Here is a 142,925-nt window from a genome sequence, read left to right as displayed (position 1 = left end):
TTCAATGCTTTTGAAAGCTATATGCATGCAAAAGCTTGGCAATTAAACCAATTTAAGAATGATCAATGAATTAAAGATGTTTGCATTAATATTCATATCGAATTCTCACAGGATTTTGTCGGTTAATACTATGTGACGTTACACAATGGTTTAAATGCAGATTGGTTTAATTTTTTAATTTGCTATATTAAATTACCATCTTAATACTTTGTAGATTCTTGTCTCAATTTGAAAATTTTATTCTTATTATGATAATGCTTGTATATAATAATGTAGATGTAATGCAAAATCTTTCTTGGAGTTTAATTAAGATTGATAGTTGTCTTTTATGAGTGACTTGTTACTTTTTTAAATGATAACTTTTGATGTGTTATACGAAGTATAAGAATCAAAAGAGTTTAATTTATAGCACAAGTAATAAAATTGAGAAAACCTATCGGTTTATGCAAGAGTGTATACCGTAGTAAGTGACTTGCTTGCGATACCAAAAAAAAAAAAGTAAAATATTCTAAATAACAATATATACGTATAAACCACATAAATTCATTCCTTATACCTCGTATATGTTAGTATGGAGTACTAAATTAATGAATGAAACTATTCTCATGTACTGAATTTAAGGGCATTAATGTAGAGATCGAGTTAGAACATTGACTAGCAACTAATCAAATATTCAAATGTAATATGGATGTGGTTTCTTCCCCTTAACTTATTAGACCCGATTATATCTAACATGTTTTCATGTTTAATGTACATCTAATTGGATCTAATTAGAGCTAAAAACTAACTCCGTATTAATTGTACTCGTATTACTTATACATATGGAGAATCGAATTATCAACTTCCAACAGTGCTCAGAGCCTTTGAAGACAAAACACACATGTTGAGTATTTAATTTGTTTGATTCCATAAAAATCATTGATATAAAGAGTCAATGACAATAGATGATTCACTCCGTTGAATGTGGTGATGATAATAATATCATTGAATATGTCTTGTAGTTGTAGTGATTTCCGGAGATCTAATGTTCATCATCTCAATTCATCACCTTTATACTTTTGTGTGTTTAGTAGTGATTTCCTCCTCCTTTTTTGCATGATAATTATAGAAAATACGATCTACTCTAACTATATTCATCATTAGCGTTACTAGTAATACAATGATAAAATCCATTAATAAAAAAATAAAATACAATTACTAACTAATTGAATATATATACCTGCCAAATCAGACTTGCATTGCAATGAGACAGCAATAATAAATTTAGCACGATGCTCTTCTTACATGTACAGTGTGAACTCATAAATAATACGGACTACGTAATGTCCAGGGCAAATCTATTTGTTTTGTATTGGATTTCTATTTTGGAATTTTGTCGTGTTTTCTAAATGTCAAACAAAATTAAATAAATGTGCAAAAATTGCTGCTCTATTTTATTTTAGTTAAATTATTAAATATATGCTTCGTATTATTATTGTTAATTTTTGATATGCTGAATAGTAATCTTAGTCTACCTCTACCATATCTAGAACAAGGATATTCTTATAGGTTGATACCGAGTAAACCCCACTTTATCACCTTGATATTGATAAACAAAATTCATTTATTAAGTGGCAAAGCCGTAAATATATAAATCAACAAATATGTTTAGTCCACGTTGGATTTTAATAATTATATCAACAACTATGAGCCCCATATGTAATAAAAATTTATTGATTTTTTATTTACGGTTTTACCATTTGATAACCAAAATTATTTAGGTGATTGTTTCAAAAAAAAAAAAAAAAAAGTTGATAAACTTGTATTTTCTCGTTCATCATGTCCCCCTTTTCCCCTTAAACTTGACGTAATCAGAGTGATTAGATGCACTCTATAAACCGAATAATCTTATTTTATCATCAAATGTGTGAGCATATATAAGAGAAACCAAATACACACATACACCATAATATATAGGTGCAATGAAGCAAAATATGATATAAATGATGATATGGGTTGAAGTTGAGCGTTAGCTAAGAAGAACCTGAAAGGACATGCAGGAACATGAAATGGAGTGAGTGAGTATATAAAATATAAACAAGGGCAGGTAGACCCTAGAATGGTTCGTTATTGTAAATGGATCTGCATGCATTAAGCATATGTATGGTAACTGCTTTTGATAATAAATGAATCATAATGAATTCAAGAGTTTCCAGATCTTTTGACGATTTCCTGTCTTTCTGATAGTGCATGAATCATTTTAATTTGGTTACCCCTTACATTTTCACAAATATATACCATACCATAACATATTATTGGGAATATCTACTACTCCGTACTATATAGTTTATTTATATATTTCTTTATTCTTAATTAAATTTAATTTAATACACGGTGTATGAACCATGTTGCTCCATTTTTTTAATCCAACTTGATGCTTAGAATGATTACTTGTCTCCCTCAGATGACATTATTGTCTATATATATTTGATCTTTATTTGAAACTGACTTGGAAACTTTACTACGAGTAAATTACATTATAAATCATACTACTATAAGATATTCATTCAACTGGTGGTTAAATTAATAGCTTAATTAGTTAAAAGTGTAATATCAGTTTGTACTTTGTATATTTTTATCCAAGTAATATTGTAGTCGTAGATAAATAAATACAATTACTCAAAGAAAGACATATAAGCGCATAAACTAGCTACCTAATTATATTAACGTTACCTAATTATATTAACGTTAATAATAAATAATAATGCTTCACCATGAGTTGCTGATGCTAAGATAATCTCTTATAATCATTCCATGGTACACATGGTCTTTCACAGTCAATGCATTTATCAAAGTATCTAGCTCAACCACCTCGTTCTCTTCAATTGGCTGATTTTTATTGGTTGAGACTGATATTATTTGATAAACCGATCTTTATTGTTAATCGTGATGAAATAATGGTCATTCAAATGATTTAATTTTTCCAATTAATGGCCTGTTCACATTTACTTAATTTCAATTCAGTTTAGTTCAGCTCCAATCAGTTCAGTTCAGTTCAACTTTTAATTTCCCTCTCTCATAAAATATTCATTTCAGCTCAGCTTCAATCAGTCCAGTTCAGTTCAACTCCAATCATTTCAGTTCAGTAAATGTGAACAAGCCCTAAATTGTTTTTATGAGTTGAATACTTGCTTTGAAAGCATATACATACACACTTTATGAGTTTATGTGTAGAAAATACTCACATGATTGTGATGTTCAACCCAAAAATGTGTGTGCTGTAACGCTCGTGGTTGGTTATACGAGCATCAATATGACACTATACGCCATTTTCTCGAGCTTGAAAAAATAGATGAAACCATTAATGATGGGCACTAAAAGCTACTACATACTTACTAGTACTAGTTGCCAAACCGATTCTGGTGGATTGGTGGCCTGTTAAATGTTACTCGTAATGCTTTTCAAGCTGGTGTAATGGCCACTTGAAAACCTATACTTCAATAAATACTTTCATTATTTGCAAAGTACATGATTGAACAAGTATAAGTAATTCGGAAAGTGACAAGGACTAACTAGACCTTGAACCACCCATTATTTGAACTTGGTAGTTCAAATAGTTCTAGGCCCCAACCTTGAATATCGTTGTAGCTCATAATTTCGAAAGCCCCTCTCACACAAAGGAGTCACATCTAAATCTATATACTAAGCATACCAAAATGGTCCATAAGAGACTTTCGAAATTTACTTCCCTTGAGGTGTTTGTTCAAGTTGTCCTGTTTCTCAACTCTCAACCAAATTAGCTTACGAGTGAATGAAAAACCACATGGGATAGTTTTATGGTCCTTATCAATTACCTAATTCTAACCTCATTTTCATACATGTTTGAATAATTAAAATCCCTATACTTTGCAAGGGAAAAAAAACACATATTTGTTATCAAGGGAGATAATGGGGCGGTTAGACTTTGACTATTAGCAGAGTTTAACACCAACTCCTGTAATCAGACTTAGATGATAGTATTACCCAATTTGGGTATAAAATCTGATAGAAGTATAACAATTAAAAATATTCTTGTCAAAACTCGGTTTTGAGCTTTTTTTTTTCTAGCCAAATGTCAAATGGCACCTACAACCTGACCATAATGCACAAAATTCTAAGGAGGACAACTCTCCCTGCTTAATCAGGGTGAAGCGCGAAGAGTTTTCTCAAGCTGAAGCCATCTCTTTATATGGATTTGATGATTGCGTTATGGGTAAGAAAATGTTTTCACCCCATATCCAGATTCATAAGGCACTAGGAGACGGTCAGATGAGAAAAAAAAATATATATATGACAGCAGAGTTATCTGATTCAGTGAAGCTGCCAAACCAATCATGTACTTGAATGTTCACTTTTTATCTTGAGATGGGAGAGCAGTTGCTGTACTAATGTGCTTCCACCAGTATGTATAGAGGTTTGCCCTTCAAGCGTTCACGGCCCTGAAAAATTCATCAAATTATTGTAAGACACAACAATCATACATGAAAAGTGCAATCACACAAAATACTTTAAACCTGACCACCTGAATGCATATAGAGCAGGTTCTGGGTTGACAATACAATTGCAAATTTGAATGAAATACATCTATATACAATGCAAAACCTATAACTTTCCTGAATCAATCAATCAACGCCTTAATCCCATAAGTGGGGTCGGGTACATGAACTAAAAGTGACCAATTTAACTAAAGAATGGTGATCACAAACTGCTGAATCAATCCATAGTCTTTACAGATCACCCCATGCATCAGTAGCAAGATGAATAATGCATGCATTTGCGCAAAGAAGGTGCACCAGAAAGGGTATGCTAAAGTGTCAAAGCACTAAAATTAAATTGCCAAGTATACCACATAATTTGAACTTCAGCAACTTGGTTTGTAAGCAGTCAACCTAAAGGCACTCACCTTGTCAATTTTTTTTTATCGAGTACTACTATATGGCACACAACCTAAGATCAGCATACATGAGTGATAAAACATAATTCGTAGTTCATTATCAGCCACCTCAGTGAGTGTTCCTCTGGACAGACAACTTGTTAAGTGATCAGTAGTCTGTATACCCCATATCATAGACGTAAACCATAAAAAATTCATAAGATAAAGATGGCAAGTTCTGAGGCAGAAAATCATATACTTTAGAAATTTTGTTGTCTCACCCAATGATCCCAATGTACAGGAGCTAGACATATATATATATATATATATATATATATATATATATATATATATATATATATATATATATATATAAAAACATCTTGACAACTTTTAAATATGTCCACATCCCTCAAATCTAGATGATTGACCAGGCCCCATGGAGAATAGACTTAATCATACTGCAAGGACACTAACTCAATTATTAAGCCTTCGTGGACCCGAGGAAATTCCATCTTTTATCAATGTCCAAGTCAAAATAATTGATTTCTGATAGCAAAAGTAAAGAACAGATTGGACTCGAATCCCCAGTACTTTTGGTCTCAAGGTGAAATTCAAGGAAGCATAAAATTCATAATTAGTTTAATTACCCTTTATCATGCAATTCTGAGGAAGTGGGTAAAGAACCAATAAGCTAAAACGTTAAATGATTATAGTTATGGACTATTGTCTTGCAAATAAGTCACACATTCACTTCACTGGGAAAACTTTTTGAAACAGAAAGAGCATTGATTATATTCCACTGTGCAGATAATAACTCTTTTTAAAACTCATGCAGTCCAGTTCAAAAACCAAAAGATCTTGTTAGTGACTTAGTGCAGATGAAGGTTGGGATTGTTTTTTTAAAACAGAATGTAGGTACTGGGATACAATGTCATTAAATAAGCAATTGTCAAGCATTAATCAGATTCATCGTCTTTGATCAACAATCCATTACGTAATTTGTAGGTTTGAGCTGAAATGATTGGATATGCATCATACCAACCAACCATTGACGAACAATAAAGACTATAAATTCCTTTGGTATCATCCTCTATTAAAATATTACCAGGAAAAAAGAACAAGAAGCAAAGAATTTCAATTCTGTTGCTTGCTAAATTGTTATGCTAACAATTACAGACATCTGAAATTCCCCACACTAAAATCATAAAAACTGAAAACTAGTTAAAACAAATCGACTTTAAAAAAAATAATTTTTTTTTAAAAAAAAAAAATAAAAAAATCAAAATGGGTGCCTGAGTTTTTGTAAAATTATAATTTCAATACAAGTGTGTTTCACAATTTATCCCTCTTAGGTTTAAAACCCAGTTATGTTTTGGATGCTTTTTGCTAAAACTTCTTTGTTATCAAACAACCAGGCATATACTACGTATTCATTATAGGCATAAGTGTGTGTGTGTGCTGTATTCATGGTTTAAGTATGTCAAGTTATTTGCTTTATTTTGGATATTTTCTATTAAAAGAATTTTACTTCTCATTTAAAATTGAAGGCAATATGTGCTTAAGATATGAGTAGTAGATAACGCATCGGGAATTTTTCTTCATTATATTGCCGACAGTATATAACATTTCTAAGTTGAAATATTTAAATGGATTCCACATTGTGTTTTGTGACTTGTGTCTAAGAGTGTCTGTTTTGTTGTGAATTATTAGTGATTGAAAAAATTCGCAAATTATGTGTACTCTTCAAGGAGTTGCTCAAGTCTATAGCCCTACACATCTAGTTGGTTGGTATTCTTGCTAATAGTAAAGAAAGGCATTAAATCACTACATTCAAACTGCACATCTTTACTGTTATTCGCAAATGCTACATTCACGACATGGGTCTTTCCGTTATTAAGTATTACAAGTCAAAGGCTTTGAACCTGTGGAGCCACATTACTCTATCGGTTTTTCATGAACATTTATCAGTCTCATAAGAAAACAATCATATTTTTATCCATAATTGGCTTGTAATGTGCGTGTGTCCAGTTAGGGTCCATCTTTGATTTTAAGAAATCAAAATTCTAAATCCAAACTGAATAAGTTGCACATTCTAAAAACAGAGGACAAGACACCTCTCTCCAGCCTTATCACTGTGGAAGATCATATCTTCTGATGGCCAAATTTAACTTTCATGATTTGATTGCTACTTAGTTGTATGGACTAGCTATAAAGTTAAGTACGTGGATTTCACCAATATAGTGGGTTATTAAGGAAGATTAAAGTCATTAACCCTATTTACCCTTTTACTTTTAACCATAACAAACATTACAGAATTACTTCGTACTAGAAAAGAAAGAACGTATGGCATAGAACTCTGACCTTCAAATCTGGTAGTTCAATGACACATGCACACTCAACCACTTCTGCTCCAGCACGTTCTGTAGAACGGAAAAAGTGTGGTCAATAGACAATCACAATTTGAACAAATAAGAACATATGAGATAGCAAAAGAACCTGTTAGCAACATAAAACATGTTCCCAATATGCTACTATTTTCTGTTAATCAGTTTACAGTGTCCTCATAGGAGTGTCACTTTCTATAAGACTGAAAAAAATTAAGTGAGATATTATGTTTCTCATATTCAATCCCTTCCCATTCTTTGCCAAACAATCTAAACTCTGATTAGCCAGCAAATGACAATTGCACACACATTTCCTAAAAAATTTACCTTTAATACAGAGTAGTTAATTATTTTTAGGATGTAGCAGTACTTTCCACAATATAGCGTACAACAATCTAGGTAAACCCCTAGAAAGTTACTCAATTTAGTTGCTTTTCATCTGATCATTCATGTTAACAGCTTGATCTCCATCCTGATTTTCAAAGATTAAATCACTTTCCTGGTATGTAGCAGCATAGTAACCATACTATTAGACCTGACTATCTCGTTGCATAAAATAATCTCCATCCCAAATACCACCTAAATGATTGGTAGGTCCACCTGTCCAAGGATATCTCCAGCCATTACTGATGTAGATTTTCTGATTAATTTTCTTTTTCTCAGAAGACAATTCTAAGGTAAAATCTACAGTACAAATAATGTAAACCCTGGCAAACAATCTTTAGATCCTGACTAATCTGACTGGTGATAAAGGGGGAAGGAACAGAATTTCTCAATAATCCCAAATTTATACATCAATAATTATCAGATAGTGAGCATCCATCCCAATATGAGTTGAAATGGGTAGCCATAGGTCAAGGTTCAAATTGGTTTGTAACAATTGTAAGAAAGCTAAAAAAGATGAATAATGTTATTTTTGCTCTTACTTTATCCTGTCACTTCATGTCACACAATTATACTATAAAATCAGAAATTATTAAGAGAGATAAATTTATTCCTACCCAGCAAATTCATAGCTGCACATAGAGTGCCACCAGTAGCAACCAGATCATCAACGACTAAAGCACGTTCACCAGGTTCAACAGCTCCAACATGCATCTCAAGACAATCCCTTCCATACTCCAACACGTACTCTTCTGAGATAACTTCACCTGTAAAGATAACAGTTATCATTTCAGAATACTCAACACACAAGGTGCATCAGTGCTAGTCATACACAATAATTTAATTGACGGAGACATAGTGAAATAAGCAAATGATACAACATCCTGAAAACCACATATTCCAAAGATTTAGAAAGAGAGTGAGTAATCAGATACCAATTGCCACCAAACAGCAGTATATTATTAAACAAAATCATGCTCCTGTGGAGCATTCATCTATTCATAAACTTTACCAGAACTTGATGAGTAAAACTATACATGCAGTCATCCAGACAAACACAGAATAATAATTTATGTTGAAAGACAAGATTGCAGTCGTGCCCAAAAATCAGATACACTTCCTCTTCAAATAGCTTAATGCATGAACATACAAGTCCACATCAATCCATGTCATGTAGAAGTGAAATGTTTCCAGGTTCACCCTTATTAACACCATAAAGGTGAGGCAGAGAAAACAATAGTTCTAAATGAATATCAGCCCTGTCACATAAGTAAGAAATTTGCATATGTTGTACTATTCTTCTCACATATCAAGACCGTGTATTGCTAAATGCCCATTAAATTCATCAGCTAATGCCATTTTAGGTACAGCAAGTTGCACACATGTAATGGAAAAGGGGCATCACAATCTCAACGAAATGAATGATGCTATAAATAAAATTTTAAAAAAAAAAAGTTTTGGGAGTAAGTACCAGGCAACTTTCTTGGCTTTCTCAGTGGCACAAACTTTGCTCCGATAGCCAAGGCAATAGGGGGACCAAAGATGAAACCTCTTGCTTCAATGCCTAGCAAAACAAAACTTTCAGTTGAGCTACATAACACAAAAAAGTTAACTCTAAGGGTTGTGGATAGCTGTAATAACTTTTCTGAGAAAAGACCAGTTTACGATATACATGATAAAATATGATGTAAAAAGTGCAAACATGAATCAAGACATTACTTAAAAACATACATACTTAAGGTGACCATCCACAAACATATTACCAGTGATATTCTAGCTGTCCCGAAGCTAAATTGGTTGGGAATCTAAATAGTAAACATTAAACTCTCTTCCCCTATATCTCTAAAATGAATAGCATGATTTATGATACCATAGTTTAAAAACTAAATATATCGCACAAGAGCCGTATATGTAACCATGACTAAAAGATTTTAGGGTCCAAGGTTGAAACCATTCATCTCCTACAAAAATCTAAACATTAATACTTCCAAGTAACTTTTATGCGCATCATTTTCCTTGTACATGCTTAGAAAGAAATTACCAAAGGTTTTATTGCTTATACTAAATACCAAATCAAGTACACCATCAGCTAGAGCATGCTTCATGCCTAGTCAGGAATCCTAGTCACAGACCACACCACAGTAAAAATTGCCGCCAGTGGCAGCTTAAATTGGCTCGACTAAGAGACATCTCATATAAAAATGTAGATAACAGATAATAGCAAGATCTAACCAAGAAAGCTGATAATTTATGATCACTTGATAAGATGATACCCACTGAGTTCTGCAGTGACATCGTCAAAGCATAAACTACAGATATGAGCAAGAAGATTGTAGATAGAAACAGGCAACAGGGTTTCTCCTGATCACAGGAGCAGGAGTGTAATTAAAGATAAGCAAAGAAAGAGACAGAAACTGCTGTTTATGCACATGCGACAGCAATAACCAAATCGTTGGCCCATACCACCTCTAAATCCAACCAAAAGATTTGCAAGCATGCAAATGAACAGGGCACATCCCAAGTGAAGGATTTGAAAAAAAACTCTTCAGCCCCACAATCCAGGAAAAGGACGGAAAATCTAATATGACAACACATGATGATGGTGAATCTCACCATCCCTTGAACAATAGGGACAAATGACATTTCTAGGATCTTAAATGCCTCTCTTTTGTTTTAACGAATTGCTAACTTATTATTAATCATAATTAAGATATTTGGATAATCATTCATTTTTGGTCTTGTACTACTACTACTACACATCAGACAACCACAATTCATCATCCAGCTTAGCAAATCAGTTGTTACAACAATAACAAAGATTAACAGTCTTTAATAGCTCGATTACGAGCAGGCTGATGCAATAAAAGACAGCATAGTGAGTAGGGAAGAATAAAAGCAGCTAAGCCACTGAAAGATATTCAAAATAGGAGTAAGTAGATCACTCAACTTTAAGCCAAGAGCCAAAGGGAATCAAAGAACAAATTAAATAAAAACGGGTCCACCCGAAAATAGGATCCAACCATAAACCATAAGAAAACAAGGGAAGCCTATCATAAAATTCACAGATAGTAATGAATAACAACACATACACATACACACCCACTAACACATTAGCACAGCCCCATGAAACTTGAAGCCAACCCCTTCTCCCCATAAACTCAAGTACTCAACGATTTTATTATTGAACTCCCTACTTTTTTTTTTCTCAGGCCCACCATTTTCTTCAACTTACAAAATGTATACAGCTTTTTTTTTTTATTTTCTTTTACCAAACTAGTTTCCACAATAACCCTTTTATGCTTTTGAAGAAAAGGAGGAGCCCCCATTAGGCCATTACTAACCAAACTTGTCTTTTTCCCCACTTTGTAACTTTTACAACTTAAAATTACGACTGACTCAACTAGGTCGTTTCCCGGTTCAAAGATTGAGGGTTTGTTTACGATACCCTTCTCCATTCGTAATTTGTAAACACAAATAATATAAAATATAAACATCAATTCGTGCTCTACAACTTACAAACAGGGGACGAGGACTCAAAATTGCATCAAAATTACCCAAGAAAGATAAAATTAACGTACAAGATTATTAGAAAAATGAAAAATAAAAATAAATAAATAAACCTGCAACAACAGAAATGTTCTTGCTTTTGTAACGCTCAATGAACAAATCGATTGTGTTCTTGAAAGCCTTGGCATCAACCAAGAGAGTTGTGATGTCTTGAAACATAATACCTACTCATAACAAATAAACTTCAATAATTAGGCTAAACATTTCAATAATCAACCAAAATTATACAAATAAACAAAGGCAGCATTTTTGTAGGTGAACGGAAATCAAAGAAAGAACAAGAATGGAGTACCGGGTTTAGGGAAATTGGGTATAACCCGAATTTTAGTTTTGATATCATGAACACGAGGATCATCGCCATTACAAACCGACATTGTTGTGAAAGTGAAACTGGTCTTTTTGTTTTAAAGGGGATTAATTTCGAAAACAAGAAGAGAGAATTTAATAAGAGAGAAGAAGGGTAAATGAGGGTTAAGACAGTTTTAATGTTTTATAGAAGAAAGAGAAAGTGAGTGTGAGTGAGTGAGTGAGGATAGTTTGGTGAAGAAGAAAGGAGAGAAGAAGAGAATGGGGGCCGGGGGGGCTCACGCTCACTCCACAATAACCAAACTTTGTGTTTGTGTTTGTGAGAGTGACCATAAACTTGCAAATTCCAAGGATTTCTCTCTGTTTTATCGGTCAAATACAAGAGTCTTTATTTTGGATAGGGTTTTTGAATTTTTTTTTTTTAAAAAAAAAATAAGAATCATAATTGGCGTGAATCGAACTAGTCAGGTTATGACCATGTATTATGTCAACGTGCCTAATGTTCAGACATACGTTGTTTAATGCGAGTCAAGAAAAAATTGCGTGTTGCCATACTCATAATAATTTTTCATTACTAAAGGTCTAATGCTAATGCACGACCCAAGTCACATGTTAGCACCAAATATTGAAAATAAGGTTAATGCAATGTCATCACTATGTATTCCTCTTATGAATGGTGAATTAGGTCAAGACCAACCCCTTATCTAATTATGATATACATTCTAAGTGCAAGCAATTTAAAAAATAAATTGGTGATTTAAGTTTAAATGTTTGACGGTGTGCAAATGTTTTTAAAACCCAAAATTTAAGAGTTAATTAAGGGATTAGCTTATTGCCTACAAAGGCTATACTACATTTTACACCATAAAATAATACACATACACTCAATATCATGATGCGTTTCGTACTCTAGTTTTAGTTACACTTATTATTTCATATTTATCACACCAACATGGCTACATGTTCTTTTTTTTAAAAAAAAAAACAAATAAAGAAACTTACAAATGCAAGTTTATATTTTGCACCTGCAATTTTCTTTTATATATTATGATGCTTTTTTTTTTTAAATTTGAACGGTTGTATATTATGATGCTTAAAGTGCAGAGGATATGCTTTTATTTTATTCATTTTTATTTTTGAGCTATATGATCTTTTGAGAGTATTATGTATATTATGTCCTTGCGTGTCGAATATAACAAAGATTAAAAATAAAATAAAAGAAGCGTTATGGATGATTTAAACTACATGCATTGTCAATATGTATCCACATATATATTGCCCAAAATATATAAACACATTGCACATCTACATGCAATGAGAAAGCACATGAAACCAAACAATTGCATGAACAATCTAGGCATCTAACAATCACTTTTAATCGATGTATAACTGTATAAGGAGGCATACCCAATAAGCTAAGGTTAGTGCGTGTAACGACATTAGAAGTCTGGTGTCGGTCTTTAGTATCACCACGCGTTCAAAAACTAGTTGACATCTACAAAAGTAATAAAATTGGTTTACCTTAAAATTCACATGTAACAGTCGAAAATCAAATACTAAAAGGAGTAAAAGATACTATGCTACTTACAGCCTCAAAGTCGATATCCAAGTAGCTTTCTACCATGTGGCCACTATACAGCTCTTTCATTTTCCATAATAAAGGGGGGGGGGGGGGGGGGGGGGGAATGTTCTGTTCATTTGCAGATGACACTTATTCAGAAAGATTTGCGATGGCAACAACCAAGTTGGCAAATCTATAGCATGTAAATTTGGCTAGATTTTGGTGTACAAATTAATGGGATTTTCCTCAGTATTAGTTCTAGGAAAATGACGTACCAATTTGGCTTTCTTTTCTAAGTATACTTCATATATTTATTGACAAAGGGGGCACGAGCACTCACTAATTACATATACGTAGTTTTTCCTTTCTTAAACCAACTTCCCACTATAGGCATTGCAATGCAACTTGGGACCAAAAAAGCTTAAAAGCTTATAATTTATCAATCTTATCGTCTAGATTATTTTATCATTTTATTCTTCACTTTTATTTTTACCTTTTTTCATTATGTATTACAGCGATAGAAAATAATCATCTTATGTCATTCATGTACATTTAAATTAGAAATAAAGAAGAAGAAAAAAAAAATTATGACCCGTATGGGGTTAGAATACATAGACAATAAATTTAGTAGAATAATAATGTGATGACAATAAAGACGAGTTACTTACTAAACGAAGGATTCAAAATATATATGTATGGGAAAAGTTTTTTTTTTTTTTTTTTTAACAACAGAACGAGCTTCAATTGTATGGGAAAATAATTATATAGCATAGGTTCTTATTAATTGTATGCATTTTTTTTTGTATCTACATATGTTAATGACAATGGTAGGTAGCTAGAAGATTAATTATTATTGAAGAGAATAATATGATAAGCAAGCATTATATATAGTTTAAGGCATCTAGAAACTACTTGCCAGACCTTAAATATATAAGGAGTCATCGTATCCAAATATTTTTCCTAGGGTCACTTCTCACTAGTCGATCACAAGTTCACATACATACTGTCAAACACTACTGATGACTGTATCTAGAAATAAAGAATGATTAGAATCTTAGTAGAATAAAATAAACAATTTAGTGATCTTTATTCTTAAAGAGTATAATTCTTTTTGATACAAAATCTTTAGGGATTGAAACTGCGTCTCAATCTCAAAGCTAGGATCATATGATGCTACCCTTGCCAATAACAACTGGTTTAACAAGTTGAAGAAAATGACCTCCACTAGTCCATTATCCAAAAGAACAGTACAAGTGTACAACACATATCTTCTACTACCTTCGACGTACTGATGTTAGGAAATGTGAGTCGGGATTAGTTGTCCCACATTGCTACAAAGATAGAAGGAGAATGAATAACATATATAGTTAAGTTGAATTATTTATAACATATATGATCACCAAAAACACAATGTTATGAGCCTATGATCGAGGTCCTATAACAAAGAATGAATGTATGGTAACCAGGATGTTATTCTAAACTTATATATGTTGACATTATGTGCACAATTCGTTATCTATTTAACTGTAATTGTGACGGATAGTTTATTAAAAGAAAAGGCTAATGTTTGAAGGTGACTCACGCAAAAGATTTTGTTGAAAAGTATGGATTTATATACTCAAGGTCAAGGAGGTTTTCAATTTACTTAAGAGCTTTACTTCATATTTTTCAAAGTAGGTTGTAATATAGAAATTGTTTGAACTAATCACTACAAGACTATAACTACATTATATATAAGCATGGTGTAAAAGTGGTACGTACAATATAATAAATTCAATTAACGTACAATAGATTTGTAAATCTCTTAAGTTGAGATTGTTTCGTTAAAAAAAAATTTACTCCGATAGTCCGATCCTTACGGCTATAGCATTTCAAATTGCCATATAATTTGATATATTACATTTCTACTCAATAATTAACTCAGAGATTCATTGTTGGTATTAATTACCAATTAGTAGGTTTTGACTAATATGCCATAATTCTTGTAAGAAGGAATAATCGGCTTTGATATGGATGGGAAGTCATCTTCTTCTTGGTTGTTCCAAGTGTTAATAATGAATACTCCATGATTAATAATTATCCACATTTTTTACCCCCATCCATCATTTTACACTCTTTTTTCTTAAATTATCCACCTTTTTTTTTTCTGTACTACACTTCAACACTATTAATTTCCTATGTATCATTAAATTAAACCGGTGTACTTTTGTATTTGTTTTAAAGTGAATGTCACCATATATGTAAGCTTATTTGTCTTTAATCATAAAATGTTTCCTGTTATTAAAATCAGCACTATACTACACACGATTGAGTAAATTCTAACTGATGATAATTAGATCTTTTGAATTTAAGATGTATTTCATGACAAAGTAGTCTATTGATTTATTATAATCTCTAGACGCTAAAAAGCAAAAGAATTTAACATTATGCTTTTGTTTCTAATTTCAACCAAATCATAGTCATCTATTGCTTCTCCACTACCATTGGTCCCGAAGCAAATTCATATAATTTGGACCTTTTAATTATGGTAACATAGCAAAACAATTTTTTGTCTCTACTTTTTTAAATATTTAATTACTTGCAATGTGCATTATTAGATGCCAATTTTTTTTTATTTTTGACATTTGCTCCCAAGTTAGACTATCTTTGGAGACAAATTGACCAGGAAGAATGTTCTTGCAAATAGGGATGCACAACATTTAGCGCATTTTGTGTGTGGGTTGATCACATTATGCGACTTCTTGTAAAAGATCAAGGCAAACCCTATAACACTAATCGAGTGATCCTTGTAACACTGAGTAATTAATTATTATACAACGACGAATTAACGACTGACCGAGTGTTCCCTATGACACTTAAAAAGTAACTCCCATGATGATCACGGTGTGTGACCAATCACATATAATATATAATATATAATATATAATATATAAGAATATGTATTTATTGTATACCTTCTTCGATTTCATGCTTTTGTACCGGACATAGCCAATATATTACTTCGCAGTCATTAGTGGTGACATATATTTCAATTGAAAATCATAATCACAATGTTGATTTATTATGAGAATGTTGGGGTATTCGTGAGTTTTCCTGGTGCAAAATCAAAAGTGTTCAGTGACGCAATTATTGATAGAATTAGTACTTGTATGAGTTATTTCACATCAAACTGAAGTTCAAAAGATTTAAAGAGTAGTTCACTCAATCAACGTTTTGTCAGTGTTTTAGCACTTTCATGGGTCGGTGATGCCCTTGATTTAAACAGATCATGTCACGTTGGCCCATTAAAAACTTTACAAGGTAGGCTCAAATGTCATCTACTCATTAGTGGCCCACATCTGGCTTTTAACAACTGCCGGCCCAAAGGTTGCTACAAACTCATAAAAGAAAATAGTACACCTTTTTAAGTATCACACATTAAGCAAATACAAGTAAATTTATTAAAGAAGAGAGAATGGTTATGGTATAACCCTTAAATGCTACTTAAATGATTGTTTTTGTATTTATTTTCTTTTAAAAGAATTGGTGATTCTTTTCTGTTATATGGCATAATCTTGGCGATTGCATATACTACATCCTTATATCTCTTTTTATACTACAACCACATTTTGAATTACTATATAATAATGATCTGACGGACGCATCTTACAGGTTTTCTTCTGCAACTTATAAGTTTTATATAAAAAGGTTGATACTTGTTACTAAAGAGTAAAGACAAAAGATGGGTCCGTCATCCAAGGGTAGTTGAAGTCATTCATTCTACAAAAATTTTACAACTTGCTAGTTTGTGATTCTGTAATTAGGATTCATGCCAATATTAACCAAGATTAAAATGTTCAAAATTCCATTTGAGCATTCAATTTAGGGTGCTAACTACCAATGAGGTATTAGTCTAGTGATTAAAATAGTAATACCAAGGGCATGTGTGCATTAAACATGCCGACTACATTGATAAACAAATTTCTCTACCTGTAAACTCAACATACTACTTTGACAAACAATGTAATAAAGGTATTTTAGAGGTTGAACTAATTTCACAAAAATTATTATTTGACAAAAGGATCAATGACTGCTTACAACACCAGCACATATGCACTGAAGCGATGAAGTGTGTTTGCAAGAGAAGTATTGAAAAATTGTATTCTGCCCTGATAAACAAAAAAGTGTGAAAGCCAATTTAGGGAGCGAAAACATGAGTTCCTCCTTCCATTCTGTTGGACCTTGCATATGTTTTGATTCATAAGTGTGGATTCGGGATCTATTAATGAGGATGTTCCTGAAACTCATTCAAAATGTAATGGTGGAATACGGAAATGTGAATTTGGAGTGAACATGCTCCCCTTCATAAGTCACAATCAACATGCTTGAATCTTGCAAGCATCTTTCTACCTGTTTCCTAGCAGGGCATCCCTTGCAAGTGCTGCATTTGTAGTAACTCCTACAGAACACAAAGATCAAACGTCATATATTACCCCAAGTCCTACAGAACACAAAGATCAAACGTCATATATTACCCCAAGTCATATGCTCCCTCTGTCCGAAAATAATGAATACATGACGTTATTACTAACATAACAACGTACTTGTATATTCCCAAAAGACCAATCATATAACTCTACTAGTTTTAACAATGAGACAACATTCATCCTAAAATAAACGTGTAAAACAGTAGACTAGTATGCAAGACTTTTTAGTTTTTACCTTGGATGAGGAGAGCCTTTGATGGGTTTCTGCCCATACTTTCTCCAGCAGTACTCATCCGGTGGTATATCAGCTATTTTGTCACTGATGGCTGGAACTCTTACTTTTCGCTTTTCCCTTCGCTTCCTGGAGGATTCAGAATTTCAGAGAGGTTGTTTCTGATAAATCCTTCATAACACATAAACAGGCAAAATAATTGGGGAAAATCAAAATGCTGTACCTTTTTTTTGAGCAATGGCAAGTCTTGCTGGAGGAAGCACATTTAGTGGTAGCATCCTCACTGAAACTCAAAATCCCTGACATTGAGTTCTGCATGACAATCTGCCTGCTGCTGCTTGTGGTTGATCCTTCCATGCACAACACGGGATTGGAATATGACCGATTGATATTGATCACATTGAATTCTTTATTAGGAACGCGAGTTGAAGATGCCAACTTGTAAGAGTTTTCAATCGAAAGACCAACCATATCTTTCGGGTTTATCCCCATGTTTTTAGGCAGAGGACCCTGCTTAACCCTCCTAGAAGGTTTTGTTTTTGTTGATGTTGAATCCTCTAAGAGATAGAGGAGTTTCTTGAACTCCTTGATCGCTTCATTGGCAATTAGGCTCGACTGTTTTATCATGCTACTATTTAACAGGTTGTTCTGATCAGAAATTGAGCTGATATATTGGTGGGCATATCTTAATCCTGTTTGAGCCGCCTCATTGACTTGTAAATCACTAATGCTACAGATTGCTGTGCTCAAATCACATGCATTTGAAGCACCTTGCATTGTTTGAAAGAACTTGAAGAAATCGCAGAAATTTCTTCAAACAGTTTTTGTTGGTTGATCAAAAAGGTTGTTACTTTTTTTTTTTTTTTTTTTTTTTTTTGATAAAAATTTCAGTTTGACTATCCAACTTAATGGGGAATCATTACTACAATAGTTTATATTTGATAGAGTAAAAGTCATAAACATAGTTCATTTAATTATTAATATGATAATCATCAAGGTTCATATGAGTAAATTAGACATATAGCCAGATGGGATTAACAAGTTATCACGTCGTAACGTTATCTTTGCTCAAGTAGTCAACCGATGCTCCTACTCAGCAGAGGTCTCTGTTGTAAGGCAGAATCTCAAAGGTTGTTGCCTGTTGCCCACACTTAAATATGAAAATATCTTACTAATTGAAAACAGAAGATTTTTAATGCATTTTTATCCAATTTTAAAAGTTAAGAGCTAACAATATATGTACTTAAATCACTCGTGTTGAAGATGGGTATTGTCCAAGTGTCGCCATTAATTAGAAAAAATGCACACAATTGCGTTTCAAATGAAGCTTCAAGTATCTGTACCCATGTTCAGCCATAGAATATCATATAAAAGTACTAAACACAAAGAAAAGTTCAAATATTAGATTAACTATACTGATCTGAAAGAAGATTAGAAATATTCAATCATTGTTTACTTTCACAATGCACGCCATTGTCCAAGAATGTTCTTCGAAACACTGCCGTGCAGGTCTATCGATATTATCTGAGAGATTCAAGGACCCCCCATCAGCAAACTGAAAATGGGGAAGATGCACCATCATTCTCAACAGCATACTGAACTAAAATTTTCATGTCAATCAGTATAACAATGGTAAAAATTTACCCAGCATTCCATCTAAATCCTATTTGACATATCTCTACATGAAACTTAGCTAACCCACACATAAACTTCACTACAGCACTTTATATAAATGAGTTAAAGCCTTCAAAAGGGATAATTATTGTGACATCCACTTGACCTAAATATAAGCTCTGTATCTATAATCAGAACCTGCACATAAAGAGATCAGCCCTGATAACTTACAGTTTCTCACTTCATGCATAATACCTTCTTCGGACTCTTGACCTCTTGCTCCTTGTTGTCCTACACCAATCACTTCCTCCATCGTCACCCATCTTTGCCCTCATCTTTTTGTATTCTCGTGACCTTATAACACCTTCCAAAAGATTAATATCTTCTCGGATCTCTTGCCTTGATAAAGTGGATAGGCCAGGGAGTATATCTTTCTGAAAATCTTTCATACGAGTTCCCCTTTTTAGCTTACACCTGACATCCTTGTTCTCTGATTCATCCACCAGAAACGCGGTTGAGGTTACACAATAATCAGCAGTGCTGATCTCTTCTGCCTTCAGTACCATTGCCTCGTAAGATTCCGAAGAACACTGAGGCTGTTCATTTTCTTCATTTTGGGTCTTCTTCAAAGGCATTTTCAATGATTCACCTTCACATAAGGTTCCTGTTTTCAAAGACAATTGTAAAAGTAGTTCAGCTGCTGCTTGAATGGTTCCATCAACCTCTGGTTCGTTCCTAATAATGCACTGAACATTCGATTCAGAGCTACCAGAAGACCGTAGGTCTTGCTCTCCAGATTGAGTGACTAACAGACCAATGTTAAGTTTTTCTCCATCAGACGTAGCAAAGTTAACATCATCACATCGAATACCAGATTGCATGGTCTTTATGCTGCTTGAATGATGATCTATCATGCCTTCTGAATCAGAAGAATTAGATAGCTTGCAGCAATTAAGTTTTTCAAGGGATTCTGCACCCTTCTCTAAGTTTGTTTCTGCTCCAACTGCATCAACCATGTCCATCTCACATGAAAGAGCATTTAAAATCTTTGATGATGACCCCACGCTCGATATTTTTGGGTCAGATCTGTTACTGCAAAGCTCCTCAGAGGACTCAGAATCAAGATATACAACGCTGATGTTGGGTTCATTACCTTCTCTACACTTCCCATCCTTACTGCACCTTTCTCCATCACTGCCTTTGTTATTTACATCTATTGGTTGATGATTTCCATGCAATTCCACAAACGAGTTCACATTTGCTTCTTTCCAAAAATTGGGGCTGCCAAAAGAAGCTACATTGGACATGGGATAAACCTTATCTAACACAGATGATGAGTTAGTTATTGATGAATTGACCACCACTGAAGGATTATTTGAGAAATATGACTGGTCTTCAAGCTGAACTGTATTAAGGTCCAAGCTATTATTTATTTTACAAGTAGGTGCCCTTTTATTCTCGTTCAAAAGATTAGCAAGCAAGGATTTTTGGTGGTGCCCATTTGTTCCTGCACACATGATGACATGAGCAGTGAGCTCTGATCATTAAGCCATTTCCACACAAAAAGATAATAAAATGTTCCCAGATGCAAAATAAACTAAGAAGTAGGAATAGCGTTAAGAGCAAGTATATTGTAACTCAAAGGTATACCTGAATCACATAGTGATTGTGTCTGACAGCTTAAACCAGCATCTACAGAAGATCTATGCAGTGTGGTTCTGTAAGAGCCATTCTTGATGACACTTTGTGAAAGGCTTTCTGGCTTCAACTTGCTACTGTTCAAAAAGCTATCTGAGTTTTGGTAGTCTCTGGAAAGAAATTTTGGAGCAGCAGAGCCAGAAGTAAGCCTAATACATGCTTCAGAATTTGAAAGGCTTAAATTTTCATCTTCGAGATCAATGATGTCAATTAAAGATGAACAGCGCTTTTTTCCCTTCCAAGATCTGAGTTCTCCACTCTTTTTGCTAGCATTAGGTCCAATGCTCAAAGACAGATTTAGATGACCTGGATCAAAATCTACTTTATCCCAGGAAGAATTCTTGGTCACTACCCCTATTCCAGAGGAATCATCAACACATTGGCCAATAAATTCATCGGCTGAAAGCTGGAGATCAAGATGTTTCTGCTTAGTCACAGGAGGCTTTTGCTGTAACTCATAATACATATTGAAGTTTGAAAATTGCATGTATTCAGCCTGAAAAAACATTAGTTTCATTGTCATATACTTGCAAGAAACAAGGGAAATTCCAGTATGAAATTGTTACAAGTTCAAGTATTCACAAAATTACTGCAGCAAGATGACATCACATTACAATAACCCATAAGGAACCTCCCATCCCAATCCACACTACCTCCACAACAGAAACAAAGTAGCAAAAGCAGAAAAGATAAAAGTGGCACTGCCATTTACGTGAAGGGATATTGTATACTTCGTATAAAATAGCTTCAAACTCACCATTGAACAACTCAAATTATTGTTAAAACCTCCTTTGTGCATACTGTAATTATATACACCCTTCTGTTTCAATTCTTCCATCCTAGCTATTTGTACTCTGTAAAGTTCATGAAGTTCAGTGACCTGAAGACAAAATCATGTAAAATAATTTAAAAGTTGAGTGAATTCTCATATTTGCACAAAATTTCAGGATCTAAAGGACATCCAAATTCTGCGACAAATAACCTTGAATTGCCAAAATAATTGAAAATCAAAGACAAAAGCACAGGATATAAAGGACATCCAGAGTCTGCGACAAATAACCTAGAATTGCCAAAAAAAATATTGAAAATCAAATGAAATTTTTGCTTGATATAGTTATGGACATATGAATTTATAAAAAAAATCGCTGGCTGTCAGAAGTTGAGTATATATAACTAAGGAAAGCATCATAATCAACCATTTTTGTGTGAATTGAATGAAAATTAATACCTGCCTCCTAAAAGCAAACTCTTGATCAAGCATTGTCTGCTTCAATGTCTCTTTTAATGAATCTCTAGAGTTGTGAACAGAATATAGATCAAGGACACCTTGGTCAAGCATTTTACCCTCGCAGACATTAGAGGAAGAGACCACTACTGGACTTGATTTCACAATCCCCCATTCCTGCACATCTTTCACCCTTTCAGAAGAAGAAATCGGCATGTTGAGTGAAATCTAAAAAGGCTGCACTACCAATTGGGTATATAAACTACAAAATAGAGGCAAGACATGCATTTAGTGTCCAGTGATCTACTGCCAATAATGATATAGATAGGATCAGATGAGATCAGGGTCAAAGGTTCATGTATTAATTGCAATGGCCAAAGCTTTCCAGCTGATATTTTCCGAAAATAAGGAGTTGAAGAGCGTGTAACAGCCAATAACATCGATACATTTGCTGTACATCAAGTAAATGGCACAATCTTAACACGCTATCAAAACTAAAAGGACTTATATAATACCAATCAGTTTCTACAGGGCTAACGGCAGTGTTTGTTACAGGAATTCAAGGGCTTACTCAATATGGATCAGTTTCTAAAGGGCTAAAGGCAATGTTTGTTACATGGATTCCCCCTCATAGGTAGTCAAGTAACAAAAAATAGTGGTTCAGAGCAAGCTAGACCAAGGCTCTATTTGTTTTGGTAGAAAACATTTTCTTGGAATGATTTTCCCTCAACTCTCCATTTTCCTTTAGAGAAGGAAAACCATTTTCCTTCCTTAAAGAAGGTATACCACGTTTTCCTTTTTACTCCTCTATCCTTCCCCACCCTTTTACTTCCATTCATTTTATCCATGAGTTTTCAATAGTCAAAGAAGCAAGGGAAAATCATTTTCACAATCATGCTTTCCATGGAAAATTATCTAATTTAGAAAATGATTATGACTTCCCACAAAAAATGTTTTCCATCAAAACAAACAGAGTCCAAGTGACGGAATGTGATCAAGCCATATTGTGGCCACAAAAACAGTAGGCTATCATACTTCAACACTCAAACATGATATGATTCTTATAAACAGTTCATATTATATAAAAAGCGCACAACTCTGTTGATTAAAGATGGCACATTGGCATGTATGTCCACTTATTCATAAACCCATACACAACTGATCCTGGTTCCACATTTGTTGATCCAACATCCAAGCAATACCTCGACCACAATGAGGTCCTATCCCAAAACCATCAAGGAACAAAACAAGTAAAATGCAAAAGTTATACTTCCTCAGTTTTTTATTTATTGCAACACACCATTTTGACATGCATTTTTAGAAAGATACTCCATTAGACTAGGCAAACGGACAAATTGATTGAAATTTTTTACCACCGATAAGAAGAAAGTGTTAAGTTACAGTTTGAATTTTATACCTAAATCCGTCCATTTATCTCTTCTAATTACTTTCTCAAATAATTTGCGCGAAAAGTGCGTTGCAAGTATAAGAAAACAAAGGAAGTATAATACTGAAAGTCTGAAACACCTCAATCTTGAACTACTCCATAACCATTTCAATGGAAATATCCAGTAAGTTAACAATTCAGTAAAAATTCAGTCCCTTTGTATAATTTACTGTTTACTGCATATGACATTATCACATTTTAATCTCAAAGATCAAAATTTCAACCATAATTAACCTGATGAAAGCAATTGAAGCAACAGAATTACAACGATCCACGAACTCTATCATGTTCCACACTTTGAAGAATTACTATTCAATTCCAATAAGTCCGTACATGATTATAACATAATAAATTCGTGGGTCCTATAATTAATTATTCCAAAGAAGATAAACCCAGAAAATTATCAAAATTAAAACCCAACATACATACAGAATCGTGAAAAAACCCCAAAAACAAACAAATAATTGAGTAATTGTAGGTAAAGCAGCTAATTATATAAAAAAAAAGACTGTGTATAAATACTACAGTAGTTGATATATGACTATCATAATCATATATCAATATATGGAACAGTTAGAAAATGAAGGAACGTAAACAAAATCAAATCGAGAAACCCAACAACAATGTAACCATCCCAAAAAAAACATGAGAATAATACAACTACTCGTATAAAACTATATAGTAAAATCCGACTTCCTAAATTAAAAAAAAAAAAAGTTTCATATTGTATAATAATACGAGAAGTGTATAATAATAAGAGGGAAAGAATAAAAAAAATACATGGATGGTAAGGCAGAAGACATTTAAGAGAGAGAAAGAGTACCAGGATCTGAGAAAAGAAGTACGAAAGGAAGAAGAAAAGTATGCAGAGGTCACAAGTAACCAAACATTGTTGTTGATGTTGAATGCTTCCAAAAACGTAGCAATATTATTATTATTATTAATATTATTATCAAATAAATAAAAAAGAGTGGTATAATCTTCCAGTGAAAAGAAGAAAGAAAGAAAGAATTCTGTTTGTGTTGGGAATGGAAAATTGAAGGAGATGGAAATAATCTAAGTTTAATGTAGTTGAGGTTGAGGAGAGAGAAAATTAAACATAAAAATTGGGTAAGTTTCTTTAAGTGTGGGAGAGGAGAGAGAAAGAAATGGAAAAATAAGTAAATGTCTCATTCACTCATTCATCAGTCGTTGGGATTCCCCTTTCTCTCTCCTCCTCCTTAACTCCTATTTTCTCAAACACACTACTAGGAGAGTAGGAGTACTAGCCTCCTTTTTTTTTTTCATCTGCACTTTCAGATTTCTGTTGCAAAAACAAGGCCAGTCAGAATTTGTTGGGACACTTTCAATGCTATAAACCACGCTATTATGGACCTTTTTACGTAGGCTTAAGAACTATATATTTAGCATTACTTTTTTTTTATTAGTACTGTATTTATTTCTATTTAAGATAATACTCCCTCCATTTTTAAATACTTATTCCATTTCTTTATGTGCGGAGAGAAATTGTAGAAAGTAATAAAATATGGAGATAGTAGGGTAGTTGAGAGAATGAAAAATTATAAAAAAAAAACACAAGTTGTGGAAGAATAGGAGGAGAGAGAATATTATGTTGGGTCCATTAAGTGTTAGAAATTAATTAAATATTGTAAAAGCTTTTCAAAAATGAAAATGGAGCAATTATTTAAAAACGGCCGGAAAAGAAAAGTGGAGCAAGTATTTAAAAACGGAGGGAGTATAATTGTGTGGTAGGTTATTTGATTCATTTCATTGTATGAGTATATTTTATAAATAAGATTTTACTTTTATTTACACTTTATTTTTGGTGTATAGAGCCACAATAGTGGGGCTGAGAATCGATTCAAGAATCTCTCGAAATAAAAAAAAAAAAAAAAAAAAAAGCTCTAATCACTTTTTTATTTTTTTGAAACCAAGCTCTAAGCACTTGAAAGTGAAGATATATACTGAGTACATTTTAAAATATGTCTTGAAGACTGTGAAAAATTAAATGAGACAATAATATAAGGAAATTAGGAATGCTTGTATAATTACCCGATTTGTATTTGTTTATGAGTTTTGTTTCCTTGACGTGTTTTTATACTCCACTTTTATGAGAAAAAGTTTAATAACCAGAATTATTAAGCTAGATTTACCTCCAAAATTTGCCAATCAGGATAATCTAACTTTGAATCATAGAAGATAGAATTTTACTAAACTGAATTCCGCAATTTCCTCTCTTATAACACTCTTATAATTGCTGTAATTCCTCTCTATTACAATGTGAAAATTCTTTTATGACCCACTTCAAGGGCATTTTAAATACTCCGTCATTATTTTGTGTGTAAAGTTAACAAATATCTTTTTGATCTTTTTGATAAAACGCGTAACTATAGTAGAATGGTCACGTGTAATTTTTCACTCGTAAGATACATATGAATAAATAACATTACGATATACTCCGTGTAATGTTACTATGTAAAAGGTTGCTGGATTAGTATATTAAAATTGAATGAATTAATCTACATTATTTAAACACAAGAAGTTATACTTTAATACTTACGTATTTGGTATTCCTTATAACTGTATAAGGTTATGATGGAGTGATACTTGTTACAACTAAGATGGTGACAGCTTCCACCAGGCCGGCCATCTTCTATCCCTTTCCAATTTCCATGGTATATAAATATCAATATAGATGGGCTATTTTAAAGGTATGAAGCTGATCGACCATATGGTATGTCCATATGTGATATCGAAATTGCAACGTACCTAAAACATCAATATCATGTTCAAGAAATCAAGAGGCATTGGCCCCTGTACCCACAACATCAAGTTCATGTGTTTTTTTTTCTCTAAACAAAAATAAATAAATAAAAAAATAAATAAAAATAAATACATAAATAAATAAAATAAAAAATTATATACTCAATTTTTTTTATGAGTGCACTTCAAAAAAAAAAAAATTATGAGTGTATTAATTACAAATGACAAATTCTCCATATTATATTACCGTGACGATTATTAATCATACCTCTTCTGAGTCTTATCTATCAACTTTAATATTTTAATCAATTAAAGTACTCCATCGTGTCATAATAATTAATCAGAGATTTTTCAGTGCAGCAAGTCACATGGGTGCGGCAGGGGTTACTTGTAGGGTGTTAATTATCTTCTAGGGTTACTTGTATGAGTTACTTGTATTTTGGGCTATATAGAGCTATTTGGGATTAAGTATTAAGAATATGGAGTAATATTAATTACTCCGATTTATGCATAATTTTATCATAAATCTTCAACTTAATTCATTTTTAGAAAGTATATTTAATATTAGGGTTATATATATCATTGCCCATAAATGTGTCACTCTGGTAAAAACTACTCATAAACAAAACTGTGATCCCGTTATTTGCATATATATAGTTCACAGAACGTCAATAGTTGTGACCAGGGGCGGATCTATTAAGGTGCACAGTGAGTCACGTGACTCACCAGCACAAAAAAAATAATAATAATCAAAGAGACCGCTTATTACAGATAGGCGGTCTCTTTGTTGCTTCTAGTTGAGTTTAGACCATTGTCTGTTTTATAAATATCAAAGAGACCGTCTATTAATAGGCGATCTCTTTGTTGCTGCTATTGTCTGATAATGAATAATTTTTTGTGTTACTTTCATATTTCATAAAAGAGACCTGTTATGTTAAATAACTAGTCTTTTAATTCATTCCACTTTTTTTTTTTTTTTTAATTCTTGTTTTTATTTATACTATATTTGTGCAACTAATTTAATATTTTCCCACAAAACTAATTAAGTAAAAAATCATAAAGTTAGTTTAATTTAATAGTTTTATAGTACTAGTATGTATTTTTTTTGTCTTATTTTTGGATTGAAATTATTTTGGTAAAATATAACTTTTTTTTAATATAATTTTTGGATTGAAACAAGTGATTAATTATTGATGGTGACTCATAAGTTCGAAATTCCCGGATCCGCCACTGATTGTGACTTATATATCTATTGAATACTCCTTAGTCCTTACTTTAGTTATGCTCACTTGATATGGTAGTCTTGCGCGTCTAGCCCTTAACTTTCATGATTAATGCATAACTAACTAAAATAAATCCTTTTTTATTTAGTATCGTTAGAGGAGTAAAGTTGAAAGATTTGCGAGAATTGACCCCACTAAAGTTTTTTCAATTAAGGACTTTAAGGTGAAGAGTATTAGCATCATGAAAAGTAATCCATCCTAATAGTTTTTGTTTCATCTGAAAAGGGTACAAGTTAGGTCATAATTAAGTTTTTTTTCGGGTAAATAAATACGAAGGGCATTACCAACATAAAATTTCATTAAGATTCGTCAAATTATTAGATTTAGCAGGATAAAGACTATTTGGGAGTGTGAATGGGAAAAATAAACGAGTATGAGTATGAGATTGATGATTCAAACATTGGAACTTAATCGATAAATTAAGCTGAATTTGTATTATGATGTAGCTCAATTAGTAGGTAGGGTTTCATTTTCTTTGACTTACTTCATCTATAGCATTTAGGGCATGTTCTCATATATTGAACTCAGCTGAACTGAACTTAATATTTTATAAGAGAAGGAAATTAGGAGCAGAATTGAACTGAACTGAACTGAGCTAAACTGAACTGAACTGAACTGACTTGAACTGAACTGAAAATAAACGTATGAGAACAGGGCCTTAGTGGGTAATGTATAGGTTGATTAGTAAAATGATCAAATTCAAGGGGGTTAGTTATCGATTTTGATGATTCATTTTTCTCAATTTCCAAAAAAATTTACTACATACTCGAATATCCGATCCTATATATCTTAATGTTGCTCAATACCTAATTATCACACGATAAGTAAATACTTTATTCGTTCTCTTTAATAGCAATATTTGAAATTATGCATTAGTAAACGCAAGTGAAATTCAAATAGTTATAAATTAAAAAGAATTGAGAAAGTATTTCAACAATTAAGAAGGAATAGAATTAAAATCCATTAAGTTATTATTATTAATAGGCTAGCCCTTGGTTTAAAAAAAAAAAAAGGCTAGACCGTTCAAGGATTTCTAGCTATAGTTCTAGATAGCAAAATTTAAAATTTTTACTTTATTTTATGACAAGAGGAGATAGTGAAAATTGTGTACATGCAAAAAACCTTGGAGAAATTATAAGTATGCTAACAAATGGAAATAACCGAATAACTAATGAAATAAGGTAACTAAGCGAAGAGATCATCCAAAGTCCTTGTGTAACTAGTTATAATACTCCGTAGCTTGCTACTTGTTCTCTAAATGATATACGGAGTATTACTCAATAAGGCAACTTGATTGATCTTTAGAAAACCACATGTTGGACGTTAGCCAGCTTGTACCCCTACATGCTGTACACATTCACCAATCTCACGTCTCACATCTCCCCCTCCCTCCCCAAAGAGTCAACATAAAAACTAGCATATTGTTAATTTATTAGTATTACAGTATTACCAATCACATACTATATGCATGATTTTTATACCCTAATTCAAACCTTACTCCATGTATATAAGTAAACAGCTAAGGGAGGCTAAAATGATACATATTCGTGATATTCCGTATGACAAGATATGAACCAATTGTCTGAAAAAGAAAATTCCTTATCGAAACAAGATCTCTCACCTATGCAATCAAACACCGATTGTAATTATTTATTTTTACGTGGACCAACCCAAATGGTTGCCACTTGCTAGAATTTATGCTAGATTATGATCTTCTAATAAATTGGATACTTTTTTCTATCATCATTTCATGCAACACTCTAATTAATCCAAACCTAAAATTACGATCATCTAAGCAAGAGCATGCATGATGCATGATTAGTACGAGTGAATAGACAAATTAAATAATGACCAAAAATATGGACAGGGAACAAAAGTTACAAAGGAGATCAGAGCTATTATCCCAACTATTAAGGAAATGAGTGGATTATTGTTGTTAGATCATGCTAATTAAACTAATTACTTCTTCATCCTAATTGGTCCACACCCAAGTACTTCTTCAAATAGGGAATACACATTTCAATACTTCCCTTTATTTTTATATCCGTTTAACGTGTGGTCACAAATCCACCACTCATAAAATTTTATGACCGTATAGTCATTTTAAGGATAACTAGCATAGAATCATCATGTGGGTTTGTTCATTGGCTTAACAATGTAGAACGACACTTTTGCTTATAGGCTAAAGTGCTCAACAATAATGCGCTTAGCTTATGTGTGTCATAATGTAGTAGTAAGTTAAAAAAAAAGGAAGAATGAAGTGTTACATAGCCATTTAGAGCTAGCTTGCTTACTTGGTATATAAACATTTACCATATGATTCTACTTTATACTTATAATTGCACGAGTTGACTAACTCTCAGTCTCTCACAATTTAATTAAACTGTTACAAATCCTTGCAAGTAAAAGTGAATGGAAAAGGTATATAGAAGCAGAAGTATATATTAACCTTCAAATAATCAACAATATACTGTACTAGTATCACATTTCTGAAGGAGCTTGTTTTCCGGATAAATAGTCCCTACTCCCTAGGTTTTGGGTTAATCAAGAAGCTACTTGTAATCTCGTAGTACATGGGGTTGTCTAAATAAAGTTCAAACTCCAAAATAGATTACTGCCAATTAATCAAATATACTACTCCATTTTAAGCTAAGCAGAGTATTTTAGTTCATTCCATTATTCAGGACTTTTGAGAATAGTGTAAGAATGTGGACACCAGTTAATCTTAGGGAATTGGGGATTTTATATAATACTCCATAGATCGTAGATACATAATTACTTGGACTTTTGGTCCCTAATCATGCTTATGTAGCACCTATCACGGCTATCATCAAATTATGCTAGATTGCTAGTGCCATTATTTCATTTACATAAACTATGGAAGTATTACTCCAATCATATATACTGAGTATATACATAAACTGAAATGGAATTAATAGGTGTTACCTATTCAATATGTAATTTATGTTTAATACTTATATTTTATTACTCGCTCCGTAATATGCAATCCTTTCAAAACTATATACAAGCATAAATACATTTTTTAAAATCGGTGTAATTTATTCTTAGGGTTACATCTATTAGTTTACTTAATATTTATTTTAATTTTTGTTACTCATAATTTGTAACTCGAAAAATGTGGTTAAAAATATACGTCAAAATAAACAAAAGAAGCAAATACTACTACGAATAGAAGCGAGTGGGGGATAACTCAAGTGGTTAGAGTTTTTTTCCCAATTTCAGTTGATTCTAGGTTCGATTATCACCCCACCCTTGTGGCTCTCTAAACACCAAAAAAAACTATGATGAATAGAAAATTAAGGATGATAAGTTACTTAACAACAAATTCTAAAATAAGAGTTGTCATTGATTTATGACTTTATGTTAGTTTTAATTTTAATAAATCAGTAATTTATAAGATTAGTAAACAAAAATCTAATGCTATTACTTTTGGTACTCCAGAACAAAATAGTATTCTATCCAAAATATTTTAGCGTACAAACAAATTTCGTGTTGGACTAATTTATTTTGAGAGAAATTTAATAATATGACAATTGACAAATGACAAATGACAACCACAAATTAAAGGTATTTTATCCTTGTACTCCTCTTGATTACGATGCTAAAATTAAACACAGTATCATTTCATCAAGGCTCTACGATCCCAATGACGCCAATCCAGCTGACGCCCAAGAAAGTCGCCGTAGTTGGCGGCGGCGCAGCCGGCTTAGTGGCGGCGCGGGAGCTTCGAAGAGAAGGTCATAAGGTGGTCGTGTTCGAGCGTGGGCCCCAACTGGGTGGAACCTGGGTCTACTCGCCGGAGGTTGAGTCTGACCCACTTGGTCTCGACCCTACTCGGAAAATCGTTCATTCTAGCCTCTACAGTTCTCTCCGCACCAATCTTCCCAGAGAAGTTATGGGTTTTCGTGATTTTCCCTTTGTTGCTTCTGGTATGTAACTCTCTTTCTCTCTAATTTAATGAATAATGATTCAAATGCTAGAATTTGATTATTTCAACAGTGTTTATTCAAATGCTATGTTTTGTTTGATTGAATTGGTAATTACTGATTAGGTTAAGTTTTTCGAATTGGGGCATTGTTTTATCCAGTTTAATGACGCACTCAGCTGCAAAATGCTCGCACTCAGTACATCTTGTAAAGTGAAATCTTTGATATATGAACCCTAGGAAAATTTATGAGATTGATGAATACCAATGTCCATACAATACTTTTAAAGTGAATTGGTGATTGAATGAACTTTGCGCAAAATATACATCTTAATAGGAGTGTATTATATGATGGAAAAATAGGCTTTAAGATATACGGAGAGTGTATCAATAATTACTAGACTTGGGGAATTGTCTATCTAGACATATTGTTGATGGTTTATGCTGGTCTTCTTGCAGGAAAGGCGGACAGAGATTCACGGAGGTTTCCAGGTCATCAGGAGGTGTTGAGATATTTAGAGGACTTTGCTAATGAGTTTAGGTTACACGAGTTGGTTCGTTATCAGACAGAGGTGTGTCATGTTGGTTTGGAGACCGAAGGTATTTGGAAGGTGAAATCTAGGATGCAAGTTGGAAATGATGGTAGTGAATTTGATGAAACTTATGATGCTGTGGTTGTTTGTAATGGACATTATACTGAACCACGGGTTGCTGAAATTCCAGGTACTTTATTAACTGCTATTGTTGGCTCCCTTTTTATATTAAAGATCTTGATAGTTTTCTCATTGTATATTTTCATATGTTATAATTTGCAGGCATTGAGCATTGGCCAGGGAAGCAAATACATAGCCACAATTATCGTCTTCCTGAGCCCTATCGGGACCAAGTATGTGCCTTGTTTTCTATTTTCTTTGGTTGTGTTCTCTTTGTACCTTCAAATCTATGGGGTGATAGCGTTTATGCATATGAAGTCTTTTTTGTTATTCAATAAAATGCCTTGCAGCATTCTTTGCAATGAACTCTGTCATGCTTTATACTTGTAATTTAAGCTCACCTGATGTCCTGATGTACGTTCTTCCACAGACCATAGAGAGGTTGTTGAGCTGATTTACATGCTGTCAGAACTTGGCTTCCTGAATCCTGATTGGGAAAGCCAGTGTTCCTTGCTATTGTGATCAAAGCGTAGTGAGCTTTTGTATCAGTAGGAAGAAAGAAAAGCATATTGGGCCCCTCCTTTTCCCCCTTTGTTGGAGTAACTTGCTTTGCTAATAGTTCTGATTTTGGCAATGTATTTCTGCTTTTACCAGGTTATAGTCCTGATAGGGAGTTCTGCAAGTGCTGTCGATATATGCAGGGACCTTGCTAAATTTGCCAAAGAAGTCCATGTAGTATCTAGATCAAAACCAGAAGGAAGTTTCGGAAAGCAGCCTGGTTATGATAACTTGTGGCTCCATCCAATGGTAAAAGCACTTACCTAGGGTAAGATATAGATGGCCATCATTGGAAAGTATGTCGATGGCATTGTTTGTCCCTTCTGAAGGGGATTAGCTGATAGCTTGCCATTCTAACAGAAACAATTATGCAGATAGAAAGAGCCCATGAAGATGGTAGAGTCACATTTCAAGATGGAAGTGTGGTGCTTGCACAAGTCATTCTCCACTGCACGGGGTATTTTGAAACTCTCTAGATTCTCTTATTACTTGTATGTTTTTTTGTACAAAAAAATAAAATAAAATTAAGCAACAAGCAGAATATCACTATATAGTAATTTATCTGCAACATTCTTTCAGCTACAAGTATCATTTCCCTTTTCTTCATAACATTGGTGCCGTAAATGTCGATGATAATCGCGTGGGGCCACTGTACAAGCATGTATTTCCACCTGCATTAGCCCCAGGGATCTCTTTTGTTGGCCTCCCATGGAAGGTAAGAATTTCTCCTGGTATTGTTTTTTGTTGTGGACTTGTGTCTCTTGGGAGATCATGGTCTCATCGCCAGATGGTTGGACCAATTAAGTAAGAATTTCTGAATATTGGCGACAGGTTGTCCCTTTTATTCTCTGTGAACTTCAAAGTAGGTGGATAGCAGGTGCTTTATCAGGTCGGATATCCCTCCCGTCAGAAGAGAAGATGATGGAAGATATAGAATCTTACTACTCAAAATTGGATGCTGCAGGAGTTCCAAAGCATTATACTCATAACATTGGTGATCATCAGGTAAATTTTGCATTTCCATAACTTATGAATGCTTGCTCATAGTCGCAGACGCTCTAAAAATATAGTGCTATGCTACTGTGTTTGCAAACTATTGATCATCTTGTGAATTTCTCTTTTGTTTACATAGTATTTAATTTGAAGTCAGCTAATGGAAATCGAGGCTTGCAGAAGTCTCTTTTGCATGTCTTTAAGCTCAATAGATATTGTCCCCTGTGCTTGTATGTTTCAAACTCCTCTTTCCTTGGTTGTCGTCGCCCTTTCCTCCTTCATTCATCTTCATGATCCATTCAGATACTAGTCAACAGCCAACCTGGACATTTACTTGATTTTGATTTGGAATTTCTAAATACCTCATCCCTAGAAGATACTGCATATCTGACTGACTAAAATCCTGGCAGTTTGATTATGATGATTGGCTTGCTACGGAGACTGCTAGCCCTCTTATCGAGGAATGGAGAAAGGGAATGTATCGTGCAGCTAGCCTCCGCAGGAGAGCTAAACCAGAGACGTACCGTGATGAATGGGACGATGAAGACTGGAAATCACAAGCCTATGAAGATTTTAAGCAATACTTTCCTGTCGAAAGCAGTACTGTGATTGCCTCTTCGGCACTTTGATTCAAACTTTGGTACAGAATTATTGCCTCAAGATGGTTTATGTCATACATGTCTTCCTAAAAGAAAAAATAATCAGCATTGGCATCAAAACATATACTTAGTACGTACCACGGTACCAGCATGAATATAATTTTTCCATACTTGCATAGATAATAAAATTTGTTGTCTTTTGCATTTTTCTGCAATAGCCGAGTTTGTTAGCATATGTGGCTATGTGCATTGTGCTTTAATGTTATTTGTAATGGAGAAAATGAAGGCAGTAAAACAAACCAAATTCTGAAAACATTATTAATTCAAAACCAGTTCACGTATAAATCTGCTTTTTGGTAAGAGGCTTATAAAGGCCCCACTTATAGATGCTGTGATCCAACTAGGCCCACAATTTGGGGTCTTGGGCCTTTTTTTTTCTGTCCAGTCCCTACTCAAGTACTGATTACTGGCCACACCCAGCTATTTAGTACGACTAGTATCAATCATTTTTTCTTTTTTTTTTTTTACTTTTCTGTTTTGTTGGGTCTTGGGCTGGGACACTGGGTCCATTTGGGAAGTAAGGGTGTAGACCCTTCACTTATCACAAATTATAAAGCTATCGTTATTTATTTTTTAAAGTTGCAATTTTTTTTCCCAATAAAATGTTGCATTAGCATGCATCAGAGAGTCAAGAGTTTATAATTGAATGATTCAATACGAGTGCAATATCACTCAACCGTCTTATGTAACCTAGTGATGTGTAACAAGAAAACTCTTAAAAGTCATTACAACACCAGTACTCACGTTAAATATCACATTATAGTATTTTATCACTTTGTGCAGTGGTAAAAGCTAAAACGACTAATGTTATAAATTACTCCGTGTAAAATGTATTGATCACGTCTTGAGAATAATAGTTGATATATCGAGAAAAGTGATAGTTCCAAAATGAGGTACAAAATAATCCAAGTGTATGTTCATTACTTCACTTAAAATCAAAATGGTTGAAATAGCATGCTCCCTAGAATCCAAGATTCATAAGCTAAATAAAGAAATCATAGTAAAATTGTTGATCCCCATACTCATCAAGACATAAAAAATAAAAAAAAAAAAAAAAAAAAAAAGAAACCATTCTAAAATCAAAGAAACCAACATTTAATATGGTAAAAAGAAACATTAATGCAGTAACAAGAATAATCAAAAGTAGTAATATAAGTAAAGATTATAGTTCAACCACTAATAACAATCTACCATAGTACCATAACATACCATACCATATGATAAAACAAAGGTAAAACTCTCCAAAATCAAAGATTGAGTTAATTTTCTATCCAAGTATCTTGTGGAAAATTACTATACCTATTCAAATTAGCTGCCCTATTCATTTTAAATCCCCAAATCAGTAAATATTTCTTTTTAACCTCATCTACAAAATTGGGAAAGTAACAAAAATTTACTCCCCTCTACCTAAAAATAGTAAAACCCTTTACTGAAAAACTAACCAATAATTTCCCTCTTGACAATTAATTTTCCTTTTGTTTTGTTTTTGTGTTCAGAAACTTCAGTTTCAGCAGAGAGGAGACCGGTTAGGCACCCCCTTTTTCCTCCGGTTGATAGAATTGTGACTATGTTCGGCCGGTTCAGCTAATCGGCGACACGCTGAATCAACAGAATTAGGGCGATTCGAACCGGGTCGAGCTAAACCAGTGAGATTACTGCGCCTTTTCCTGACAATTTCTGTAGTTGCTGTGCAAAGTATAGCGGCTCGAAGGTCATTGCTTGAAGTTGAACCGGATGATGTTGGAATTGAACCGGACGAGTCAAGGACTGATTCAGGTGTTACTACTTGAAACTCGTCAATGTCTGGAAATCCCAACATTTTGTGGTCTGATACGTTGATTCTTAAGCTCCCTTGTGTTGATATTATATGCTCCACCTTCAATAATTTCAATAAACCAAAAATTAACATAATTGGCAAAAAAAAAAAAATATCAAAATTAAAAATCAGGAGAAAAGAAAGTGAAATTGAAATACCTTGCAAGAGAGACAGCAGAAAAGGAAAGGTTCTTGTAAGGAGCGATTGCAGGTGAAGCAGCAATTCCCAGAACTTGGGCTTCTGTTGAATCGAGATTTTGGCCTTTGTCTTAAAAATACCACTTTTGCACTGTTTGTTATGTATCCCTTTTTATCATGATACAATTCAAACCCAGAAAAAAACAGATTGAATCAGATTCATAATTTCTGGGAAAATTGAATCAGTTTTTATTTCTGGGAAAATTGAAAAGACTTACTTGAATACCAGAGCAATCCATGAGTTTTTCAGCATCGGATAGTTTAAGAACATCATTGTAAACGTATCGTCTTGCCTATAAATCAATTTAAAAAAATTAAAAATTAAAAATCAACAATTTAATTCTAAAAAAGAGGAAATTGAATGAAAAAAAAAAGGTGTTTTTGAATGAATAAGAAGAACCTGAAGAAGGACATGTTTGCGGTGGCGAAAGAGGCATTTAGGACAGAGACTAGTGCAGCAATCAAAGCAGAAAAGGTTTTTCTCAGATTTCTTATCAGCAGCAGCAGAAGAAGAAGAATCAGAATGAAGCAAACATGGCTCAAAGAATTTCTCATGAAGCAGAGCATCCAACCATGTCGGAATTGAACGAAGACCCACCTGATTAAATTCAACAAATAAGCATTTAATCCAATATTAAAACCATAAACGAACAAAGTAAAATAGAGTAATTAAAGAAAGACCCACCATAATTTAGAATTAGAAAAACAGAGCACTCCGTATTAGGAGAGAGAAAGAGAAATGGAAATCAGAAATGGTGTGTTTGTGTGTGTTTGATTGTGGGAGAGAGAGTACTAGTAGAGTGAGTGAGTGAGCAGAGAGCAGTGTACGAAAAGGAATTGTCGTATTATGGGCAAATTTTGTGATTTTCTCTCTCCTCTTTTCTCATGTTGGCAGAAGCTGCACTAGTGCACTAACGGGGTTGCTCTGCCAACTGCAATGCTGGAAGGGATTTGTATTTTGCCTACTCTGCTTTTGCCAAATTGCCACCATTCTTTGCTTTTTCATTTTCATTTTTCATGACTCATCTTCTTTATTGTTTTTTTAACTGTATTTATTTTCTTCTAGTACGGACTTATATTTATCCTAACCCATTTCGAATGTTTTTGCATCACTCTACGTGTAAGTTTTATGTTAAAATCATATCTGATAATCCGGAGTCTATTAGATAGTAACTAAATTGAATTTGAGTCTCATACTTGGAAAAGTTGATGAGAAAACCCTCTCAACATTTCGAAATTAGTTGGTTGATTAAGATGAAACAACTTGCTTATCAGCTACAATATAAGGCAAATTAAAAAAAAATGCTTATTAGCTAATTCAAATGTCTATTGGTTGACCTATTTGTTTTATCGCATGTTCAATAATGTTTAGCATTTCTAGCTTTTATATACGCTACTAATAAGGAATTTTGATAAGAATTTTGACAAATTGGAGGCACACATAAAATAGAGTACAAAGAGTATAATAATTGTATTACATTCGAAGTATTATTAAACCAAACAAGTTATCTATTGTCGTTAACTCGTTATATAATGTTTAGCTATATTGGGTATTGATTCATCTATTTTATGAAGGATAATTGTTCTTTAAAATCAGGATCTACCGAGAACAAATTGGGCATGACTAAGCTTCTCTGCTATTGAGTATATGACTACAAACATATTGTCATGTTTATTTTTTTAGTGAGGTACAATTAATTAGCTTGTAGCCTTAATTACTACGTATCATTATTACTACATGGACCAGGAAGAGACCAAATGCCAGATATAGGCATTTCGAAATCTGATTGGATATAGCATGCAACATTTATATGCTTAGTAGAGCGGCCCAACATTTATATGCTTAGTAGAGCGGCCCTAAAGTCCATTAAAAAAACTCACCTAGCCCATAAAAATTGGGCCTGTTTAAGTGAGGTCTTTAGTCTATCAGGGCTATCACTTTTTATTTATTTATTTAAAGTCGAATTCATAAGTTTGATGTCATAAGGTGAGATTCCTAACAACTACACCAAGTAGGCAAGTATTACTTAGTTTATCATCTTTATTTACTAGGTTTATAGCTGTATAATACAACTCTAAGTGCATTAATGCATTATGTTGAATACTACATATTTAAAAAATAGAAAGTGAGTGATAGCTCAAGTGTTTAGAGCTTCTCTCCCGATTTTAGGAGATCTTGAGATTGATTCACCCATGCTCTTATGGCTCTCTAAACACCAAAAAAAATATACTTAAAAAATAAGCATCAACAAAGTGTGGAGTCGGGAAAATTTTGTTTCCGTTCCGACAGCAACGAAGAAGTAGAAGAAGCAACAACGTGTGATCAGAGTACTAAACCAATTAATCACAATTCAAACAGTTGAAGAGCCAACTTCCAAACAGTAGTACAATTCATCAATTAATCACAATTCAACTCTTATTAATGTTATGATGCAATATCTTACACACTCCAAATGAAACATATAAACTCACTTCTTTGTTTGACACTTGATAAGCAAATACGAAGTATATCTTTTTTTTTTTTTTTTTTTTTGGCATAAGAAGTATATCATAACATGCACACAATAGCAACACACCAATATCAAATAACAGAAATACACATTTGTTGGAATAAATTCATGCATCATCATTCGTTCAAGTGATGGGCCTCAATATCTCTTGTCATTCCAATAATGAAGTCCATGAGTTTAACTGGGTAAGGCCCAAAGTCTTCAAACTTCTCAAACTCAACAGCCCACTTAACAGCAGTGATTGCACCCCTGTCCACCACCTCGAGGGTTACTACGAAACTTTTGTACTCTTTTAAAATTGAACCTTCTATTACTTTGAATCTCACTAACTTGCTCTTCTCATCTATAGCTTCAACTACCACTTTGGCCTCACATTTTTCCCCATCTGCAATAACGCAAAAGCAAACACATTTTAAACATAGATATAAATTCGTGAGAGGTGACGGTTGGACGGTTCAATAAGGTCTTTCATTTTACCTTAAAAAAATAAAATAAACCTTTGATTCTTTTTTCGGTTAAAAACCTAAAAGTTAGTACTTCTACTCTGTTATATGGGATATAATGATAGGAGTATATATAGTACTCCATTTGCATGTTATTATTTCAACATCTACTCCGTATTATTGATGAACAAACTTCATGTATAAATACTACGTATTTATAAAGTGGGGAGTTATAGTTAAATAATTGTGAAGCAAAAAGTTTGCATTTAAATATTACCAACGGAATAATTCCAGAAAATGACAGAGTTAGGCTTGCCAAATTCTCCCTCATGCACGTCGCAGCTATGGATTTTATGAGGAGTGATGTTGGAGATATGATGAGGTTTGTTACCAAACAATTCATGAAACACATCTCCTGATGACTTGATATCAAGTTCAACTTCCATCTTCCCTAATACTCCCATATTTGATGATCGAATATATGTGAAAGAATAAATAAATGAAGATTGTTGTATGTTTTTGCTTGTATTGGCTATATTGCCTAATGCCTATTTAAAGAAGATTATATTGGTGACCCCTTGAATGAAGCTTATAAAATTATGTATTATTTTCTACAGTAATTTGTCTTCAATAATAGCCTAATTTCTTATTAATTTGTTCTACAACTCTAGACCTACCAAGATTTACAAGATCCATAAACAAATAAATAAATCCATTATCCATAAAACCATGCATGACGTCTCACCTTTAATTATTTTACAATACACTAGATCGACCCAATTGTTACAACAATGTTGTATATAGTGTTTATTTCTTGAATAATATTTCGTATAAAATCGAGAATTTACGTAATTACTCCCAAAATCGATCAGCAACTATGTTATTGATTTTTGATAATATAATAGTCACTACTATGTAGTACATACCTCTTTTATCTTGGCTAGAACCAAAACTTGAATTTGAACTATTAAATATGATAACTAAAATTCATCGAGAAAGAAACTTTAATTTTTCGTTACGCATTAATTAATTTATTGGTTGTATGTTGTTGCGCAAGATCAATCAATAATCCTTATATTAATTTAATGATGTCATTATTAATTTACAGCTATCTGCAAAGCCCAACGCATTAAATCACTAATCAAAGTTCTTTTATTTTTTTTTTCCACATTTAGATTATATTATACTAACACCTACTATTGTTTAAAAATACAGTTACATGATTCATGTGGTTGTCTTCCTGTGATAATATAAGTGTATAGTCTGTATACTATTCATGCAAATCTTGCTGAAGGATGCTTAATCAATGATATACGTCTTCAATGCATTGTTAACCATAAATGACTAACATGACCCACTTACTAAATTTAGATAACATTATAAATTATTCACTGAATCAAATCATCAATACGTCTTCAAATCGTGACTTTCGATGATGATCTGAATGATTGATTAAATACACCATAGGAATTCAAGACTTTATATTACTCCTGCTCCAAATTATTGATAACAAGACCAATTGACATATTAAGGTCAAAGTTTTACCACATGAGCTCAGTTGAGCATGAACTTTTTTTAGTCACCAGAGCAGCTAAGGCATGCGCGTCTGCGCACCATAACTAGTCATGTCTCGGGAACTCTTTCGATTTGCTTGTTGGTAACAATAATAAGGGTAAATATGTAAACATGCAATTTTAGGGGTAGGTATAAATGTTTGTACACTGTCATTAAGAGTTAATAAAGAAACAATTAATATTATTGAGGGAAAATAAGTAGGTATATATTTTAGAGATTATAATAGTCCAAACACTATTCATAAGAGTCATCTCAAACTTTTTGAAAGTAGGGTTTTTAAAGTAGGGATATATGGCTATATCAACTAATCTAATATATAAAAAATTAAAAATGTATTATTTCGACCAATAAATAAAGAGATTTACATTTTATTTTAGAATAAAAAAATTCAATCGTCTCATCAGCAAAATTCACCAATGAGATTTGAGGGTTTAATCTCAAATACTAGGTAAAAAACGAAAATTCTATAGTAAATGACATGTACCACAATGTACCACTAAAGTAATGTACTGCTATGTACCACTAATTCTATTTATCTAATATACTATTTAATATTTGTATTTTTAAACAAATTTTAAATCTAGCTAAGATGGTCAAGTGTTTCCTAGTTTCACTTGAAGGTACCAGGATCGATTCTTTTTCCAAATTAATTTTAATTTTTTTTTCAATTATAGTGCTTATTATTTATTCCAAAATATTTTTTTTACATATTATTTAATGTGAATACCAACACTTAAATTAGCCTTTTTTTTAAGATTCTTTTTTGCCATCTCTTATTGTCCAAAATATGATTAAACATTATTTTCGTTTTAATTGTCTTAATTATTGACTTAATTGTGCCATATACCTTACAAAGAGGGATTAAATTTTCACAAAATATGATAAATGAGCATTTAATAATGGGACGGAGAGAATATTTATACAATTTATTTATTCTTTTTAAGGCGACATGATAAACAAAACATGAGATCTATTAGTTTGAGCCATTAAGTACTAGAAAGGATGCGTAAAGCACCATAATATTTCTTTTGCCGCATCCAATTTATATGTAGTGTTATAATTATAGCTTATGTAGGATTTGAACCTACATCTATGTACAAAGGTACATTGCTCTATCATTTGAGTCAATAAGCTTTCAAATTCAAAATAAATAAGCTATTCAATAGAAAATACAACACAATTTTAAGAGTACAAAACTAAATGTCCACACGATATGAAATTATTAAGCACAAACCATGTCACTTACTCGTACATAAGAGCAATTGAGCAAACACTTGATTTGGCAACACAACACTTACGTTCAAACCCTAAAGCTTTTGAATAATTATTAATTACCTAGCTATGATAATCATATAACACTTGGTGATGAAGTGATCTATTATTATAGATGACAATAATTTTTTCAGATTTTGACCTAAAGAGTTTCTAATCCGTATAAGACAAGTACATAATCAATCCCAAACATATATACACGGAATTCACATTTGTATCCCACAGTGCCATTAGGTGAGCTAATGTGGTACAAGCTCTTTGAACATGAGAAAAACAACAAACATCAAACAAATACGATCCACAACTTTCTATACCCAAACCATCTCTCTGAAAACAACACCAACACATGCCCAATTCCCAGCTGGAATATGAGCATCAACATCAGCCTTGATGCAGCCACTAGTCGGGCACTTCCACACTGATATGATGTCCCTAAGTGCAGCCCCTACAACGCCACGAAGCCCACATTAGATTTCAATTAATATTTTTATGTTTATATCAATGCTATTATTTATTCTTTAATATTCGTTGATACAAAAATAATTAAATGAAATATGATTGTTCAATGTTTGAAATATTAATCACGAACTCAATGAAGGTAAACGTTAATAATTGATTGATCCAATATTGGAAACACAAATTAGGGTTTTAGATATGTGAGGAAGATTTAAAATTGACAAACAATCAAATTAGTTACCTCAATTGAATCTTCAATGAATCAATGATATTGAGTGATTTTATTCCTTCCCATTATAATTTGCTTCAAGCTACATGAAATAATTAAAGTGGAAAGCAAAATTGGGAGGAGAAAGAATCGACTTTTTATTTTTTTTGGCAGGAGGAATTAACTTTTTTCTTTAAAAAAAAATTAAAGTTTTAATTTTAAATCTATATATCTAATTTAGTAGTACATAGCAATACGTATCATTTATAATACATAACAGTGTATGTCATGTACCGTAGACTCTCCCGGTAAAAAAAACTACAAATAGTGGTTTAGAATTAAAATTATTTTAAGTAGAAAACAAAAAATATATCTTTTTACATTATTAACTACTTTTTATCCTAATATCTGACCAATGAGATAACAAAACTACAATTTATATATTTTAATAAACGTCATTTTCAGATAACTAATCTCAACGGATAAAGTCGCATAATAATTACATTAAAAAAAATAAAAAAAATAAAAAAAAATAAAATAAACCTTTTCTAATTGGCAATAGTAATCTTATTGAAATATTATAGCAGGGTCTAACAAAAACTAATCATCTAGCATTTATAAGAAACCAAGATTACTTCATGGAGTTGGTGCGGAACTCAATTCATGACTTTAAAATCACATATTCGAGCCCCACCAAGTGCATTTGCTTGGGTGTAGGAGTTCCCTTAGTTGTTATGCAACTTTTTGTATCATGTATAACATTCCAAGAGAACACACATAGTCCTCAAATGAATTTGATTTGTGGGGGTTTCCCTTACTCTCTTTTCTCTACTCTCACACATTGACTTGCTTATTTGGGATTACTTAGCTTATGACTATATGAGAGCTGAGAGTATAAGAAATGCCAGTTTAGTAAGGTTGATTCATAAATAAAAAGTCATATGTCTTCTACAAAGAGATTTATATCTAATAAATACATGACAATAGAAAAAAAAAATAATAAAAAATTCTTTCAGCAGAGTTACGATCGATGCTATAAATTGTACATTTTTCATGCCCTATTACATATCGTTATGATTTACAATCTTCTTCAACGAGGGTGTTTATCGATATGTCGTAGACATGAAGAAAATTTTCGTTAGATTCATCTGATTGTAATCGAAGGATTAACTTCTTTTTTCGATCTCACACAAATCTTCACCTATGAAACAAATTGTACCATGCTAAACTCAAAAAACAAAAACAAAGCCATAGGTGCACTTAATACATTCAAATCCACTATAGGTAGAAATGTCAATTCTGGTAAAGGGGTCAAGTTTTGGTCGGGTAAGAGTGGGTCGGGTCAACTTGGGCCGGGTCAATTCGGATGAATTCCATAACCTATGCAGGTCGGGTTTGGATTGGGTCATGCTTGACTCGGGTCACGTCGGGTCATACTTCTTATTAGGTTTGGGTCGGGTTAATTAATAACAGGTCGAGTTACATTTGGGTCAGGTGAACAATAGGTCAGGTTTTATTCGGGTTTTCACGGGTTAGGGTAATTCTCGGGTTTGAGTCGGGTTCGGTTCAAGTCAATAATTTGCGGGTTATAATCAGGTCGGGTCATTCTCGAGTTTGATTCAGGTTCAGTTCAAGTCAGTAATTTGCGGGTTATAATCAGGTCGGGTCATTTTCAAGTTGGGTCATTCTCGGGTTCAAGTCGGGTTCGATTCATGTAAATAATTTGCGGGTTATAATCAGGTTGGGTCATTTCCAAGTCGGGTCATTCTCGGATTCAAGTCGGGTATTTCCTTTGACTATAATATATATGGCAATATACTAGGAAACTATAGTCTATAATTTAGGAAGATAATTATCTCCTTTGACCATACAACAAACATATACTATATTTAACTCTTAAAATTGAGGATGATGCTCCTTTCTTTTGTTGGCCTGTACCGAGGTCTCCCTAAACAAAATGTTTTTATCAACAATAATAAGGTGGTCTGGTCTAAATTGCATTTAAGGTGATTTAAAATCGGGTCAGGAATAATTTGGGTTGAATTTAGGCCAAGTCAATAACAAGTCGTGTTAATTTCGAGTCGAGTTAGCAACAGATCGGGTTGAATTTTTGGGTCGGGTAAGTAATAGGTGTGGTAAAATTTGGGTCGGGTCAATAACAGGTCAAGTTTAATTTGGGTTAGGTCAATAACAAATCAGGTTGATTTCGGGTCGGGTTTGTAACAAGTTGGGTTAAATTCGGGCCGGGTTAAGAACGGGTCGGGTTGATTTCAGGTCAGGTTATTAACAAGTCGGGTTAAATTCAGGTTTTGAAGACTTAAAACGGGTTTGGGCCAATTTCGATTCAACTCGGGTTCGGTGCAAGTTGTTTAAATTGGCCGTTGTAAACCGGTAAATCAGTGCAAGTTGTAAACCAATAAATTGGTCGTTTAAAAGAAAATTGGATGGTTCCACCTACCCAATTGGACTCCCGGAGGATATTAGGGACCATGATAAACATTTCGGCAATTTTTATTCCTGGCAAAAAAAGTCAAAAATTTCCAAAATTGAAGGCTAATGTCCACGCTTTTTGCGAAATTTTGGAGGTTTCGGGGCCCAGTGTCGCAAAGTCTTGAGATTTTAGGGAATACATATGGGGGTCATAAAATTCCATTTGGAACCATATATGATCATTATATGTTGTCAAAGATGTTCGTGGTAGGCTTGAGTTAATGAAATCGGTGCAAGTTGTAAACCTGTAAATTGGTCGTTTAAAGGCAAATTGGATGATTTCACCCGCCCAATTGGACTCCCAGAGGATATTAGGGACCATGGTAAAAAATTTCGGCAATTTTTTTTTTTCCGGACGAAAAAAACTTAAAAAATTCTAAAATTGAATGCTAATATCCACGCTTTTTGAGAAATTTTGTAGGTTTTAGGGCCCGGTGACGAATAGACTTGAGATTTTAGGGGATACGTTTCGGGGTCATATAATTCCGTTTGGAACCATATGTGATCATTATATGTTGTCATAAATGTTCATGTTAGGCTTGACTTAATGAAATTGGTGCATATTGTAAATCAGTGAATTGGTCGTTTAAAGGAGAATTGGATGGTTGCACCCACCCAATACGACTCTCAGAGGGGTATTAGGGACCTTGGTAAACATTTTGGAAATTTTTATTTTCAGGCGAAAAAGTCAAAAAATTACAAAATTGAAGTCTAATATCTTCGTTTTTTGAGAAATTTTGGAGGTTTCGGGGCCCAGTGTCGAAAAGGCTTAAGATTTTAGGGGATACATCTCGAGGTCATATAACGTCGTTTGGAATCATATATGATCATTATATGTTGTCATAAATGTTCGTGGTAGGCTTGAATTAATTAAATCGGTGGAAGTTGTAAATCGGTAAATTGGTCGTTTAAAGGAAAATTAAATGGTTCCACCCACTCAATTAGACTCCCAGATGATATTAGGGATCATGGTAAAAATTTCGTCAATTTTTATTTACGAACAAAAAAGAGTTAAAAAATTCCAAAATTGAAGTCTAATATCCACGCTTTTTGAGAAATTTTTGAAGTTTTGGGGCCTGGTGTCAAAAAGTTTTGAAACTTTAGGAAATGCATTTCGAGGTCATATAATATCGTTTAGAATCATATATGATCATTATTTGTTGTGATAAATGTTCGTTGTAGGCTTGAGGTAATGTAATCGATGCAAGTTGTAAACCGACAACTCGGCTGTTTTAAGGCAAATTGGATGGTTGTACCTAGCTAGGTGGACTCGCGGAGGGTATTAAGGACCATTGTAAACATTAAGACAATTTTTATTTTTGGGCAAAAAAGTCAAAAAATTCCAAAATTGAAGTCAAATATCCATGCATTTTGAGAAATTTTGTACGTTTCGGGGACCGGCGTCGAAAAGTCTTGAAATTCTAAGGGATTAATCTCAGGGTCATATAATACCGTTTGGAACCATATATGATCATATATGTTGTCATAAATGTTTGTGGTAGGCTTGAGTTAATGAAATCAGTGCAAGTTGTAAATCGGTAAATTGGTCGTTTAAAGGAAAATTGGGTGGTTCTACCCACCTAATTGGAATCCCGGAGGGTATTAGGGACCATGGTAAACATTTCGGAAATTTTTATTTTCCAGCGAAAAAAGTAAAAAAATTCCAAAAATGAAGTCTAGTCCACGCTTTTGAGAAATTTGGTGTTGAAATGTCTTGAATTTTTTAGGAATACATCTCGGGGTCATATAATGTCATTTGGAACCATATATGATCATTATTTGTTGTTATAAGTGTTCGTGGTAGGCCTAAGTTAACGAAATCATTACAAGTTGTGAACCGGTAAATTGGTCGTTTAAAGACAATTTGAATGGTTTCACCCACCCAATAGGACTCCCGGGGGGTATTAGGCACCAGGGTAAACATTTCGTCAATTTTTATTTCCGGTCGAAAAAAAGACAAAAAAATTCCAAAATTGAAGGCTATCCACGCTTTTGAGAAATTTCGAAAGTTTCGTGGCCCGGTGTGGAAAAGAAATATGATTTTAGGGGATACATCTCGAGGTCATATAATGCATGTCGTTTGAAACCATAAATTACCATTACATGTTTTCATAAATGTTTGTGGTAAGCTTGAGTTACAGAAATCGGTGCAAAATGTGAACCGGTAAGTTGGCCGTTTAAAAGCAAACTGAATGATTCCACCCACCCAATTGGGCTCCCGGAGGTTATTAGGGACCATGGTAAACATTTTGGCAATTTTTATTTACGGGCGAAAAAAGTCGAAAAATTCCAAAATTTAATTGAAGGCTAATATCCACGATTTAGAGAAATTTTTGAGGTTTCGGGGCCTGGTGTCGAAAAGCATTGATATTTTTGGGAATACATCTCGGAGTCATATAATGCCGTTTGGAACCATATATAATCATGATATGTTGTCATAAATGTTTGTGGTAGGCTTGAGTTAATGAAATTGGCACAAGTTTTAAATCGGTAAATTAGCCATTTAAAGGCAAATTGGATGATTCCACCCACCCAATTGGACTACCGGAGGGTATTAGAGAGCATGGTAAACATTGTGTCAATTTTTATTTACAGACGAAAAAAGTTTTAAAAAAACTCAAAAATTGAAGGCCACGCTTTTTGAGGATTTTTGAAGTCTTCGGGGCGCGGTTTCAAAAAGTCCTGAAATTCTAGGGAATACATCTCGGGGTCATATAATGTCGTTTGGAACCATATATGATCATTATTTGTTGTCATAAATATCCGTGGCAGGCTTGAATTAATTAAATTGGTGCAAGTTTTAAACCGGTAAATTAGTCGTTTAAAGGCAAATTGGATTGTTCCACCCACCCAATTAGACTCACTCAGGGTATAAGGGATCATGGTAAACATTTCGACAATTTTTATATCTGGGCGAAAAAAGTCAAAAATTCCAAAATTGAAGGCATATCCACCATTTTTGAGAAATTTCGATTGTTTCGAGGCCCGATGTCGAAAAGCATTGAGATTTTAGGGGATACATCTCGGGGTCATATAATACCGTTTGGAACCATATATGATTATTATATGTTGTTATTAATGTTTGTGGTAGGCTTGAGTTAATGAAATCAGTGCAAGTATTATATTGACCGGTAAATTGGCCGTTTAAAGGCAAATTGGATGGTTACACCCACCCAATTGGACTCCTAGAGGGTATGAGAAACCATGGTAAACATTTCTGCAATATTTATTTCCGGGCGAAAAAAACCAAAAATTTCCAAAATTGAAGGCTAATATCCACGCTTTTTGAGAAATTTTGGAGTTTTCAGGTAGAGCTGTCAATTCGGGTAAATGGGTCGAGTTTAGGTCGGCAAGAGTGGGTCGGGTCAACTCAGGTCGGGTCAATTCGGATTAATTCCATATCTTATGCGGGTCGGGTTTGGGTTGGATCATGCTTGAGTCGGATCACGTCGGTCATACTTCTTATCAGGTTTGGGTCGGGTTAATAACAGGTCGAGTTACATTCAAGTCGGGTGAACAATAGGTCGGGTTTAATTCGGGTTTTCACGGGTTATGGTAATTCTCGGGTTCGATTCAAGTCAATAATTTGGGGGTTAGAATCAGGTCGGGTCATTCTCGGGTTTGAGTCGGGTTCGGTTCAAGTCAATAATTTGCGGATTATAATCAAGTCGGGTCAGTCTCGGGTTCAATTCGGGTTCGGTTCAAGTCAATAATTTGCGGTTTATAATCAGGTTGGGTCATTTCTAAGTTGGGTCATTCTCAGATTCAAGTTGGGTTAAGTCAATAATTTGCAGGTTACAATCAGTTCAGGTCATTTCCAAGTCAGGCCATATTCGGGTTCAACTAATTATAAATAGATAATTATCATTTTTATCAAGCTAATTATTTCCTTTTACTATTATATATATGACAATATAATAGGGAACTATAGTTTATAATTTAGGAAGATAATTATCTCCCTTGACCATACAACAAATATATACTATATTTAATTCTTAAATTTGAGGATGATGCTTCTTTCTTTTGCAGGCCTGGTCCAATTTGGTCTCCTTAGACAAAATGCTTTGATCAACAATCATAAGGTGGTTTAAATGCATTTAAGGTGATTTGAAATCGGGTCAGGAACACTTTGGGTTGAATTTAGGCCGGGTCAATAACAAGTCGTGTTGATTTCGAGTCGGGCTATTAACAGATCGGGTTGAATTTTTTGGTCGGGTTAGTAATAGGTCTGGTAAAATTCGAGTCGGGTCTAACAAGTCGGGTTGAATTTGGGTCAGGTTAATAACAAGTCAGGTTGATTTCGGGTCGGGTTTGTAACAGGTTGGGTTAAATTCGGGTCGCGTTAGGAACAGGTCGGGTTAAATTCAGGTCAGGTTAGTAATAAGTCGGGTTAAATTCGGGTTTTGAGGGGTTAAAACAGGTTTGGGTCAATTTCGGTTCAAGTCGGGTTCGGTTCAGGTTAATAATTTACGGGTTATATATATTCGGGTCGAGTCATTTCCAGGGCATTTCATGTTCGGGTTCGGGTCTCACATAATAGGGTCAACTATGGTCTAAGGTTGGTTTCAGGTCGGGTTTGGGTCACCATTTTTTCAGGCTCAAATGGTTTGGTTAATAATCGGATTCGAGTTGTATGTCGGGTCGGGTCAACTTTTGACAGCTCTAACTATAGGGATAGTTGAAACCTTCAAAGAGTGTAATTTTATTGGATTCGATAATGAAAACATAAATAAACTTTCCCGCCTATAAAACACTTTTTATAGGGGCTGGACGTAGCGAAATTTTTTTATTTTGAGAAATTTTTTGGCTATTTCCAACCTATAAAACACTTTTTTTTTTGAAAAACCAAAAAGAGAAAAAAGAGAGGAAAAGATAGGGTTATCAAATGGACAAGGTTTTTGAGTTTTGACACAATTTGTTTTTTTTTTCAATGGTTTTTTCTTGGAACGGTACATTGAACATTTGTGACAGAGTCACAGAGTAATAAAGACGTCATTATTATATTTTATACGCAATTAATTTAATTTTTGCAAATTGTCACAAAATCTCCCATCACTTCACCAAACTCTTCTCATCTTTGGAGTCTCCGAAATATTGAATTTCCTGTTAATAATTCACCTACAGTATTTCCTCCTCATATTTATTTTCTTCTCAATAAATCTTCTAATTTTTCTGTCAATGGGCATAAATTACTCCCAAATTATCATCTTTCACATTCTTCCCAGCTAAAGATCTCTCCTTTTCAATCTCTTTTTTTCAATCTCTTTTTCTCTCTCGTCTTCTTTTAAGAACAACAAATGGCGGCTTCTTATGCTTTTTTTTCACCTTCTGTACCTTCTTCAACTCTCAACAGCAGAATTTCTCCATTTTTAAGCTTAAATGGATCTGGGTTTTGTTCCTATTTGGGTATCAGCAAAAGGGTTTTTTGTTCTTCCATTGAAGGTGCTGAGAAACATGCTGCTCCTGGTGTTTCTTCTACTGAATCAAGAGCTTCTAGGTATTCTTCATCTATCATTGGTTTTTATATTTCTGTTATTCTGTATTCATCAAAATATTATGAGTGATCAATTTGATTTGCTAATTCATGCAATGTTCATATTAATTAATTCAATGTGATGATGTTTTCTTATTGAACATTTAATCTTAAGATCCGAATTTAGTACTGTGCGAGACATGCACTGGAATCTGCTTCTAAATTTGAGGAGATAGTGAAATATGTGACATTTGATTGATCTTATGAAGTACATATGAATGATATGATGATTGTTATGTTCTTCAAAAAAAAAAAAAAATGATGATTGTAATGTGTATTTAATTTGATGGATGATCAATGTGTATACGGCTCTGAATGAGGTAGCTAAAAGATACTGTAAACAATCATTGTTGTGAATGTAAAATTGTCAATTGGATAGTGGTTCTGCACCAAAAAGATTATTGGCCTTGAACGATTAATATAACCTGAATGAGGTTATGGGTTGTGATTCCTATTGCCTTTAGGATGAAACTTCACTTGGGCTATCTAGGATGTGTAGTGGAAATCTTATCAAGCTCAATTTGTTAGGAACCAATGTTGAATTTTCACTGTTGGTCTTGACTAGTGTTGAGCCCCTTGCTCATGTCTTCTTATTTAGATGACAAAGCTATTGTGTGGTACGTGCTTTTCTTTCAGCTATACTACAAGATTAACAATGTGATATGTCCAAAACACTTGTTTGGAACCAATCAGTCGTTTCCATTACCTAGTGTTTGGTATGAGAGGTGTGGTAACAAACTCTATGTTCTAAAGCTAACCATTACCACTCTATTGCTACCTTTCCCAACTATGTGGTGACAAAATTGTCTCTCTCTTCAATTCCCAATTTACTACCTCATACAAGGGATCCATTTGTGTCTGTATATCAAACAACAAATAATAATAATTTTTAACATAACCCTTTCTCCTTCTTTGGTTCCAACTTAGTTCTTATTCTAAATACATTCCAAACGTGCATTTATATTCCTTATTATTGATCCCACGTTTCCACCTTATCAAAAACCTGAGATTGTCATTTAAATATATTGGTTTCCTAGCAATTCTTGCTATTTATGTGTGTTTGAGCCGGTATCCATAGATTTGGTTGATTTGTTGAAAGTATTTGATGAAGTGGCTAGCGGCGCTAGCCACTATCAGCTTCAGGTAGCATTTGGGTTAAGCATTGAGAGTAAAGGCACATTGCTTTTGTGCTTGACTTTTAGGGCCTTCTACTGGAGTCAAATAGTGAATAAAATGACCTATCTGTTCCTTTGGCTTCATCATCCCTCTTAAGAAGCATTGAAATTTCTGACTGTATTTACCATTGGATATTAAATTTGCATAATTGACTAAGGTTTGGGTTATTGGGTGTGGGATATGCCAATAGAATATTTGTGTAGTGAGATTGCAATTTGCTGTTAATGCTTCCAACTGCTTCAACATTCCATGAAGTTATCTGAGTTGTAATTAGAATTATTGTAGTTTTGGAAAAATCATTCTGGGGCAACATATTTTAGTCATTACATAGTTGAGTATGAAGCTGGTCTTTGCTTTCTTCTATGTCCTATGAGCTTTAGGATGGGTCATACTTCTTGTGGGTTTCTATGTGGTAGTCTGTAAGTCAGTACTCATCGTCTCATTCTAACTGAAGATTTCTTTTCCTTAATTTTTTTTTTTCCTTGGGTTGTTTAAGTTAAATTTCTTAAGTGTTTGCCTTCTGTTGTCTCTCACGAGCTATTATTAAATTTGCTGTTTTTTTGGTTCTTAATGCAGGCTAATAAATAGGGGTTGTAAGCTTGTGGGTTGTGGTTCTGCTGTACCCAAGCTGCAGATTTCTAATGACGACCTTTCTAAAATTGTCGAAACTTCGGATGAATGGATATCTGCTCGAACTGGGATTCGCAATCGACATGTCCTTTCAGGTCAGTGTCTATTCACTTGTACATTATATGGAACTTTAAAAAGGGTTGTGTTACTGTCTCTTGTTGATTCCTGTATATTCAAAAACTCATTGTGACCTTCATAAGCCTGTTATCTGTGGCTGTCATGGCTTGTCTTTTGGGTCGGACTTGCTATTATGTTATTATGTATGTCTAACTAAACATTGCTAGGTCATCTAAACCCTTGATTTGATTGTAAACTGAATTTCAGTAGGTTTATTCACTTCTTTCAAAGTTGTACGTTATATATCAAACCAAACCAAGTGAGAGAGATACGGATTCTGATTGTCTGCCTACGATTTATTCTTTGAATTAGTTTATGTGCCTGTCTGATTTTTAGGTTTTGTTGCTCTATTACAGTTGAGGATAGCTTGGTGGGCTTGGCCACCGAAGCAGCAAGGAATGCTCTTCAGATGGCCAATGTTGAGCCTGATGATATTGATCTTGTCTTGATGTGCACCTCTACACCCGAGGACCTCTTTGGTAGTGCTCCTCAGGTAACTTCTTCTTGATGTCAACTACTCTTGAATTCATGTATTTCAGCTTTTAGCCTTACCCACCTCAATCCCCCTGAAGAAACCATCTACATTGACTACACTACATATTTTTGTGTTCTGCAAATGTAAACAATTTTAAACAGAGCATGATAATATCTATATATGTCTCATGCTGCAATTTGACTTTGTAGATATTTAAGCACTAATGTGATCCAGGTGCTTCTGCTGTTATTTTTGTAAATTCTAGAAACAGCTTCTCAGAGTCTCAGCTGGTCACGAACTTGTGTGTCAGTGTGTGCATGTCCCTTTTTTTTTTTTTTTTTTTTTTGTATGAAAACATCTTGGATAAAAATTAGTTATTGTGCCCAGGAGCAGATTTTCTACGTATTAGTGTCTTGAAACTTTTTCTTTTGCCGAAAAGGCATGAGAACTTTGAGTTTAAATATAGAAAGCTTTGGATATAAACCAATATTACTTGCATTCAACTTAAATCAGATCACCCCCATCTGTCAAATATAAGTTTGCCTAATGCTTGCTGCTTGTGTAAATTCCTAACATTCAGCTTAGTGGAACTGTTGAATTTCTTAGTTGCTCGATCTTACATAATCTATAAATATGGAAAGTTAAGGATATAAACAGATGTTTACCAACAATTCAACTTAGATTAGATTAATCAAATATAATTGTGCCTAATGCTTGTTTATTGTATAATTTTTCAAGTGCAACTGCTGAATTCCTTTGTGGCCCATTGCTCATGATGTCATGAACATATCTTACTGATTTTTGTAGATTCAATACTAATAAGCAGTCAAGATTAAAAAAAATGGAAAGTAATGAAGGTGAATGCTTGTAATTGGTAATGGTTGATAATGATAATAGTATTGGTAGAAGCAGAAATTTAATTCCTACGTGCAGATGCATTTCTTGCACATATAAGTTTATATTGCCTTGTGAAACATTCAATTAATACCTTAATCAGATACAAAGAGCATTGGGATGCACCCGAAGTCCTTTGTCTTATGATATTACTGCAGCTTGCAGTGGATTTCTGATGGGTTTGGTGTCAGCTGCCTGTCACGTAAGGGGTACTGACTTTGTTATCTTTGCTCTCATAAAGTTTTTGTATCCTTTAATCTCTGAAATAAGGCAATTGATTGTTTGCTTCATAAATTGCAGGTGGTGGATTTCAGAATGTGTTGGTTATAGGTGCTGATGCTCTTTCTCGTTTTGTTGATTGGACTGATAGAGGGACCTGCATACTTTTTGGTGATGCTGCTGGTGCAGTAGTAGTGCAGGTGAGCTGCCAGTATTCTTTTGGATCTTTTTTTATAGTTTAAATATGATTTTTTTTTTCTGTTTTGCAACTCCTAAGGCTCTCCCCTTAAGTGTTTTCATTTTGAAATTGTGAGGGTGCCTGTAGTATTGTTTACCTATACACTCTGACGAAACAAACATTTTAGGAAAAGGTGCAAGGGTTGGATGAGAATGACCCTTTTTTACTGTTTAATATCAAATAACTACTAATTTCCTCGCCTGCTATCAGTTGGAATTTTTTTTTTTTTTCAAGCAAACATGTGCAACTGTTTTTCTTGTTTATAATGAAAAATGGGCTTTTAATGACATTCTTCTATTGTTGAGTAAATTCAAGGCAATTTCTAAACGCTAGATGGATGTTTTGAGTTTTGACAATAACATCTATATTGTGCTTTGTCATCTTTGTGCACTAAATCATGAAATACATGTATATAGAGGTGCTATAGCAAATTTGTAACATATAAATTAGCCATGTTTCCCTTAAATTGCGTTATCAAATACCAGCTATCTCAATCCTTTCATCTTTTGGCTTTTTAAGAACTTACCACATTCTCTTTGAGGTACATTCCTTGTATATTCTCTTTTTGATCAAATTTTGTCTGAAAGAGGAGAGAAAACAAGCAAATGAGATAGGGATATATGATAACTCTGTGTAGACTTGACTCTTGACTGGCATTTAATTCTTACACCTCAAGGAGTTCTGTACATGCTCAAATTTATCTGGTATTTTTATTGGACCAGCTAGGCCTGTAGCAGTGAAGAAGACGGCATGTTTGCTTTTGATCTGCACAGTGACGGCGATGGTGCAAGGTATGCATTTGAGTTTCAATGTTTCATTGGACTAGATGTCTTTAAGCTATGTACACTTGGACATCTCCAGACCCTGCCAGCAGGATCCTTACTGAGTTATACTTGGGACTAAATGTGAAATTGCTGCAAGTCATTTTCTCAGGCACTTTTCATACGTGCAGGCATTTAAATTTATCCCTGGGACATGATAAAATCGATGCAGCAATAGGTAGCAACGGTGCTGTGACAGGTTTCCCCCCAAGGCGCCAATCTTATTCATGTATCAATATGAATGGAAAAGAGGTCTTTCGCTTTGCTGTTAAATGTGTGCCCCAGTCAATTGAGGCTGCACTTCAAAAGGCTGGTCTAAATGGTTCCAATATCGATTGGTTACTATTGCATCAGGTATTGTACAGTTTATATCTGTGAATGTATTTTCTGAAGTAACCTATATGTATTTTAATTTATGAAACTGGGGGAATATTCAATTCTCTTTTACCAGGCAAACCAGAGGATCATTGATGCTGTTGCAACACGTTTGAAGGTTCCTCCAGAGCAAGTTTTGTCTAATTTGGCACATTATGGTAACACCAGTGCCGCATCGATCCCCTTGGCATTGGATGAAGCTGTTCGAAGTGGAAAAGTTCAGCCAGGACATATCATTGCTGCATCCGGATTTGGTGCTGGTCTTACTTGGGGTTCTTCCATTATTAAATGGGGTTAGAGAAAAAAGATATTGCGAAATCATCTTAATGCTAAAGATGAAGGTGTTTGGGGGAGGACCCGAAAAATGTTGTTCGTCACTTTGAGGTCATACTTGAAGAATTAATTCCCTCTGGTTGTTATTGATGATTGAGGAACTGCAGCTTCTCAGAATTCAAAAAGCTCCATCAAAGAGGCCCCCTTCATGTGTAAATCACCTGAAAAAGCTCTATTTTTTTCCTTCATATTTCTACATTAGATGTATTTATTCACTTAGAAAAATAAAAATTCCTGAGCTGTTAATCATAGTTTTTTTTTTTTTTTTTTTTTTTTTTTTTTTTTTTTTTTTTTTTTTTTTTTTTACAGTCAGTCAGAGTTTAGCAGAGCTATGATTTTTTTTGTCAGTCGAGTGAATGAGTGATTCAAACAATAGCTACTCTAGACAGGCTTGCTTTCCCTCTTTGTTTAACTTTAACCTTGTATGTTGAACCATTGTTAAGTACTTCATCTTCATTGAATAAGTCATTGACATTACTAATTTTTCTGAGTTGCAGAGCACATTAAAAATGTTTCTTTGAAAAGGATAAATTGTCTTTTGAACTTGGTTGAATCAATTTTAGGGGAAACTATGAATTTCAATATTTCTTTCCTGTTGTACTAACAAATTACTATAAAATAAAAGAGGAATTTTTTATTTTTTTATAAAAAATAATATGAAGTATAAAACATAAAACGCACCAAAAAAAAGTTGGTTATGCTAAAGCAATGTTATTGTAAAATCTAGATTCATATTAAGTATTGCAATACAACGGTAAAAATACAGCAAAAGAAAGTGTAAGATTACTCTAGCATTTATTAGCAAAATTATGCATAAAAATCTACGAGTAGTATACAAAGGTGACTAATAGTTCATCATATACTAATTTACTGTGTATATGTACCCTTTAAAAGAATGGAAAGACAAATATAAATAAACAATTGGTGCCTGAAATTAGGGGAAAAAAGAGAGGGGGGAGGGGGGGGGGGGGGGAGGGAGTGCAAAAATGTTGCAGCAGCAATCAGCCAGCAGCCGAAACATCCTTCAGTCTATCCTTGATTCTCTGCAAGGTGCCTTCAATTGCAATATCGAAGGCATCCTTCTTAGCTCTTAGTCCCAAAGAACTCCCATGTTTCCTATACATAACCTTAGGAATCAACTCCATCACCTTCTCCCTCATTCTCCTCACTTCTGCTCGAGGGATCCCCATCAGCACATCGACCACCTTCAATCCTTTAAATACCACATCCTCCTTCGGTATTGTCACGGAGAACTCCTCATACTCAGCAGGCGGAAGATGCCATTGAAATTGATTCTTGGCCGATTGATCTTCAAAGAAAACAGGTATGCACCCTGCCAGTATCCCATCGAAAGTTGATCTCCTTGACGGAGTCTCCCCTGGAGGTTGCAAGCAGAAGCTAGCCTGCAGCATTGGTTTCATGTACCTAATCAGAGGATTGAAGTATCATTAATAATGAGCATATCTAAATTTCGATTAACATTCAAATTGCAGGAAAGCTGAAGGAGGTTGTGCCACTCTTAAACAAATAGGCTCCTATGAGTTTCATAGGAGGTGCAATTCAGCAAGTGCATCTAACATACCTAAAATGGCGAAACGCCAGTCTCAACTTACAATCACTTGGAAACAAGGAAACTAAACTATGCTTGTGCACCTAGGGAAATAATGAGGTATTCAACAATCAATTTTATTGCGAGCTCAAATTTTCAAGATATACTAGTGTGAGTTGTATCCTCTCCAAGTATTGTACTCTTTAACATGGAACAATGTCTACAAAGTAACATCATCTTTTTTATGCAAAGATATGTGTATGGTACAGAGTAGAGAATCTCGAGTTTGGAAAGCTCAATCGACTTATGAGTTATGACTGCTCAAATGAAAGCTCCAACTAAGCCTACAATCTTTCAAGTTCAGATATACCAATCCTCTCACTTTTTAATGTAGAAATCGCAACTCAGTTATTCTCCTTCATTTGTAAATAAGTACTTATCATCGAGTTATTTGATCAAACCTTAGACAGGATCACAGGGATCAGCTCACACTACTGTCCCAAGCCAAGCACAAATAATTTGCCTAATTGCAAGCACCAAAATGCAAGGCTTATTATCATCCCTTGGTACTTGAGCACAAACAATTAGATAACTTGTTCACACATAATGTATTCCTTAGTGTATCTAACACAGATTACTAAATAGATTGTTTCCATTCTCATTCCAAGGTAAATATTATCACAAAAACATAATCCTAGTACCTAAACTAGGAAACTAGCACTCTTAAATTACACAAATAAGCTTAAATTAATGAGAAATTGATGAGGATAATTACCTAATAGGATCATGCTCGCAAATTCCATTAGAACAATCAACAATCTCACACAACTTCTGGAACCTTCCACCATCAACAACCGACGAATTCTGAACCGCACCACATTCCTCCCGAATACTCCGCCTCACATTCGGGTTCCCCGTCGGCGACGTCCCACCACCGCCGGCGAAAAACATAAGTGTACTCCGGCGAGACTTCCGAACCCGCAAAATCCACGAATCCAAAAACCCAACAGTCGAAGGATGAAACGACGTCGGATGAGGAATTGCTTGTTCCTGCCACGGCCAAGCTCTAGACTCCAAGGTCAAAACCGTCAAATTAAAAAACTCCGGCAACATCAAAAACGACGTCCCCCATAACCTCTCGATTTCTTCCCCATTTTCATCACCTAATATTTCCGGCAAAGGCTGGGAGAAATCCCACGAAGTACGAGCCATAATAAGGAAGTGATCATGACCGTTGTTTCGACCCCAGATATCTGGATCGTTGGATTGAAGATAGGAGAACAAATCAAGGCCGTGAAGATGGCTGACATTGTAATCAGGACCGTACAAAAATCGCAGAGAATCAAGAGAAGAATAGAAAGGGAGAAAAACGGCGTCGGATTGAAGAGGGTTAGGAGAGAGACAAGGGTATTCAAGAAGACGGCGATGGAAGAAGAGTTCGAGGAGATGAGTGTCGGTTCGATACCATGAATGACAGCGGTTATCGGTTTTGGGGCCGAGGCCGTGATTGGCTAAATGAGGGCAGAAATCAGGGTATAATGGGAAGAAAGATGAGCAGTTAGTTAGAAGCTCAAGGTTGAATCTTGTTGGGAGTTTTCTGATGTGGATCCGACGGCCTTTGCAGTCGGAATCTGAGGTTGCGGTGGTTTTGAGGAGAGAGAATGTGAGGAAGAAGAGGATGACGGTGGTTGTTGCGGTGGATGCCATTGTTGTTATTGTTAATCTGGGAAGTGAGATGGTGTTTTGGAGTGAAGGGTTGCAGTGTTTTGTTTTGTTTTGTTTTGTTTTGTTTTTTTTTTTTTTTTGGCCTTTTGTATTCAGAATTAAAAATAGTGTTAGATTGATTCAAGTAGCGTTGTTTTAGATTGGGATGGATTTGTAATTTTGACTAGATTATGGTTTGAGAGGAATTATAGATTATAGACTCCTTTTGTTTTCTAAGGGATGAATTTGCTTTAATTAGATGGTTTTATTTTTCCTCAAATTTATGTTTAAGTCCATCACTAAATTACAAATCACGATGAGTTAACTTTAACACAATTATTGTACTCCGTATTGTTTTTCTACGGTTTTCAGTAAGCTTATTTAATGATTTAGTGGTAATACAATTTGGGCATAACACAAATCAAATATAGAGTATGTGTTTGTTCAATCTAGAAAATTAACTAACTTGTCAAATTTGTGAACAATCAATTTATAATTGATTTTATAAAAATAAACAATTAAGACCCTAACTTTGTATCTAAAACACGCTAATTTCAATTTTTAAAAACCCTAACCTTCCGGATATAAGAGGTGATCACAACTATTCATGAGTCGTGACAATGATTAAAGAATGTTTATTAGCATTAGTAGTGTGACTCATAATTGCATACGAAAAACAAGAGATGATTATTAGCCAACGATAAAAGTTGTTCGGGTGTGGTTCCAGTGAGGGTCGATGAACCACTAACGGCACAACTAGGTCTTGGGCTGCCTTGCTAGGGTCTCGAGCTGGTGGCCAAAATCTTTGGCCAGCACCGGCTGGCAGTTCTCCAAGAGAGAGAACGTAAACTGCCCTCAGGGGTGGCTTCGAGGAACCCCCCCTCCGATGGCTAAGTAAGTGTTTGCTTTTGTGAGAATAATAAGCTTAATATGCTTTTTAGAGAGAGAGAGCTAAAGATTATTGAACAACCTTTTCTTATGGTGAGTCTAGGGGCATTTATAGTGTATCATAACCCCAACCTAGGCGGTCAGCCTGCCGACTTATACTGCTTATGCCAGAGCCTATGACATGAGTCTGTGTCTTGAGTCTGAGCTAGGGTTAGCGCAATTCAACTTGTGGCTGACTTATCTCGCTTCTGCGTAGAGCCTTTAACCTCTGCCTTGAGTCTGCATGTGACCGACTTATCTTGCTTTTGCTTAGAGCCTCTGGCCGAGTCTCTGAGTTTGAGCCTGGAGATTTGGATGGGGATAAGAGTGCACCCCTTGGGCAGCGCTGGGAGCATCGGGCAGCTCAGCAGGAGCCACCCTGTATAACTAGCCCTTCAAGAGGTGGTCTGAGGCACTCAGACCAGCTGCCTCAGACCACCTCTTGGTGATTGTAGACGTTCTTCTGATCTCAGGTTTGGAGCATGGGAAGAGCTCTGCCATACAAAAGTCATCACTAGAAAAATGAGAAGATGTGAGTACGTGGGCTAGAAAGCGAAAATACTTACTTGTAGTTTTTCATCTTGTAGCCCTTCCCTAAAAAAAAAAAAAGGATTAATTAGCCTGATTTATAGTTTACAAATTTTTGTATGCGGCTGGCCACATGATGCGGCATGGGTTATTTGTAGGGTGTTACTGGTTTTGTCAGGGGTTACTTGTATGGGTGTTACTAGTTTTGGCCAAGGGTTACTTGTAGGGTGTTACTGGTTTTGTCAGGGGTGACTTGTAGGCGTTGCTTGTTTCATGAGGTTACTTGCACGGGTGTTACTGGTTTTGGCCAGGGGTTACTTGTAAGGTGTTACTGGTTTTGTCAGGGGTTACTTGTAGATGTTACTTGTATTCTGGGATTACTTGTAGGGTATTACTGGTTTGGTATGGGGTTTTGGTCAAGGGTTACTTGTAGATGTTACTCAAGTAACTCCTACAAGTAACTCCTACAAGTAACTCATACAAGTAACCTTATAATACAAGTAACACCCTACAAGTAACTCATACAAGTAACCCTAAAATACAAGTAACACCTTACAAGTAACCCCTGCCGCATCATGTGGCTTGCCGCACTGAAAAACCTGTGTTTATAGTTTTATACATTGCTTAGTTTTTGAAAAAAGGCACGTTTGTGCGAAAAAAAAAAAAGAAAAAAAAGAAAGGCACGAAACAATTCCCTCCAATAAGCCTACTTTACCTATTTAAAACGCCCGAATCAACGGTCAATTAACATCTCTCCTTCCTCCAACCTCTGCAACCAATCATACTTCACACTCCCCTGTTTTTGTCTCTTTCTCTTCGAAGAAAATCAAGAAAACTCCATTAACAACCATGATGAAAGCTTTAATCAACCGATTTAAAAATTGTCGCCCTTTCAAAGAATTCTACGCAGATTGGATTAACACCCTCAAATCCAGCCTTCTTCCTCTTCTCTCTCGTTCTCTCTCCTCCCCTTCTCCAGACCCTCTTCTTCTTGCTACCCAGGTCGAACTGCTTCACTCCCATTTCAATTCTTACTTTGCTGCCCTCGATCTCGCTTCAAACGACGACGTTTCTTAGCTCCTCTTCCCAGATTGGCGAAACCCTCTTGAAAAACCCTTTCTTTGGTTCGGAGATTTCCACCCTTATATCTTCACTAATCTCCTTCGTTCTTTCCTCGAAGATGATGATGATAGTGATGAGACTGATAATGGTTTTCTGGGTAAGCCTTGGAATGTCTGGAAAAATGTTGATGTTTCTTTGGCGCATTTTGTCGAACAGGTGGAGTGCGGTTTGAGATTGATGGTTCCTTCTGTTGTCGCGCGTTCTAGGGATACTCAGGCTGATTTGGTTGAGAAATTGGGTGTTGGGTGGAGAAAAAATGGTGAGAATTTCGAGGTTGATGAGGTTGTCGGAGAATTGATTGACAAGATGACTTGTGTTTTCTTGGATGCTAATAGGTTAAGAAGAAGTGTTCTTGCTGATATCATGGGGACTTTGAATGTTTATCAAGCTGCTTCTTTTCTTGAAGGTCTTGCCAAATTCTATGCTGGGTTTTGGGATCCTTCGTTACTTGCACACTTTAAGAATCCCGTGGATTGAATGGTTTAAGGTTTATTTTCATGGAATTCTGGTTTCTTATGTCACAAATTTCTTACTTTTTGGTGAATTGGATGATATGGAAGGGCCTGCCTTGGATTTTTTTTACTTCTTTTGGTGAGTTGGTCTCATCATTTTAGTCTTTATTATCTTGATATTATTTGCTTACATTAATGTGAAAGTTATGCTGAGTTTTTTTTTTTCCTTTTCTTTTGATTGCAGGAAATTATCAGGCTGATAATGGTTGGTTAATTATGTAGAGGAAGACTGTTTTTTTCTTGTAAATGTTCTGCTTGTGAATTCTTCATCTGGAAAGAAAACATTCCAGGACTTTGCGTTGTAAGTTCTGTTGTACAAACTTTGCTCTTCATAGCAATTATATTGCATAAACCAATTTCAAATTTTCCGTTAAACTAGTTCTTGCCTTCTTGTTGCTTGCAGTGTTCTTTTCTCATCTTTTATTGCTTTTATGGTGGCTAGTCACTTAGGAAACGGCTTCTTGTTAGCAAGGGAATATTTGTCTCAAATGGATTGAATTATTAATAGGTCCCCAATGAAAATAGATGTTACTGAATTAGCTATGTAAGTAAATAAGTTCTCTATAAAACTATGCAAGTTTTCTCTTCCTGCCTGTGTGATTGGTACTTGCTAATATTAAAAGGGATGAATAAGTCTAATTAGAGATATTGCAATGTTGGATAGCTATGCCACACAATAAATATTATATTGCTATTTTGGAGGAACAAAAGGCACATATTTGGAGGTGATTTCCGTTGGCATTGTAATGGAAATAAGATTTAATAGCAAAATTGCATGCAAATCCATTACCATTCCCACTATATAGGACCGCTACCAAAGATGCTGTAAGTAATTTTCTTAAGTAATACTCCGTAGAAATAGGATGCTGGTAAGGTTGGAGGATGGGAGGAGGGGGTTTCAAGTTCACATCTGATTATACTTTTATTTTTTTTCCCTTTTCATTTTCCTCATTGGATGTCCCCCTTGTGAGTAAGATGATATTGTGTGGAACGTCATCCATGGGATCACCAATCAACAAATAGATGACTAGATGTGAAATTCTTCTAAGATCGGCTTGGGGCCAAGAGGGTGGGATGGATGCTAAGGTATAGACAGGCAGTCTAGAGATGTTCTGATCCTTGTCATGTAAAGCAGCCCGGTTCATTTCCGTTTATAAGGGTATGTTCACACTTGTTGTAACAGCTGCATGGAGCAGTGGCTGATAATAAGCTTAAGGGGAAAATAAAAGGTTCTTGTAAACTGCTACCTACAAATAGTACTTTTTGAAGTTCATAAATTGATTAAGGGTCATTATGAACTCCAAAGTTTCTGTGACTATATTCAAGGACGACGTAGTATTATTGCATATGACTCCATATGAATTATAGGCTGATTTTTAGAGATATTTTGAAATCAAAAACCATGAAATTAAATTTTATATAGTTCACATTTTATGATTCTCATAGATTCATAGAATTTGGCATTCATTGGACTGAGATTCGTGTTTCTTCTCTTCCTGAATTCAGAGAGCAATATATATACTCCTTAGTGCTCTCTGGGATTTGTGGGTTCCCTTTATGCTGAAATGAAGCATAGACTAATTGTTATCATTTATGTACATACATGAGCAGCAAATTGTTCCTCTTGAATTATTAAGAAACAAGCAACTTTACATAAATTTGGTTTTGTGTATGATCTATAAATGAAGTCCAACTTTTGATCAGTATGCTTACAAATTTAACTTACACATTTAACTTACACAAAACCAAATTTATGTAACTTACACTTTTGATCTTTTTTTTTTTTGGCTTAACTAGATCATACATAGTTCAATTTGCTGCAGTTTTCGATCATACACAAAACCAAATTTATGTAAAGTTACATCGTCCCCCTTTGCCAGTTTTCGATGTTATTGTGCTTCTCTTCCGGTAAATGTTAAGAGTTTTGTAAGCATTTTATGTATGAACTATGTATGATCTAGTTAAGCCAAAAAAAAAAAAGAAAAAAAAAAAGGAACTAAGGTAAGACTTTTTAACAAAGACTTGACTGCAGGAAATTGATGAGATTATAAATTAGCTGTGCAAAACGAATCTTCAATTCTTTTAGGGGTGCAGTGGTTACTTCAATTCAGATATTTTCAAAAGGCTTCAAATTTTAGTTTCTGAAATGTTACTGTCTTTAATCAAATCCAACAGATCTCAACAACATTTTTTAGTCTTTTGAGGCTCATAGTTGACACTTATGATCATCATATTAGCTCAAATCAACATGGCAATTATGTGGACTAAATTCTAAAGGAAGAGATTTCGTTTTTCAGATCACGTTTATTGCTTCTCTCAAGTGTTTGGGCCTTTATCTGCTCTTTGAGATGATGATACGAGTTTCTCACATCTCCTACTGTTACATTCTGATGTCTTTTTCAACTATGTATCTTTTAATTTATTCCTTATGGGCCTCTGTTTTTGAACACCTTATCCAAAGTCCAAACTATATCCTTTCTGGTGTGGCTGCATATGCATTAACTTATCAACATCTGCTACATGTAACCTTCAAACATGGTGTCCTTATGATTTATTGGTCTATAAATGAAGTCCAACTTTTGATCAGTACATGAAGAGGAATATTATGGTGTTTTAAGTTCTTGCCTTTTTAAATGATATGCTATCTTTTTCTATAGAGAGGCTTGATGTAAATGACCGATCCCACAAAATTTTCATTTATTGCTCTTCCACTTTCCCGCTCTCTATCTTTTTTATGCTTCATGGCCGGTTACTTTGTCATTCTGTGCCCTAAGCCTTTTTATTCTGCTGCATGATTTGACTAGAGACCTATTTATAATGCTATATTTATATTCCAAAAGATAGTTTGTCCTGTTTGGTCATGAACTCATGATGAGTAGTTGATTATATACGCTTAATTAGGTCATGGTAAATGCTTGAGAATGCTGATTGTATTTCAAGATGTTTTGCCTTTAGTCATGCTGGAATCATGTGTGCTTTGAATTGCTTGGAACATGACTATCACTCTTGTCTATGAGCTTCTGGTGATGGGATTCGGCCAAAGCTAAATTTATGTAGCACTATGACTGTAGCTGAGGGAGGATTTGCAACATTGATATGAAATACTGAAAATTCTGTGAGTTCACGTGCTATCGTTAGATGGTATCCTCAGTATGTTCAATCAATTGTTTAGTGAAGATATCGATGAATTGATGAAAATCCTAAGGAAGAAAGAGTTCTTATTAAGGATAAACCCAAGTGAGTGCCAATTATTTCTGTGCAAACTATAAAAAAGGTTGAAGAAATGATTTATGTACAATAAACTAATGTTTCCATGTAATTTAGCAGTTCTTTTTCGAAAAAAGAAATTGAACTCTTTTCATGTACAGCTATATTCAGCGAAGTGAAATATTTTTGGTAAATCAGCTTTGGATTGATCCAATATTATTTGTTGTGCTGCTGTTCAATGCATTTTATAGATTTGTAGTCTGTTTTGAAGTAGTAGGTCTGTTAATTGTGCTTCCAATCAATGCTCTGCCAAAGTTAACATCTCTACCTGGGCTAAGTGGTGCAAAATACATATGAACCTCACCCTGCTCTAGGTGTGACCATGTGAGCCTTATTGATAAGGATCACTGTGCAGTAATTTTGTGCTGTGACCATGTGAGCCTTATTGATAAGGATCACTGTGAAGTAATTTTGTGCAGTAGTGTCTTAAATATGTATTTTGGATTACATAAGCCCTAAGATCATTAAGAGAATATATGGCATCTTATTATCTTGTATTCTTGTAGTATTATGTGTTATTTAGTTAGGATTTATAAGTCATACCATAATCGCAGACATAATTAGCTGTTTTGAAGATGAAGCAGTAAATTGGAATGATCTTGTTATTATAATATAACCGGTTGTTCATCAGCTTTAGTAACAAGATGTTGCAATTTTCTTTTTTCAATCTAAATTACTAAGTAGTACATGATTATGTTGAGTCAAGTGAGTGAAGAAATTACACCATACTTTTATCTGAGACTTGAGCTGGCAAGTGGCAAGCTGCATTTGAACTCAAATTAGTTCCACTCGAATGTTGTATCAGTAACTAGATTTTCTTTAAGACAGTATTATTTTCGGCATTATATGAATTGTTTTCCATAAAGCAACCTGTGCATGAGTTCTTCAAAATGTATAGGTGTATAGTGTATTCTTTGTGCAGATCATATCATTGAAATGCATGGCTGAAACATAGAGCTACCCTTTCGTGTGTACTTTCGTCTTAATCATGTTTCATTAGTCATTTAAAAACTTGTTTTTCCTCTAAGACGTGTTAGATAAGATCTTCCCCAGGTGTTTGAGAGGCATTGCCTCCCACCTTCTCCGGTGTTTTCATACAATGTAGGGGCACAGTATATGCTTTATGCCGATCCGTATCTAGGTTATGGTTGATACTCAGTGTTAATAAATTAGTGTAATTAATCACGTGAGCACATAAAGATAAGCTAATAATGCCATCTGAATAAGGTAGTTGCTTGTTCTTGATATTGTTGTATGAGATTAAGAAAGTACAAGTGGGGCAATTTGTAGTAAATAGTTAACATTATCTGAAATCTGCAAGTTGTAATGTTCATATTCCCTGATATTTCGTGGTTTCTGAACAGGGTCCTCTTTTCATTGGTGCCTTGTATAGAAATAAGGAACACTCACTTACACAGCTACATATCAGGTTATGTTTGTGCATACTGGCTCTCATATTTTTGTGTTTATGCATATCATTGTTATACTTATAATAATATTTTCTGGAATAAGTGGTCTATTGCTGTAGAGTTTGCTCTTTGCCTGATACAGAACTAAGTTAATCATCTGGGGGGTTATTTGTTAGTAAACTATTAGAATACTTGTCATCAGGGATATAATCCTTTCGTCAAAATGTCAAATGTGCAAAAATACTTATTAACATTAGTGGACACTGGACAGGTTATATAAATTCTTGCTTAGCAATTTAAGTATAAAACACATGCTTACCACCTGCATCTCAGCTCCCTCAGAGGGACTCTGGACTAATTATAGTAGTGACAATCATAATAATATATCAAGTGCCAGATGACTATTTGTTTTCTTGTCATGAAGGCTTCTAAACTAGTGGCTACTTTTTTTTAATTATTTAGATTTGGTCTAAACCTAGTTGCTTTTTTGTATTTCAGTCAAAGCAATTTTGTCTCCTTGGATTTTTCATTGCATATCAATGTTGTCATTACCAAACATGGAAATTTGTACTTGTTGTCTTACCTTAATCAATTTACACCTTCTGCGAGAAAATTATGACCATGCCCTGCATGCCGCATCTCATGCATGCATTGATTTTATGTCTGTAATTGTTCGATCTAGTCCAAATAGATTCTCTTTTCTTGTCGAATTTCATTGTTTATTGTAATGATAATTACTGTATGACTGTACTTGACTTGTACCTGATTTACATTTCTAAATGGAGAAACTTTTAAGTACAACTCATCTGTGAAATAGAATGGACTTTACCTTGAAAGACTGAAATTCATGAAGTGTACTGCATGAAATTTCCTGTTTTGTTTGAATGGATATAATCAACATGTTTACATGTTCATAATACACTTTGCACTAGTAGCATTAAAAAAAGCTACCGTTGAACAATCATGTCTGCTTAGGCTAACTTATCTGAGTTATGTCCATTTTGTTGATATATTTACCATTAACTGCGTGACAGCATGAGTGTCTTTTCTCACACATGATCTGAGCTTTGATTTGGGATTATATGAAAAACATTATCTTAAGGTAGTCATTGTGCTGCCATTTACTGCTTATCAGATGTATAACTCTGTAAGGGATTGTCTCTATTGGACTTCTTTCTCCCCTTTTCACTCATTTGGCTAAAACTCAGTTCCTTTCTCTAATTCTGATAGAACCATGGTAGCTGTATCTCATTCATTAAAAAGAACTACTTGTAGGATAAGATTTCCCAATATCAGTAGAAATTCCGTTTATCATTGTCTTTAATCATCTCATCTCAGATGGGCCGTTAGCTCTTCTGTGTGGCATGTAGATTCAGAAAATTGAACATACTTCAGCAATCTGAAGCTTGATATCTGAGGTGCTCAACTTTTATCCTAATGCTGATATTTGGTTTAGTCTGTTCAGTTGAGTATTTTATGTGCAACTTGCGAAGTAAGGGTTGTTTGTATATCGATCTTGCAATGTTTTCCCTTGGATCTATAGTGCCACTTAATTGAATTATATGCCCATAGCGTAGTTAGTAATTGGTACAGCCTTTACCACCAGCTATTATATAATATCATCTGCTTCTTGAGATGACTGCCTGCTTGCACCGAGTTTCATGCTGTTTGTTTCACATTAAGGTTTAGTTTAAACATTAGGTATTTAGATCTGCATAACAAAAACCCCATGATTTGCAGAGCTTTCCACATTGTCTATGAGAATCCTTAGACTTGCCTTAAACATCGATACCATAATGTGAAAGTACAGCTCATAGAACATGTGTTTTCTTAAGCTTGCCACTTGCAATTTTTGTAGTAATTTCATCATTAAGAGTGATAATAGAAACACTATGAGACGATGCCTTCTCGATGTGATAATTTTCAAGTGGAGCTTTTCTATGTTATCCAGTTCCTGCTGTCTCCTCATTAACTGAAGAGAAACTCCTGTGTGTATTTATCATATGTTATCTTCTTTTTGCTGTTTGAGCGTGACCTTTGAAACAGCAAATGGGTGCCCTAAATAGGGTCAAAACACACCCTGAAAGAGCTAGCTGAGAGATTGATCAGACGCCCTTACCTGATTAGATTAGTATTAGCTGCCAGAATGTAAAATGACTCTGGACATATGGTTTAAGTCCGAAATCTGTGGTTGCTATGGTAAATGGTTTCATACTTTTGAACTATTGTGGATGTAATACATAATTCTGCAAGCATATTACAGTGCACTCTGAGACTGCGAGAGCACTGGTTCTTACAGAGACTTAAACTGATGCATGTTGCACGCCGTGCATACTTGAACCTGACAGAAGTAAGCCAGCAACACCAAGTCCCTAGCTCTGAAGTTACTAGGTATATAGATAAAGTATCAAAATATGCCTGTAATTGAATCTAGTAATAGGTAAACTTGACATTACTCTTGGAAGTTATCCTAAATCGAACTTCATTTTGACTTTTTGCACTAATTATATAAAAGTAAATTCCATTTTAACCATAGATTTTATTAATTATTGAAAACAAATGTTATAATATACGTAGTAGAATATTACTGGATTCACAGATGGTAAAAGAATTTTATGCATGGTTAAAGTTGTTCATTGGTAAGTATGTCAAGTAAAAGTAGATTAACAATTTAAGATGTATATTTTTCCAGATCATGTGTTTGTAATTTTTGTTGTCATATATACTGAGATTTGGATATCAGATTCCTGCAGGTTGATAATAATAACAATAGAATAATGTTACATAGATTTGTCAGATGATCAGCAACATGCATGCTCATAAAATAAAAGTTTGTTTCTAGTATTGGGCTTATTGTGGAAGCTTTTGAACTTGAAGACAGTAGACATGATGAGATCTCTTTTGCCTTGTTTGTTAATTGCTTAGGTTCTGCGATTTGGTTGTTGTCTGTTGTTTCTGCGTTTGAGTTCATCTGGGAGTGTACTACTTAGGCTACCAAGTGTTACTGTGTCAGTGTCATTACTGTATGTAGTAACTGATCCAAAGGAGTCCAATTCAAAAATTAATGTATTCCTCACTACAAGTTGGCCAACGTGTGTAACCACCCACTCATCAAATCTGCATGGATGTTGATTCTTCAATCAAGCTCGGATAATCAATTCATCCCTCCCGGCCCACGCCCCCGCCCTGCCCTGCCTGAGCAACGTTTTGTAAAAGTAGCTTTTAGAGTTTTGACCAAGTTTTCAGCCCTCGACAAAATAATATGTGTGATAAAGGCTTATTAATTTTATTTTATTTTTGTAATTTGGTTGTGATAAACACTGCTCCCTCCATCCCTTAATACAATGCCTCTTTTGAGCATTTATTTCTCACATAATAAAGAGAAAGAGACATTGTATTAAGGGATGGAGGGAGTAGTTGCTAATAAGTTACTTTATTAACTGTTATATATAATTATACACTACGTATCTAACAGCTCTTAATGCGTCTTAGTTCATACCAAGTACACATTAAAGATTTTAGAGCTATGTCTCACACGTCTATAAAAGAAGACAAAGTTAATAGCTTTATAAGCATGTGAAAGCTTGTTTATTCTATTTGCATATTGTCATAGTAATTTTTGGTGAAACTTCCTTTGGGTTTATAAAGTGAACTTTTTCTTTTTGAAAATGGGTTCGGCTCAATTTCACATCAAACAATTTGTTCAAAATTACCTATTATATTTTATTTAATTTCGATATTATTGTAATCATAAGAAAAATAAATTAAGTACATAAAAACTAATTAAAAACACGCATATGTTGACTATTTTGTTATGTTCCATCTTTTATACGTACTTAAAATGAGAATTAAATAAAACAAGCTCAACTTCTTCCTCCAAGTGACATGGACAAATTAAAGAGTATACTTGTACTCCCTCTGTTCCTTTGTGTTCTTCCATTTGTAATTTTGATACTATTTATAAGTTGAAGAATTTTCTAAATTGCTTTTAATGTATAAGACATAATATATTCATGTAGAGCCTTATTTGATTCGTCTCATGCAATAAATAATTCATTAATATTTTATTATTAATTTTTTTTACTAATAAGTAACTAATGATATTAATGATCAAAGATTTGTAAGGTCTAAATGAAAAGAACATGTAGGGATGGAGACTCGGAGAGATTACATAAGGTATTAAGGTTTATCGTAGAGAAAAACTTTTAAATAAAAGAAGTTAAAGGGTAGTATATATGACAAATCAAAGCAAAAGCAACTAAGCAAGTCCATCTCCGATCCGCCGACTATTACCTGAAAGTGTAAATAGGCACCGACATGGACAAATCTTTAGACGTGCATGATTTTACGCAAAAAAATGACCAATTATTTCTATGAAATAGTGCATGCAAGGTACAATCATAACCATTTTCTCTTTATATTGTTCAATGTAACAAAAGTCATTGTCTCATTGACAACGTTAAGAAACGACTAGCACTATCTAGGTTGTTTGGTGTAAGCGTGTAAGCGTGTAACATGATATTGACATCATTAACAATTATTAAGATGTTGTCCTTTGGCTAATTGTGACGGTTAAAGCTTACTTGTTTAACCATTACATTATTACTTGGACTTGACTGCTACATAGGTTTTCGATCAAGACAATTTTAATAATAAATTACGAGTAGTGATTACGAAAGACTTCAATAGCTCTCTTAGAATTTAATGTTTAATGTTATGATTGTGTTTTTTTTTCAGTAAAATATATATACATCTTAAGTTTGTACGTTTTTACATCAAATCAATGTTTTTGAACTTCTTTTTTACTCATTACTCGTACTAGGCTACTTCCAATTATAAAAATTAATTACGATGTACAAATGCATGGAATAATAGTATTTATTCAACGGCCGTTGTGCTACAAATAATCTTCACGGGTAGTCATACATACATGGTACGGTGTATCAAGTGATTATGATGGAGATATTAGTATTGCGTTGTTGGCCTATTATTATGATGTTGTACCCGTAGTAGCGTGCAGTACAACACATGAATTGAAGTTGGTGGAATTGTAAACCTTAGCTTGAGGTTGAAGGGCTGCCAATTAAGCCGTTTCTTACATTACACTTATACCTTTGATGCTTAGAAGTTAGGAGCCACGGAGCTGATACATATAGTGATGTAATATTACCATATTTGCTAGTCTAATTGTCGCCTTGCGTGTTGTCTAGCTCAATTAAAAGAGTACTATGTGATTAATATCATTGTACTACGTAGTACCATATAATTAAAAAATTAAATATTAAAAACTTCCTGTAATACATCAATGAATACACATAATCAAATTAACGTATTAATTCTTCATTCAAGAGATTTGCGCGATTTGAAAATCAATATGCAACGGAATACTACTAATAAAAAAAGGCTTATACTTTATAATAGAGAATGTTATCTTGTCTAAAAATTAAAAGATTAATGCTCATTTCAGAATAGTTTCCTTTTTTTGTTTTCACCAATTTAGAACAGTACGTAATTTTTTTTTTTTTTTTTTTTGGTGTTTAGAGAGCCACAAGGGTGGCGGTGAGTAGGGGTGTACAAAAATTGGCCCGGACCTGAAACTGGACCTGAACCGACCTGAATCGGACCGGACCTGTTGATTCAGGTCCGGTCCCGGTTCTTAAAAATCCAGGTTCCCGGTCCGGACCCTGTCCAAACCCGGGGTTTTCAGGTCCGGACCTGAAACCCGGGAAAATCGTAATTAAAAAAAAAAAAAAAAAAGAAGAAAACCAAACTCTGAAAAATTGAAACTGAGTTTTCGTGGACTTATTTGTATTTTCGGTGGACTCATTTGTATTTTTGGTGTTTGAGAATCGGGACTTTATAGACTTTATGTAGTTTTGTAATTGATAATTTTGGTTTGTATGTAATTATTAAATTATGCAACAGGTCTAAAAATCACAAAACAGGTCCATATGCAGGTCCAACAGGTTTTGTATTAAAAAAAACGAAAAAGACACAAAACAGGTCCATTCAGGTCCAAACCCGGACCGGACCTGATTTTTCAGGTCTGGCCCGGAACCGGACCTGTTAATTCAGGTCCGGTCCCCGGTCCTCATAATTACCCAATTCAGGTCCCCGGTCCAAACAGGTCCGGTCCGGTTTTGGACCGGTGTACACCCCTAGCGGTGAGAATCGATTTCAAAATATCCTGGAATCGGGAGGGATGCTCTAACCACTTGAGTTATCCCTCACTCTCACGTAAATAATTATAGTGGTAGTAGAAGATGACAATATAGATTAGAGAGTGGTAGCACAAAATCAAGGCAGCCAATTGCAAAAAAATAACTATGATATGAGGCGAAATGTTGTCGTGTGAAACAAAAAACCTAAAACTCTAAAAGCAACCCATCAAAAATGGGCACCAATTTAAACAAACGTTAGTGCTTTTCTAAGAGATTGATGGAACTTTTTTATTTTCTTTCAAATCTAAAAGGTCCCACTAATAATTAATTAAACCACTTCGTAGTAAGAAACTACAGTACAAAATTGATGTCGACCATATGAAATGAAAATGATAAGTGATGAGGAGCTGACTCAGATGTAACCCATTTTATTGTATTGTAACCCTGTTTACATCAATGTAGGGAAGAAAACTAAAAAGGAAGTGAAAAAAAAAATGCTACTGTTCTTTTTTACTTGATCTGTTTCTTTTATCACGCTTACCAATACAAAATTTTAACGATCAATAACTTAAATTCTCCATAAGTAAAAATTATACTTTATGATAGTACTTATTGAGACGAATCCAAAAAGATTATACATGAATATATTTTTTCTTACATATTATTCACAAAAGACGGTCAAAGGAAAGGTGGTGAATAGTGTAAAAGTCAAAACGGGTCAAGTAATAAAGAACAGAGGAAGTAGTACTTTTGAATGGGATTCTAGCCCATAATTTGTTTGGAAACAAGATAGTGACTACTTTTGCTTGTCGATCTCAATTTGTTTACTATTTTGTACTATCTATATTTATTAGTGATGCAAATTAAATTAAATCTACTCTACAATAATTTAAACGACTTTTTAAACCCTAAAAGTTAGGGCTTGAGGTTGAAGTATATTATAGGCATTTATTACAAATGATTAAGTTTTTTCTCATATAATATGTACGTAGTACATTTGTTTTCATGTATTTTATATTTACTCTCTTGTTATTTTCATATTCTACCCACATATATGATTGAGAGGTCTATTTCTTAAATTCTCCTTGATTTTTGTTACTATAATACAACTATATACTTTGTAAGTAATTAAGTCATATTTAAGATGATTAAATAATAAGAATTGGAAGTAGTATACACTTAGCTTTTATTAATAATCTCTTAGCTTAGCTTTTTCATTTGGAAATTCAAGCATATACTAATTGTATAAATAAACAGTATTTTTTTTAGGTGCTTAATATAAATCTTTGATTGTTATTAATTTATATGATTACCTGGTTTTCAAAAAAAAAAAAAAAAAAACTTTATATGATTACCTAATTTGAAACAAAATTATCAAAGTAATCAGAGTATGTTATAATAATATAAGGACAAATTAATTTTAAAGTTTTATGTATTCAACTAGAATTGTTTGACTTTTATTAGGCCTTATATACGAGTAGTATAGCAAAATATGCTCTCTTAAAAAGGTACTCCATATATAGCAATGTGTATCATATGAACATGCATACCTTACCCAAAGTTGATGTATGTATAATTATATAGTTGATTAAAAATAATGGTGATCAAGTTTTCGTATTATATTTCAGTAATCATCACCCGAGAATAAAAGTAATCCAAATGCACGGATTCTCGAAGACAATTTTCAAAGGAAGTACGTAATTACTTGTCAGCTCAATTTTTCAACTCATACGGCTCAGCGCAATACATGCATTGCTTTTCAGGGTAAAAACTAATTAAAGTCAAACCCTTTTTAGGATCATCTTTTTATAATTACCTTTTCCAAATTCATCAGCTTTTTGGGTTTATTTCAATCTTTAAGTAATACTTGTCTTCTATGCTTTAATGATTCACATAAAAGGGAATCATACTACTATTGAATTTACAATGTTTTATGGAATATTCCATTTAAATTTTTAAATCAATACGATGCTTTTATGTACTCACTATGTATTAAAATAGATTTTTTTTTTTTTCGTGCTAATCAATAATTTCGGACTACTATCACGCTATCTATTAGCTAAAATATTCAAAGCAAACAAATAACACTATTTAATATACTATTTAGTCATCAAATGAGCAAATATACAACAAGCTAACACTCAATAAGTGATTATAAAAACATTAATATGAATAAAAATTAGAGAGTGGTAATATATTGTAACTTGAATAGTTAACTAACTAAATGATCTTTAACCAAAACCCTAGCCTCCATTGTTGAATTTTGAAGGGGCTTCCATCGATTTTAATCGATGGAAGCCCCAATCCTTGTTGCTTTATTGTTTTTTTAGGTTTATAATAATGCTTCCTCCTTTTGGAGGAACGTTTCTCCCTCGAAAGAAAGGGTTTCTGATCTCATTCGAAAGACAAGGGTTTTTCGACCTCCTTCGAAATACAAGGTTTATCTCCTCTATTCGAGGGAGAAATTTCTTAATTTTGAATCCATGGTAACATATCTAATGGATTGTCGTAAAATTATTTCGTCGGTGAAAAAGTTATCAAGTTTTAGAATACGAACAGATGAATCAGAAGGAAAACATCCTCACGGCTACAAAGGATCGTTAGATTGTCTCTCCAACAAGGCTGTAATTTTCAGCGATATAAGCGAGAGATGCTCCGCAGTGTAAGATCTACTCGACGATCGTAGTTTTTACGAAGGAAAATTCTATTTGATTCAATATCTTATGTATTTGTTAACGTCGAATCTCTATTGTAGATGTCGTATGACTTTTAATTAATGAAATATTTTTGCTATTAAAAAAAAAAAAAAACTAAATGATCTCTAGTTGATTGTCGGTGGTTGATAGTAGAAGATCAACAAATTCTACAAAACATACCAAAAATAACGCCCTTTCACCATGTTCGACGAAGTCCATCGTTTAGCGAGTCATTCGATCTATATATAGAATTATGCATCATTATTCTCCAACCTAGGAAAAGCAGGTGAGAATATCTTGTATCAAGGAACTCCAATCGCATTTTCCTAGAGCCTTGTTCTTACTACGTATTTGTTTAAGGTCAAGGTGCCATTTTTTCGCCGACCTCTTGTTTATTGGACCGGTTGGTACATAGAATTATAATACATGTAGCAAGATTCCCTTAATAATGTTGAAAGAAGTTTTAGCATTGACTTAAAACAAAAACCAAATGATAGGCAATTTTTAGTAAACGCATACTTTTCACATTGATCCAAATAACTAAGTATTTCGATCATAAGTACAACAAATATATACTTTTTTTTTTTTTTTTTCTTGACTTGTTATGACTTATATATGCACTATTTTTATCATTTGCTCTCCTTTTAACCCATAATTATGTGAAAAGACTAAACATAACCACATGAAATCGTGTAATATATATCTAATACATATTATCAACTTATCTAGCTAATTCCTCTAATTGAATAATTGATACTTTGATAAAATTATTATTCGTTAAAAATAGGTCGAATGATAAAATAAACAAGAAAAATAATTATTTTAATTATTTATTGTCACTACATGGTTTGAACAAGAGACCTATAATTTGAAACAAATATTTACCAATCTATATACTAACGCAAAACAAAAACTAATAACAAAGCCTTATTAATTAAACACATATACAAAAGTCATTACACACACATCACTCTAGCTATGATGACATAGCAAGATCAAGAGTACTAGAAGTATTATTTTTATTATCTTTACTAAACGCGTAAAAGTTTTAATTTTTTTAAAAAATAATATTGAATAAATAAATCCTTAAACATACTTATCACTATAGTTCACGTCTTCACCTAGCTACACCTTGGAATTTTTTTGTTTTCCTCCTTTAAAACTCTTCCAATTATATAAAAAATTTACGACGTAGAATATATAATGTAATCAATTATTCTTTTTACTTAAGTTTTTTCTCCTTTGCAATACGTTTCAATATTTTTACCTCCAATTACTTTAGTTTGAATAAATCAATACAATATACTCCCCCCTTTCTTTAGTTCTAGATGACACAAGCTATCAATTTAACTACTTTTTTTTCCTTTTTTTTTTTTTTTTAAAAAAAAAAAAAAAAGACACTACCTATATTTTTTTTGACAAAATCAATTTAACTACTTAAACCTTCAGAGTATTAATGATATTCAAAATCTTATAAAAATTCTACCGACGCGACCAATGAATAAAGTGATACTATTATATATAGGGGTGTACAAAAATTGGCCCGGACTTGAAACCGGACCTGAACCGACCTGAACCGGACCGGACCTGTTGATTCAGGTCCGGTCCCGGTTCTTAAAAATCCAGGTTCCCGGTCCCGGTCCGGACCCGGTCCAAACCCGGGGTTTTCAGGTCCGGACCTGAAACCCGGGAAAATCGTAATTAAAAAAAAAAAAAAAAAAAAAAAAAAAAAAAAAAAAGAAGAAAACCAAACTCTGAAAAATTGAAACTGAGTTTTCGTGGACTTATTTGTATTTTCGGTGGACTCATTTGTATTTTTGGTGTTTGAGAATCGGGACTTTATAGACTTTATGTAGTTTTGTAATTGATAATTTTGGTTTGTATGTAATTATTAAATTATGCAACAGGTCTAAAAATCACAAAACAGGTCCATATGCAGGTCCAACAGGTTTTGTATTAAAAAAAAAAACGAAAAAGACACAAAACAGGTCCATTCAGGTCCAAACTCGGACCGGACCTGATTTTTCAGGTCTGGCCCGGAACCGGACCTGTTAATTCAGGTCCGGTCCCCGGTCCTCATAATTACCCAATTCAGGTCCCCGGTCCAAACAGGTCCGGTCCAGGCCCGGTCCGGTTTTGGACCGGTGTACACCCCTAATTATATATATATATAAACAAAAAAAAAATTCAAATAGAGATAATCAATGAGCCAATAAGGAATTAGATTCTTGCATCAAATTAAATGCGTAAATGTGAGAGAAATGACCAAATGAGATGCATGCTTTGGGGTTTGGAGGGAGAATATGGAAGTGACCCAGGCCAAAAGATCTTCATGTTCCTCATAATTTACGCCTACGTGCTTGGAGTAACGTCTGTTTATAGTTGAACATTTTGTCTGTTTTTCTTTATTTTTATTCATTTTTCTTGCCATTGCATGCCTAACGGTGTGTTTGGATTGAAGGAAATGGAGGGAAAAGAGAGGAAGAGAAATGGAAAGATGGAGTACCTTTCATTTGGATAGCAAATGAGGAAGGGAGGGAATTGGAGGGGAGAGAAATGGAAGAATTAAATTGTAGGAAATTAATCCCTCCAATAATGGAGAGATTTGGAAGGAAAACTCACCATTCTTCCCTCCTCTTCCCTCCCCTTCCTTTTCCTTCCCCTCTCTTTATCCAAACAAACTGTAAAAGAAATCAGGGCTTTAATGTATAATCGCCTTAACTATTCACAAACTAATCGCAAAGCGTCATATATTAATATATTATGCCATGGAGTATAGAAAGAAAATTTAATAATTTGTCTTTAAGTATCTAGGTTTATAATACTTCGTATTATACAACTTACATAATATTACAGTTAAATCCAGAGACCCCACTTGATCATGAAACAAGGAAATTTTTTCCTCTAAAATGAAGCTTTTTTCCTAAAAAATTTATTATTATTATTATTATTATTATTATTATTATTATTGCTTAAAATTTACTCACTTGACCCCATTAAAATTTGTAAATTGTTATTTGACTCTGTCAAAAAAAAAAAATAAAAAAAAAATCAGTCACTGGTTAAATCTTCAACAAGTAAATGATTTAGATGCTAAATCATTATAAATAAATTCACAACTTTACGGAAAATTAAGTATGAAGCAAATCCCTATTTTAGTTTAGTTGCCAAATGTTCCTTATGCTCTTACGTTGGTTTATACACTACTCTTGCAATTATAACACAAAACAACAACAAATGTTATATGCATTTATCCATTATTAGACAATATATATTAGCGGAACTTTATTACTTTAATTATTATATGATCATTTAAGTGACAAGTGAGGTGTGATATTGCAATAAGAGTGGATGTTGGATCGTATGATGATGAGTTAGTTATGATTTGGCATTTTGGCATCAATCAACGAACACATAATAGTTGGCAAAGACACCAGCTTTCGGTTGGTTTTGTAGAAGGAGGCAACGTCGGTCGTCGATGGTGAAAACTGAAAAGTCAAAGGTGTTAATATCATCTGACACTAGACCACGTCACGCATTATTGTGCTCCTCCATTGCTTCCGCATTCCTCTTTCTCATTTACACGTGTTTTTTTTAAAAATTTTTTATTTTATTTATTACTCATTTATACTTTGGCAATGTTAAATTGTCATTCCAAGAGTAGTGAAATAGCTACTTTAATTTACTGGTAGCATAATTTAGTTGTTAAGTTCTTTAATTTACCTTGAATCACTATTTCACTTGACACTGACATCTAATAAAAAGACTCGTACATGAAAAATTATTGCCAAAAATGGGGCCTAATATGCAAAAGTAAGCTCTTAATTACATTAACTACTCCACCTTTATGCCATATATTTATCATACTATTTTTTTTTATTATGGTAATAAATACTCCATAGTAAACAGGATATTTGCCCATTTTTGCATTCAAGTCTTAATCGTCATCTTTCTTAATTTGTTTATTTGAGCCTTTGGGTCGTTATGGTCATGCGGTACGATTAATTTAGATGTTCCCTTTTTTCCCCCTAATGATACATGTAGCAAAAACGTCATGTAGCTCACCACTGTTAATCTGTTATACAAGTATTGTGTAAATCAGTAAATATCACTGACCAACAATAAGAAAATATCACTCGACACTACATCAATTATCTCACATTAATAGTTGACCTAAGTCATACTTCGTAATTGATAATTAAATATTGACGTACTACTCCGTATTACTAACAAAATAGATACTCCAATCATATTAAATTCATTCATTTTAGTTCTTATAAGTTTGTACGAATTACTAATGAGTTGTATGTTTATTTCAATTCATAGCTAAATATTATATATGCTATTCAAATTAAATAAGTCATAATTATTTTAGGGCCAATAAGTTTAAAAACTTCTTGTATTATTGCTCCTCTACTCCCTAATTGGGTCAATTCCTCATGTACCAAATAATTGATACGATCATGATTTGGACCACTTATATACTACGTATTAAAGAAGCTAGAGTGACTCTAAGGTGAAACACAACGTATAATGTGTACGGTAATTTATATATTAAAAAAAATACCTACAATGAAAGTGATATCTTATGAAGTCACGATAAAGCAAACCAGCCAGAACAGTATACGCTGTTCTCATATCAAAAGTATTGTGAACAAGTATATATGTTTAAGATTGCGTATAGCTTTCAACTAAGTTACCGTGTTTTGGCATTTCTTTTGTAAAGAAAGGTGCATAAATGTTAAATCATTAAAAGTGTTGTGATGATTCATGAATAAGACCATCATTTTTTTTTCTTTCAACATTGTTATCCGATATAATATATAAAAGTGATTGCTAGGACTTAAGAGAATAATATATACAAACTAAAGTATCAAAAATATTTACTCACATGAAATAAGAATTATGAATCACATCTTCCTACATTAATTAGCATCTTTAATGTATTAAAAAATTACTATTAAAGAATAATAGTATATAAATTTATGAAAAGGCAACCAATCAAATCAAATAATAATAAAAAAAAAAAAATCTCATTTCGTACTAATGTCCACCTCAATGCAACCATCCTAATCACATCATATAGTTCATGAGATTGTATATCAATGCAACAATTTGAAATCTTCTATATATGTGATTAGCCTATGATTATCACCTAATGTGCCTTCAAGGCTGAAGTTAATCTTGATAGAATATTATGCTAATTTAACCCTAAAGTTGGTGAAGTACATACACAAGTGACACTCATATAAGTCATATTTTTTTAGGAGTGATGAATATTTTATAATCATAAATCATAATTATAATTTTAATACAAGTAGGTAAGATTGAAATATACATATACACATATAATATTGAAATTAAAAACCGATAAAAAGTAATGTGAAAAATATTCTTTCTAATTAGAGAAAAAAAGCCCGTCCAAATTTCCTTGTAAAGCACGTCTTCTAGAAAACCTATGAAAGTCTATAAATACAAAGAGTTTTTTGCAAAATTTGTCTCTCTTCTCTCAATTCATTTCTCGCTTTCTAATTTCCTTTTTCTTCAGCCGCCTTTCCTTCGCTTCAAAAGCTCGTTTCTTTCTCCTTCATTCCCGTTTCTCCTCCCGTTTCTTTCAGATTATAAGGCGTTTCTTTTAAGGCTTCGTTCTCAAATTGCCAATCTTTCAGATTAATTCTGCATTTTCGACCTCAATTGATTCAGGTAAAATGGTGCAAATTTTGTTTTCTTCTTTAATGATCTTGAAAGTTTAAATCTTTTTGATAATTTGTATATATTTTATGATCCAATGTTGTTTAATTATCGATAAAATGATGTTGAATTTGGCATTGTAATTATGTTTTAATCAATTTTAGATCTGATTTTTTTTTTTTCATTTTTGTTTATGCAATTTTCTAATCATGTTTATGGTTGTTGTTGATGGTTTATAATGACAGCTGTTGATTTAATTTTTTTTAATTATTTCCGTGATTCATAAAATTAATAAAGATTAATTTATTTTTGGTGAAACATGCAAATCAGCTGACTTTCATTAATGGTGAAATCTATGCCCTTTTGTTTAACTTATGAAGAAGTAATTGATTTGTGCATTTTGGCGGTGAACGTGGCGCATGTTGGGTGACTTATTATTATTCATACCTTTTTTATTTAATTTATTTTTGGTTCTATGTTTCATAGATGTATAGAATAACTCAATAAAGTATTAATTTTGTGGTGGTAGTTCTTAACTTTATTTTTTCCCCGAAAATTTGGTGGTTGAATTAATGAGTTAATTTGTTTATTTGGGTGCTTCTAAAGGTAGAAGCTTGACTTTTTCTTGTAAATTTGTTTTTAACTAACTTGTCAAAAATTAATTCTTTCTTGAAAATATTCTAGCTAGGCTACATCAATTTTAATATGCAATTGAAAAATTAATCACAAGCAATTATTGCATGGTCGAAGATCACTACCCGTGAGAGTTTGTTGATTTCTTTGATTAATTTAGTCTTGCAAGTTTTAGTCTTTACCATTAATAACTGGGATATAAAAAGTGTGTCCCATTTCTTATAAACGACTAAGAAAATGACAATTAGTACTTGCAATTTTTTAGTCATGGAAAATGATAGTTTACCCAACCCCCAATTACGTTAGAAAAAAGAAAAATGTATTTATTTCAGGTGGTCTTTGTTTTGTTCCAAGAGCCATACATCATACATGTATGTTATTACAGTGACCTGAAATAGTATACGGGTCGGTCCATAGAAATGGTTTAGTTTAGTACTCCTCATTAGCATAAGTTTGGAAGTTTGTTCTTGGACATTGCTTGAAAATGACCAAGTTTCCACAAACATTCATGTCTTAATCATTAAAATTTTACATTATTAATTTAGTCAGCTGTTATTTTCTTTCTTAATCACAACGTTTTGTGAGTATTAATTAATTAAATAGAGCATTAACTAATTGCTAGCTGTAGCCTTTTATGCTTTGCCTAATTTATGTCACACTCAAGTCTAGCTAATATTATACAAGTATATATTAATGGTTAATATCAATTTTAAAATATGAATTAGTTATCAAATCATGCTGCATATTCTAATAAGTTTGTGCACCAATCGTACTTGTAATTGTTTGGCAATAGAATTTTAGACGCCTTTTTGATTGTAGGAGTGTACTACTTATAGGAAAAAGTTTATAAAGGAGAAGACTTTGTGCAAGATGTTTCAAAAATTTCTTGGCTGTTATTGACTTTCAGCCAAGTTACATTGTCAAAAGTTTGATCTATATTGAATTTCAACTTTATATGTGTGATTGTCATGTTTAATTAATATTTAAAGCCTTTCCAACTCAAGGGCTGCTGTGATGATATGCATATATACCTGCCTTGTCTTTTTCTCAAATATGCACATTTCAACTGTTATACTTCCTATTATTTATGGTGTCAATGAATTAGTATGTACTCCGTCCATCCCAAATTGCTAGCTATCCACATACGGTTGATAAGAATGGCCTTTCTATGACTTGGATAGATTTGGAAAAAAACTGCATATCATATCTTCTTTGCAATACAAAGGAAACTGAAAGCTGCTTAATTAGCCCCTCGTCTAAACCCCCCCCCCCCCTCGGAAACGAAAGCTTGTTTTGGAGAACCCGACAATTTAAACCCTAATAATACTTCCATAGTTTGGATAACCATAATGTGGAGGCTTATTTTAGGTTGGAGAGATTACGATATTTTCTGATGGACTGTCTTCCATCTTGGCCTTTACTATTTCCTAATGGTATGGCTATAGGAACAGGTTAGTCCAAGGATACTTTCCACTGTGTAGGTGTCTCTTAGCTTGTTGTGGTTTTAAACTAGATGTAGGAATTGAAGGTGTTGTTTTTTTCTTGAATACCAGCTGGAAACTTTTAACGTATGTATATCAAATATCAACACTATATTGGAAGTTTATATATAATGTATAATAATATGCTATGTTGGTTTTTCTTACCACATTACAGATGAAATTAAAATTTCACTGCATAATTCTTTGAGTCTAACTCTTTAATTTCTCAGGATTTATTCTGTTTTAACACAGAGGGTGGGGATTTATAAGTGGTCCATTTATTTTTTATATGTTTTTTTTTTGTTGTCTTTTATAAATTTTTTTGTACAATCAACTTTGTGTTTACAACCTACAGTGACAATTCATTTGAAGTAATTCCATAATTTTTCTGTAATGTGTATTAATGTGCCGACTGCTTGAGTTCTGGTGACATAGCTGTGAATAGTTTCTTTGGGACAAAGTGGACCAAATTATTAAGAGTAGCATATTAAATGTGTACCTTACTTTTTTTTTTTTTTTTTTTATATTATTTTATAATAAGGGTATTGAGGGCTTTCCTCTTTCTTTTCCACATGTTTGGTCCATTAAAAATTTTACTCTAAACTTTATAATCCTACCAACTGGCATGTGACATTGGATTTTTTTTGCCAATACTTTGAAATCTTTGAGAAGATTTACTTCCTCGTATGTAAGTAAGTGCATTTACATGATTACATGCTTTTGTAAGCTAGTACATCTTATTTAGTTCAATTCTTTTAGCTAGTAGTGATCCAACTCTGCTTTGAAACTTGTTCATTTACACACAAAAAAAGCATTGTTTATGTCGAGTTTATGATATGGTGTATCATAGTTACATGGTCATTTAGATTGTGTGTGTCATCGGTAGTTGAGCGTATATATATGGGTTGTATAAATGAATAGAATAGGAGAAATAAACCTAGCTTAGAAAGGTGATGGTCATTAATTAATTTATTGCTGAATAACTGATGGTCACTACTTGGTTGCTAGGCCCATAACTTTTTGCATGTTTCCCCAATCTACAAAGTTGTCCCCTCCCTACACCAACTTATCTTTCCTTTGTTAGTGCCACTTCCATTTCAAGAAGTGACAATGTAAGGATTGACAAAACAAAACAATTTATTATGATAACCACATTGTGTGTGATTGTGACTTTTAAACGTGTACTTAGTTAAGCTAATTGCATGGTTTGCTTCAGGATCAAACAAATAAATTAAACTTCCCTGTGTTATTTAAGCTGGGAGGAAATGATTTGCAGCTATCTTGTGTAAATGCAGCTTAGGATTCGAGATGACAAGGTACTTTATTGTGCAGATTTCACATTTATATTGTATTATGATTTTCTTATTTTTTTGCTTCTATGCATTCAACAATTTGGAATTGATAGATATGTTTATTGCTTTTACTAGTCTCCAGGGAATGTTTGCTTGATGGACAGTTCTTCAAGTTGCAGCGATAAGAAAACGTTAAAGAAGTGGTTTTTCATCGATAAGAGGGTTGGATAGTTGAGCTTTTAGCTAAATCATCATTTTCTTAGCTCAATTTCTATACTGATTAGTTAATACATTTATATAAGAAGCCAAGTTAGTCTCCAGTTTTAAGGTACCCTTTACTAGCGAAACTGGATTCGTTGGACATGATTTCAGGCCAAACCTCACCTGTTCTAGCTGATCCCACTCCCATCAATGAGAGAGTAGGTATTCATCCAAGCCTAATGCCTTACTCACATACTGGAACATCGTTCTCAAAGGGGTTGTATATACCAATTCCTAAGAAAAAATCTGGCAAGCTTGAAGATGCTATGTCTAGTGGTTGGTTAGATGCCATGAAGTCTTCGTCCCCTCCTCGCAAGAAGCTGCTAAAGGACTTCAATATTGGGGTTGCTTCAGACGACACTGATTTTGTTTACTCTTCTTGGATGGTAACACATTTTCCTCATTAGTTTAATAGTTCCTCTGTTTTTTTAGTTGACACTATTTGACATTTACAGTATTTACAAACTATGTTTTGACTAGCTTTTGTGATTTATAGCTGCGATAAAACATAGTCAAGCGAGATCTTGTTTGAATCATCTCAAGATATACGTTTATTAATAACCACTTTTTATAATTTTTCAATGTTGAGAATTAGAGATATTAATCGTTAAAATACTGCTTTGACAAACGTAATAAAAGAAATGTGTTAACTATATAAAAACGGAGTTAGTATATTAGTAGCAAGTGTGCATTGGCTTTATTTAATAAGTTTAAAATTTGTTTTTGTTTTTCTTATTCTATAGAAGAAGCATCCATCTGCCTTGACTTCATTTGAGCAAATCTTCGGTTCTGCTGAGGGTAAGAAGATTGCAATTTTTTTGGACTATGATGGGACCCTTTCTCCCATTGTCGACGACCCTGATCGTGCACTTATGTCTGATGATGTAAGGATCTCTAATTGTTGGTAATCTATTGTTATTTTACTTTATTTGTATTTATAGCTTTGTCTAAATCATCTCTGCAAAATTTGTCAAATAACCAGATGCGCTCTGCTGTGAGAAATGTTGCCAAGTATTTTCCAACAGCGATAATCAGTGGAAGAAATCGTGACAAGGTAATTAACAAAGCCATATCTCGATCTTTATTTTCAGACATGCTCCGGTGCTATTGAGATTAATGTATAGTCTTCCTTGTGCATTTCCTCAGGTATGTGAGTTGGTAGGTCTAGCCGAATTACACTATGCCGGTAGTCATGGGATGGATATAATGAGCCCAGTGCACAAAGTGTCTGATGGCAATTCTAACACTAATAACTCTACTGACAATCAGGTGAGATTTGGAGCCTTTATTTCAATGTAAAATTGACATATATGGTATCAATTTTATTTACATCCATCTGTTTTGCTTTTGCAGGATAAGGAAGTTAGTTTGTTTCAGCCTGCTAGTGAATTTTTACCCATGATCGATAAGGTGGGTTACTTCTTGCATTTAAAATTTTTCTTGCCACTTGGGTTAACATGTTATTGAATATGCAGCTAACGTTTGTCATCCATCGTTTCAGGTTTTTAAAACCCTTGTTGACATGACTAAGGATATTAAAGGAGCAAAAGTTGAGAACCACAAGTTTTGTGCATCTGTACATTACCGTAATGTTGATGAGAAAGTGAGTAAATTACATTGTTTTTTTTTTAAACAAATGACTCTCTAATTATGACATTACCTTACTGTATCTGTTTTGTAATCTGAACTGCAGAATTGGCCTACTATTGCTCAGCTTGTTCATGACATTCTCAAAAGTTATCCTCGCTTACATTTAACTCACGGGCGAAAGGTACTGGCAGGCATCTCAGCAATTTCTTCTCTAGATTTCTGTCTTAGAGACTTCTGGCAAAAGTGAGCTATGCGGTTTTTGATGTGTGTTTGGCAACTGATTTATATTATGCAGGTTTTAGAGGTTCGACCCGTTATTGATTGGGATAAGGGGAAAGCAGTCGAATTTCTGCTTGAATCCCTTGGTACTTTCCACCTCTCTCACTATGCTTCTTTTTTTTTTTTGTCTTTTCTCCCAACCCCAGGCCTGGCTGCCTCAGGCGAGGTCAAGCCCCTCTTCTGTTGGCAAAATGTCTGCATTGTGAAATGTTTTGTTAAAAATTCTTGTATCTTTTGAACAAATATAATGCAGGCCTAAGTGATTGTGACGATGTGCTGCCGATTTTCATAGGAGATGACAAGACTGATGAAGATGCATTTAAGGTGTGCATATAATATTGCTACACATTTTATACTCAAATTTTTACTGTTAAACAACGTTGTAGTAAATGTCTGGTTTAATATTTGTTAGGTGCTACGGAATGGAAACCAAGGTTATGGTATTCTAGTATCCCCAATCCCAAAAGAAACCAAAGCATTCTATTCTCTCAGGGACACTTCAGAGGTAGTTAATCTTTTGCCTTAAATTTATAATTTACTTGTGTGAAACTCAAATTATGTTCATTCAGGCAACAAGTTTCTGATCTTTGTATATTTTATACTACTTGGGATGAGCAGGTTAAGCAATTTTTGGAGGTTTTAGTGCAGTGGAAGGAGCAGCACAGTACAAAGAGCAGCACAAATTAATTTATAGGCTTTATGATTATATATTTTTAGGCTAGTGATAAGAATTTTCATTATATGCAGCAAAGGCTGCCTGCATTTTTCACAAGTTCCAGTTGAAGCCTGTGATCTTAGTTTCTTCTTTTCTAAGCTTTTATTTTTTTGAAAATTTTCCATGTCTTTCCCACCTTCACAAGTAAATGTATGTTTAAGGGTGGAGAGCAATCTCAATTATAATCTTTGTCAAGTGATTAATCCCAAGGCTTTTGTGTTTGTTGTAGTGTTGTGTTTCTGCCTCGTCCCCTCACTCACCCCACCTCTAATATGGAGCGTTTGCATTCTAAAGTGCCTAACATTTTTTTCTATAGCGTTGTATTTGAAACCATTACAAAGGTTCCAAAATTTGTGCAACCCAACTACCATAAATCTTTTCTTTTCAAGATTGTAGTTTTATTAATATATTGTGTTAGAGAATTTATACATGTAAAGGACGGAACGGTATTGTTAGTGTATTAGGTCTTATGTATTCATCTATATATACATATCGTCAAGGCGCTCTATTGAGGGTGAGCCTTAATTTCCCAAATGCTCGTACATAGGGATTGACTAAATTGATGCTTTTGTTTAGAAGTGCTTCCCTTAAAGCAATCTTTCTTTTTGTAATGGTCTCTGGAAATGATATGACCCTATCTATTGAATATTGTACATTGGTGGGGTTTCATCAGATTTAAATGTTTTTTCCCTTTTCCTTATTAAAGAACCATATGCCCCTTTCATCAAGTTGATTTGGCGAATTCTTAAAACATAGTTACAAACAAATCATGCAATGGATCAAATAGCTTATAAGATATGAATCAATCCATTATGTTACCCAATTTTTTCTTTTCATCTAAAAAAACCTATGTTAGGTTAATGGATCCACAACATTCGACCATGACTATAATACCTTGACACTTCATTTAAAACTAAAATTATTGGAATTTTCATGAAATTATTGAGTTAGACACTTGGACACATACTCGTGTCAAACAATAAACACACAAGTCTAAGTAACATATTCAATCATAATCTTAATAAAAGATTACAAAACCACTCTTATCACTAGTGGTGGGTCGGGTTAAATGGGAGACCCGCCCCATCCCCGCCTAAGTGGGGCGGGGATGGAGGGAGGTTTGGCGGGTGATGGGGCGGGGATGGGTATAAAATATGTACTCGCCATGGGTGATGGGGCGGGTATGGATTTTAGAGCAGTAGACCCGCCCCATATCTGCCCCGCCCCGTACCCACCTTATACCTGCACCATATTTCTTTTAGAAGAGTTGAGAATTTATGAAACTTGATACCCCCTAAGACCCAATAAGCTTGAATAGTGAAAGTCTCAATTTTCTTAACCTAATTTGATATAATCGTCATTAATGTGATACAATAGAGCATCATGGCAAAGGGTTTGGGACGGTTTTGGGGCGGATATGAGGTGGGTATGAATATCCAAGTGGGTGATGGGGCGAGGATGGATCCTATCTTGTACTCGGTGGGGCGGGTATGGATGTGGATATTGTACCCGCCACGGGTAGTGGGGCGGGGATGGGTATAAGATTTTTAGGCGGGTATGGGTATGGAGGTACCATCATCCGCATCCGACCCGCCCCATTGCCATCCCTAATCAAGCTTGGTGAGGTCGAGTCAATTTTTGAAGTTAAATCATACTAAATTATTATGCCCACACAAGTTAAAATTTGAATAGGATTTTTTCAAGCCAATTTCAAACTGAGTTGGAACAGGTATGCTTTTCACATGTTCAAAATATTACTCCAAAATTTGAATCAAGAAAATATTTACCCAAAATTGGCCAAAAAAACCAAAAAAAATAAAATAAAAAAACCTCTTAGACAAATTTATTACTCCCACTCACACAGTATCAGAGTAAGCGCGCACACAGAAAGAGAAATGTCTGCAACAACTTTGTCTTCTCCGCCATCATCTCTCTCCTCTCCTCTTCAGGTAATTCTTCTCTTCTCTTCATTTTCTCTCTCTTCTTCTCCATTTCCATTTTCATCAACATCTCTGCAATTTTAATGGCAGCAGGGGTTAGGATCCAAGCTTCCTCTTCGTCCTTATCTCACCTTCAACTTCCGACGATCATCAATTGCATTTCCTCAACTTCGTGCTTCTGCTAACAATCTATCTTCTTCTCTCGATTCTGGTAATTCATCTTTTTTGCTCACCTTTTTGATACTTTGAATTTGTTTGTGATTATGATTGTTTTGTGTTGATTTGAAGATTTGAACTCTGAACTTGATGCTGTTTCGAGGTTCAGTGAGATTGTTCCCGACACCGTCATTTTCGATGATTTCCAAAGGTTATTTACCTTTTAATTACTTGTTTTCGCTTCTTTTTTTCGATTCGATTGTCTTATTATCTTTGATTTTGATTTTGATTGAATTTGTAATCATAGGTTTCCACCTACTGCTGCTACTGTTAGTTCATCGCTTTTGCTAGGTATTTTGAGTCTTCCTGATACAATTTTCAAGGTATTAAGGTTATATTTCAAAAATTTGGAGAAGATTTAAAGAAAATTGAATTGTTGATTATGTGATTAATTTGAAAATGTTTGTTTAATTTGGTTGTAGAGTGCGGTTGATACTGCCTTGGCAGATTCTGAGTGTGCTACTATTGGCAAGTTGGATGCTAGATTGTCATGTTTTTACGATAAGGTTTCACCTATTTTCTTTAATTTCATTTGAAATTTGTTGAATATTTTTGCTGGATCAAGTTTATGATTTGTGATTGTTTGGGGATGTATAGGCCCTGGTGAATTGTGGTGCTGATTTGTCTAAGCTAGTACCTGGTAGGGTGTCGACTGAAGTGGATTCTCGTCTAGCCTACGACAGTCATGGGATAATTCACAAGGTTACTTACTCGCATACTCTGATCTTCTTTGAATGGTGCATCAATAAAGTTCAATTAAACTTGTCAATGCCTTTTAATGTAGCAATATGTATAAAATTGCTCTGCTCCATTGGAGTGCTTTTAATGGATGAGCATCAACAATTCTTCTTTGTAAATGGAATATGGTTGTTTTTTTGTTGTGATTGACAAACCTTTTTGCGATCTTTTCATTCCTTATGAACTATCACTTTCTATCACAGTCTTACACCCCCCCCCCCTCTATTCCTTTGACAAGCATACATGTCTTCGAAATCTTCAAAGCAGCACAATAATTCAATAAATGAAAGAATTCTCAATACTGAGTGTCTTTACGTGGGCATGAGGTGATAAAAGTATTGGGGAATGCTAAATTACTGTAAAAACCTAAGCAATGTTTTACAATCGGTCGTGCATCTGATATTTGAATATATGGAATACTGGGTTGCAATTATCTGTACATGCTACATCCTTTTTGCACTAAAAAGGTAAATCATCCATTCCCCATTCTTGATGTCTTCCTAAAGGTGTCTTAAGAGAAAAAAATATCAACTTAAGATGTACAGCTGTTGTGGGCAAGAGGTGGAAGTGCTATACCACTTTAAGCTTTTATGGCCATTCAGGCATCCAGCCATCTCATCACCGTGCCATTCGAGCTTATCTATGCTACATTTGTGAAATGCACTTCCTTCATTCCTTGTTATATGTCCACCTAACAGACAAAAAAAAAAAAAAAAAATCCACATTGCATGTTACTCATATTTATGCACTTTACAGGGCAGTTTAAAAGTATCATTGTAATTTTATATGTCAGCTTAGAGTGCCAATAAAATAATTCAGGATGTTTTATTCACTTGAATTTGATTTGTCTGAATTTATTGTAGTTGTGACTTGAACTTTGATATCCTTATTGTATCTTATACCAACTTAATGTGAAGTCACGGAGCCATACAATTTTTTGAGTATGCACAACTATAAAAGACACCTTTGTGATAATAGAGGAATTATTTTCATTTTTATCATTTTTTTTTGTTTATGTTGGAAGGAATGAACCTCTGACATGGCATGATTTCCTTTGAACGTATAACTTTGTAAATGAAAGCTGCTCCATCACAAATCAATTTCGAGCTGCATGCTTTGTAAATTGACTCAAACTATAGTCTCAGATTCCAAAAAAAAAAAAAAACTTAAAGTCTCAGATTACAAAAAAAAACTAAAGTCGTAGATTCCAAACCTTGCAAACAGTGTTGAATATAGGGAGCAGTAGATTTCAATAACATTAGATTGTCATTCATGAAATAATTTTTCTAGTTCAAAGTCACAACTATGTTGCTATCAAAATTTCAGGTGCACAAACTTTTGAAGCTATACAATGATGTTGAGGTCCCCGCAGAGCGTTTGCTGTTTAAGATTCCTTCAACATGGCAGGTTCTTAGAAGCAATATCTTTTAGTCTGTTTGATCCATTCGCTGTGTAAGTGTGAATCTACCAATTGTTAGTAATTAATGTTACAAACTTACAATTGTTAATTTTATGTTCTCAGGGAATAGAGGCTGCAAGGGTGCTGGAATCTGAGGGCATACAGACCCACTTGACTTGTGTTTACAGGCATGGATATATAGCAACTCATGCATTTTTGGTGATTTGTAGGGATCAAATTATTTTAAATGATAGTTCTATTGCTCCACCACTTGGGAAAATTTAGATTGTTTCTCTTGTAAGTAATGGATATAAGCTAACTGAATTATAAGTTTAAACCATGTTATCCATCTCCAAAGTTGCAAATTGTTTGTCTTAAATCTCGTCAATATCTCAAATTGTGTCGTTTTAAATCCACTGTGCTAATACATATTTCATGCACCACCTCCACAGTAACTGCTTTTATTCTAATTGAGTTCAAGCTTTAAATTAAAATTAAATAATAAAATCCTAGGACTATAGGGTTACTAATGTGTGAAACTAGGAAAAAAGAAACTCTATTTGTTTCGGATTTAATTATCTTGGGGGTGTATATCAATCCTTCCACCTCTCAATTGTTGTCACCTTGTAAATCGTTGATTCCAAAGGTGGCAAATGTTCTAATTGACAGATTTATTAGGTTGATTTTTTCTGGTTAGGTCTTAGGTATGCATGATTACAAATCTATGCATGTGGCTGCTGCTACATGTTGCTTATATGTTTTTTATTTTAATTTAATTTTATTTATTTATTTATTTTTTTGGCGATAATTCAGCTTTGCCCAAGCATCTGCAGCAGCCCAAGCTGGAGCATCTGTTATTCAGATTTTTGTTGGTCGCATAAGGGTAAATTTCCACCAGAAGGAAACATTGAGCTGCATGCAATTTTGTGTCTCGTTTCTTTGTTAATATTGTGTAGTTATTTAGGATTGGGCACGTAATCATTCCGGTGACTCTGAGATTGATGCTGCACTTGAAAGAGGGGAAGATCCTGGGTTGGCTTTGGTGAGTTACAAATGACTTCCTAAATTACTGCTTCCATTCTGCTAATGTCTACATGTGTGGTGATTTCAACTGCTTAGTTTAATTTGAAATGAGACATTTGATCTTTGAACTACAAAAGAGCTTGGTGAGTTACAAATGACTTACTAAATTACTGCTTCCATTCTGCTAATGTCTACATGTGTAGTGATTTCAAAACTGTTAGTTTAATTTGAAATGAGACATTTGATCTTTGAACTACGAAATAATATCCTTTGAGACGTGTGAATGAGCTGCCACTGATACAATTAGACTTGACGGATTTGACCTTGATCTTTTCATTTTTATCTTTACTGAACCTAGTGATTGGTATTGAACAACCTTGTGTAGTTGTGTTCCTGAACAGGGGGGGGGGGGGGGTCAGCTCTGTATGTCATTATCACTAAATGTCAATGATGCTTGGGAAGAAATCGAATGAGTTGTTTTGCTTTCTTGAATCTTTACAATTACACTTTTGCCTCTACTCTTGTACAATATTTTTTATTGCATGCCTAGCAAAGCTGCCCTTATGTCATTTACCGTACAGTTCATGTTGTAAAAGCAGTTTATCATTAAGCTCGTATGCAGTTGAGTGGACAATCTTGTTTTGCCTTGTGCTCTCATAAAAGTAGTTTATGAAATTTGGATTAACCTAGGTTTGTAATTATACGTTACCATGTTGAGTCTTTTGGAACAATATGTTACTAATGTTCACTTGTTAATGGTAAAAATGAACACTAAGCCTTGTCTCATTATATGGAACCGTTACAGGTGACAAAAGCATATAATTATATTCATAAATATGGTCACAAGTCAAAGCTAATGGCAGCAGCAGTTCGCAACAAGCAGGACCTCTATAGTCTTCTTGGGTAGGGGTACCTACTAGCTTTAAAATGCTACTCCTGTTAAATGTTTGAGTTCTGAAGTACTACCTGATCCTACTCTGTTTCCTATTCTCAATCTTCAGGGTTGATTACATCATAGCACCTCTTAAGGTACTGGGGTCGCTAAAAGAATCTATAACCTCTCCTGATGAGAAATATGCTTTCATGAGGAGGCTATCCCCACAATCTGCTGCTACATATGAGTTCAGCAAAGAAGAGGTTTGCTTCCATCTTTGCTTGCATATTTGCATGTGTACTTGTTGAGCTTTTGATGAGATCTTCAAATTATAACGATTCTGTAGTAGAGTGCTTGTGATCTGAAATGAATCTAACATTTTTTTTTTCTCAATCCAAATCTATGAATTTAAGGATGAAGTAATTGCTTAATGAGATCTTGTTGTATAGTAATCCTGTGGCCTTTCTAATATGTCTCTGCTGCATTCTTAGAATAAAAGAAAAAAACAAGGCAATTTGGGCTGGTTTTTCACTTTAAATTAGTAGGAATATTCATCTTATATAAGCTGAGTGGGTTCATTGTTGGTGACTGTGTGTCACAAACCCACCAAAACAAATGTTTAAATCTTAGTGGTACTGTGGAATTGACCCCTGCTTTTAGCCGTTATAGACTTATTGAGTGGAGCTAGGAAGCCTAGGACTTTGGGTTAGGTGGGCTAGGTTTTCTTTTCCTCCAGCCTTAGCCCTAAGCTATCCCATTATGTTTGGTTGACCTTGTTATTGATCTTTGGTTGTCAAATTGGAGCTGCTTTCCAAAGCCCTAGTCAATGAAAAGTGCCCTGCGTTAACCAAGTAATTCTGAACTCGTAAATTTCAGTGAAAGTTATAGATAGAACTTAGAAACATAAGAAGAATAATCTTAGATGAGACAGTAAGACCCCAACTAGAAAATCAAAAAGTCTTATGTGGTAAAGATATACGAAGTATTATATATCAAAAGGGATCATTGTATCCAGGATTCCCTGAAGGTATTATTATTTATATAATTATATCCAAATTATATCCACCCCCCAAAGGCTATATTAGCATTGCTATTTGCCACCAATAAATTAAATTTTTACATCTTGAATAGCACACTTGAGGGTGGGGATGCTGATCTTTTCTTTTATGTCAGCTTGTGAAGTGGGACCAAAGAAGCTTGGCATCAGCGATGGGGCCTGCTGCAGTTGAGCTTCTCACTGCCGGGATTGATGGTTATTCTAATCAAGCAAACAGAGTTGAGGAGTTATTTGGAAAGATTTGGCCACCCCCGAATGTGTGAATATTCGATGCTCTTGCGTGCAACTGAGGACTAATTTTCTCTTCCAAAAGAGTAATATGATGCATTCACCACTTGACTCGGCTAATCTTTTGATCTCTGGAAATAAACAGCCTTCCCTTTCTTTTCCTCTATTGGATGAGAGATGGCATGCTATCTCGAATAAAAGATATTATCCTTTCTACTTATCTAGACTGTTGACTTGTCAAATATAAACTAGAAGACTTACCTTGTTTCTTTGTGCTTTGGGGATGGCCAGATGGGGGCATCTCTTGAATGTCATTTGACACAAACATAAATGGTTTACTGTTTATTAATTTCAAGGAAAATATTTGTGATATACAACGAATGAGTTCCGTCAGCTTCTTATCCTCAGCTTGTGGTCTTAAATTTACTTAGCTTGGAAAAACATCCATGATGATACTTGGAATTACCCGAATTTAATTCACTATATTAACTCTATACGTCTAGTCTGGTAGTCATTCCATGTAGCGGTGAGATTTATCTTGGTGGTCGAGTAGATGAATCTTGGCCAAGAGCCACTTAATATATTTGACGAGTCTTCATACGTCGAATTTTAGGGGACCACGATATGGTGTATGTAGTTATGTACATGAAAATAGAGTTTTGGGGGATAAAGTTGTGGAAGGGATCTTGTTGAGAGAGAAAAAGAAAGGGAGATCCATTATTTGGAGGGTCATCAGTATTGTTTGTATTGGTTTAAAACCTACTACCCCAGCTATGAGATTCATTCTTTAGAAATAATTCATCTGAACCAAATCCACTGATTACTATAATCTGAGCTGTGTCTGATCATTTAACTAGGATAAGAAACTTGCAGTAATCATTTTTAGCTGACATAAATATAAATATCCTCTTTAATTTAGAACAACTTGTTTCCACATTCCCCATCTTTATTCTCTGTGAAAGATTTACTGACAATTATAACTACTTGCAAGTTTTAACATGGTCTTAGTCACTGCATCTGACTTAAACAAATAAGACAGGCCTGCTTAACATGAGAAGGTTTATATAGCACCTTGATATCTTATTACCCAAAACCTCTGAAAAACAAAGATTTAGGTTGATATTAATTAGCTTACACGGGTTAGTCAAACAAGCTAAGTAAACCAATTAAAATTCCGATTACCAGTTGTCGAACAGGGCACTCTACACCAAAACAATACCCCGCATTTGTTTGAGCCTTAAAGCTCAGATTGATTGAAAGTCCTTTTCTCCATTCCCTCCCCAATTTACTCCTTAAATAACACAAGTACAACATACACAATAAAATAAGGCGATTATCAAGGGATTAGGAGATAAATTAACCACAAAGCAATACGTGTAAGTTAATAGTAGGAGTTCCGAGTTCGTAATAAGGTGGGTGGATCCATAATCCAGATCACGTTCTGCTGTTGATGTATCATGTACGTTGATTGCTACAATTATGGATAGAAAATGAGAGGGGCATGTGATGTGAGGGAGCTAAGAAATTAGGAATTAGAGAGTTGTGCACAGCAAACATGTGCATAATAGGACCCAATATTAACATGGTTTGTCTGCCCTTAAAATCAATTATTAATACCAACTTAAAAAACCCAGGCCACCCCATCAATCATTCAACCTGTCTACTTACTATTCATACTGATTACTGGCTACCTTTGGCTTCATTGGTGGTTTTGGATTATGTTATTCTTTTCCTTTTGTCTTCTTCAATATTAACCACATTCATCACAATACATAGCATGTTTTTTGATACTATAGATCGCCAAAATTTATTTTTTTTTGCTTTTGTTTTACCAATTCCAAATTATTTGAATTATTTGGTAATGCAGAATACTATTAGTTTATTACTTTATTAGTCTAACATTAACCCTTTTTGGCCATGATTTTCTTTCAATCAACTATTATTTTGTAATATATTGAAAGAAGAATCAAGTGGTCGATAGTGGTTGTGATCAAGTAATGTCCCTTCTATTATGAGGTTGACGATTTGAATTTTATCTATTTTGTACTCGTTTTTAAGAATAACTCCTTGTTACCTTAACAAAAACTTGGAGGGAGTACTTCGTTTGGTAAATATTTTTAAACATTGCACATTATTTGCATCTAAAACCTAATTTGAACATTATACAAATCCGGAGTTGCACGTGTATATAAATTTATAAAATGTCATTATCATTATTAAGATAACTGGAAAATTGTGTGGAGGAGCTACATACCTTATCTAAAGGGGTTTTCGAGGATCATTGCTATCAATGTAGAGTCCTTACTTACTCAAATTTGTCTCCTCTTCAAAATTTTATCCTCTAGAATTGCAACTCCAAATGAAAACTTTTATGTAGTTTTAATTATAACTTAAACCTTTTTGGGCTACATGGAGCTTTTATGAAGAGATAATTTTGTTTTTTTTAAGGATAAATAAACCTTTTCCATAGAAACAAAAATAACGCAAAAAAATTGAAAAAAAAAAAAAGTAAGGCATATACAATTGGCCTAATGGGCAGCGAATAAAATATATTGAATATTCTGAAAGTTTACAGTTGTTCCTGGGTTATACTCATGCACACAAAACAGAAGTAATAGAATCTACGATTTTCATTGTTACATTAAAATCAATAATATAATGCAACTTCCCTAACATGGATCAATGTCTCTATTTCTCTCTCTAATCAAGCGGGAAGAAGCGGCCATTCTTTAGGTAAATTAATATTTTTATGTGATTCTCAAATCTCAAGCAAACATACACTATAAATAAACCAACTTTTTCTCTCATTCACATTCATTATTACTTGTTGGCAAATCACTTATATTTGCCATCCTGTCTTTTTTTTAAAAAAAAATTTATTTACCTTTTTTTCAAAGTCCTATCAATATCCAAATACTTTGTATAACAAACCTTACAAATCTAAGCAACACTACAATGGTTGAATCCTCGGATTCTACACTCCCCTACTCCTACGCACCATTGGCCCCTAGCCATGACCAATGTGACATTGGTTCGGCTGATGATAAACAACGAAGGAGACGGTCCTTAAAGATCGGGGTGCTCATCTTTTCTGGCCTCATGATATGTGCATTGATCGTCAGTTTTTTGGATTACAATAATCAGTCCATTGTCGTCGACAGTGAAGGTGTCAAGCCTGATGATTTAAAGTTGTCGAGGCCACCACCTGAGAATTTGGCTGGTGTAGAAGTTGTGCCGGGGTCAGAGGAGTTGTTGTTTAAGGTTACGCGTGGTAAGCCTCATGGTGTCTCGGAGAAGGCTAATGGGTTTCCATTGCGCGGCCTTAGGCTGCCTTTCTTTGATTGGAATGATCTCCAGTTAGCTTGGCAGAAAACTTCTTTTCACTTTCAACCACAGAAGAATTGGATGAATGGTACTTTTTTTTAATCTTATTAACTTAATATTATATACGAAGTATATATTTTTTAATATTGATATCATAATACGATCATAATCTGTAATAGCTGATAGACCTGTCAAAACTGAGACTTAATAAGCCATAAACTGATTTTTCCCTGATAAATTTTAATTCATTAGGAAATTAATTTATTGAAATGGACATGAGCCGGCCAATGGGAATAAGCTCTAACAGCTAGCAATGCAATCATGTGACAATGTAACTAGGGAAATGGTATGGTTTTATTAATACTTTTAAAAAGGTAGTCAGATCATAGAAAAGTGAAAAAAATAAAAAAATAAAAGATAATTAAAAGAAAAAGGGGTGTCACAAAATCTATATGACAGTGTGTTAAAAAAACAAACTGATTTGTTGGAGGACTTTAGGTTTAGATTAAGATGTTATAAGTGGAAGTATATTCTTTGATCAAAAATACCAAAAGGAAGAAGTGTCCTGCTTCATTGGCTCTGTTGCATTACTACCTGGCATAACGGTATAATCATATTATATACAGATAAAAACACTCAAGTATGGTATATAATCTCTAAACTGCATAATGCCAATGTATGGTTCTGATGATTTTTTAACTTTGGACTTTCTAACATTATCTTTTTCCTTTTCTTAATCTTCGCTGTTGGTGATTGGTCTTGCTGTGGATGTTGAATTGTTCGCCATCAGATCCAAACGGTAAAGTTGCTCCTCCTTTAAGTTATGATCTGTCATGTATTCAATTTGCTTGACAATGAATTAAGGTTTATAATATAGCATGCAGCTGCCTGCATGATGGATTACAGCTTAATATATTTGTGCAATATGCATTATTTTGATTGTGTTGAAACTTCACAAGTAAAAGTACTAAGAACTAAGAAATATCCTTCAATCGGAATCATTTGTAGCATATGTTGTAACCTATGATTGCATAGCTGCAAACATGATTTTCTTTTTCCACTGTTGTCATTGTTTGAACCATCTGAAAACCTTGTTCTCTTGGTTTACAAACATCTTTTTCAATCAGAATTTATCAGATGTGGTCAGTAAAAATTTTAGTTTTGGTTAATGAGCAACAATTAGCCAGGAATTTAATTTTTGGTTAGGAGTATAATCAGTTGAGTTTAGTTAAAGAGATCATGACATCAGTGTCATACGTTATTCAACAAGGATAATATTCACCCGACAAAAGTAGATACTTCAAATTAGAACTATTAAATATATGCTGTAACCAAAGTGACTACCCTTTTTCCCTATGATCAAATTAGCATGTGCAAGTCTTCATTGTTTTCACTTAGATTACACTAGCAATGGCTGCAAGGCTAGAGAAATTTGCATAGATGTCCCGAATTTCATTCAAAAACATGATTAAATTACTTGCAAACTTAAATTGAAAATTGCATCCCAAATCTGATGAAGCTAAAACTATTAAACAGGTCCATTATACTACAATGGGTGGTACCACTTCTTCTACCAGTACAACCCTGAAGGTGCAGTCTGGGGTAACATTGTTTGGGGCCACGCTGTGTCCAAGGACCTCATACAGTGGATCCACCTTCCTATAGCCATGGTGGCAGATCGCTGGTATGACTTCAACGGCGTGTGGACTGGTTCAGCCACCATCCTACCTGATGGTCAAATCATGATGCTCTACACTGGATCAACCAACGAGTCAGTTCAAGTCCAAAATCTTGCCTATCCCGCTAACTTGTCTGACCCACTTCTCCTGGAATGGGTCAAGTACCCTGGTAACCCAGTTCTCGTTCCTCCTCCAGGAATTGGCAAATTGGATTTCCGTGACCCTACAACTGCCTGGTTGACCTCAGAGGGAAAATGGAGGATCACAATCGGGTCCAAGATCAACAAAACAGGCATTTCTCTTGTGTATGAGACCACTGACTTTAAGAACTTTGAGCTCTTGGATAACATTCTCCATGCTGTGCCAACCACTGGTATGTGGGAGTGTGTTGACTTCTATCCAGTCTCATTGACTGAGACCAATGGGCTTGATACCTCCATTAACGGTCCATTAGTGAAACATGTGCTCAAGGCAAGCATGGATGATGATAGGAATGATTATTATGCGTTGGGAACCTATAGTGAGGCCAATGGTACATGGGTTCCTGATAATGGTGCCATCGATGTTGGCATTGGACTAAGGTATGACTATGGAAGGTTTTATGCTTCCAAGACATTTTACGACCAAGAAAAGAAGAGAAGGATTTTGTGGGGTTGGATCACAGAAGGTGACAGTGAAGCAGCTGATGTAAAGAAAGGATGGGCATCTCTCCAGGTACATTCAAATTATCTTCTACAAATTTATTTTTTCTGTTTTAGTTTTACTAACAAGAATTATAAGACAATTTTGTAATTTATATTGCTTGATGATTATACAGGGAATTCCAAGAACTGTTCTGTACGACCAGAAGACTAAAACCAATTTAGTTCAATGGCCTGTGGAGGAATTAGAAACCCTTAGATACAACAGCAAGGATTTTGACAGGGTTGAAGTTACTGCAGGATCTGTTGTGCAACTGGATGTCAGCGCAGCTACAGAGGTTCGGATTCATTCTTTAACCCTTTTTTATTAGCTCATTTGTTTTGTTTAATTGTAGAGCCGATTATATAAAATCTTTCCTTGCTTCAAAAACTTATAATCTCATGCTTTGGTTACTCTACAGATGGATATTACTGCAGAATTCGACATTGAAAAAGAGGCATTGGAAAGCTTACCTGTTACAGGAGAGAAGTATAGCTGCCCTGCCAGCAAGGGAGCCGCTCAGAGGGGTGCTCTTGGTCCTTTCGGGTTATTGGTTCTTGCTGATAATGATCTCTCTGAAATGACTCCCATCTATTTCTATGTGGTCAAAACCTCTAGTGGCAACTTCAAAACTTTCTTCTGCACTGATTTATCAAGGTCTGTATATCTTTAAAATACTATCATTGCTCTGATTGTTCTTCATCATATCTTCTTAAATTGCGAACATGTCTAAGCTCTTCTTTGGTTGATGATATATACATATGCAGGTCATCTATAGCAACTGATGTTTCCAAAGCCATCTTAGGTAGCACAGTACCAGTACTCAAAGGCGAACAATTATCCATGAGAATTCTTGTAAGCTGACCTGATTTACTCTGTGTTAAATCTCCCCTCCAGGCTTCTTGCCAAAATCTAACATCATGTCATTTGGAAACAGGTGGATCATTCAATAGTAGAATCCTTTGCTCAAGGCGGTAGAACCTGCATCACATCCCGGGTTTACCCAACACACGCCATATACAAAGACGCAAAGCTATATGTATTCAACAATGCAACTGAGGCCAGTGTGACAGCATCTGTCAAGACCTGGCAAATAAGTTCTGCATGTACGTTCTACTATTCCATTTGATGAAATTTCATCCACATTCTTCTTTATTCGTCTCTCTTTACGAAACATGGGCTCTTACAATTTCCTTTCTTTCCTTTGTTTTAATCATTATATTGTGTTTATGTATGTAGGAAACCATTACATAGAAGAAAAGAGAGACAGTCTGCAATTCATTTGATGGAAGAGGATAAGCAATGGGAGTGGAGTGAAGTCGAGTTGAGTCAATCACAAGCCATGCCATGCAATGCCGTTCATTCATTCATTTATTCATTATACAGCAATCATCATACACATATCTATGTTTCTTGGTCACAAGAAAATCACAATTTTGGGGAGAAAATAAATAAACATATTCTCCATAATCATATCGTTGAGATATTGGTTAACTGGTGTGGTCGTTTGTCCCCCATTAGTTTTGATGGCTCCCCCCATTACTCAATCCCAATCCCTTCAATCAGCTCATTAAATTGACGTTCATTCATCCTTTATTTATTTCATTGTTGGAGAATTAGAGATAGCGAATTTTGTTTCTTTATCAGTTTCCTATTACAAATACTTGATATTAATAAAAACAAGAAGCTCATTGTTCATAAATTAAAGCTCGTCTGATGATTTAACTTTCGATGGATCCATCTTGAATTTTTCTCCCATATATGTTTGACAAATGACAATGACAATGACAATGACTAAACTCTCTTCCTACTTAAGTCATTATGTGTAGAGACATGTACGTGATCCCTAATACATACCGACTCCTAGCTACTTGAGCAGTTGAGTGACGACCCTTATTATGTAATGTGATTAGTGACTAGCGAGATTATTTTCAGGAACGGAAGTAGTATTAAAAGTTATTATACACAACCAAGTGTCAATATTTCATTCACATAACAAGACACACAAAAATGCTGAACATGCTTTTGGACCGTGCGGGAGCCATTGACAGAGCCCAGCCCAAATGCGGGCCATACTAAAATTGAGTTGAGGTCTGCTGATCATTGGATTCGTCGGTAGGTAGGAGAGATTAGTTGGTATAGTTTCTTCAAAGTCTTCATTAATTTAGAAAATAATTGTTACAAATTTCAAATTGAATTAAGAGGGGTATATACGATATAGTGATGTAACAACTACCGTGTGGTGGTCCTTTTACACCCAAATTTAGCGCCTGCATTAAACTATAATGGACCATGCTATGTTTTGGTTTACATTGTTATTTAATTAATACGTTTGTTCTAGTACTACCTGATTGTTTTAGTATACTATACTCTCCTCGACTTTGGGAGTCGTGTTTTTGTCATAATTGGAGTGACCATTCAAACGTTCATCGACCTTAGGTATAATTTGCATAACTCTTTTGATAATTTAAAGTGATCGTGTAAGTCGCAACCAACATTCTTTAAATAAATATATTTTGAAGTTTTGGACTTTTAAAAAACAATATGTAGTAGGAGTAATAGACATATTATCCTGCTAATCAATACATAACCCCAAGTCCAATAATTTCTTAAAAGCAAATTTAAGCATGAGAGGAGAAGATTAGCCAATTACTGTTGTTAGATAAACAAGGATTAATAGTGTTTGGATGTCATTTAAGACTCGACAAGAAGTTTAGCATTTACGAGAAAGATTGCGTGGTTAGTTACTCTACTATATAACGGCTCTTTTGCGAAATTTGTGGCGTTTGCAAAGCAAGTTTCGGTGCTTCCCACGTTAGATTTGCATGCATGATTACATTTGTTAAACACCATCGGTTATAATTTATAATCTCTGCAAGATTTACGGTGTCAATAATCCTTCTTTTACCTAATTATCTCTGTTTTAATGTTTTATCTTACCTTTTTCTTTTTTCTTTTTTTTTTTTTTTTTGAATAGTGATTTATCTTTCTTGTAATGGAAGCATTTTATACAATTCTTAAATGGATTTTTCTACTCGTCAACAAAAGAAAAAAAAGAAAAAAAAGATTTTTCTAATGTAGACCCACTTTAGTATTACTACCTCTTTAATAAGAAATAGAGGTAATATAAGATTTCTATTACTACATAATTAAATTATTTTAACAAATACGGAGTAAATTAAAAGAATTCATATATTACCTTAGGTTCGTCATTTTCATATTAATTTTATTTTCAAAAGAAATGTCATTTAGTATGTCAGAACGATTGTTAGAAAATACTTATGTTATAACGTAAAACATGTCTATAAACTAAAGGTTTGTTCTAATTTACTAAAATAAACTAAACTGATTGGAGCTGAATTGAACTGAATATTTTATGAGAAAAAGAAATTAGGATCTGAACTGAATTGAATTGAAATTAAGGGCATGTTCACTTCAGATTATTTTCAGTTCAGTTTTAATCAGTTCAGTGCAGTTCTTAATTTCCTTCTCTCATAAAATATTTAGTTCATTAAGTTCAGTTCAACTCTAATAAGTTCGGTTCAATCTAGCTCAGTTCAATGAACTGGCCCTACGCTAAAGAGAAAAGGTCACAAGTTAAACTAGCAGAATATGTAAGGTGAGTTTTGGGCCAACATATGAATGTATGTACTGGCAATTGTAGACTGTTGTTGGCCAATGTACGAGATGCAGCAAGTCAAATTCTAGAAACTGAGTCGATACATTAGAAGGTTGACTTATATTAATAATAAAGAAATTAATGACTCCAAAATGATGTATGGAATACAGATTGGAATAAAAATAAATCAACCAAAAAATGAGTGAATATGAAAAAATGTCCGAATTGAAATAGAAAGCATGTGAAGAGAAATAATTCCAGTAGTACCCACATGTTTCCGCGTCCCCCTATTTATCAATCAACAGCAAATTAAAGATATACTACTATGATCATTACTCTTTTATTTCATGCTTTTCTATTCATTGTTCTCCAACCGTAACTCTCATTTCTGCCTTTCAATCAAACCTCGTTGCTATTTATTCACTCTCAATCACCTAATTTTAACCACATGATTGTAATTAAGCCTATGTAAGGCTAACTGGCTAAGGACAATTAGTTTAACTCGAAGCCAATCACCGTATACATCATCATTGTAGTGAATACTACTTCGTTCACAACATTTGGCTGTAAAGGTGTGTTCTTTTTGCATGAACTTAACCTATTATATGTAAATAGCGCTGATTTTCATCTTACATTTTACCTGGTTGGACATAATCAGCTCAAGTTAGGCCTAAAATTAATCTTTATCAAAGTAAATATATAGAACACACTCTATAAAATTATCATACCGTTATTAACATTTCAAAAATAAGATGGAATATTAGTAATTTGACAACCTCCATAACGCTAACAATATACATAGTACCTAAGTTTTACTAATAAAATTAAGACTATGAAAATAATCATGCATGATATGAGAAGAGGGTTGCATGCATGTATGGTGGGCTCGTTGCGTTGGCTAATTGGCTGGACCTTGTTGCCAATAGGGGTGTACAAAAATTGGTCCGGACCTGAAACCGGACCTGAACCGACCTGAACCGGACTGGACCTGATCCGGACCTGTTGATTCAGGTCCGGTCCCGGTTCTTAAAAATCCAGGTTCCCGGTCCCGGTCCGGACCCGGTCCAAACCCGGGGTTTTCAGGTCCGGACCTGAAACCCGGGAAAATCGTAATTAAAAAAAAAAAAAAAAAAAAAAAAAAAGAAGAAAACCAAACTCTGAAAAATTGAAACTGAGTTTTCGTGGACTTATTTGTATTTTAGGTGGACTCATTTGTATTTTTGGTGTTTGAGAATCGGGACTTTATAGACTTTATGTAGTTTTGTAATTGATAATTTTGGTTTGTATGTAATTATTAAATTATGCAACAGGTCTAAAAATCACAAAACAGGTCCATATGCAGGTCCATATGCAGGTCCAACAGGTTTTGTATTAAAAAAAAAACGAAAAAGACACAAAACAGGTCCATTCAGGTCCAAAGCCGGACCGGACCTGATTTTTCAGGTCTGGCCCGGAACCGGACCTGTTAATTCAGGTCCGGTCCCCGGTCCTCATAATTACCCAATTCAGGTCCCCGGTCCAAACAGGTCCGGTCTAGGTCTTGTCCGGTTTTGGACCGGTGTACACCCCTAGTTGCCAATGTCTGGCTATCTGCTTCTATACACTTTTTGCATCATCATATGGATATGCCTCAAAAAATAGACAAAACATTACATGCATTATTAATCTTGTACCAATAATTTCGTTGTCCATCTTTACATAATTTTGTCAACAGCTTTAGTATATACTTGTATACAATTATTATACATAATCTTTAATTCTTTATAACCACAATTTGTAGCTTTATGCATTAATTTGGCATGAAATCTAATTCTTCTCCGCAACTTTGATGCTTTTCTTCCAAGTGATGGCCTCTGTTCCACAATGTTAATTCTTTGATGTAATACTTTTCCATTAATTATATACTCATAATCAGTGGATAAAGACATATAATTAAGAACAAAGGGGGAAAAAAGTCTCAACTATCACTAAAGTTGTCTCTTTATTAGAGTTTTTCTAATTTAATTTTGTTATTAAAAGGGAAATAAAATAAACCATTAAAATTCATTGCAATTGTAACTTGCTCAAAAAGGAAGGGAGAAATAATTTCACACAAAAATGTTAAAGGTCACAAACGCAAACTACAAAGAGTAGTATTCAAATGATGTGACACTCATTAAATGGTACCAAGCAATTGACAATTAAAATTTCATTCTTCAAATTTTTTTTTACCACTAAATCATTTTTGTGACAATTTTTTTGTTGTTACTATTGATCATTAGAGACCTCATGTTTTCCCGACAAACGGTTCACCTAATTTTATTAACTAAATTTATCTTAAGTTATTAAATTGAACTAAATGTTTGTTCAATTCACTTTATTATCACTTACTTCAGATGTAATATATTCAAATAAGTTCAGAAAGAATATAGCACTAGCCCTATTCATTCATATAAGTGAAAATTAGGTGAATAAAACACATCTTAAATTTAAATTAATCACTAGACACTAGTCCTTATATGAAGTACGGAGTATGAGTTTATCTTGGCGTGATTTTATTAGTAGCAACTCTAACAAGACGGAGTATGAGCTTATGCCTTTTCCCTCCTAGCAGAGATGCAGTGTGACTTGCTGAGTTACATTCTTAAAAATTACAGTGACATTCAAATATTCCATAAACTAACAGTTAGGTCGACCGTTGAGCTAACAGTGAAAAGATGAAAAGCAATGTATGCACAAAAAAAGGGAAAGTGGACGGATAATAACAAATAGCTGATGATCAGTGCATGATGCAACAGGAGGAGATGAATGAGGGCGCATGTACAATAATACAGCTCATTATTTAACGAACAAAATAGAAAAGGCACTACTGTTTTTAAAAAAGGTCCCCCTTTTGCTAGGAAGCAACGGTCAATCAGGTAAGTGCGCGTGTGCTTTACCTATTTTCTCTCCCATTTTTTCTACAGCACACTCCAACTTTACACTCTTCCATACACATCTTTAGCCACAAATATATTCAATTTAATTTGAGTATTGAATAATACTCATAATTATAAATACTTTAAAATATTATACTGTAAATTCAGTTCAAGACAAATCTAACAACACGTACAGTTAAAATGTAACAATAGAAAAATACTATCTTCTTTTCATATTATTTGCAACGACTTGATATAAAATATGACTGTAAAGTGTCTAAATATTACAAATAATATAAAACAGTAAGATAAAGCCGGAATAATATTAATAACAGTATCTGACCTGTCAATTTGCTGTCAATTAACAATTGCCATGCTACTTTCTCTCTCATTATTCTTCCACCAAGATAGTCTTATATCATGACCGACAAATGCTAGCCTATATCCAACTACCCTTATTTTTTTTAATATTTGATTTAAATAATAATTATAGTTAATCAATAACTGTTTTTCTTAATTATATCTTCTTCTCGATGTGTTTGCTCTTGCCCCGGCGTAATTTTCTCTATTGACATTTTAATTCTTTTCCTTATTCCGATAAGGTTATTGATCATTTTAATAATTAAAATTAGCCGGTATTAATTAATGAACACAAACTAGTAATGAACACAAACTAGTAATTATATTAATTATTGATCATTATATTGTAGTTATATTAATTAATGAACACAAACTAGTAATTAATGTATTGTGCAAGATAACCTTGTTTAACAAATCAGATGTTTCCTCAAAAAAAAAAAAAAAAAAACAAATCAGATGTTTCTTATGTATTTAATTGTTGGAATATTTAATGGATTATATAAATGTAAATGTATATTTTTCATTTAAGATTAAAAATTATCAATTTGTGGACCAAGCGCCAAATTAAACCATAAGACAATGACAAAAATTGCTCATTTTGCTAATTCATTTTGAGTTAAAAAGCTTGTTACCAACATAATATCGATGCATGGTTATATGAATATCTCAAAAGATAATTGGAAAGGTAATTACTAAACAAGGATATCTACCTTTTTATTCTAAAAGCATAGCATATTGTTTAAAAAGTACTCGTATCATAATTAAGAAAAAGTCATAATTAAATTACTTTAGTAACAAAATGCTTTTCATTTACCTCATAGGACAAAGATGCATTTATTTTATTTTGTCTATAGAAACATTGCTGATTTTTTAAGCTTGTAAATTTCTAGTAAATAATGTATAAACAAGGGTTTTTTTTTTTTTCTTTTAAAAAACTTTGCAACTTATTTAATTTTTTGGTGCATGTAAATATTACCTTTACTTCTTTAGTAAAAAAGCTATTGTACTCCTCATTTAGATATACTTTTGAAATATTTTGTACAAATAGTTCTAGCTAACTCGAAAACAATAATTATACGAGTAAAAATTATCGTGATGATAAAAAAGAAGTATGCAATTTGTTGTAATATGTACCACAATGCACAATCGATCTCAATTCCCTTTTGCTACACCAATTGGTTGTTGGTGTAGTGGTGATTGAGACTACACTTGGTAGGGAGGACTCGTGTTCGATCCCCCGCAACAACAATCGGGAGGGGACTGGAACCTAACCACCCAGAACTGATCCCCGAATCCGGATTAGCCCAAAGGGTGAACCGGGTGGAACACCAAAAAAAAAAAAAAAAAAAAAAAAAAAAAACATGAATTTCAATATTCATTTATTCCCAAAACTACCAAACACAAATGTGAAAACAAAACACATATGCTTAAAATTTTCTAAACAAAAATTTAGATATAAGAAGAGACTAGTATATGTAAAGTTTATGCTTACGTGAACTTATACCATACTTCAAATTTAATTTTTAATAAATGGGGTGTAGCATTTTCCTTATTAAAAAATGTTTTTTCGTAAAAAAGAAGAAAAAAAACGATTATTTATTTCTGCCCCATAAAAAAAACCTCATATTCTGTAAATAACAATTTCATCATTGTCTCTTTCTCTCTCTTGCTCCCCTGCCTCTGCTTTTCTCTCTCCAAAAGCTGATAATGTAAACACACAAAACTCAAATAAATTTGGCATTAAACTCTTGAAAACATCAAAGAAAAACCTCCATTTTTTCTGAACACAGAAAAATAAAATGGTTTCAACTAGCACTACCATAGTGTTAATTGGGCTCCTAATTTCAGTGTTAGTGAGCTTATCTTCAGCTGGTGATGCCTTTGTTTACTATGATTTTGAAGTCTCATACATCACTGCTTCTCCATTGGGTGTTCCTGAGCAGGTTTACATTCATCAGATCTTCTAATTTCTTGCTTAAAATTTCAATTTTTTGTTCATTTAATTATCTGGGTATTGCTTTAATTTTGTATTAAATGATAGGTTTTACTCAAATTTATGTAAAAATAAGTAGTCTTTAATCTAGATCTATAAAATGTGCTTTAATTTGTACCATTAAACATCTAAAGTTGCAATCTTTTATATTGAACTGTTCATGTTCATGATTTGCAATTTTGCTAAAGTTCTTAGCTTTTATTTGTTTTTTTTTTTTTGAATTTTTTTGAAAATTTTTGGCTTTTTTTTTTTTTTTTTTTTTTTTTTTTTTTGCATGTAGGTCATTGCTATTAATGGTAAATTTCCAGGACCTCCCATCAATGTCACTACTAACAACAATGTAGTTGTTAATGTGCACAACAAATTGGATGAAGAACTCTTAATGACATGGTAACATTTCAATTTCCTTTCATTTTTTGGTTATAATTTGAGTGAATATGAGTACCATATTAATTATATAAAAAAGATGTATAATATTGGCAACACTACAGGGCAGGAGTATTTCAAAGGAGAACTCACTGGCAAGATGGAGTATTAGGAACTAATTGCCCAATTCCTCCTAAGTGGAATTGGACTTACCAATTCCAAGTTAAGGATCAAATTGGGAGTTTCTTTTACTTCCCTTCTCTCAATTTCCAAAGAGCTTCTGGTGGTTATGGTGGAATTATTATCAACAATCGTCCAGTTATTGCGATTCCTTTCGCCACGCCCGAGGCCGATATCATCCTCATGATCGGAGATTGGTACTCTAAGAGCCACTCGGTTAGTGTTACAAACACCCATTAGTTTAGCATAATGTGTAATCTTGGTAATGTATGCATTTTTCTGAGTGAAAACTTTGAAATTTTCAGGATTTGAGGAAAACCCTTAATGGAGGCAAATCTCTAGGAATGCCAGATGGTGTTCTTATTAATGGAAAAGGTCCTTACAAATATAATAACAGTGTTCCTGATGGCATTGATTATGAAATTATAGATGTTCATCCAGGTAAATCATAAGATCTTAGTTTTTAAATTTTATTTTTGGAAATTTAAGTTCATTGCATGTTATATTTGATTGAATGTTATTACTATATTTAACTGTGAATAATGTTAATTAAAAGAGCTTACTTGAGAGTTTAACCTTATTTGGCTGGTCAAGATTTCTGCTTCCTGGGTTAGAGTTGTTCTTTTGCTTTTAGTGTTTTCCACATAATGTGTTGACTAAGTTTGTGCCTCACTTGCTTAATTCAGAAGCCATGTGCTTCATACACTGTATGAATGAATCCTATTATATTTAATTTAAATGTTGATTTTTATTAATAACTCTTTTGCTGACTAAACCTCATTATAATGGTAATTTTATTTCTTTGGTGGGGTTATTGTTGTTGCTTATGGTTATATTGTCTTCCTTCTTTGTGTGTTGGACCCTATTTGCCTGCACAATAATTTAAATTTTCAACTTTTTTGCTGTCATGACAACTAAGATAATCTTATTGAAGCTTTTTAAAAAATTGTTTAAACTTGTACTTTTAATTATCGGAGCTAGTTAAGATTTTGGGGGGTTGTATCCAGGATTTCGAAAGGCGTCCTGTCTCATCACGCTCTTTTGAGGCTTCCTATAAACCAAAATAATTAGGGAAATTTTCACTCACTAATTGCATGTGGATTATAGAAATTATATGTTCTTGGGAATGCTCTTGCTTGTTTTTTCTGTATTTGATTTATCTACACCAGTGTCGGATTAAGTCCAAATGATTATTTATGTTAGCTTAACATTTAACAACAATATTTTCAGGGAAAACATACCGTCTTCGTGTACACAATGTTGGAGTCTCAACTAGCTTGAACTTCAGAATTCAGAGCCACAATCTGCTTTTGGCAGAAGTTGAGGGATCCTACACTGTGCAGCAAAATTACACTAGCTTGGACATTCATGCGGGACAATCTTACTCATTTTTGCTAACAACTGATCAAAATGCCAGCTCTGATTACTACATAGTCGCCAGTGCTCGTATGGTCAATCAAACGACTTGGCAGAAAGTTACTGGTGTTGCAATCTTGCGTTACTCAAATTCCAAAGGAAAGGCACACGGCCCCCTCCCAGACCCTCCACAAGATGAAAATGACAAGACATTCTCCATGAACCAGGCCAGATCAATCAGGTTTGCCCTTAAAGTTAATCTTAAATGTGATACGCTTCAGATGTCGGATCTTTTCAGTTTTTAGTACATATATAAATTACTTCTACCTAGAGCATTACTGTGTTAGGAAATGATTAGAAAATTAGTTATTCTTTCTATACCATGTATGTGAGCTGAAATGTTCTGTGGTCATATTGTGTAGGTGGAATGTGTCTGCTAGTGGTGCCCGTCCTAACCCACAGGGTTCCTTTAGATATGGTGACATAAATGTGACTGATGTTTTCCTCATACAAAACAAGCCCCCTGTGAAGATAGGTGGGAAAAAACGCACCGCACTTAATGGGGTTTCATTTGTCAATCCTACCACACCAATGAGGCTTGCTGATAAGCACCATTTGAAAGGCATCTATAAGATGGACTTTCCCCACAAACCCTTGACAGGGGCCCCTCGCATGGAAACATCAATTATCAATGGTACTTACAGGGGATTTTTGGAGATCATCCTTCAAAACAATGCGTCCAAGGTCCACACTTACCACCTTGATGGATACAACTTTTTCGTGGTTGGGTAAGGATCCTCACTTCTTTAGCCTTTCCAATTATGTCACTGTTTACTTATTCGAACTTTCGAAAATTGTGAATTGAAGTTGAGTAGCCTTTATCTGAGCGTGAGCTTATTGGTTCATCTTAATCTTACCCTTTATCTTATTCTTTCAAGTGAAGAGAACACAACTATGTGATTATATATTATCTGTACTAACCATTCTTAATTTTTTTGGATGTTTTCAATACAGTATGGATTATGGTGAGTGGTCGAATAACAGTAGAGGAACATACAACAAATGGGATGGAATTGCTCGTACCACAGCACAGGTATCGATCTTGTTTTATTCTACTAATCCATGCTTCCTTTTTCATCTTACTCCATTTTGAAATCAATCAAGCTGTGGAAAACTTGAAAGATACCAGTAAGTTCAAAAAAGTTCATCTTATGAAAATACTAAACCTTGAAATTCCCTTCTGTAGGTTTATCCTGGGGCTTGGACTGCTATTTTGGTTTCACTCGATAATGTCGGTGTTTGGAATTTGAGAACTACAAACCTTGACTCATGGTATCTTGGACAAGAGACCTATATCAGGGTAGTCAATCCAGAAACCGCAGGCAATCCACAGTTGGCGTTGAAAACTGAGCTGCCTGCTCCTGACAATGTCCTATTCTGCGGTGCACTCAAGAAGTTGCAGAAGTATGTTCTTGTACCCCAATGTTCCATAAATTTACTCTGTATTTGCCTAACAAGTTATCCAACCAATGGGGCAAAATGTCTTAGATACTACCTTTAGTGAGCTAATTGTTCTTGGATTCAAGTGAGGGTATTATCAACATTTTGCCCCGGCCTGTTTGTTGTCCAACTGTTAGTCAATGCCAGACTCTCATTGTCTGCTTATCTGAATGTACAAGGAGACTCATAACGTTTTTTTTTGCTGTTTGTTTCTGTACAGGCCTCAAGATATCTCTTCTGCAGCCATAAATCCTATCCAGCTCATCTTTACGTTGTTGATGATATGCGCGACCATATTTCATTTCCATTGAGGCATTATAACCCGGATGGATGTGATTGTTTAGTTTTCGGGAGCATGGTCTGTTGGTGAGATTTGCTTCTAGAGTGTGCATGTTTTCTTTTTTAGGTTTGTCAATATGGATATCCACATTTCTTCGGCCCCCCCTTTTTTTATATCTTAGATTTTTTTTAATACTCTTAATGCTCCCAGAGTCTCTGTAGTAGCCTAATTCATGAGAGTAATCATTCTTTCTATTCCACGATTTATTTATCAAATGTAATCATGACTATTTATTTGTCTAAATTTCCATACTCAATAGAGTTCTTCTCCTTGTCACCAAGATGTCATGTTTATAAGTTCCTTGTCATTCTTGAAGAAGGTTCTGGATACAACATCCCTAACTGTTTTTACTCTTGTCGCTATGCGTCAGGAAGCATACATCTAGTCCTGACTATAGTTGTCAGAAATCAGAAGTACTATCTATCATGCTGTAACAACCTTATACAAGTATAATGTTTTCCTGCAAAAGTCTGAATGAAGCTGAACAGCCCCTTTATTTTCTAATGTACTGCAAATCTGCAATTTCTCGTTTGAATTACAATTTTTCGATGTCTTTTGTCCTACACAATTAGTGACCATAACAAAATGTAAGACATAAATTATGAAACACTAGAACAATTTTCCACTATTTGTGGCAGCCTCACGAAATTCAACAACCACTTTAATTGCTCTGATTTTGTGGATTAACCTAACCTTTAGCTTTGGACAATTTTTTTATTTTTCCTAAACCGAAAAAGAAATAAGCCTGGGTGCTTCTAGAGCTGTTAAAAGTTGCCCGACCCGAAATACCGACTCAAACCCGGTTATTATCCGACCCATTTAAACCCGAAAAATGGTGACCCAAACTCGACCTGAAACCAACCCTAGACCCGAGTTAACCCGAGTATGTGAGACACGAACCCGAACATGAACTGACCTAGAGATGACCCGACCCGAATGTAACCCGTAAATTATTGACCTGAACCGAACCCGACTTAAACCGAAATTGACCCAAACCCGTTTTAACCCGTCAAAACCTGAACTTAACCCGAGTTATTACTAACCTGACCTGAATTCAACCCGACCCGTTCCTAACCCGACCTGAATTTAACCCAACCTGTTACAAACCCGACCCGAAATCGACCCTACTTGTTATTAACTTGACCCAAATTCAACCCGACTTGTTATTGACCCTACCCGAATTTAACCAGACCTATTACTAACCCGACCCAAAAATTCAACCCGATCTGTTACTAACCCGACTCAAAATCAACACGATTTGTTATTGACACAACCTAAATTCAACCCAAATTGTTCCTGACCCTATTTCAAATCACCTTAATGCAATTTAGACCACCTTATTATTGTTGATCAAAGCATTTTGTATAGGGAGACCAAGTTGGTCCAGGCCAACAAAAGAAAGGAGCATCATCCTCAAATTTAAGAGTTAAATATAATATATATTTGTTGCTTGGCCAAAGAAGATAACTATCTTCCTAAATTATAGACTATAGTTGCCTAGTATATTGTCATATATATTATAGTCAAAGGAAATAATTAACTTGATAAAAATGATAATTATCTATTCATAGTTAGTTGAACCCGAATATGACCTGACTTGGAATTGACCCGACCTAACTGTAACCTACAAATTATTGACTTGAACATAACCAGACTTGAATCCGAGAATGACCAGACTTGGAAATGACCTAACCTGATTATAACCCGCAAATTATTCACTTAAACCGAACCCAACTTGAACCCGAGAATGACCCAACCTGATTATAACCCACAAATTATTGACTTGAACCAAACCCGACTAAAATCCGAGAATGAGCTGACCTGATTCTAACCAGCAAATTATTGACTTGAACCGAACCCGACTCGAACCCGAGAATTACCTTAACCCATTTTTACACGTGAAAACCCGAATTAAACATGACCTATTGTTTACCCGATCCGAATGTAACCCGACCTAAACTCGACCCAAACCCGATAAGAAATATGACCCGACGTGACCCGACTCAAGCATGACCAAACCCAAACCCGACCTGCATAGGTTGCGGAATTAATCTCAATTGACCCGACCCGAGTTGACTCGAACCACACTTACTAACCCAAACCCGACCCGTTTACCCGAATTGACAGCTCTACCTAAAACCTCCAAAATTTCGCAAAAAGTGTGGATATTAGCCTTCAATTTTGGAATTTTTTGACTTTTTTTTCACCCGAAAATAAAAATTGCCGAAATGTTTACCATGGTCCCTAATACCCTCCGGGATTCCAATTGGTTGGGTGAAACCATCCAATTTGCCTTTAAGCGACCAATTACTGGTTTACAACTTGCACCAATATGATTAACTCAAGCCTACCACGAACATTTATAACAACATATAATGATCATATATGGTTCCAAACGACATTATATGACCCCGAGATGTTTTACCTAAAATCTCAATGTTTTTTTGACACCGAGCAGTGAAACATTCGAAATTTCTCAAAAAGCGTGGATATTAAAAAGGATTCCCCGCTAAATGGATAACGTTCGCTACCAATGGGAAATTTTAATTGTCGTATCTTAAATCCGATTTAGACTGACAGAAACCATAAATTTCATACTCAATAGATGAATAGATCTTTTTCATTTTATTCGTTTTAGATAGTGACAGGAGTTTTATACTATTCCATTCACGATACTGGAAAAATTATTTCTTTTGTTTTTGTTCCAGCTCATAATCGGAACGAGTCACACATACACCCTAGTACATGTTCCTCGGCGCTGAGGGCATCCCCAAAGCGCGGGGGATTTCGTTACATTTCTGATTGGCTGTCTTGTGTTTCTAATAAGTTGTTTAATAGTTGGCATGCTGAATCGTATACATAATGGGCTGGTTTAGATCAATCCTAACCGAAAGTATTTCTAGTTAATAGAATATTAAACCCAGAATATGGTAAACCCAGTAACAAGATAAAATTTAAAATCTTTCGCTTTTTTTATTCATTTTATTCGACCGCGACAAGATCAATAATTCCATGGGCTTGGGCTTCTGTTGCTGACATAAAAAAATCCCTTTCCATATCTTCAGATATAATCCATAAGGGTTTCCCCGTTCTTTGTCCATAAACCCTTGTGAGGATTTCGCGCAATTTCAAAAGTTCTTCCGCTTCCAGGAGAAATTCTCCCGTTTGGGCCTTAGCCTTTAAATTCGGAATTTTTTTTGTCTTTTTTTTCACTCAGATATAAAAATTGCCGATAGTTTACCGTGTTCCCTAATACCCTCCGGGATTCCAATTATTGGGTGGGTGGAACCATCCAATTTGCCTTTAAACGACCAATTTACTGGTTTACAATTTGCACCGATTTCATTGATTCAAGCCTACCACGAACATTTATGACAACAAATAATGATCATATATGGTTCCAAACGACATTATATGACCCCAATATGTTTTCCCTAGAGTTTCAAGACTTTTCGACACCGGGCCCCGAAGACTAAAAAAAAATTCTCTAAAAACTTGGATATATCCTTCAATTTTGGAATTTTTTGACATTTTTTGCCCGGAAATAAAAATCGTCAAAATGTTTACCATGGTCTCTAATACCCCCCGGGAGTCCAATTGGTGTGGGTGGAACCATCCAATTTGCCTCTAAACAGCCAATTTACCGGTTTACAACTTGCGCCGATTTCTTTAACTCAAGTCTATTACAAATATTTATGACAACATATAATGAACATATATGGTTCCAAACGACATTACATTACCCCGAGATGTATCGCTTATAATCTAAAGGCTTTTCGATACCGGGACACGAAACCTCCAAATTTTCTCAAAAAGCGTGGATATTAGCCTTCAATTTTGGAAACTTTATTACTTTTTTTTGCCCGGAAATAAAAATTTCCGAAATGTTTACCATGGTCTCTAATACCCTCCGGGAGTCCAATTGGGTGGGTGGAACCATCCTATTTGCCTTTAAACGGCCAATTTACCGGTTTACAACTTGCACCAATTTAATTAAATCAAGCCTATTACGAACATTTATGACAACATATAATGATCATATATAGTTCCAACTTCCAAACGGCATAATATGACCCCAATATGTATCCCATAAAATCTCAAAACTTTTCGACACCGGGCCTCGAAACATCCCAAATTTCTCAAAAAGCATGGATTACAATTTTGGAATTTTTTGACTATTTTTCGCCCAGAAATAATAATTGTCGAAATGTTTACCATGGTCCCTAATTCCCTCTGAGAAACCAATTGGGTGGGTGGAATCATCCAATTGGCCTTTAAACGACATTTTTACCGGTTGAAAACTTGCATCGATTTCATTAATTCAAGCCTACCACGAACATTTATGACAACAAATAATGATCATATATGGTTCCAAACAGCATTATATGACCCCGAGATGTATCCCATAGAATTTCAAGACTTTTCGACACCGGGCCATGAAACCTCCAAAATTTCTCAAAAAGCGTGGATATTATTAGCCTTCAATTTTGGAATTTTTTGACTTTTTTTCACCCGTTATTTAAATTGGCGAAATGTTTACAATGATCCCTAATGTCGTCCGGGAGTCCAATTGGATGGGTGAAACCATACAACTTGCCATTAAACGACCAATTTACCGGTTTACAACTTGCACCGATTTCATTAACTCAAGCCTATCACGGACATTTATGACAGCATATAATGATCATACATGGTTCTAAAAGTAATTATGTGACCCCGAGATGTATCACCAAAAATCTAAAGGATTTTAGATATCGGGACCCAAAACCTCCAAAATTTCTAAAAAAGCGTGGATATTAGCCTTCAATTTTAGAATTTTTCGACTTTTTTTCGCCCTAAAATAAAAATTGCCAAAAAGTTTACCATGATCCCTAATACCCTTCGGGAGTCCAATTGGGTAGGTGGAACCATCCAATTTGCCTTTAAACGACCAATTTTTCAGTTTACGTCTTGCATCGATTTCACTAATTCAAGCTTACCACGAACATTTATGACAATATATAATGATCATTTATGGTTCCAAACGACATTATATGAACCCAAAATTTATTCCCTAAAATCTCAAATCTTTTCGATACCGGGCCCCGAAACCTCCAAAATTTCTCAAAAAAACGTGGATATTAGCCTTCAAGTTTGGAATTTTTTGACTTTTGTTCTCCCGGAAATAAAAATTGTTGAAATGTTTAACATGTTCCTTAACACCCTCAGGGAGTTCAATAGGTTGGGTGGAACCATCCAATTTGCCTTTAAACGACCAATTTACCAGTTTACAACTTGCACCAATTTCATTAACTCAAGCCTACCACGAATATTTATGACAACATATAATGATCATATATGGTTCCAAACGGCATTATATGACCCCGGGATGTATCCCCAAAAATCTCTAGGATTTTCAACACCAGGACTCGAACCCTCCAAAATTTCTCAAAAAGCGTGGATATTAGCCTTCAATTTTGAAATTTTTTGACTTTTTTCGCCTGTTAATAAAAATTACCAAAATGTTCACCATGTTCCCTAATACCCTCCGGGAGTCCAATTAGGTGGGTGGAACCATCCAATTTGCGTTTAAATGGCGAATTTACTTGTTTACAACTTGCGCCGATTTCATTAAGTTAAGCCTACCACGAACATTTATGATAACATATAATGATAATTTATGATTTAAAACAGTATTATATTACCCCGAGATGTATCTCCTAAAATCTCAAACCTTTTCAAAACCGGGTCCGGAAACCTAAAAAATTTCTCAAATAGCGTGGATATTAGCCTTCAATTTTGGAATTTTTTGACTTTTTTTCGCCTAAGAATAAAAATTTCCAAAATGTTTCCGTGGTCTCTAATACCCTCCGGGATTCCAATTGGGTAGGTGGAACTATCCAATTCGTCTTTAAACGACCAATTTACCGGTTTACAACTTGCACCAATTTCATTAACTCAAGCCTTCCACGAACATTTATGACAACATATAATGATCATATATGGTTCCAAACGACATTCTATGACCCGATCTGTATCTCTTAAAATCTCAAGACTTTTCGACAACGGGCCTTAAAGTAGGCACCAAAATTTATCAAAAAGTTAAGCGTTAATTTTTGGAATTTTAGACTTATTTTCGCCAAGAAATAAAAATTGCCAAAAATGTTTACCATGGTTACTAATACTAAGCAGAGTCCAATTGGGTGGGTTGAACTATCCAATTTCCCGAGATTTATCCCCTAGAATTTCAAGACTTTTCAACACTTGTACCGAAACCTTCAAAATTTTGAAAAATGCGTGAATTTTGGAATTTTTTTGCTTCTCTTCGCCCGAAAATAAATATTGCTGAAATGTATAACATGGTCCCTAATACCCTTCGAGAGTCCAATTGGATAGGAGGAATCATCCAATTTGCCTTTAAACATCCAATTTACCAATTTACAACTTACATTGATTTCATTAACTCAAGTCTACCATGAACATTTATGACAACATATATTGATCATATATAGTGTACGACATTATATTACCCCAAGATATATCCCCTAAAATCTTAAGGCTTTTAAACACCGGGCCCCGAAACCTCCAAAATTACTCAAAAATCGTGGATTTTAGCCTTCAATTTTGGATTTTTTGACTTATTTTCATTCGGAAATTAAAATTATAAAATGTTTGCCATTGTCCCTAATACCCTCCGGGCTTCCAATTGGGTGGATGGAACTATCCAATTTTCCTTTAAACAGTTAATTTATCGGTTTACAACTTGCATTGATTTTATTAACTCAAGCCTACCACGACATTTATGACATCATATAATGATCATATATGGTTCCAAACGGCATTATATGACCCGAAATTTATCCCCTAAAATCTCAAGCCTTTTCGACACCGGGCCCCCAAACCTCCCAAATTTCTCAAAAAGCGTGGATATTAGCCTTCAAATTTGGAATTTTTTGACTTTTTTCTCCCGGAAATAAAAATTGTCGAAATATTTATCATGGACCCTAATAACCTTCAAGAGTCCAATTGGGTTAGTGGAATCATCCAATTTGACTTTAACGACCAATTTACCGGTTTACAAATTAATAGGGTTTTATTAAATCAAGCCTACTACGACCATTTATGACAACATATAATGATCATATCTAGTTCCAAACGGCATTATATGAGTCGAGATGTATCCCTTAAAATATCCAGACTTTTCTACACCAGGCCCAAAACCATCGTAATTTCTCAAAACACGTAGATATTAGCTTTCAATTTTGGAATTTTATGACTTTTTTTAGTCCGGAAATAAAAATTGCAAAATGTTTAACTTAGTCACTAATACCCCGCGGAGTCCAATTGGGTGGGTTGAACTATCCAATTAGCCTTTAAACGTCCAATTTAACGATTTACAACTTGCACCGATTTCATTAATTCAAGCCTACCACGATTATTTATGACAACAAATAATGATCATATATGGTTCCAAACGGCATTATATGACCCCGAGATGTATCCCATAGAATTTTATGACTTTTCAACACTGGACCCAAAAACCCTTAAAATTTCTCAAAAAGCGTGGATATTAGCTTTCAATTTTGGAAAATTTTGACTTTTTTCGGCTCTTAAATAAAAATTGCCAAAATGTTTACCATGTTCCCTAATACCCTCCGGTAATCCAATTGGGTGGGTGGAACCATCCAATTTTTTAAACGATCAATTTACCAATTTATAACTTGCACCGATTTCATTAACTCAAGTCTACCACGAACATTTACGACAAAAAATAATGATCATATATGGTTTAAACGACATTATATGACCCTAAGATTTATTCCCTAAAATCTCAAGGATTTTCAATACCGGGCCCCGAAACCTACAAAATTTTCTTAAAAGCGTGGATATTAGCCTTTATTTTTGGAATTTTTACTTTTTTCGCCAGGAAATAATAAAAACTGAAATATTTACCATAGTTCCTGATACCCTTCGGGAGTCCAATTGGGTGGGTGGAACTATCCAACTTGCCTTTAAAGTTTAAACAGCCTATTTACCGGTTTATAACTTGCACCGATTTCATTATATCAAGCCTACCACGAACATTTATAACAAAAAATAATGATCAAATATGGTTCCAAACGACATTATATGACCCCGAGATGTATCCCCTAAAATCTTAAGGCTTTTCGACACCAGGCCCTTAAATCTTCAAATTACTCAAAAATCGTGGATATTAGCCTTCAATTTTGAATATTTTTGACCATTTTTTGCCCAAAAATAAAAATTGCCGAAATGTTTACCATGATCCCTAACACTGTCCGGGAGTCCCATTGGGTGGGTGGAATCATCCAATTCGCCTTTAAACGATTAATTTATTGGTTTACAACTTGCACTAATTTCATTAACTCAAGTCACCACGAACATTTATTACAACAAATAATGATCATATATGGTTCCAGACGACATTATATGACCCCCGATATGTATCCCTAGAATTTCAAAACTTTTCGATACTAGGCCTCGAAACCTCCAAAATTTCTCAAAAAGCGTGGATATTAGCCTTCAATTTTGAAATTTTTTGACTTTTTTTCGCCCGAAAATAAAAATTGCCGAAGTGTTTACCATGGTCCCTAATTCCCTCTGAGAGTCCAATTGGGTGGATGGAACCACCCAATTTGCCTTTAAACTACCAATTTACCGGCTTACAACTTGCACCGATTTCATTAATTCAAGCCTACCACAAACATTTATGACAACAAATAATGATCATATATGGTTCCAAACGGCATTATATGACCCCGAGATGTATCCCACAGAATTTCAAGACTTTTCGACATCGGGCCCTGAAACCTCCAAAATTTCTCAAAAAACGTGGATATTTTGGGGATATTTCTCAAAATTTCTCAAAAACCCAAATTTTCTCAAATTTTCTCAAAAACCTTCAATTTTGGATTTTTTTGACTTTTTTTCGCCCAGAAATAAAAATTGCCGAAATGTTTACCATGGTCCCTAATAAATTCCGGGAGTCCAATTGGGTGTCTGGAACCACACAATTTGCTTTTAAACGGCCAATTTACCGGTTTACAACGGGCAATTTAATTAACTTGTACCGAACCCGACTTGAACCGAAATTGACCCAAACTCGTTTTAACCCAAATTTAACCCGACTTGTTACTAACCTTACCTGAATTCAACCCGAACCATTCCTAAACCGACCCGAATTTAACCCAACCTGTTACAAAACCCGACCTGAAATCAACCCGACTTGTTATTGACCTGACCCAAATTCAACTCGACTTGTTATTGACCCGACCCGAATTTTACCAGACCTATACTTACTCAACCCAAAATTTCAACCCGATCTATTAGTAACCCAACTCGAAATTAACACAACTTGTTATTGACCCGACCTAAAATCAACCCAAATTGTTCTGACTCGATTTCAAATCACCTTAAATGCAATTTAGACCACCTTATTATTTTTTATCAAAAATTTTGTCTAGGGAGACCAAGTCGGTCCAGGACAGCAAAAGAAAGGAGCGTCATCCTCAAATTTAAGAGTTAAATATAGTATATATTTGTTGTATGTTCAAAGGAGTTAATTATCTTCCTAAATTACAGACTATAATTCCCTAGTATATATATAGTAGAAAAAAAAAATTAGCTTGATAAAAATGATAATTATCTATTTATAGTTAGTTGAACCCGAATATGACCTGACTTGGAAATGACACGACCTGATTGTAACCTGCAAATTATTGACTTGAACATAACCCGACTTGAATCCGAGAATGACCCTACTTGAAAATGACCCAACCTGATTATAACCCGCAAATTATTGACTTGAACCAAGCCCTACTTGAACCCGAGAATGACCCGACTTGAAAATGACCCGACCCCAATATAATCCGCAAATTATTGACTTGAACCGAACCCGACTCAAACCCGAGAATGACCCGATCTGATTCTAACCAGTAAATTATTGACTTGAACCGAACCATAGAATTACCATAACCCGTTTTAACCCGAATTAAACTCGATCTATTGTTCACCCGACCCGAATATAACCCGACCTGTTATTAACCCGACCTAAACCCTACCCAAACCGGATCAGAAGTATGACCCGACGTGACCTGACTCAAGCATGACCCAACCCAAATCCGACCCGCATAGGTTATGGAATTAATCCGAATTGACCCGACCCGAGTTTACCCGACCCACTCTTACCGACCCAAACCCGACCCATTTACCCAAATTGACAGCTCTAGGTGCTTCTTATGGACCATAACACTCTGGGTGGCCACTTGGATTGTTTGAATTGTAGTATGCCTTTACACTGTTTATGTATATTTCTCTTTTCATTGACTCAAGGTCGCCATGGACCTTTATGTGACCGATTAATGAAACAATAATTATGACTTAAAGATGCAGTTCTATAGTCTTGAGATTTTTTTACTTTGGATCCCGAAAGCTCCGAAAGTGGGTCCTATTTCACGTAATAGCCTTCAAATTGGCTTGCAAAGAATGTTTTCGGACCCGACAAGATTATGATTCTAGGTTATATCCGGAGTTCCAAGAAAGGCCTAAAGAGGCATTAGACCTTTATTTTTTTTTTTTTTTTTTTGTACTCAAGGATACAAAGGTACGAGCCTATAGAAGAGATCCTGTCTAGTAAGGTCGTGACCTTTAATTTTTAAAGTACAGAAAATAAATTAAACATTAAAAATTAAAATCATATCTTTAATGTTCTAAATACAAAAATACAAATGGTTAAGTGAATGTGAACCCATTAAAGTTCGAAATAAAATGGTTCAATTTCAACAACGAGAGAAACGGGATCAGAAGTTTGGGTCTATGATTTTTTGGGCCTTAGAAGGAGCTAGGCCTTATGTGAAGGCTTGCCACATATAAAAAATTTGTATTGGGCTCGCATAATCTGGGTGCGATGTAAATTTGGTCCCAGGGTATTTATCTGTTGGGCCGTCACTTTGTCACTGGATCATGTTTGCCAAGTTGTGTGTTATTCTCTCTTCATTTACGTTGGCCAACCTTTATCAAAGTAAAAGGTGATGCCCCAAACAAGCCTTTTGTAATTATTTAATCAATCTTAAATCTTTGTCCTATAGTCCTATATAAACTTTTTTTGTTAATGCATATTTGAGCAATTATTACTAATCTACTCCAACATTAATAATCACACACATTGAATCGTTTTTTTCTTTAATAGGCACATTGAATCGATTTTTATTATATATTGATAAGTATTCATGATGAAACTACTTTTTTCTCTCAATTTTTCAAATGACACAAAAAAAAAAAAAAAAAAAAAAAAAAAAAGAATACTTCTTGATTGTATAATTGTATTATTGAAGCAAGAAATTGCTTTTTTTTTTTTTTTGGGTAGATGAGAGTTGAGAGTAGTGTTAAGTAGCACTGTCAAAACGGTTTGACAGTTCGGTTTCGGTTCGGTTTGAAATCGGTTCGGTTTGAAATCGGGTCGGTTTGAAATCGGTTTAAATGTCTAACGGGTCGGTTTCGGTTCGGTTTAAATAATTATCGGTTCGGTTCGGTTTCGGTTTATTCTTGAACGGTTTAAATTCGGTTCGGGTTCTAAACGGTTCGGTTTGTAAACGGTTCGGTGCAAACGGGTTGTGGTTTGTTAACGGTTCGGTGTAAACGGTCTTTAACCCGGTTTAAATTCGGTTCGGGTTGTAAACGGTCCGGGTAGTAAACGGTTCGGTGCAGACGGGTTGCGGTTTGTTAACGGTTTGGTGTAAACGGTTTTTAACCCGGTTTAAATTTGGTTCGGGTTGTAAATGGTCAGGGATGTAAACAGTCCGGGTTGTAAACGGTTCGATGCAGACGGGTTGCGGTTTGTTAACGGTTTGGTGTAAACGGTTTTTAACTCGGTTTAAATTCGGTTCGGGTTGTAAACGGTACGGGTTGTAAATAGTCCCGGTAGTAAACGGTTTGGTGCAAACGGGTTGCGGTTTATTAATGGTTCGGTGTAAATGGTGATTATACCGGTTCAAACAGTTTCAGGTTGGAAACGGTTCGGTTCTTTTTTGGTGTAGTTTTATTTTAGTTCGGTTATAACTGGTTCGGTTCGTTCACGGGTTTGGTTCTTCTATGATTTAACATTATTTAGATCGGTTTTATTTCAGATTTACTAAATTACGGTTCGAGTCTAGATCTGTTTTTGATTTCAAAAAATTTTGTACTACTTTCTAACTTTTTGCTAGTTAACAAGTTTTATATCAAGCCGAGACTTCATCACTTCATATTGAGGCATCATATTATATGCAAATTCTCATTATTTTTATAAATACATATCATGTTATGATTCAAGTTTAGCCATACTGATCTTACTAGTTTATTACGAAGTAGATTATAAAAGTTTAGTGCATTAATGTATTATTGTTTTACTATCAGATTATTATCTGCTTCTGATTTGATCATTTAGTTAACAGTGTCATAATCATGATTTGATGAGTTGTTGTAACATCGAAATTTGCAATTTGGTATTCGATTCTTAATTAGTCAACAAGACTGATAATTAAGGCTCGTTTATCATTATATATTTGCATAAAGTTATATATGAAGATATTACAAAGTAGTTTGATTTATACAATATAATGAAAGAACACATTAATGAAGAAGAAGGTAATATTGATTCTATATCATTTACTGGTTTACCCCTAAGGCTTAAGTCACTAATTAGTAATTAGTAATTATTTAATTAGACTAACAAGTTAATAAGAAAGACTAACTTCTAACTTAAGTCTAACATATCAAATACTGAAATGGTATTAGTATATTACCGAGTAGGATAGTCTAGTACACTATTATTCTATTATGCAGCTATGCTAAATTGACAATTGCTTATATACTATATAGTCATGTTACGATATTAGTCAATCACTCATGTAGTCATAACACATTTCTAATTAAGTAATTTGTATTTATGTACTAATCTACTAGTCAATTATATCATTTATAAGTTTACACGATTACAAGTGTATTGCTTATACGTACAAATCCGTAATATTACTAGCTCTCTAAGATATGTCGTCATTATATTATTAAACGGTCTTCGATTTTTTTATTAATTGCAACGCTAGACATTTACACGCTAACTGATTCACATTTTATAATCTAAAGAACTTAATATTTTAATGTGTGTGTTAAAAAAATTTATAAAAAATTAAAAACTGATATTATGTAGGTGTATATCATTTTATCGGGATTCGAGAAATGTAATTAGTTTTTTTTTTTGAAACCATGTAATTAATCAATTGTATAAAAGTTTGTTTAATGTTGTTAAACAAAAATTAAAAATTTTGATTATTACAAAGTGGAAAATTGATTTTATTTTTTGGTTGACAATTTCTTCAAAATATGAATGGTGGGAAATTTCCCTCCAAAAACCAAAAGGAAAAACAAATTTTAGATTTAGAATTTAGATATTTTGAGTTAGAATTTCCCTCCCAAAATAAGAAAAAAACCCTAGCTTCCTTCTCTTCCTTGATTCTCAGCCGTCATATATAAGTTTTTTTTTTCCCCATCTTTCTTTCTTCTTTCGTTCTTAGCTTCTTTCTTCCAGTTCTTTCTTCCAGTTCTTTCTTCCAATCTCCAAGCTCAGCACCTTCTTTCAATCTCTCTCTAGCTACTCTCAAGCTAAGTTGAAGGTAAATTTATACTTACTCAAGCTAATCTCGATTTTTTTTTCCGATTGTTCATGATTTTGATTGTTTCCGATTTTTTTTTTTGTTTTTTTTTTTTTTTTTTTTTTTTTTTTTGTTTTTAGCAATTTATACGATTTTACAACCATACCATCCCAGCTATATGATTCTGTGATATACTATACTTCGTATTAATCAATTACATGTATTTTTTCACTAATTAATTTTTTATACATTATCTGTATTCTAAAATTGTTTAATAGCTGAGATTAGTGGTGTTACTGGAATCTTATTGGTAGTAATGTGTTAAAGATTTCCTCAAGTTTAATCATCTGAAGAAGTATTTGTGAATAATACAAGATGTGAGATTGATCCTTGTTAGAATTTTATTTTTAACAATCTTCTGCTGCATTTAGACTTATAGATTAGGAAACTCTTAGCTAGAACGAAAGACCACTTACTGAAATGTAAAATTCAGATGTAAAATAGAAAGACCACCCTATTATTCAGATGGTCATTCATTTTAAACTCAGATGTGAATTCCACTGCTGGCTTTGGTTATGTGAGGTTATGGTTATGTGAGGTTAGCAGTCTTGTTTTGGGATCTTGGTTGGGGGTCATATATTTCTGAATTCTTGCTGTTTGAGTGGTTTACACCAATGTCTGTTCCTTTTATCTATTAAATTTCATCTTTTCCCCCTGCTTTCCTATCTCAGACGTTATCTTGACATTTTGTTTTTTGTTTTTTGTTGTTGCTATTTTTGTAGTATATCAATCCAATTGTACAAAATTCACAGCATCCTCTGAAAGCAAACTTATTGTATGCAATTGAAAGGATTTTGAAGCTCTCAGTGCCAAATTTGTACGTTTGGCTGTGCATGTTCTATTGCCTTTTCCACCTCTGGTGAGTTGATTGCTACATCTCCATCAATCATATTGTACCTTTGACTAGTGTAATAGGAATGGGTCCATTGAAAAACATGATCAATCATCTTAAATTGAATAGAGGTAATCTATGTTAGCTTGAGCGGAAGTGGAGAATGGGTCGGACAAAGGTTAAATTCATGTTTAAATGTTTAATGGTGGGACTAATATAATACTAGTAATAAAGTTAAGTCCTTTTTTTACGAATTCATGTTCAATAATGAGGAGTCCTCAGAGGGTTGTTTCCTCTATAAAGATTAAAGAGTATGAACAAAGTTTGCTATTAGGCTATTAGCCATAGCAAACTAATTTGTACTCTGAGCAAAGAACAACTCTTGTAATATACGGAGTACTTTGTAATAATTAGATAAATAAATAGATACATTCATAAGATGATATGAAGGAACTCATAATAAGAGTGCAAAAAGTGGTAAGCCTCACAATATTTGAAGTTATATAAAGTGCAAATTCAACTACCAAACATAGTAGTTGTCCAAGATCTAACCAATGTAATCAAATTCTCTCTTTCTTTGTCAAAAAAAAAAAAAAAAAAAAAATTCTCTCTTTCAAAATTAGCCAAGTCAGCTATCACGATCAAAGATGATTTATTATTTTAGTATCCATCCAAAGTTTTGAAAGATCAATAAATCTACAATCCATTTTTTATTTTTTTTTAATTGACTGAAACATATGAAAATTGACATATATCCAGGATTTTATCCCAAGTAAAGGCCATAAATTATTCCAGTAATGGAGCAAGAGTTTAATGGTTTTGATGAGGATTCTACTGTTCAGAATCATGGCCTTAGGGAAGTTTTTACGAATTTGAATCCCAACGTGAATCATGTGTGTAGAAACACTATTTTGAAACATTGTATTGTTGAGCATGATAAGTTTAAGTCGATGTTGTTGCAAACTTTTTCTGGAGTTGAAGGTAGAGTTAGCTTTACTTGTGACTTGTGGACAGCATGCACTAATCGAGGTTATCTTACTTTAACGGCACATTATGTTGATAAAAATTGGTGTCTTAGGTCTAAAATTCTGAATTTTAGATATTGTGGTCCTCCTCATACTGGTGTTGAGGTAGAAAAATTTGTGCTAAAACTTATTGGGGAATGGAACCTTCGGGGTAAAGCTTTTGCAATGACTGTTGATAATGCTCGATCCATGGATGTTATGGTTAACCTTTTGAAGAAAGATTTAATGTTGACTTCTCCTCTTCCTTGTAATGGTAAATTTTTTCATATTCGATGTTCAGCTCATGTCTTGAACATTATTGTTCAAAGAGGTTTAAAAGAAGTTGATAGTAGTGTTCAAAAATTGCGTGAGGTTTGTAAATATATTGATTCTTCAGACTCTAGACTCACTCAATTTGAGCATGCTCTTCATGAGGTTAACTGTGTGTTTAATGGAAAGTTACGTCTTGATGTTGTGACTCGTTGGAATGCCACATATACGATGCTCCGAAAAGCTTTGGAAGCCAAGGAAGCCTTGAAATTGGTTATTGATAGGTTTATGGGTTATGAATTCAAACTTTCGAATGATGAATGGGATACCCTTACTAAAATATGTAATTTCCTAAAGCCATTTCATGAGATCACTGTATTATTTTCTGGTTCAGAATATCCTACTGCAAATTTGTATTTTGCTAGTGTTTTAAAAATTGAGCACACAATAAGTAAAGCCCTTATAGATTTTAAACTTGCACCCATGGCAAAAGTTATGCTTGAAAAGTTTGAGGGCTATTGGGATGAATATAGTTTGATCCTTTCAATTGCTATTGTTCTTGATCCTCGTTATAAGCTTGTTCGAGTGACGAAGATGTTAAAAGTGTTTTATGTTGATGAGGCATGTGTTGAAAAGGCGAAAGTGATTAAAGATGCTCTTTTGGAGTTGTATAACTTTTATTCTTCTATGTCTTTCGGTTTTACATCAAGTACAATTGCTCCACCCTCCATTTCAGCTGTTATCGATAATTCAAATAGTCACTTGGATGATGATATATTCAAGGTAATCAATTTCTGTTTATTATGGTTTACAAAATTAATAATTGTATGTTTTAATTTTATTATTTAATAAAAGCATTTTGTTTGAACTTTTCTAGTATGTTGATAATGATGATGATGATGATGATGATGAGGATGACTCATCAAATCGGCCATCGATGGAGATTGATTCTTATTTGTGTACTCCTCGGCAACCAATTTATGAAGGGCAGAAGTACGATGTTCTTAAGTATTGGGAATCTCAAATTACTGTGTACCCCATATTAGCTGTTATGGCTAGGGATGTTTTGGCCATTCCTATTACATCGGTAGCCTCAGAGTCTTCTTTTAGCATGGGTGGTCGTATTTTAAACAAGTATAGGAGTGCGCTTTTGCCTAAGAATGTCGAGGCGTTGGTGACCACACAAAACTGGTTACGTGGTTATGATTGTGATATTGAAGAAGACGTCCTTGAAATTGGTAAACAAGTGATAGATGAAAGTGTTGCATCTAATTAAGAAGACGTGATGTTGTATTGTAGTGAACTAGTGATGTTTAATATATATTGTGTTGCTTCATTGTTAAAATGTTTTAATTTCATAGAACAAGTATTAATAGTTTTAGTCACATTACATATTGATATGTTGTTCCTTATTTGTCTCGAATTATTGGTTATTATTTCTGTCCCGCTAAATATTCATCTTGACCTGCAACCGACTCGCCCCTTAAATGATTTGCATCGACCCACACTGACACGCCCAATAACCACTCTTAGTAGTAAGTAGTTTGTAAACGGTTCGATTTATAAGAATTCGGTTCATAAACAGTTCGGTTTATAAGCGGTTCGGTTTGTAAACGGTTCGGTTTGTAAACGGTTCGGTTTGTAAACGGTTCGGTTTATAACGGTTCGGTTTATAACAGTTCGGTTTATAACGGTTTTTATGACGGTTTAAACGGTTTTGGTTTGTAAACGGTTTGGTTTATTTTCGGTTCGGTTTCCTTTCCGGTTCGGTTTAGATTTGGTTCGGTTCTAAAACGGTTTAACGTTATTCGGATCGGTTCGGTTTCGGGTTTACTAAAATGCGGTTCGGGTCGGTTTTCGGTTTCAAAAAATCGGTTTTTAATCGGTTCGGTTCTCATTCAAATCGGTTTGAATCGGTTCGGTTTCACCGGTTCGGTTCGGTTTTTGACAGTGCTAGTGTTAAGCATCCAATGCAACAAAAAAAAAAAAAAAAGTTTGCAAATGACTTTGGATGGACTTTATAGGTCATGTCAAATATATGGCTACTGTGTACCCTATTATCAAAAGCTTCATATTGACCCCATCCAAAAAAACAAAGCTAGCCACACACACAATATCTTCAGGTAATCATGTAAAGTATTCTACTGATCTCCCTCCGCAAAATCATATTGTGGTATGATTAAAGTTTATTTAATATAGGAAATACGAAGTGCTTAATAATTTTATTTCCTTTAGTTGCGATTTGTGAGATGGATTCTTGATCATATAATTTGTATTACTATACTTCACTATTCTATCTACATTAAAAAGATTTTATGTCTTAATTATAGTGGTATGATTAAAGTTTCCAATATGGACTTAAAAAACTACTAATATAAATTGGTGTACTATTTATGAATAGTGGGAATAGTGCATTTGTCTTTGCTCCCTGAGCACCTGCAGAACCAAATTCATTTAAACCATCTTTATCATCCCATCATTCTTTGTGAATGCCTTTTCCCTTTTCCACTTCTACTTTTAGGTCTTCCTGGCAAAAGACAATTTCTTTTTCAACAAACTTTGAAGCAAAATAAGATAATTATTGACTATGCAAACTATTTTATTGCTTTGTATTTGTTAATGGTAGGCAAATGCCATTTAGAAAAATATAATTAATTTATCCCTTTCTCTCTTATTAGTATTTACCATGTTTTCATTGACGAGCATTCATTTTTAAATACAATCATTAACAAATGTTTTTTTTTGCTCCCGATTAATACGCCTAGCTAAAACACCTAAGAACTATTAACCCTTACAATTCGAATTATATGAAGTATAATTATATTTTTGTTATAATTCAAATGCAAGATATTGATCCAAGGTCTTACAATTGATATTTGCATATTCATAAAGTAAATTAATAATTAGGGTTTGGTAGTTTCTTAGTGTTTTTAATCTAAATCTGAATGAGCAACAATTGTTCGTCACCTTGTTGGTTAAATTAAAGCTCTTATAACCGTTCAAAAAAAAAATTAAAAAAAAAAATTAAAGCTCTTATAATAATGGAAACCTAATTGTTTGTAAGATGGAACAATTCAATACTCGATTTAGAACGTCATTAGGCTAATTTCATTATTCTCCTCCTGGATGAATTTGAGTGTAAGCCCTTTGAAAAGATTAACTTCATTAAAGTTGCTGGTGTACATCATGGCTTATCTATCAGCCTTGAAAAGGAGGATTTGATAAGATTGCATTAGAGTTAGAACCCTAATAGGCACACAGTAGGAGGTAGGACTACCAATAAGGATTGTTGAGACATCTTTAATTAGGATGTCCTTAGCTTGTAGAAAAGGGATCATGTCACATTATCACATTTGAATATATATGAATAGCCCACATATATATGAATTTCCCTTTTTTTTTAAATAATAAATTCATGGATTAAGAAATAAGATATCCGAATAATAGTTTTATATACTAGCTCACTTCATTCCATTATTGTTCTTTACTTCTTTTGATTAGGATTCTTTTAAAAGACCAAAATAAAAAGAAGTAAATATATCTAGGACGAAGAGTAATAGAGTCATATTCATGTGTTCCATGAGCAAGGATACCTTATATATTAGGTTGGTCACTTTAACCTACATGTAGTTAAATTAATTTCTTTTCGAAATTTTAGCATCGATCAGTTAAAACATGTACAAAATTTTAAATAATGCTCTTGAGAGCATCATACTCTACACTTCCCAATTTGATCTAGCAAAAACAATATACAAACAAAAATAAATAACTAACACGGCGATATATAGTAAATAACATGTTAGTTGAATCTAAAATGAGAGTACTATATTGTTATAAACAAAAAAAATCACATTGTTGTTGACAAGTTATAATATAATGAGTTCAGCTATGTTCAGATAAGCTTTGATAAGTTAAGTTCAGATTAGTGAAAATCAGGCGAATGAACACACCCGTATTGTACTTGCAATTAGTTAATTTCAAGAAACATATATAGTTAAAAATTGTGTTATTTTATGTTCATATAACTCGTTTCTTTTTTCCTTTGCATTGTTAGTTTCAAATGTTAGTTATTTATTTTGGTTCAAACACATGTTAAGTTCTTTGTTATTCAAGATGACAAACAGAATGGCACATACAGATGCACGTAATGTGCGGTGTTTATTAGTTGACAAAATTGATTTTTATATACAAAGTATACACCAATTTCTCGTATAAGCTAGCAAAACACACAAGCTAGTTCAAGTACAAACCAACATGCATCTATTTCAAACACCCTAAACCAACTACCACGTACAATTACTTTCCTAATTATGTATCAATTCTTATTAAAGGAAGGTTATTTTTGTACTAGCAAATGTTTTTGATTAATTGATACACTTGCAATCACACCACAATATCTACATACATTATTGTAGCATGAATTATTAAACAATAATATAATATTAACAAGTACAACGAACAAATAATTCATGGAATTAAAGAGTAATAGGTCAATTTTAATAAAGCAAAGGTGTACTATTATACAACATCAAACAGATTTCATTGAATATTACTGGTGGGTTATGAAGATATCACAAAAGCTGAGAGAGCTTAATAATAAGCCAATCATCTGGATCGGATATCAAAATTAATAACCCACCTAATTACATTCATTAACGACAACGATGGCGACTCGATCTTATGAAGAACATACAGAAGAAGTAGCCTAGCTAGCTACAGAAATTAAAAAGCATAATCAGCATATATAAGTTTTGGTTTTACTAAGGAGAGACGACGCCAACTTTAGCTTCAGCAGCGAAAAATCTACTCTTAGGCGGATATCTTCTCCAGCTTCCTACTTCCATCAATAACATAAAATAGCAAAAGTTTCAGTTGAAAAAAATATATGTATTTCATAAATAAAATAAATGAGTCTAGAATATTTTTTTTTTTTTTTTGCCCTAAAAATGAGAATGATGACTGGAATATATGAAGAATTACCTGGGGATGGTGAGGGCGCATGTTACTTGTCCTTTTCACCGTCGTTCCGGCATCAACCCAAAATGGATGTGGGGAAAGTGGGCCCACTGTTTGATTTAACATATTTAGAATATTTTTTTCAGCCATTTTTCAAAATTTTTTTACTCATACATACAGTAAACTGTCATGAAACCCTAACATTTGACTTTGGAACTTAACACGATTAAGTAGATGCTAGTAATAATCCAGCATTTTTGATTTGGCAGTAAAAGTCACAGGGTTGGTTCCGAGAATTCATTGTCAAATCTCATTTACATCATTTATTTTCAATTACTATTTACTTATTTAGCATGTAAATGAAGCCAAAAAGGAGTTCGTTGTACTGTATTAATTTCATCACATAATTGAGTTGTATATATAAAAAAATAGGAATTAGGATCCAATAAGACTAGCTAGCAAAATCGATAACCATAAAAATCTATGAAATTTGGGAACTTTTTTTCACAAATTACAATGCTTGAAACATGTTATACTAAGCCAAGAGCAACATAGATGATTAGTGAAGAGTACAATAAGTAAACTTACATTCTTGGCAGCAGCACTGAAAGCCTCTCTATGAGAAATATCAGGATTTTCAGCCTTAATACGCTGGATTTCCTCTCTGCACATATGAAGTACAATTCATTTTGAGGTTTCAGACATACACATATTTATTCGAAAAACAAATTACTCGTATTATAGAGTTAAATTGAAAGAGAACGATTGCTCACTTGATGAATCGGTTGTAAGCTGAAGGCACTCTTTGTCTTTTTTCCGGTGCTGTTGTAAACCAAATGCAAATTTAGCAAAAAATATTTAAATAAGTTTATATATGAATACTAATAGAAAATTAGAAACACTTTAAATATGAAAAAATAGTTAACCAAAAGATAAAAATAAAAAATTAAATTCAAGAGTTCAAACTTATGGATATTTTCTTAATGTCATATGCATAAGTGCATAACATGTTTAAAGTATAAAAGTGTTATTAATAACAAATCATGCATAATTTTCAATATGCTCCATATTGACACCTTTAGGAAATCTATATTTTTTTTTTTCAATTTTCGTATAAACTTCCTAAACTTATAGGAATATTGCAAAACTAACTTTTTTATATTAATTTTATGCAATGATGATTGTATAGACACAAACAACTGTACAAGTAAATGATTAATACTTTACCCTAAACTTCCGGAAGACAATGATAGTAATATCTCTTTCATTCACTCACTGATCGACATATAAAGACAAAAACACAAAAACAATATCATCTTTATAACCTGTCCTTGGTTTATTGGTTAAAGAAGGTATTAATTACAGTATTATCCTTTTCTACCATGTTAACCCATTTGTTATGAACCTCAAACAAACCCCTCTATCATCTCTAAAAGAAACATCCATGTTTCTTTGCTCTTTCATATGTCTTCTTCATTCGATCCGATCAATATGAACAAATTAATAATTGACATGTGCCCTAACCAATTCATTTATTGAAGCAATCAATTAAGAATTCCGATTTTGAAAAAAAAAGGACTTCATCTATGTAAATAAAAATAGATTAAACGTTTGTATATTGCCTAGACTTTTCACACATTTCACTACCGAGTACAATTTAACATAAGAAAAATTCAATACTCCTTAAAATAAAAAAAAAATTGTGACTTATATATATTGCATACCAGCGACCACTAGCTAGTATATAGTAGTTTGTGACATTTATATGTACAAAAAAATTATATGTACAGAAAGAAACTGACCAAAAACAAGTTCGTTGTTGGTTTAAATTTAAAAAAAAAAAAAAAAAAAAAAAAAAAAAAAATTGATTAAGGAGCAATAGCTAGGCCAAAGTAGAGAGTAAGAAAGTCTTGATCCAGTGCTGAAACAAACACTGAATCAATGACAAAGTTGCTGCAAAAAGTTGACATAGGCATTAAAGGAACATCCCTCCATATCCCCACCCCCCTTTTCTCAGCTCCTCCTTAAACAAATTTCAATTAATTAATTAATTAACTAACATGGAGTATGTACTACTTGAGAGTTGAGATAGATGAATTACGTCTGTTAGTGGTAGGAGCCCTTGGAAGCTCGTTTGAACCGCCTCGGCTTGATGATGGATTCATGTAGCTAGATGCACCATTTGATTGTGTTAGTGAGAAATTTGGTGCTTGATTTGGCATCTCCCCCTATAATAATAATAATCAATGAAGAATTAGAATCTTGTTATTATGCTTGAATATGATCATTTAACTTACACCAATTAAATCAGGTTATATTCAATTAACATACTAGTATAAACAAATTGTGGGCTTTCTGAATTGCTAAAAATAGAAACCCTAGCTAATAAATTGGATAGTAGTAATACCAGACGATAATGGGAGTTTGGAGAGTAGTAGTTATGATGATGAGGCAAGTGATACTGACTAGCCGGCGGCGGCTGAAGTAGTAGAGATCGTGTGTTCACCGGCAGGAGATGCGTGCAGTGCCCACATCGAACCGTCACCGTCTTGTACAAGCTGCTTGATGGCACACTTACCTGTCCAAATTATTACATTATTTATTTTTTTTTCCAATAGTTAGTTTTCATAAATTAAAACCCTAAAATAAAATCATATACCTACAACAATAACAAACATAGAAGTAGATTAGGGATAGTTACAACAATAAAAACCAATTAATTAAGTAATGAACCGAGTATCTCGGCCCGGTATTAATCATATACATCAAGTAGTATAGATATTGAGATGACGAAGAAATCGATCGAATTGAATGAATAAATAAGAGAGTGGTATGTATGTAGTGAGAAGAGAATGATGAATGATGAAAAGAGCGAGGAGAAAGAATACCGCAAGGACGGTCTCACAGCGAGTGCATTGGAGATAACAGAGTTGTTCAGAAGGATGGAAGTGGTCCAATGACAAGCTTGTTGTTGTTGTTGTTGTTGTTGTTGTTGTTGAAGAGGCGGCAATATTAGAGCTTGACATTTCCTTGGATAGATCTCTTTCTTTTTAAATTGATTTGAAATTTGATCAATCCTTTGATTTTCTCAGATTTGATTTGATTTGATTTGACAGATGAAACCCCAACACCTTGGATCCTTTCTATTTATTAATTTCCTTTTTCTTTTCAGCTTATTATTACAGTACTACCAGTACTGTTTTTCAGCTTTGTGTTTGTTTTTAATTTTCTTCTCAGAATCAAATACAGGTGATCTGAGTGGGAAGAGAGAGAAGTATGTAGATACTAGATAGTGGGTATTCAAGGGCTGTTCTTGATCTACTACTTAATTATAAGAGAGAGAAGTAGATACTTGCTTATCTCTTCTTCATTTTCATTCATCCCTATTCTCTAATTTGTTCCTTTATGTTTCCTTTTATAACCCATTTCCCTCTACTTGTATATCATCTTAATGCATGTCATGTCTACCACTATACATGTCATGTACTTTGATTCATTTCTTAAACGTACCTTATGTATGTGGTGTGCACCTCATTCTATCTAACATTATATGTGTCATGTAAATTAAATTAAACCTCATTTTTTTTACTTATATATGTATGTTTTATTCTATCTAATGTTATGTATGTGACAAACACTTCATTCAGCCTAAAGCTATGTATGTGATGTACACTTCATTCTGTCTAAAGCTATGAATGTAATGTACACTTCATTCAATCAAAGATTGTGTATGTGATGAGCACGTAATTTTAATTGATCTAAACATTATGTATGTGACGTATTATTCACTTGTCCAGTACGAAGTATGTGATATTGTGATGTATTCTTCCATTGTGTTCATTAACATTATGTATATGGCTTGGCCCTGGTGTATACTACTTCATTCATTCGGTCTAATGTTATGCATATGGTGTATACTTCGGTTTATCTAACATTATGTATGCGAGATACTTTACTCAATCTCACTATAAAATGACCTCTACGTTTTTGGACTACTATCCGATTGATCCCAAATTTAATGCATGATTTGTAACAATTGTTTTAACAGTACCTTTTACTCATTTATATTAGTGTTAGAGATGTGTCTATAACTGATGTGCTAGTTGCTTATAGTCAGAGAAGACACTTATTATGGTTTTATGGACAATAGTAATGACATATACGATCTTCTACTTTCCTTTGTATGCCAAAATTTCTAGCGAATCCTTAATGCCATTATATAAATTGTCCTAACTCATTAATTAACAATATTGATTTTTTAACACAATCATTGTTCTGCATAATATCTTTGAATCCAATCATAACTAGTGCATGCTATTCAGAATACATGATAACCTTTTTCAACATTCCAAATAGTCTTATGCCTAACTAAAGGGATAACTGACCACAAAAAAAAATGTTGCCATTTCAAATTAAATTGTGTATATATCTCCAGGTGTCACTCTTTTAACCTTATAAAATAAGCAAAAAGTCCAATATATATGTGTAAATGGGTTCAATTCATTCAATTCTAATAAACTATAAGGTGCAATTAGGTCGATCTAACAAGATCCAATCGGCTAGGTTCAATAAGCTTCAACCATATCTAATAACTTCAGATAAGTTCATAAGACGTCAATTGAAAAGAACGCACAATTAAGAAATTGGGAAATGGTGAGAAATTAGACAAGAACATAAGAAAAAGTGAAGATTGGAAGAGAAGACACTACATGATTACATGGGATCCCTAAACAACAGAAGAAGGATGGGATAGAGAGTATGTGAAAACATGTAGGGATTGTAACAAGCAAGTAAGAAGTTGGATCCATAGAAGTATGTGAAGGTTAGAGCGGTATTCCCAAAGTATCCAAGTATAGTAGTCATAGATTATAGAATAGCATGTATTTGTGTGAATTGAGAGATGAAGAAAATGAAGAAGAAGAAGAAGCAGAAGCGGCAGATATGGGAGAAGACTTAGAAAGTGACATTTGCATAATGTTTTCATCATTCACTTGTTGCTTTCATACTTATTAATTAGGGGCTACCACCCCACCTTACTTTTATTTGCTTCTTCAATTCTATGTGGTTCTTATTTTCTTCTCCCTTTTTTATTTTTTGTCCTTTATTTATTAATTTATTAATCTTAGGGATGATAAAACAATATATGGCTCTTTTTTTCAATAGGTCAACCCGCTGTAATTTCTATAATATGGGCAAGTTTACACTATTACTTTAATACCTTACCTGACGACTTGTAAAGTAGTAACACTATAGCTCCAAACTACAAACAATAAATAATTAGCCTTACCACTTTCTTTTGATTTCATTGGTATGTACGATTGTATATTATTTGTAGATAGTTATATTAGTCAAGAAACACCTAAGTTGATAAATATCGAGGGAGAGGCCTCTTACATGCGCAGTAGTTGCTCGATGTGGTAACAATATAATGGAGAAAAGACTAACATCTAAACGATTAACAAATAATTGAAGAAATAATCAAATATTATTTACTTGGCAGATATAGATATTAGTTGCAGATGTGGTAACAATGGAACTTCTCGTAATCTTAAATTGGTCCTATATGCTATGTTAGCTAGGTTTCATTAAGTTTTGTATAGTATATAATGTTTTGTATAACCATTTGAAAAATATCATGCAAGTAGAGAAGAAACCACCAAATCCATAAAGTTACTAATCAATTCATAACCATTAATAAGCAATATCAATACATCACATTCCCTCGCAAGACTTATTTGTCTTGGGATCACATTCACATGCCTTATCCTCTCAAGAGACATAAATGTATTGGATCCAAATATCCGATCTCATTTTAATAGACTCGATTGTATATTCATTATTTTGGATCATGGAAAACCTGATTAATTTTATATCACGAACGATCCATAATCAATTATTGGAATAAAACAAAATGAGGAACAAAAACCTTTTAAGTTATTGGAGTTTTAATGTTCTTTTAACAAATTTTTTTTAAAGAAAAATGTCTGATTATAAGATAGTCAAGTTGAGGAAATCTATAATAATTTTTATGGTAACTCTTTTAAGATAACAATTTGTAATGAGTTTGATTGTATTTTGATGTGTAAATTCTAATGCATACATGCTATGAGGGCTGATCGACATGAACTTTTTTTTTTTTGTTGACAAGAGGGCTGATATGATTAATCTAATATATTATAAGTGTTTTTTAAGGATAAAATTTATGTTAGAAAATAGTAATTTTCGTAATTTTAGGGTAACGTTAGATAGTTTTAGGTTACTAAGGGTATGTACTGTTCTAATTTACTGAAATAAGTTGAACTGAACTGAACTGAAATTAAGCTGAATAGAACATACCTTAACTTTAACCCGTATTTGATGCAATGCAAAATATTTTGAATGAAAATTTAGTTTTCAAGGAAAACACATTAATAAGATAGCTTTCCTTTATTTGGTTCTTACAAGAAAAGTTAAAGAGAAATCAAATATGGGAGTGAAACAGGGGATGAATTAGAGGAAAGTAAGTAGAAACTATGGTTTCCCTTGTTTTGTAAAAAATATGTTTTCTACCATCATGGATGCTAATTTACACCTTTCACAATTGTAACAAAAGAAAATGAAAAATAATGAAAAAATCATTTCAATGAAACTATTGTAAATTAAATCCAATAGGGCCTTAACGAAAGTCCAACTTAATCAAGAATTTGTGTTTTGAAAATTTGATTAGGCAAAGACAAAGTAAATACCTAAGATAATAGTACTCATATGCTTAAATAGCCAAATGAATTTGAACTCTCACCTTTCTTAGACCCTGTTCTCTCCACCTTAAAAAAATAATATTGAGTAAAAATAATTTCAATTTAGTAAAAATAAGTTCAGTTCAGTAAAATAATTTCAGTTTCTTAAAAAAGAATTATAATAGAAAATCAGTAAAAATAATTTCAGTTCAGCAAAAATAATTTTAGTTCAGTAAAATTAATTTAATTTCAGTAAAAATAATTTAAGTTCAGCAAATATAATTTTATTTCGGTAAAAATAATTTCACTTCAGCAAAAATAAGCAAAAATAAGGTGAATAGAACAAGGTCTTATTCCACTTAAGGGCTATCCGATATACACATAAAAATTACACCTCATAACGAATATACTATGTATTGGTGTACGGTGAATTTTATAAAGAAAGAAAAAGAAAAACGTACGAGTGGTAATTAATTACTCCGTAGTTAGATGAGAAAGCGTTTGATGCGGAAGCAAAAACCCGCGGATAAAAAGCCTACATTCATTCATTTTAAACCTCCGGATCCGTCTCCGCCTCATCTGGGCTATACAATCATACATTATACAGTAAACAGTACTCGTATTTAATTTAATAATCTTAGGATATTATGTTTTTTTTTCTTTTTAATTATACTTTTTACGATTTGACCACTCAATCACTCTCTACTTTTGCATGCAGATGTGAATTTAATTCAGTAAAGCCAAATATCTGCCTTCCTGTCTCAGCTTTGTCCTATTAATTCTTTTCTACCACTATACTACTCTTTTTATCCATAAATAAAAATTAAGGTGTCGTTTGGTTGTTATGGGAATTTACTTTTCATAGGAATTTGTATTTCATGGGAATTAAATTCCTACATCAAATTCATGGGAATTGCTTAAAATTATTTGGTTGACATAAAGGAAGTTGCAAATCATGAGAATTTTGACTTACCTAGGGGGGTTGAGTAATCAACTTCCCATGTTTTGTGGGAAGTCACAATTCCCATGAATTTACAATTCCCTCATTTTCACTTTTTAGTGTCAACCAAACAACTCACCCATTTTCAAATTCTCATGATTTTTGACTTCCTCCATTTTCTTTGTGTAACCAAACAACCCCTAAGATTATTTATAAACATTCTCATAAATCTAATTGGTAATGGAGTATTATAAGGCAAGAAAGAAAGATTTGCACATAGACATTTATTAGTCAAAAAAAGACAGACGACAAGGTACGTACCTTGAGAACTATAAGGAAAGAAGTGATTTGATGGACCATGACAAAAAGTGTATGTTACATAACTACGTAATTATGTTGACCTAAGTTAGGATATACGTACGTTGAGATATGGAAACAAATGCCAACACTTTTGGAAAAGTATTGGAGGATTTTGTATTATGTGTAAGTGTATGTAAAGATTTGGTTTAATTTGAGTCATT

The 142,925-nt window shown here is 33.9% G+C and overlaps 12 protein-coding genes and 2 pseudogenes across 15 annotated transcripts; 7 read left to right on the top strand and 7 right to left on the bottom strand.

Annotated features, from left to right (window-relative positions):
• Positions 1-3,990: 3,990 nt before the first annotated feature.
• Positions 3,991-11,984, bottom strand: LOC110704621 (adenine phosphoribosyltransferase 3-like). Its single transcript, XM_021882430.1, has 6 exons — positions 11,522-11,984; positions 11,283-11,393; positions 9,134-9,226; positions 8,280-8,429; positions 7,256-7,314; positions 3,991-4,457 (listed from the first exon to the last, which is right to left on the bottom strand). The coding sequence occupies exons 1-6, from the start codon at positions 11,601-11,603 to the stop codon at positions 4,404-4,406; spliced, it is 549 nt and encodes a 182-aa protein (XP_021738122.1). The 5' UTR covers positions 11,604-11,984; the 3' UTR covers positions 3,991-4,403.
• Positions 11,985-17,383: 5,399 nt separating this feature from the next.
• LOC110704656 (probable WRKY transcription factor 74) lies at positions 17,384-18,571 on the bottom strand. The gene is made up of 3 exons (XM_021882475.1): positions 18,018-18,571; positions 17,798-17,923; positions 17,384-17,534 (listed from the first exon to the last, which is right to left on the bottom strand). The coding sequence occupies exons 1-3, from the start codon at positions 18,569-18,571 to the stop codon at positions 17,384-17,386; spliced, it is 831 nt and encodes a 276-aa protein (XP_021738167.1).
• A 370-nt stretch (positions 18,572-18,941) lies between these two features.
• LOC110704620 lies at positions 18,942-24,704 on the bottom strand. The gene is made up of 5 exons (XM_021882429.1): positions 24,602-24,704; positions 22,335-22,508; positions 21,864-21,986; positions 21,059-21,602; positions 18,942-20,915 (listed from the first exon to the last, which is right to left on the bottom strand). Exons 2-5 carry the CDS (start codon positions 22,443-22,445, stop codon positions 19,651-19,653), a joined length of 2,043 nt encoding a protein of 680 aa, XP_021738121.1. The 5' UTR covers positions 22,446-22,508; positions 24,602-24,704; the 3' UTR covers positions 18,942-19,650.
• A 6,722-nt stretch (positions 24,705-31,426) lies between these two features.
• LOC110704617 (flavin-containing monooxygenase FMO GS-OX-like 4) lies at positions 31,427-34,788 on the top strand. Its single transcript, XM_021882427.1, has 8 exons — positions 31,427-31,774; positions 32,230-32,493; positions 32,586-32,656; positions 33,078-33,230; positions 33,356-33,438; positions 33,561-33,696; positions 33,813-33,986; positions 34,385-34,788. The coding sequence occupies exons 1-8, from the start codon at positions 31,444-31,446 to the stop codon at positions 34,601-34,603; spliced, it is 1,431 nt and encodes a 476-aa protein (XP_021738119.1). The 5' UTR covers positions 31,427-31,443; the 3' UTR covers positions 34,604-34,788.
• A 226-nt stretch (positions 34,789-35,014) lies between these two features.
• On the bottom strand, positions 35,015-37,777 carry LOC110704618. Its single transcript, XM_021882428.1, has 5 exons — positions 37,332-37,777; positions 37,047-37,244; positions 36,865-36,939; positions 36,608-36,754; positions 35,015-36,509 (listed from the first exon to the last, which is right to left on the bottom strand). Exons 1-5 carry the CDS (start codon positions 37,332-37,334, stop codon positions 36,141-36,143), a joined length of 792 nt encoding a protein of 263 aa, XP_021738120.1. The 5' UTR covers positions 37,335-37,777; the 3' UTR covers positions 35,015-36,140.
• Positions 37,778-39,036: 1,259 nt separating this feature from the next.
• Positions 39,037-40,120, bottom strand: LOC110704593 (MLP-like protein 31). Its single transcript, XM_021882404.1, has 2 exons — positions 39,877-40,120; positions 39,037-39,541 (listed from the first exon to the last, which is right to left on the bottom strand). The coding sequence occupies exons 1-2, from the start codon at positions 40,061-40,063 to the stop codon at positions 39,273-39,275; spliced, it is 456 nt and encodes a 151-aa protein (XP_021738096.1). The 5' UTR covers positions 40,064-40,120; the 3' UTR covers positions 39,037-39,272.
• A 10,374-nt stretch (positions 40,121-50,494) lies between these two features.
• Positions 50,495-56,901, top strand: LOC110704616 (3-oxoacyl-[acyl-carrier-protein] synthase III, chloroplastic-like). Its single transcript, XM_021882426.1, has 8 exons — positions 50,495-51,097; positions 52,886-53,034; positions 53,413-53,549; positions 54,529-54,634; positions 54,726-54,844; positions 55,609-55,673; positions 55,835-56,057; positions 56,155-56,901. Exons 1-8 carry the CDS (start codon positions 50,898-50,900, stop codon positions 56,374-56,376), a joined length of 1,221 nt encoding a protein of 406 aa, XP_021738118.1. The 5' UTR covers positions 50,495-50,897; the 3' UTR covers positions 56,377-56,901.
• A 232-nt stretch (positions 56,902-57,133) lies between these two features.
• LOC110704614 (probable xyloglucan galactosyltransferase GT19) lies at positions 57,134-60,197 on the bottom strand. Its single transcript, XM_021882425.1, has 2 exons — positions 58,736-60,197; positions 57,134-57,836 (listed from the first exon to the last, which is right to left on the bottom strand). The coding sequence occupies exons 1-2, from the start codon at positions 59,665-59,667 to the stop codon at positions 57,413-57,415; spliced, it is 1,356 nt and encodes a 451-aa protein (XP_021738117.1). The 5' UTR covers positions 59,668-60,197; the 3' UTR covers positions 57,134-57,412.
• Positions 60,198-61,377: 1,180 nt separating this feature from the next.
• On the top strand, positions 61,378-63,414 carry LOC110704615 (annotated as a pseudogene).
• An 18,299-nt stretch (positions 63,415-81,713) lies between these two features.
• On the top strand, positions 81,714-88,456 carry LOC110704613 (probable trehalose-phosphate phosphatase G). 3 transcript variants are annotated; one of them, XM_021882424.1, is made up of 14 exons: positions 81,715-81,989; positions 85,308-85,407; positions 85,519-85,605; positions 85,756-86,030; positions 86,388-86,528; positions 86,627-86,698; positions 86,791-86,913; positions 86,998-87,054; positions 87,146-87,247; positions 87,338-87,415; positions 87,530-87,599; positions 87,767-87,837; positions 87,926-88,018; positions 88,132-88,456. In XM_021882424.1, the coding sequence occupies exons 4-14, from the start codon at positions 85,824-85,826 to the stop codon at positions 88,198-88,200; spliced, it is 1,083 nt and encodes a 360-aa protein (XP_021738116.1). In that variant the 5' UTR covers positions 81,715-81,989; positions 85,308-85,407; positions 85,519-85,605; positions 85,756-85,823; the 3' UTR covers positions 88,201-88,456. The 3 variants fall into 3 exon arrangements, with proteins under 3 accessions (XP_021738113.1, XP_021738116.1, XP_021738115.1); XM_021882421.1 differs by having other exon boundaries at positions 81,714-81,989; positions 85,519-86,030; XM_021882423.1 differs by lacking the exon at positions 81,715-81,989 and adding an exon at positions 82,087-84,061 and having other exon boundaries at positions 85,519-86,030.
• A 1,566-nt stretch (positions 88,457-90,022) lies between these two features.
• LOC110704612 (transaldolase-like) lies at positions 90,023-96,110 on the top strand. Of its 2 annotated transcripts, none has more exons than XM_021882419.1 (13): positions 90,023-90,177; positions 90,259-90,379; positions 90,457-90,535; positions 90,632-90,707; positions 90,807-90,890; positions 90,982-91,086; positions 92,449-92,529; positions 92,645-92,709; positions 93,335-93,404; positions 93,486-93,563; positions 94,350-94,447; positions 94,546-94,681; positions 95,592-96,110. In XM_021882419.1, exons 1-13 carry the CDS (start codon positions 90,124-90,126, stop codon positions 95,736-95,738), a joined length of 1,194 nt encoding a protein of 397 aa, XP_021738111.1. In that variant the 5' UTR covers positions 90,023-90,123; the 3' UTR covers positions 95,739-96,110. The 2 variants fall into 2 exon arrangements, with proteins under 2 accessions (XP_021738111.1, XP_021738112.1); XM_021882420.1 differs by having other exon boundaries at positions 90,025-90,177; positions 90,262-90,379.
• Positions 96,111-97,608: 1,498 nt separating this feature from the next.
• On the top strand, positions 97,609-103,115 carry LOC110704609 (acid beta-fructofuranosidase 2, vacuolar-like). The gene is made up of 8 exons (XM_021882417.1): positions 97,609-99,115; positions 99,818-99,826; positions 100,564-101,420; positions 101,524-101,685; positions 101,809-102,044; positions 102,155-102,242; positions 102,325-102,493; positions 102,627-103,115. Coding segments are annotated over exons 1-8 (1,980 nt in total). The 5' UTR covers positions 97,609-98,658; the 3' UTR covers positions 102,629-103,115.
• Positions 103,116-109,796: 6,681 nt separating this feature from the next.
• LOC110704611 (monocopper oxidase-like protein SKU5) lies at positions 109,797-114,278 on the top strand. The gene is made up of 9 exons (XM_021882418.1): positions 109,797-110,206; positions 110,537-110,646; positions 110,748-111,018; positions 111,108-111,243; positions 112,033-112,399; positions 112,581-112,946; positions 113,173-113,251; positions 113,405-113,622; positions 113,879-114,278. The coding sequence occupies exons 1-9, from the start codon at positions 110,063-110,065 to the stop codon at positions 113,967-113,969; spliced, it is 1,782 nt and encodes a 593-aa protein (XP_021738110.1). The 5' UTR covers positions 109,797-110,062; the 3' UTR covers positions 113,970-114,278.
• Positions 114,279-134,242: 19,964 nt separating this feature from the next.
• Positions 134,243-138,171, bottom strand: LOC110704608 (annotated as a pseudogene).
• Positions 138,172-142,925: the final 4,754 nt, after the last annotated feature.

The sequence above is a fragment of the Chenopodium quinoa genome, unplaced genomic scaffold (assembly GCF_001683475.1).
Source record: "Chenopodium quinoa cultivar QQ74 unplaced genomic scaffold, ASM168347v1, whole genome shotgun sequence".
Taxonomy (NCBI): Eukaryota; Viridiplantae; Streptophyta; class Magnoliopsida; order Caryophyllales; family Amaranthaceae; genus Chenopodium; species Chenopodium quinoa.
The sequence above is the reverse complement of the archived record's forward strand: the minus strand, read 5'-3'. Positions and strand labels throughout refer to the sequence as shown.

What these genes read in the sequence shown, in the direction of transcription:
- LOC110704620 (XM_021882429.1), bottom strand. Translation starts at nt 22,445, where the DNA reads ATGCTTGACCAAGGTGTCCTTGATCTATATTCTGTTCACAACTCTAGA. An exon ending in ATAATTTGAGTTGTTCAATG is followed by an intron (nt 21,603 to 21,863) that starts GTGAGTTTGAAG and finishes ATGTTTTTTCAG; the next exon opens with GCTGAATACATGCAATTTTC. An exon ending in ACAATCACTATGTGATTCAG is followed by an intron (nt 20,916 to 21,058) that starts GTATACCTTTGA and finishes TCATGTGTGCAG; the next exon opens with GAACAAATGGGCACCACCAA.
- LOC110704612 (XM_021882419.1), top strand. Translation starts at nt 90,124, where the DNA reads ATGTCTGCAACAACTTTGTCTTCTCCGCCATCATCTCTCTCCTCTCCT. An exon ending in CTCTCTCCTCTCCTCTTCAG is followed by an intron (nt 90,178 to 90,258) that starts GTAATTCTTCTC and finishes TTTTAATGGCAG; the next exon opens with CAGGGGTTAGGATCCAAGCT. An exon ending in TTCCTGATACAATTTTCAAG is followed by an intron (nt 90,708 to 90,806) that starts GTATTAAGGTTA and finishes ATTTGGTTGTAG; the next exon opens with AGTGCGGTTGATACTGCCTT.
- LOC110704611 (XM_021882418.1), top strand. Translation starts at nt 110,063, where the DNA reads ATGGTTTCAACTAGCACTACCATAGTGTTAATTGGGCTCCTAATTTCA. An exon ending in GGTACTCTAAGAGCCACTCG is followed by an intron (nt 111,019 to 111,107) that starts GTTAGTGTTACA and finishes TGAAATTTTCAG; the next exon opens with GATTTGAGGAAAACCCTTAA. An exon ending in GCACTCAAGAAGTTGCAGAA is followed by an intron (nt 113,623 to 113,878) that starts GTATGTTCTTGT and finishes GTTTCTGTACAG; the next exon opens with GCCTCAAGATATCTCTTCTG.
- LOC110704613 (XM_021882421.1), top strand. Translation starts at nt 85,746, where the DNA reads ATGATTTCAGGCCAAACCTCACCTGTTCTAGCTGATCCCACTCCCATC. An exon ending in ATAACTCTACTGACAATCAG is followed by an intron (nt 86,914 to 86,997) that starts GTGAGATTTGGA and finishes TTGCTTTTGCAG; the next exon opens with GATAAGGAAGTTAGTTTGTT. An exon ending in ATTTAACTCACGGGCGAAAG is followed by an intron (nt 87,416 to 87,529) that starts GTACTGGCAGGC and finishes TATATTATGCAG; the next exon opens with GTTTTAGAGGTTCGACCCGT.
- LOC110704617 (XM_021882427.1), top strand. Translation starts at nt 31,444, where the DNA reads ATGCTAAAATTAAACACAGTATCATTTCATCAAGGCTCTACGATCCCA. An exon ending in TTGTTGGCCTCCCATGGAAG is followed by an intron (nt 33,697 to 33,812) that starts GTAAGAATTTCT and finishes TATTGGCGACAG; the next exon opens with GTTGTCCCTTTTATTCTCTG. An exon ending in ATAACATTGGTGATCATCAG is followed by an intron (nt 33,987 to 34,384) that starts GTAAATTTTGCA and finishes AAATCCTGGCAG; the next exon opens with TTTGATTATGATGATTGGCT.
- LOC110704621 (XM_021882430.1), bottom strand. Translation starts at nt 11,603, where the DNA reads ATGTCGGTTTGTAATGGCGATGATCCTCGTGTTCATGATATCAAAACT. An exon ending in GAACATTTCTGTTGTTGCAG is followed by an intron (nt 9,227 to 11,282) that starts GTTTATTTATTT and finishes TTGTTTTGCTAG; the next exon opens with GCATTGAAGCAAGAGGTTTC. An exon ending in TGCAGCTATGAATTTGCTGG is followed by an intron (nt 7,315 to 8,279) that starts GTAGGAATAAAT and finishes TCCGTTCTACAG; the next exon opens with AACGTGCTGGAGCAGAAGTG.
- LOC110704593 (XM_021882404.1), bottom strand. Translation starts at nt 40,063, where the DNA reads ATGGGAGTATTAGGGAAGATGGAAGTTGAACTTGATATCAAGTCATCA. An exon ending in TTTCTGGAATTATTCCGTTG is followed by an intron (nt 39,542 to 39,876) that starts GTAATATTTAAA and finishes GCGTTATTGCAG; the next exon opens with ATGGGGAAAAATGTGAGGCC.
- LOC110704614 (XM_021882425.1), bottom strand. Translation starts at nt 59,667, where the DNA reads ATGGCATCCACCGCAACAACCACCGTCATCCTCTTCTTCCTCACATTC. An exon ending in TGCGAGCATGATCCTATTAG is followed by an intron (nt 57,837 to 58,735) that starts GTAATTATCCTC and finishes TCCTCTGATTAG; the next exon opens with GTACATGAAACCAATGCTGC.
- LOC110704618 (XM_021882428.1), bottom strand. An exon ending in GCAAACATGTCCTTCTTCAG is followed by an intron (nt 36,940 to 37,046) that starts GTTCTTCTTATT and finishes ATTGATTTATAG; the next exon opens with GCAAGACGATACGTTTACAA. An exon ending in TGGATTGCTCTGGTATTCAA is followed by an intron (nt 36,755 to 36,864) that starts GTAAGTCTTTTC and finishes CATGATAAAAAG; the next exon opens with GGATACATAACAAACAGTGC.
- LOC110704609 (XM_021882417.1), top strand. Translation starts at nt 98,659, where the DNA reads ATGGTTGAATCCTCGGATTCTACACTCCCCTACTCCTACGCACCATTG. An exon ending in ATGTCAGCGCAGCTACAGAG is followed by an intron (nt 101,686 to 101,808) that starts GTTCGGATTCAT and finishes GTTACTCTACAG; the next exon opens with ATGGATATTACTGCAGAATT. An exon ending in TTCTGCACTGATTTATCAAG is followed by an intron (nt 102,045 to 102,154) that starts GTCTGTATATCT and finishes ATACATATGCAG; the next exon opens with GTCATCTATAGCAACTGATG.
- LOC110704616 (XM_021882426.1), top strand. Translation starts at nt 50,898, where the DNA reads ATGGCGGCTTCTTATGCTTTTTTTTCACCTTCTGTACCTTCTTCAACT. An exon ending in AGCTGCCTGTCACGTAAGGG is followed by an intron (nt 54,635 to 54,725) that starts GTACTGACTTTG and finishes CATAAATTGCAG; the next exon opens with GTGGTGGATTTCAGAATGTG. An exon ending in ATTGGTTACTATTGCATCAG is followed by an intron (nt 56,058 to 56,154) that starts GTATTGTACAGT and finishes CTCTTTTACCAG; the next exon opens with GCAAACCAGAGGATCATTGA.
- LOC110704656 (XM_021882475.1), bottom strand. Translation starts at nt 18,571, where the DNA reads ATGCAAGGTGCTTCAAATGCATGTGATTTGAGCACAGCAATCTGTAGC. An exon ending in TGCCATTGCTCAAAAAAAAG is followed by an intron (nt 17,924 to 18,017) that starts GTACAGCATTTT and finishes TGAATCCTCCAG; the next exon opens with GAAGCGAAGGGAAAAGCGAA. An exon ending in AAAGGCTCTCCTCATCCAAG is followed by an intron (nt 17,535 to 17,797) that starts GTAAAAACTAAA and finishes TGTGTTCTGTAG; the next exon opens with GAGTTACTACAAATGCAGCA.